The following is a 144,179-nucleotide window of genomic DNA, read 5'->3' on the forward strand; positions in this document are numbered from 1 at the left end:
AGAGCGCGACTTTTGTTTGAGAAATATTGAGTAAAAAGGGACACACGTTCCACAGCAAACCGACCTTGTCTCCTTCTTTCATCCATTTATTTTGAACCTTGCTACAGGGATTATTAGGAGGCCATGATTGGGATTTTTATGGAGGGAATTTGGCCAGGACACCGGGGTTACACTCCTACTCTTAACGAGAAGTGCAACGGGATTTTTAATGACCACAGAGAGTCAAGTCACTTTCATTTATATAGCGCTTTTAACCCTCTGGGGTCGGCAAACTGGCGTGTTTTGCTCGATTTTTTTCATATAGCAGCAAAATGGACTTAAAATACTCCGTCATTTTTTGTCATACAGACTTAAGAATATGAAAAAATAAACTGTTAAATGTCTACTTTTTTATGTGTCCACTTACAATCGAAAAACAAAACATTGTGCTTTTGTAAAATAAAGAAAATAAACAAGGTGTGCTTTCTGCCTCTGCATCTCCGTGAACTTTTTTTCTGGAGCACATCTCTAAACTTAAACAAAACTCAGCGAATACTGAGATCACCCAGGCATGAGCTATATATCTTTATAATCATTTAAGTGTGTACTTTTAAATTATCTAATTCAAAACGAAAACAAATATTCTCTGTTTATGTAATCTATATGAAAAGAGAGAGATGTCAGTCGTTCTCATTTCAGCTCATTATAGCTCATTATCTGTTAATGTGAACACGCCCATGGAAATTTGCCTCAGAAGTGCTGGTTTAGTTTAATTTCGAGGAGTAATGGACCCAGCTGAGGATTGTGAATAGTAAGTTTTTTATTCTTAAGTGCTTTGTTCTAATCGTGATATGGAATAGTGTCTGTAAACCGAAAAAAAAAAAAAAAAAAAACTGTTTAAATATGAATTGCGTGTCTGTGTGTGAATGAATGAATGGCACATATGTGCACTGTTGTTTACTATGTTACAGACGAAATATGAAAAGAAAAAAACATTTTGTTGACTAGTTTTGGATAGATTATAAAGTTTTTACTGTAAAATAGACTACTGCCACATCAAATAAGCTTTTGTTCACCAGTTTCTGCTCATATGTTAAATATATAGTATGTTTTGTCAAAAATAAACTCAACTTGTTATTATAGTGTTTGTTCCAATGGCTATATCAAACTAATGAATCCTTAACTTTGAAATATGCATGATAAAACGTATACTTTAAAAAAAGAAAGATTACACTTGAAATATTGTTAAAATTGTAATTGTTGTTGATTTACATGTGAACACTTTTTAATAAAATAGCAAAAAATATATTTACAAGGTAGATGTAAAAAAATCTTAATAGGTCAATATAATAACCCTATATAATAATATAAAAACATTGTTTTTTTTATTAGTGACACATTTGGGGAGAGGATATATTCCAAAACTTTCTGAAAATACAGTATGAGAATGAATTGCACAATTACTAGAAATGTTTACCTTGGATATTATACAATTTGCATGCATACAAAATTTGTGGGAAAATAAAATTTTTTTTCCAAGATGTTTCCAACTCTAACTTTGAACCCATAGCCTATTTGAACAGGATTATTTTTGGCAAATGAATTTAAAAAATGCCACATATGCGTCTAAAAACTGACATGATTGTTACAAACTCACACTGTCTGGGGCCTCTGGAGAACTCAGAACAACTGCTAGCATAAAGTTTAAGGTAAAAATAACTGCCATTAAATTATAGTATCTTACTACTATGCAATTATAAACTGTTCATTCACTACATCACTTTACCTCTGTCTTTATCCCCTTTTATCCTCTTCTCTTCTTTTTGGCACTGTATCTATAGCAGACTATAATGCTAATTTATAATGTGTCATGTAAATTCGGCCATCCGTCACAATCAGGTAACTTTCACCGTGTCTAGACCTGGCGTGAGCTGCCAGGCCCGTTTCTACAGGGGAGCCTGAGTGTGTTAAGCGCCCTCAAACAAAAGCAATGCTGTCTACATTGGATGCGGTGAGGGGCGACGCTACACAACAAATTACTATGGAACGCCAAAAGGGTCAAATTTCGCCACTAATGAAACGCCTTTCATTCTCAAAACGCCGGTGTTTACGACGTTTAAGACGAAAAGACGCCGCAAAGTACGCCGTTCTGTGGTACAAACACCGCAAATTACGGCGTTTACAAAGCAAAATCGCCGTCATTATTGCCGTTTTTTTGATCCAGTCAAAAACAACGTTTCTGACACCGCAGGCCATCCATAATGCGCCGTAATTTGCGGCGCTTCTGTCTGACAAAGACGACGTAAAAAGCGGCGTTTTGTATAATATTATAATCAGCCCCTCCCTTTTCTTCAAAGTTCAGCCCATATAATGAAGCAAATGGAAAGACATATGTAGTAGATTGTCGATCTGAATGATAGGGTTCTGTTTTTCTAACGTTGTTAGGACTAGTGTTTGGACTTTTATCGTGTCATATTTTTTATTTCTTCATTAGGCGCGTGTATCCCCCTTTTTCCTTTATCATATGTGGGCTGATTTTAGCCTCTGTTTACATTCATGTCTGTGAAATACATTAGATTTCCCAACAAACTTACTACCTTCAATAGGGCATTGGTCTGCGTGCACGGGCAGTGATGTTGTTTTGCTCTTAGTGACAGGGGTTCGAATCCAAGGTCCGACCGTATTATTTTCTTTCCGTTTCATTTCTTTTGTATTGGTCTGTTGGTGTATGTCTTTTAAATTTCGGAAGACTACTCGATAGCTGACAACTGATTGAATAGCAGGCGGTAGGCTACTTATTGTAGCAGTATGAGTTAAATGTGTAATGAGCTGGCATACTTTTGGCCAATCCCCGTGTGAGGTTCTGTCCTATAAATATAGCGAGTAGTCCTTCTAACGCCCTCTCTTGCTCGTCAGTGACGGAAGTTGTGTTGTGCTTCCGGGTCGCTCTCTCCGTGTGCTCTGCTGTGCTAACAGGTAGGGTAGCGGCTTCGTTGTCTCTGCGCGAATATTATTGTTATTATTTGCAGTGATGGTTACTGTGTGTTGGATGCTCATAGATCTCCGGTGGGAGGTCCAGTCTTCCATCTTGTCGTTCAGCGCATCCAATAAATGGATTTACTGCATTATTAGTGTCGTTGGTACGCGTCGAGCCATCTCCCTCGGGTGTACATGGATTCTGCTTGATCGGTATGTATGCCATGGCGTGGGATTCATTTTATTTTTATTAATTGGGGTTAATGGTAATATTTGTGTGTAAATAACAGGAATGAGGCCGGTTTAGCTGGAGATCGTCGCCAGCAACACAGTATTGGTTCGCTACCTGCTGTTTTGCCTGTACGGCTGTGTTACCTACGCCGTTTTGCCTGTACGGCTGTGTTACCTACGCCGTTTTGCCTGTACGGCTGTGTTACCTACGCTGTTTTGCCCTGTGGCTGTCTTCCTGGACCGTTGGGTTTTCCTGAACTACTGTTTGCTTTATGTGTATGTATTGAACCTTGTAACAGCAACGGGAGCAGATTGCTGTGTGCTCGTCTTGCCATTATAACTGCGGGGCAATTACGGCTGCATGGCCAACAGTATGTGTCATTTGTTTTATGTGGGTTATTTTTATGATGTTTGAATATAGCTCAAGGGGTTGGGGCTTTATTTTATAATTTTGCTGATTAGGAAGTTTGTTTTTTTTTTTTTTTTTTTTTTTCTTTGTTTTGGTTCCAATTTAGATTAAAATTGTATTTATTCCTTGTTAGATGTCTTTTTTTGATTACTGTATTTATATATCTATAGATATATCAAGTTTTCTTTATACTGCCTTTTTATAACCATTGCTGATTTTGGCAGTTATTGTCTGTATTTTGTGATAAGTTTATTTCTTGGTTGATTTTCCTGATTACTGAATTTATATATATTCATTTATTTTTCTTTATTTTTTTGTTGTTGTTTTTCTACTGCCTCTTTAGAACCTTTGCTGGTTCTGGCAGTTATTGTCTGTATTTTGTGATAAGTTTATTTCTTGGTTGATTTTCCTGATTACTGAATTTATATATATTCATTTATTTTTCTTTATTTTTTTGTTGTTGTTTTTCTACTGCCTCTTTAGAACCTTTGCTGGTTCTGGCAGTTATTGTTTATATTTTGTGATGAGTTGTTAGTTATTTTCATTTAAAGATATTGATTTGCTGTATTTTTCTATTCCTTTTGGTGAATCTTTGTTAATGGAGTGTGTGTGTGCGTGTCTTGTTCTCTTTTATTTTAGTGACTGAGAGCCGATGGTGGTGTTGGTGTCTGGGTGGTAGTGTCCCCTTCCGGTGTGCTGTTGATTTTCTTGTTTTCTTTTGTGTTCACTGTGGTGTGGCTGTGTGTTTACTGGGGGATTTTCCCTGGGATTTCTAACTGCCTTTGACTCCTTTCTCCTCCATCGGTAAGTCTCAGCAATTATAAATTAATTAGTAAATTAATAAATTAATTATAAATTAATAAATTTGTTTTTTTGTTTTTTTTCTCTTCCCCGAGAGATGATTGTTAAATTATTGAAATAAAGGTGTTTATTCAAAATTGAACATTGTCTTTGGCTGTATTGTACGTGTACCTGTGTGTCCTTAATTGTATTAATATCATTGCAATAAGGGAGTAAAATCATTCCCTGGGTGAAATTCCCAGGGTGGCGTAGTCAGTGTTTTGTCTGTTCTTGTTTTGAATGCCACGTTATTATGGAAATGACAGCTTGTATAAGGCTTTAGGTGTAGCAACTGTTTTAAACTCATACTTTAAGCTCATTTTAAGCTCAACTGTTTTGTAGAAATGCTTTTTAAGATCATAAAGCTCTGGACTTTTAGCAGTTCCCAGGATAGCTAAGTCCACGAAAGGAGGTAGAGCCTTCCTAAACGATTGAACTATTAAAACAAGAGATGATGCCAGCCCAAGCGAGGACTATACCGCTGCTCTCTTGACCATCATACAAGACTGTAATATATTTCACATATAAATTATTTATTATCACGCTGCCATTGCCTTAAAATGGACATTAATATTGCTAACATTGAATAATATATTTTGTACCTTTAACGGTTCATTCTGATGTCATATAATATAACGATTAAGGCTGTTTTTTTTGTTTTTGTTTTTGTAGGCCTAACAATAAATTATTAGTTTTCTGTAGAATCAGAATTTCTGGCGTTATTTTTAGGGGACCATTGTGGAAAAAGGGGCTAGAGATGGAAAATGTAATGTTCATTTTTTGCCAAGACATATTTCAGTAATTTTACGGAATTTTCCGTTAACCTTAAAACACAACACAATACAATGCCTCAGTAAAAATACATGGGAAAACTGTAAGAAATATCTTCTCGTATTATAGCCTAATACATGCCCTATTTTTATGGACTGTAAAAATAAAGAGTTGTGCGATGTCTGTATTTCCATAATGGCTAATGCTTGTATTAGGTTTTTCTTTTAAATGTGTATTTAAAAAAAATAATTGTATTGTATTTTTCTAAAATAAAATCTTGAATTTAATTGTTTCAGTCAAACTTGAACTCAGCACATTTGGAATTGCCTATTTACTGGAGCAATTAAAAACTTTTTTTTATTAGGCTATTATTTAAATACCTTGAAGCAGCGGGATCTGCGGACGTCTCGTTCAAGCCATACAAAAATAAAAAAAAGTCTGGTCTGATCATATAGTGATGTGGACCATCTCTGCAGTTCAGCACTCTATAGCCTAGTCAAGTCGCACCACGTTTATTTATACCACTTTATACAATACATCATATTGCTTTAAAGCCACAAATATCATAACTTCCTAGGCTGACAATAATTGAGACATGCAAGAAATTCAATAAAATCAGAAAGACAAATGCTATTGATTCGGCCTCAAACTAAGGCCCCGGAAACATGGTTCGTTTGTTACAGGCCTACTTTAATCCGAACCCGATCTTCTTGGTTTGCTTCTTATTTATTAAATCCAGGCCATTGGTCGATGAAACATTGAATAAAATTAAGATACAAATTATACAGAACGAAATTCACTTTAAAGAAAGTCTTTCAAAAAACAAACTCCTAATGCACACTATTCATAATCAACATAATAAATTAAATTAAATAACAATAGCCTATAATAATATTTAAACATAAATATGAAACTAAATAAAAGTGGAGCGATCTCTTGGGCCGTGAGCTATTGAGTGTATAGTGCGCTGGCAAAGAGCGGATATTGAGCGGAGAGTCACGGTGAAAAGTAACTTGAAACTTGTTTTTTAAATAGGAAGCGTGTCTTGGTTCACCCTCCGCATATCAGAAAATTTATATCTAATGCTTTATTACACAAAACGAAACTTGAAACATTATTATATTTATATGACTATCACTTGGAGAATAGCCGATAAAAAAAAAAATCACATCAATATACTTGTCAGGATTCCATCACCATCTCCTTCCACTCATTCCCTCACTCCGCCCACTCAGTCATTCACACGCTCATTGTCACCTGATTACTAATCACCGTCACCTGGACCTCATCATCAGTTCACCCATATATACCTGCTACGAACATTCAGTCATTGTCTGATCTCGTCTACACATGACACAGACTCTCTGCTATACTTACCTGTATACCTACGATCCCGATCTTCTCAGCCAGTCACCATTCCGTCTTCTAAGGAACTCCTTCATCATCATCTGCAAGAGAAAGAGAGAGAGAGACTTGGTTACACTTCAGTTAAGCTATCATCTGAAATTCAACTTACTGTTTACTCACCTGTTTCGCTGTACCGATCCATTCTGCAAATTAAAGCATTTACCTTACCATTCTGTCTGCTTCGTCTATGCCAAACCTGACAATACTACAGATGTAGGCTACATATTTTATTGCTATTTGGTATGTATTGTTTTTATCATTGTGTTGTTGGAGGAATTTAAAGTTTTTGTTCCTCGTTTTTACGAAGTAGGCTAGGCAATGGCAATATTAATGTCCATTTTAAGGCAATGGCAGCGTAATAATAAATCATTTATATGTGAAATATTTTACAGTCTTGTATGATGGTAGTCCTTGCTTGGGTTGGCGTCATCTCACTGGTAAATGGTTCATCTACAGTCTTCATAAGAGGATGGATCTCGACGGGCATCCCGATGCAGAAACATAAAGGCCAGGTCTACTGGATATTTCCCACCACTATCCTCTGGCCGGGCTGGGCCGGGCCAGGCCCTTGATCAAGAATTTTTACAAAATGCAACATGTCATGTGTTCATTATTGTTCATTTTCTGCATTGTTCTGCATTGTTTTCTTTATTCTGATCCATTTGCAATACATTCCATTCTGAATAAACAAAGCAGTTTATATGCTTCATCCTTGTTGCATTATTCATTAAGATAATAATTAATAAATGCACGCACATTTATCCGTGAACTTGATAAATGTTGCAGATATGTTTTACTATGCACAAACAAATGCCTTTCAAAATTGCAAAATTCAGAAGTAAATGAATGTGCAGCAATTTGTACAAATTGAGTATGTAGGCCTACTATAGCCATTCAATTAGCGCGTTTAGTTTCATATTTGTTAAAATATTATAATGTTATTTTTTTCCATCTATGTTGATTATGAAAAGTGAACAGCACGACCAAAATATGATGCGGAATATATCGGGAGACATAGAGTGGGTCAGACATTATTTTGACGACTTCATTAAGTTTTGTTTTGCAGAAAGCCTTTCTTTAAAGTGAATTTCGTTTTGTATAAATTGTATCTTAATTTTAATAAATTTTTCATCAACCAATTGCCTGTATTTAATAAATAAGAAGCAAATAGCAGTCAGTATAATCCTGACTAAGGCGCCAGCGCGGTCATTGCACTGCACGTGAACTGGAGCTCATCTCATCATATAAATTAACCGAAACTCAACCGAAACAATATTTGATTGAATGCTGAATGTTGTGCCTGTTCAATTTAATAATTGTGATCATTAAAATAATTGAATATTAAATATTAAGTGACCAATGTTTGCTCATTTATTAATAGTATTATATAGCCTAATATATCTAGCACCCCCTCAGCACGTTAAAAATGATCCGGCGCCGCTCCTGGTTATAAAATGGTCGAGTTTAAATCGGTCTCGGGCTCATAATTACAGTTTTGTGTCGGGCCGGGTAGGGCTCGGACACAACGTGCACGGGGTCGGGCACTCGGGCTTGATTTTTTGGGCCCGATCTAAGCTCTAAGATGGACTATATCGTGAAGCATCTACCTAGGCCTATCCATTCCAAATCATTATAATCAGCAATAGAAACGGACCCACAACGGCCACTGTAAGAAGGCTTAAAAAAGTTGCGCATTTTATGATCTTAAAAAGCGAGATGGACTATATCGTGAAGCATCTAGGCCTATCTAAATCATTATAATCAGAAATACAAACGGACCCGCAAAGCAGGCATACAGTAACAGTTGCTACACGCATTAAAGCATTATTATAGGCTACCAGCTGTCATTTCCGTAAAAAGTAGCATATACCACCTGCTATTCAATCAGTTGTCAGCTACCGGGTAGTCTTCCAAAATTTAAAAGACATACAGCAACAGACCAATACAAAAGAAATGAAACGGAGAAAAAATAATACGGTCGGACCTTGGATTCGAACCCCTGTCACTAAGAGCAAAACGACACCACTGCCCGTGCACGCAGACCAATGCCCTACTGAAGTAAGCTTGCTGGGAAATCTAATGTATTTCACAGACATGAATGTAAACAGAGGCTAAAATCAGCCCACATATGATAAAGGAAAAAGGGGGATACACGCGCCTAATGAAGAAATAAAAAATATGACACGATAAAAGTCCAAACACTAGTCCTAACAACGTTAGAAAAACAGAACCCTATCATTCAGATCGACAATCTACTACATATGTCTTTCCAGTTGCTTCATTATATGGGCTGAACTTTGAAGAAAAGGGAGGGGCTGATTATAATATTATACAAAACGCCGCTTTTTATGCCGTCTTTGTCAGACAGAAGCGCCGCAAATTACGACGCATTATGGATGGTCTGCGGCGTCAGAAACGGCATTGTTGACTGGATAAAAAAAACGGCGATAATGACGGTGATTTTGCTTTGCAAACGCCGTAATTTGCGGCGTCTTTTCGTCTTAAACGCCGTAAACACCGGCGTTTTGAGAATGAAAGGCGTTTCGTTAGTGGCGAAATTTTACCCTTTTGGCGTTCCATAAATTACCAACAACTGATCGCGCGCGCTCTGTTTCTGACGCACTTCAAGCACTCACTGGGCGGGGGAAGATTGATGATTTCAAATTAATGGTTTTAAAATAGTATTATAAAATATATATATATATATATATATATATATATACAAAAACTCCCATTTATCGCAAAAAAGTTTTTACGCTCGCATGAGGTGGTTTTTCAGGCAAAAAGAAATATTCCGCAAAACTGCAATGGAAACAGTTTTTGTGCATTTACAGTCACCTGACGTAGATGACTCGGTATGTTTGGACAGAATACGAGACAGAGTTCGGTAACACTTTATATTACGACCCGCAAACAACTGCGTAAGTAAACCGAAATTACGGTGTATGTTTCTGTAATTATAGTGTACTTCCGTGTAGGTATAAGGGAACAATGTGTTAAGTTTTGGGTAATAAAGGGGTAACAAGCAGATATACACCCTGCAAAGAATTTCGTAAGTAAACCGAAATTACGGTGATTATTAAAGTAATTATTAAGTAATTATTAAATACTTTTTTCCATATATGCAGCCGCCTATAGTGGTTTTCCAAAGTTACTAGCCACTCGGCATTTTCACTGGCCACAATTTTGACATCGATACCATGGGGAAAAACTGCCATAAAGATATTTTTTATATTATCTCAGAATTTGGCACCAGGTATATTAGGCTGCTGTCACTTTAAGACCTGACACACAGATCCATTATACTGTTACACATGCATTTTCTTTCTCAACTGTTTTTTGACTGTTTAAGCGCAATAAGTAGTGAAAAATAACTCAATTTAGTACTGAGAGGCAGCTTTATGTGTGCGCACTTTGAGTGTGAGCACAACATCTGACATCTGACGTGTATGAGTAAAATTACGCGCAATCCCATGCAGAAATTCAAGCCCTGTAACACCAACAATATTCATCTGGAGCAAATGAAACGAGTGAGTGAGGGAAGGGGGGATTGTGTGTCAACTCACTGTCGAGAAATGAGAGAGTGGGAATGTGCAGCTGGTATCGTGTATCTATTCTGCGGAAAGTTAGTATGGGAAGTGTTTCAGATATTTCAGTATCGATATGTATCGAAATATCTATATTTTTGACAACACTACATTGCACTTAGTTTGTTATTTCAGATGCCTTTTTAAAACACTACAACTGAAAAATGTATATTATATTGCCCTATAAAATTGCTGAAATCCAGACGCATTTGGCGGGCTGGTGGGTGTTAAGCCATCAATGGCAGGAAAAGAGTTCAGATTTACTTAATATTGACTTCACTGCGCTCTCATATACAGTAACTCCTCATTCTGTCCTCATTTATTTGTATGTTCATCTGTAAGTGTAGAATTGTTTGGGTTAAAAAATTGGATGTTGTAAAAGCTCCCAACACAGCACAGCCCTGCAAATAATAAAGTAATAAAATAATAAAATGATAACTTAAAAATAAAAAAAGATTAAATTGAGACCAGGGTAAGATGAGACACTTTTAACCTGATTTTGATTAGTCAGATGGGGTTTGCATCTTTACTTCATGGGATAAGATGTGAAAATTAGTGATTTTAAAGATTACTTTAATTTTCCCAGATGTAACTAGTAATAAACATATGGGCTAAACATGTTGATTGTTGTGACTTTATTACACACCTTCTAACAGTTTGACAAAACTGAAGTATGTTGTTTGAATCTTTATTAGTTCTGATGTGAGTGAGCCTCAGGTAAAATCTTTACGACAAAGTAATTTGTTTCAATAACAATATTTAAAATGTATGTAAAATTTACAGACTGCAGGCTGGGAATGCATTCTTTGAGCCAACTGTTTCCCAGAGGGGGGTGCGCTACGCAAACTACATCATCTGCATACATGGAGCAATGCTGCTTTTGTAGAGGTCCAAACCTGAATCAGCACCATTTATGTGCACATAAAGTCATTGTCTACTCTAACTGAAATATAGTTGTAAGTATAGTTTATTAAAACTAATGTAATGTGTTTATAAAAGTTGTTAGTAATGTGTCTTATTATGATAAAGACATTAAAGGCATTTGCTATCTTATAGTCTTATTTTTTAATAGAGAAGCTTAAACACATTAGACATACACTGTTTTTAGCACTAAAGCTTTGATATTATATATGTCCCAAAACAATGGGTACTTGATGCTTTGAACCTTATACTGGATATTCATCAGAGACAACCTGCTTGAGCTGATCAATTGCATCACAGGTGTCTTCTCCGCTTTTCCAGACAAAATCCCCCTCAAAGGCATGAAATCCATACCAAACCTTGGAAAATGATCTAAAATAAACTTTATCATGCTCCAGAGGCATAATGCCAAGCAATACAGAGTGAGCTAAACCAAACGCTTGCCATAGGAATAATGCTATGGGTTTACTCCGAGTGCCTCCTGGATGCCCGAGCTTCACCCTACACACTGTGGGAAGAAATAGAATTTCCGCTGATTGTAGCTGTGATCTCGTTCTTTTTGTCACTAATCAAAGTTAATCACCACAGGTGAGGGTTCAGAACATAGATCGACTGGTAAATTGAAAGTTAGGCCCTCAGGCTCAGTTACCTTTTCACCACGATGGTCTGGTAATGACCGCATTATTGCCACTGCAGCACTGATTAACCTGGCAAGTTCCACCTGTGGGCAGTCCACCTTTTCCTGGCTGTGAATCTTCCTCATCTCCACCGGTTTACACTGGGCTGCAAATCCCTTATGCAAGTTAACAGTACCCCCCAGTTTGTTAGTGTGAATTAAAAAATTGAGAGCAGAAATAAAAAGTTAGTCTGAAAAAACGTGTCTGGTTTAGACACATTCTCTGACTCTAACCTGTGTGTTGAGCACAGCTGTTACCCGTTTCTTGAGATGAAAAAATACATTTTGGTCCATGTTTCTTCAGGTTTTTATTCACTAGAATAGCAATGAAAAGACTGACTACAAAATACAATAATTTTTCTTTCAAAGTCCATTTTCATGTTCCTCTGTGTCCGTCCTGACCAAGTCTTCCATCTCTGCAGTGAAAGCGGTTTCCTTCATTACAGCTAGTTGTTTAGAGGTGAGAGGAAGCTCTGTATCAGAACTACACAGGTGACACCAACGCTGCCAAGACACACAAATACAGGGAAACAACAGTTAGGTAGTACTGACATTTGAAAGCAGATTAAATTCTCTTGGTTAATTTCAGTAGATTAACATTGGTTAAATAGTTAGTTTTACATTTGCATCCCTGTTTTGATCTCATCTGAGATCCTAGAGGCTTGTTTATCTTTTCAAATGTCAGGGATGAATATCTTTTCATCCTCACCTGTTTCAGACTCCCTTTCCCAGCACACATTCGGCCCAGCGCCCATCCAGGCACCAGCAGAATGGAGGACAGGGCCAGTAACCAACCTAGTGCGTATGCCCAGTCCGGGTACACATACCAGCGGTTAAAAGTCAGGGGCTGGTACTCCACCATAGAACAGATGAAAGACACCTGAGAATGGACAGAGGAAAAAGAGAAATGGTGAAAAAGGATGGAAAAGAGAAAGGATAGTAAGAACTGAATTCAACTGAGGTGTTTATGGTTGAGAATGCTTCAGGAATTCACAACCAATTCATATCCATTAAGACAAACCCAAACTTATGTATGAAATTCAGACACTCACCAGGGACACGAGAGGAGTCAGGTATTTCCAGCACAACATGAATATGTAGTTGGGGCGTGACTTTGTCATGTCTTCAATAATGTCAAACATTCTCTCAGCCCCTGTGGAGTGTAGAGGATTTAGCTTTACTGGCTTTCTAGCATTGTCATTGTATTCTATGTTATGGTCTGTAACCTGTGTGTGACTCACCAAAGATCCAACCCATGGCCAGAGACTCAAACACAGACAGGAACAGAACACAGGCTCCATTACAGGCATAGTAGTCAAACAACTGGAATACATACATCCCCCCCTGCAGGCCAAAATAAAACATTACAGCTAGGGCCAGATTAAGGTATTGTGGTTGTAAACAAATAAAACACAGATTAGGGCCAGGCCCTCAATTTTACAGCTCTAGTAATTTTTAGACGTTTATAAATGTTTCTTTCAAACTAACACTTTTCAAACATTTGTCAAGTAACAGTAAAATATTTACAATAAAATACTTGTTCTCTTTTAAATCACTCATATAATGATGAGGACCAAACACTACATCCTTAAAGGTGACCTATTATGTCCCTTTTTACAAGATGTAATATAAACCTCAGGTGTCCACAGAATGTGTCAGTGTCAGTGAAGTTGTCCATTGGGAAATGATTGGATCAAATGATCAATAAGCTGCTGCTCCCCACCCCCTTAAGGAGAGGGCTGTGCCTTTACAGCTTGTGCCTCGGACACTCTGGCAACAACAACAACAACAACAACAACAACAACAACAACAACAACAAAACCACCAATATGGCTGCTTCTGTAAATAATAGAGTTCAGCCATACTTGCAGGAACCAGAGTCTGAGATTATGTTGCATCATACACATTAATTATTCAGATGCTCATGTGGGAACTGTGATAGGATGCCTACAAAGCCAGATAATATATGCGACATGTAGACATGGTATCGTTTCGCTTAATTACTGTAGTCAGATTTTATTTATGTAATACCATGACACTTGCCTAATGCAGTTTATTATAATAAATGTTAAACAAAAGGTTAGCACAAACATATAAGTATTACCTATTTTTTGGGCACATGCCATTCAAAAATAAATGTAACCCATGCCATCTGCAGTTGCTCAGATACCAGGAGTAAATGATCTCTTGATCAAATGAATAAATGAATGAATCTTTATTCCTACAGCCAACAACATATATTTAGCTGATACATTCTTGTGTTATCACTAGCTGCTCTAGTGCAGAAATAAACATGGAAGACTGTGTGCAGCTCACTCAGGGGAGGATCTAAGCTAATAGGAAGTACCCCCTTTTTGGCATGTTCGCACCACAGGAACTGGGAACCATTTTAGTTATTTACTTCAGAGTAGGGTCTAACCCAGCACAATAGGTATTACCAGTGACACAAGAGTATGTTGATTAGACAAACTCGTGCCATACAAAGCACCGGCAACCGGCATTTATAAAAAGCAGTGCAAACACACAGTTTACTCCACGAACATGGAAAACAGTGATAGATGAACCAACAGTGAAGTCTATAACCTTTACTCTATGGTGGAAATCCAACACAAATTTGAAGGGACCAAGCAAAACTGCTCAGCTAGAATGGTGCTCTTAAATTACATCACGGTCAGCCGGCTTATGTCACTTCAGAGTTCCTATTGGCAGTGTGAATGTAACCTAGGGGAAAAAATGGCTCTAGGGGAAGTTCCTATAACTGACTTTTTAAAAAACAATTTTTGTTCCTATAACTACTCGGTGCGAAAGCCCCCAGTGACTTCCATAGAATGGAAAAAAAAACTGTTCAGCAGAAGAAAGAAATTAATACAGGTTAAGAACAGCTTGAGGGTGAGTATATGATGACTGAATTTTCATTTTTGGGTGATCTATCCCTTCAACATTAGGCCATTATAGGGAACACAAAGGTAACTTTAGTTCATTTTGTTCTCTCTCACACACAAACAAACTCTCCTTACCTCTGTAACCATGATGAGCTGACCAAAGAAGCAAGTGAGACAGAAGACTAGGAGTAAAATTTCTCGTCGTCCTGCTTTGCGCAGCACCACAGGGAACAGGTCTATCACTGATGTCATGACAGCTTCCATTGAAGCAAACTTCAAAGGGAAAGTCATATAGGTTTGGTACAATGAGGGTGAGGAAATGATGACAGTATTTTCATTGTTGGATGCACCATCCCTGTAACACACTGGAAGCTGTTTTTCCAACACCAAAATAGCCCAATGTATTTACAGATGTTGTCTTTACAATTCACAAGTCTGAAAATGACTCTAAATAAAATGTTTGCAGTTCATGAACTCCAATATTTACCTTGTGTTTTTCCATGTCAATATTTTTAATCTATAGTGTGCACATATTTGCACTTACCTACATTAATTTACTTCATCAAAATTTTACACCCCAAGTAATGCAATAAAAAAAAGTCAGAGTTCACTTTCATGGTCAGGGACATTGTGGATGCATTTGTATCTTTATTGTAAACATATTTTTGTATGCAGAGAGACAAGTCAAAATTATTGTCTGGGGTAACTGACAGCATGCCACAGATATGGTGTATCTAGGCTGAAAATACACTGGGTTATATGAAGTGCTTAAAGGAATAGTTCACTTAAAAATGAAAATTCTGACATCATTTACTCACCCTCAAGTTGCTTTAAACCTGTATGAATTTATTTCTTCTGCTAAACACAAAAGAAGATATTTGTAAGAATGTCGATAACCAAACAGTTGATGTACCCCACTGACTTCCATAGTAGGAAAAAAATACTATGGAAGTCAATGAGGTACATCAACTGTTTGGTTACCGACATTCTTCAGAAAACATTCAGCAGAAGAAAGAAATTCATACAGGTTTGAAGCAACTTGAGGGTGATTATATGATGACAGAATTTTTATTTTTAAGTGACCTATTCCTTTTAACTATATGGTTGACTTGGCCAAATTTGCCTTAATAATAAATTAAGAAAATAGTGAATTTTTTAATAATAAAAAAAATAATAATAATAATATATATTGTTACGGCTCAGTTTTGTTTTGGGTTTGTTCTGTTGTCTTCTCTTTCTTTTATAGGTTGCCAGATAAGGATCCACACCTGTGTTGAATTTGGAAAGCAGTATTTAAGATGGCTGTCCTTTGTTTGAAAATTGAAATTGAAATTCGTAAATTGGAGGTTGAGGCTCTGCGGTTTCAGTTAATTGGTGAGGGTAAACTGGAGGACCGTGCAAGTGGTCTAACCAGTTCTGCCAGAAAAGGGTTGGATGTAGCCAATAATATTAAGCTGATACCCAAATTTAGTGAAACTGATGTAGACACATTCTTCAGTTTGTTTGAGCGTTTGGCAGATGTTATGAAATGGCCAGATACTGAACAGACTTTAATGTTACAGTCTGTGTTAACCGGTAAGGCACAAAAGGCTTATTCTTCTTTAAGTGCTCGTGACAGTCAAAATTATCATAAGGTTAAAGAGGCTGTACTGAAAGCTTATGAGCTGGTACCAGAGGCCTATCGGCAGAAATTTAGAAACATGCGAAAACCTGCAGAACAGATGTATTGTGAATTTGTGAGAGACTTAAAAATCCAGTTAGATCGCTGGTGTGCTGCTTCAGGTGTAACCAGTGTTCGAACTATAACGTGTCTTTTGGGGGAGCCCACTTTTGTTGATGTTTTTTTTTTTCCCGGGGGGGGGGGGGGGGGGGGGGGGGGGGGTGTATTGGTTATGCGCGTGCCATACGAGGATGAGAAGTTCGAATCATTTTACTGACTCTCTTGTTCGATCTCGTTCATCAAAATGAAAGAAGCTTTTTTCGAGCCATTTCGTTCATCTAAGGGGCTTTATGTTATACTTTTAACACATCCACCTACGGAATCTTGATTATATTCTGAATTAAGAAATCATTATAATGCAGTCAAAAATAATTTACAACGAACATAAATAATTACTTTAACCTTCAGAGTATTTCATTCATCTGTCACGTGACAGGCGCAATGAATGGATCGTTCATGAACGACAGATAACAGCTACAAGTCACAAGTGCACTACTTGCTTTATGCAAGCACTATATAGGATAAATCACTATACAGGATTTACCCTATTATACTTTATCGACCCGAATTGATAGGTCAAACAGCAAACATCCACCAATAAATAGTCTGTTGTCTTTGAGTTCACATGAACAACGGTTAAATTCGTCGGGCTACAGAAGAATACCATAAATCCTCAGTTCAATTAGGCCTAAACCATCGAGAGTCACGCAGACCTATAACAACCCAGCCACAACACATTTTGGGAATAACATTACTCAACACAGAATGGATTTCAAGGACTTCGCGCGCAGATCAATGGCCATCGTTTATATTTTTTTCGACGAATCTCTGAGTTATAACATGAGTGGAATTTGCACCGCAGCGCCACCACACCTTGATGCTCATGACAAGAATAGCATAGTTATCTTTATTGAAGTGAATTACCGGTAGGTTTAAATCGCCGTCCTGCATGAATGAATGACATTTTTGCTATTTTACACATAATAATCCACGATGATCACATTACACAAAACTGAAATTGCACGTCAAAATAACACATTGTCAATATTTTTTGAGACCCCCCAAAATTTCACAAATCACGTTTTCAGGGGAGCCCATGTCTTATTAAGGGGAGCCGAGCTCCCCCTAGCTCCCCCGTAGTTCGCACCCTGGGTGTAACTAGTCGTGAAGATCTTCATGAGTTGTTCCTGTTAGAACAGTTTAAAAGCACTTTGTCTGAGCATGTTTCCATCTTTTTGACTGATCGAAATGTTACATCTACGGAAGAGGCTGCCATTCTTACTGATGAGTATGTACTCACTCATAAATGTGAAGTCAAGAAAAGTAGGTTCAAGTTCAGTGATAGTCCAACAGAGAGTGTAACTGCCCGTCATGCCTTGTCTGATAAGGGTGAGAGGAATTTTAAAAGTTACGCTGATAAAAATGACCGGTGTGCTTATTGTCATTTAAAGGGTCACTGGAAAAAGGATTGTTTAGCACTTAAAGGAAATGTGATGCGTGTTAAATCTGAACCCAAGCATGCTCTTGCTGTTTCATCTGTTCAGACAGATAATAATTCTGACTCTTTTGATATTTTACAGAATCTGGAGAAACCAGTGGTACTTTGCAATGTTGGAGATGTTGGATATGCTCCCTTCATTACAGAAGGCTATGTGTCATTGCTTGGAAGTACTGAGAAGGTTCCTATTAAGATTCTTTGAGACACGGGTGCATCGGAATCATTCATTTTGCAATCTGTTCTTCCTTTTAATCAGGAGTCCAATACAGGAAACAATGTGCTGATTCGCAGCATTGGATTGCAAACATTGTCTGTACCCCTGCATAACATGTTTCTCCAATCTGATTTAGTAAATGGAGCAGTGGTGATGGGAGTCCGTCCTTCACTACCAATGGAAGGAGTTTCAGTTTTGGGGAATAATCTGGCGGGTGACCGTGTATGGCGTGATGTTCCACCTCCACCTGTGGTTGCTACTTGTCCTGCTCCATTGGGTGACACTGATATCTCACAGCAGTATCCAGAGGTATTTGTGTCTTGTGCACTCAAGCATGCAATGCGTAAACAATCAGCCAATGCAAAACAAAGTGATGTGAAGGATTTGTTAACCTCTAAGAGGGTAGTGCCTGGTCTCCTTGCTTTGCCTTCTATTCCCCATTAGGTCTGGGTGTCTGCTCAGAAAGAGGATTCATCTCTGAACTCCCTGTTTGATGCTGCTTCATTGAAAATGGGGTACTATTGTGGAAGTGGACTTCTAGGGAGGATTGACTGAACCAATTATACAGGTAGTTGTGCCTGTTTCTTTGTGAAATTCTGTATTGGTTTCTGCTCATGGCGGGGTGTCTGGTCATTTGGGCATAAATAAGACCTACCAACATTTGCTGCAGTATTTTTACTGGCCTCGTATTAAGAGTGATGTAAGGCAGTATATTAAGACTTGTTCGATCTGTCAGCTGACTGGAAAACCAAATCAAACCATAAAACCTGTGCCTTTGTATCCCATACCTGTTATGGAACAGCCTTTTCAGCATCTTTTAGTGGATTGTGTTGGGCCTTTACCACCTTCCAAGTCTGGTAGCGTTTACTTATTGACAGTGATGTGTCAGAGCACTCAATATCCTGCTGCTTTTCCTTTGCGTTCAATCACCACGCGATCAGTTGTAAAAGCCTTGTCCCAGTTCATTTCTATTTTTGGAATTCCAAAAGTTGTTCAGAGTGATCAGGGGACAAACTTTACATCTAACATGTTTCAAGAGGTTCTGCGGCAGCTTGGTATTAGACACAACAAATCCAGTACGTACCATGCGGAAAGTCAGGGTGCCCTAGATCGTTTTCACCAGACGTTAAAATCTTTGTTGAGGGCATATTGCACTGAGTTAAAAGGTGATTGGGAGGAAGTGTTACCTTGGTTGTTGTTGGCCACACGTGAGGTTATCCAGGAGAGTTTGTGATTTAGTCCCAATCAGTTAGTCTTTGGAAATTGTGTACGGGGACCCATGGCGGTACACGCCAGCGTGATTTGCTCGGTTTTTTTTTTATCAGTTCAAACGAGTCCAAATACTCTGTTGACTTTGATCTTACAAACCAGTTTCATACATCAATCTCTCCTGTTAAGTGTGTATTATTTTTGTGTATACTCACAATAAAAACAAAGTGTTGTGCTTTTTGCCAAATAAAGAAGAATAAACATGATGCAAGTTCTGCTTTCTCTCTGTCAGTGAAGTCAATTCTGAAACGCGTCCGAAAATGAACCATAACTCAGCGAATACTCAGTCAAACAGGCATACAGACACACAGGCATGAAGCTTGAATTCTCTTCTTTTAAATGAAGTAATTTTTATAAAAAAACAAATATTCTTAGTTTATGTAAGCTGTAAGAAAAGAGCGAGATGTCAGTCGTTCTCATCTCATCTAATTATTTTTAATGTGACCCCGCCCACGGAGAGCGCGCGCTATTCAAACGCAAATGACTGAGGTAATCCACGCAAACCTGTGAACGCCCCCATATCAGCTCGAGAAAACACAAGTTTATTCAGATCATTACTTGTTTACACCGTCTCGCAGCGCTGTGAGGAATAATAATAATGGAAAATGTACCTCAGAAGTGCGGGTATTTCGAGGAGCAAGGATCCGACTGAGCTGAGGAATACTGTAGTAAGTTTTTTTTCCTTCTCAAGTGAATCGCGTTTCTGTTTGTGAATGAATGAACGGCAGAGATGCGCACTGTTTACCACAGCTCGCAAAAAGACAGTTTAAATTTAAATCGCGTTTCTGTGTGTGAATGAATGATGATGTTTTAGCAAACTGTATTGCTATACTGAGATGAGTAAAAATCGACTGAAATATGTTGAAATAAAATGTAGGCTATTTGTATTGCAACGTATTAAACTGCAAATTAACATTTATATGCCCTAATATTTCATAAAAACAACATTACAGTCAGGCGAAATATGAAAGACAACATTTTGTTGACTAGATTTGGGTACAGTTTTTACTGTAGAATATACTGCCACATCAAATAAGCTTTTGTTTAGCAATTTCTGCTATGTTATTTATATATATATATATATAAAATACTATTTTTGTCAAAAATAAAGTCATCAACTAAGATGTTAGCTGTTCCAATGTTGGCTATATTCAAACTAATAAATACATATGATAAAATGTAGGCCTATAATCTTTTTTTTTTACAAAGAAAGAGTACACTTGAAATATTGTTGAAATTGTAATTATTGTTGTAATTGTAACCTTTTTAATAAAACAGCGAAACATATTTACAAGATAGATGTAAGCAAAATCTTAAATGGTCAATATAAGTCTTCTTCTAAATATATCTTTTGTCCTTGCATTGTGGCTCATTCAGTGTCACATCTGAATGAATGGCTCATTATGCAGAGTGGGTGGGACATTGTATTCTCAGGTGTAAACTACTCCTCCTTCACGCCCCCCTCGCATATTGGCTTTCCAAGCAAAACCTGTTTTACACAATTTAAATCAATGTATTGTTTTATGTGAACGATAAAGCAAGACTATTTTCACATAATTTTGAAGCCAGAACTCGAAGCGACAACATCCATTAGTCAAAAGTCTTGTGGACACATATTTAGTATGAGTTTTGTGGTCTTATTTCAGCAACTTTCATCTTTATTTTTTCCAATAACCACGCATAAACATTATTCTCTTAAAAATACAAACATCTACATACATGATGCTCACATATTATGGTAGCCCTGTTTGTGCTATATAGAGTGAATTTACACCTTTGCCATTAATATGTTTATAAATAACTGAAAAAAGCACAAATGTCAGGGCATGTCAAAACATCCCAAGGGCCCCAAAAACACCTTAGACCCCAGAGGGTTAAACCTGTCCGCCAACAATTTTATCGTGTATCATTTGACAAACGTCAGAAATTGGAGGCTGAAGTCAATTACATGCTTGAAAACAACATAGCAAAGCCTTCCTTTTCAGATTGGGCTTCGCCTTGTTTGTTAGTGGGAAAATCAGACGGCACTCAGCGTTTTTGCACCGATTATAGACGAGTAAATATCCTAACTAGACCTGACTCATATCCATTACCTAGGATGGAAGACTGCGTTGACCAAGTTGGATCAGCTAACTATGTCAGTAAATTTGATTTGCTCAAAGGGTACTGGCAAGTGCCTTTGACCGCCTGAGCACAGGAAATTTCCTCTTTCATTACACCATTTGGATTATATTCTTACACCGTAATGAGTTTTGGTCTCAGAAAAGCTCCAGCTACATTTCAGCATCTAATGAACAGAGTGACAGCTGGTTTAGAGGGTTGTGCCATATACTTGGATGACATTGTTGTCTATAGTGACACATGGGATCAACACCTTATCCAAATTCGTGCACTGTTTGAGCGTTTGTCTGACGCCAAACTCACAGTCAACCTGGCAAAGTGTGAGTTTGCCAGGGCGACTGTGACTTATCTGGGCAAGGTTGTCGGAATGGGCAAAGTGCGACCTGTACGTGCTAAAGTCATAGCGATTGACAAATTTCCTAGCCCTCAGACTAAACGTGAATTGATGAGATTTTTAGGAATGGCTGGGTATTACAGAAGTTTTTGTCCGAACTTTTCTTCTGTTGTTGCCCCGCTTACAGATCTGTTGCAAGCAAAGGCTAAATTTGTGTGGACTCCAAAATGTGAAAGCGCCTTTGAGAATGTTAAACGATTGCTCACATCGTCCCCTGTCCTGACGGCTCCTCGACTTGATAAACCATTCAAACTTCAGGTGGATGCTAGTCAGGTTGGAGCGGGAGCTGTTATGCTGCAGGTTGATGAGAGTGGTATAAATCGCCCTGTCAGCTATTTCTCACGGAAATTCAATTCGTATCTGACCAATTATTCTAGGTTTTGCTGAATAATTTCATTGAGATGATTGCTGGTTTTGAAACTAAGAGATTGGTAGAGTTTGGGGAAGTTGTAATGGTTAATGATCGATACTAACTTCACTTTAACTCCGGTAAGGTTGTTCTTTTTGTATGTATGTTTTGGGGTTGGAACTTGTATAAGGTAGAGTTTCTAATGAGAGTCTCTCCCTTTTTAAGGGGGGAGGTGTTACGGCTCAGTTTTGTTTTGGGTTTGTTCTGTTGTCTTCTCTTTCTTTTATAGGTTGCCAGATAAGGATCCACACCTGTGTTGAATTTGGAAAGCAGTATTTAAGATGGCTGTCCTTTGTGGGAGTTCTGACCCCTATCCTGCAGTTGTGCTCAGGAGCTGGACCTTCATATTGTTTTTTTCTTTAATGATTGCTTATTTTCTGTTGAACATCTATTTTCTTAACCCCTAGACGTAAATAAATATTTTGTTTAATTTATTTTTGGACTCTGATCCCTTTATTTTGTTACTTCCTTGAGCCGGAATGTAACAATATATATATATATATATATATATATATATATATATATATATATATATATATATATATATATTTTTATTTTTATTTTTTATTTTTTATTTTTTATTTATTTTTTTTAGAACAAAACGTCTCGGTTACGACTGTAACCTCGGTTCCCTGAAGAGGGAATGAGACGCTGCGTCGAGATTGACGCTATAGTGATTGCGTCGTGAAGCATTTGTGAAATAAGTTCAATGGCGTATAGGTGGGTGACGTCATGGAAGGAAGCTATTAATCGCACCCAGGCCAAACATTGTCAGCTTCTGATAGGCTGAAGCAAGTCGATCACAGGCACGCCGAAAGTATGGTAGGGTGATGCAGCGTTGCAGCGTTACAGTCGTAACCGAGGAGTTCCCTTTCAAGGCATTGACACTATGAGAACGTCTATACCAATGCTGCCATAGGGACCAGTGCCTGTCTTGTGTGAAATCAGGCGAGCACAACAAAGACAGAATCACCTGGGACCCAGGGGTAAAGCCCAAATCTAGACTGTAAACCTGACGAATGTGTGCGGAAAGGACCAGCCTGCCGCATCACGCACTTCTTGTAGGGATACCCCTATTATAAGGCTGACCAAGCCGCCATACTCCTCCTGATCCGACGCACCACGGAGGAAACACCAACGGCTTCTCCCCAAAGACACCACCAAAAGATGCGTGGTAAGATGCTAGTCCACCACGTAAACCTTTAGAGTGGAGGGGAATAACCCTGCGGAAAATCAGTCCTGCAGAAATTGCAGGTACCAACCGGGCAGTTAACTGGATCCAAGTGATGACAGTAAAGTTTCCTTGTGCAGGGACTTTTAGAGTGAGCGTGGCCTCAACAACCTCAGTTGAGAGACCTGAGTCTATGAGTGGGACCCCCACACTTCCATACTCTGCTCTCCAGAACTCCTGGGAGTAGAAGTATCAGGAAAACTGAGTACAGACGCAGCCCCAGCCATGTCTGCACCTCTATATGAGCTCCACCACCTCAGGGTGGAGTCTCCATTTCCTTGGCCTCAGCCCCAGCCTCGAACAGGATGTCTGCTCCATGAATCTGGTGCCCAGGGATGTAGAGCCTGAGTCATCATCACCAGGCAAATACAGTAAGTGCCAGGAGAGATGATGACCCATCCACAGACACTGAGCGACCATCCATGATCGCTCCACAGCCCATGAGTGAAGCATTCGTCGCAAGCGTTACGCGACGACAAGGAGCTCCCAGCATAGGACCCTGGGACAAGAACCAAGGCTTCTTCCACATAACCAAAGTACGAAGCACCTGTGCATATCCTTGATCATGCAGAAAGGGTTGCCCCTCAGGGAAACCCCTTGGTCTTGTGCCACCACTGCAAAGGTCTCATGTACAGCAGGCCAAAAGGTATCCCGTTGGACACAGCTGCCATCAGACCTGACAGTCTCAAAACTGTTTGACAGTGAGTGACTGGCCTAGCTTTATCTTGCTCACGGCTGTGAGGATCGAACCGATATGAGCAGGAGATAGACGTGCCTGCATTGTCGTCGAATCCCACACCACACCTGAAAAAGTCAAGAGTAGACAAGTAAAACGCTCTGGATGAAAGGTGAATTAATATAGACATCAAAATCAGATGAGTATTTAACATTTAATTCCTCAAAATTAAATGCAGCCAAAAACCAACCAGACGAAAAGCTCGGTCTAGATGAAAGGCTGAATACAGTATTTTCATACAGACATCTAAAAAAACTTCCAAAGCCAGACAAGTATTTCATTTAATTCTTCAAAATGAAATGCAGCCCAGAAACAAGCAGACACGAATACGTGGTCTGAATGACTGGCTGGACATTCATGTTATAATCTTAAACACAAAAAGAACCATAAATAATAGACCGCAAACACAACTAATTAGTTTGCACACAATCATAGGAAAAAGAGAGAAAGGGAAATTCCAGTCTGCTTAGTCACCTATGCATGTTTTGCGGACCGTAGTCTATGCGTTGCTTCGGCAAACGTGAGATCCAAGCCACTAGATTCTTATTACAGACCCATAATCTATGCGCTGCCTCAGCAAACGCGAGATCCAAGCCACTAGATTCTTATTGCAGACCCATAATCTTATGCGCTGCCTCGGCAAACGCGAGATCCGAGCCACTATATTCTTATTGCAGCCCCGTAATCTACGCACTGCCTCGGGGCACGCAAGATCCGAGACAGAGTCAGACCCGTAATCTACGCGCGGCTTCGGGAAACGTGAGATCCGACCCAAAGAATCTTTATTGACTTTCTCCCCTCTAGAAGAAAGCCATCAGGAGCGGAGATAAAACTCTCGATAGTGCATATTTTACATGTCGGGAATTTATGAATGAACACTGTCAGCTCCCTTTTACTAGAGCTGACATGCATGCTCCACTCCCAAACAAACAACACATAAATCGCATGTATCCCCACTCGTAATGTAGCGAGGGCAGGGAAAAACACACAATCAAGGGACTCCTTATACTCCTGTCTAAATATATAATATGCTTGAGGACAAACAACAATAAATAGACAGAGACAATTTTACACAGAGCGCTTGCTGAAGGCACAGAAGCTGACAATGTTTGGTCTGGGTGCACTTTATAGCTTCCTGCCATGACGTCACCTGCCTATACTGATTTCACAAGTGCTTCACGATGCAATCACGCAGAGCGCTCCCATAGCGTTAATCTCGACACAGCGTGAGCTCCCTCGAAGGCGAACTATAAATCTAAATATTAAATGTTATTATATTCTTTATTAAAAATACACTAATTAATTACACTAATGCAGATTAGTGCTCACTGCATTTATATTTAAAATGTATTTTTATTTGATGAATCAATTTATATTGGTATTCTTTCAACACTTCAAACAAACATTTGTAGTCATTTGCAGTTTTTAGTTCAAGGTATTACGACTTATTTGTATGTGTTAGTTTAAGCTCACCTGTGTATCTATCCCCAGCAAAATAATCATGATGAAGAAACAAACAGCCCACAACTGAGGGAGAGGCATCATGGCTACTGCCTGTGGATAAGCTATGAACGCTAGTCCTGGACCTGACATAGAAAGAGAGATATTATTTTAAGCATTCCATGTTCTTAGTAATTACTTAAATACAGTATTGGTTTTCAACATCTCAATTGTCTTATCATGCCTCCTGTGTTTCCATGAAATACTGCATTACCTGATTCTGCCACCTCTCCTATGGGGACGCCCTGCTCTTGGGCCATGAAGCCCAAAACAGAGAACACTGCAAATCCAGCCACCAAACTGGTGCTGCTGTTCAGAAGTGAAAGCCACAAGCAGTCCCTGATAAATATAGATAAAAACACATATCGTCTACCATTTGCTGACTGGGCATCATAACAACATAACATTTCAAAAATATCTTGCTCTTAGTGTACAACATAACAAATAGTTAAAGGGATAGTTCACTTTAAAATGAAAATTCTGTCATCATATACTCACCCTCATGTTGTTTAAAACCTGTATGAATTTCTTTCTTCTGCTGAACAGAAAGCAAGATATTTAGAAGAATGTCAGTAACCAGGCAGTTTCTGGGTCCCATTGACTTCCATAGTAGGAAAAAAATATACTATGGAAGTCAATGGGACCCAGAAACTGTCTGGTTACTGACATTCTTCTAAATATCTTCCTTTGTGTTCAGCAGAAGAAAGAAATTCATACAGGTTTGAAACAACATGAGGGTGAGTATATGATGACAGAATTTTCATTTTAAAGTGAACTATCCCTTTAATTCTTCAATTGTTAAATCATTCATATGCTCATTCTTTGGTACTGTCATTTTATTGAAAGCCTTAATACTAACCTGTAGCAGTTGTTGTTATATTTATTGTAGCTGCCAAAAACAGTGAGAGTGCCAACAGACACACTGTAGGAAAATAAGATCTGAGCTCCGGCCTCCAGCCAAACCTACACACACAGAGCACCTCAATTTCGATATAATAATATTTAAAAAATAAATAAATAAATAAATAAATAGATTAGATAGTAAAAAACAAAACAAAAAAACAAACATGTTTATGTGTGTTTTTTGGTCATGTTAAATTAGGTGTCTTTAACTTCCATAAAACAATTGTTAGGTACAATGTACTTATATACTTATTGTGTTCATATTGTATTGTAAAATATGGTAGTGTGGAGTGCAATAAGTGAGGAGACAAAAGATGGAGATGCATCGAGTCAGCTTTACTCTCCACTTCAATATCACTCAAAAACACTGTACAGCGAGTGAGGTCAAAACATACACACCACGTTAACCCGGAACCCGTATATCAAAACAACTCTCCCTTAAAGGTACAGTCCCTTGGTGAATGTCTCTTTCAGTCTTACTTGTGGGTCACCACACAGGCCCCCCAAGAATTCACCCATAATAACAGGGCCAGACCGAACAGGTACCCCAAATAAAACATAGGACACTATTCACTAGTGCAAAACAGAACAGTCCAGCTCATAACAGTCCCTAGAAAGGTCAACGTGTAGGGGGGCGGACCAGGCGGCCATACCGGCTGCGCTTAACAGGAGAGGGGCAAAGGGCAAGGGGCGGGGCAGGGGCAGGGGTCGAGGCTGCCGCAGGGGGGCGCCCTCGCCGTGGGGGCTGGGCCAACTGAAGCGGTTCGCCAATATCCACATGAGCAGGCTTAAGACGGTCTATAGCCACCCGCTCCGGCCTGCCCCCCATATCCACAACAAAGTTCTTAGACCCTCCCACCAGGACACGGAAGGGCCCATCGTAGGGGGGCCGCAACGGGGTACGATGGCCATCGTGACGGATAAAGACATACTTGGCTGATGGTAAATCCTTGGGCACATAGGACTGGGGGAGGCCATGGTGAGATGTTGGAATGGGAACGAAAGCGTCGGCAATGTCCCGAGAGACAGCGCGATGGGAGGCAACCGACCACGGGGCTGTGGCATCTGGAAGAAACTCCCCCGGGACGCGCAAAGGCTGGCCGTACACCAGCTCGGCCGATGAGGCTTGAAGATCTTCCTTGGGGGCAGAGCGAAGGTCAAGCATAACCCATGGGCCTTCATGTCCCGATGAAACCGCTCGCAAAGTCCGTTGCTCTGTGGGTTATAGGCTGTGGTACGGTGGACCTTCACCCCCAGGACCTCGGCGACCGCAGTCCAAAGATCCGATGTGAACTGCGGACCGCGGTCCGAGGAGAGGTCAGACGGTGTGCCGAAACGGGCCACCCAAGCCATAATGAACGCCCGGGCCACTTCGGCTGATGTAGTGGAGGACAGGGGAACTACTTCTGGCCACCTAGTGGTCCTATCCACCATGGTGAGGAGGTAGGTGTAACCACGGGAGGGGGGAAGTGGGCCCACCAGGTCCACATTCACATGATCAAAACGCCTCTCTGGCACTTTGAAGGGTGCCAAAGGGGCCTTGGTATGACGAGTCACCTTTGCGCGCTGGCACGCCACACAGGCAGCAGCCAAGGCCCTGACGTCCCTCCGCAGGCCTGGCCATACGAACTTGGCCCCCACCAGCTTGGTAGAGGCCTTCACCCCCGGATGGGAAAGGCCGTGGATGGCGTCAAAAACCTTATGCCTCCAGCCAGCAGGAACCATAGGGCGCGGTTGGCCAGTGGAGACGTCGCAGAGGAGTGTAGTGTTGGCCGTATCAAACACTACATCTTCCATGAGCAGCGCAGTGGGGGCCGTCCTGTAGGCTTGCACCTCAGAGTCCGCGGTCTGATCCTCAGCCATGGCTGCATAGTCGAGGCCCAAGTGGATGGAACCAGTGACCGCCCGGGAGAGGCAATCGGCGACGAAATTGTCTTTGCCGGCCACGTGCTGAATGTTAGTGGTATACTCAGAGATGGCAGCGAGCTGACGCTGCTGTCGACCAGACCATGGCTCCGAAGACTTGGCCATGGTGAATGTCAGCGGCTTGTGGTCAACGAAAGCCGTGAACCGCCGGCCCTCCAACAGGAAACGGAAATGACGGGTGGCGAGGAAAAGACCCAGGAGCTCCCTGTCGAAGGCGTTGTATTTCCTCTCGTTGTCACGGAACTTCCTGCTGAAAAAGGCCAGCGGCTGCCAGGCTCCGCCCACCCACTGTTCACACGCAGCCCCCACGGCGTAATCAGAGGCGTCCGTAGTAAGAGCAACTGGGGTGGTCGGAGACGGGTGCGCCAGCAGAGCAGCGTTGGCCAGCGCGGTTTTAGCAGCATCAAAGGCACCAGTCCTCTCTGGGGACCAAACCAACACGTCCGCCGGCCTCCCACCCCGTAAGGCGTCGTACAATGGTCGCATGAGTTGGGCCGCATGGGGGAGGAAACGGTTGTAGAAGTTCACCATGCCCAGGAACTCCTGCAGGGACTTCACAGTCCGTGGGCGTGGGAAACTGGCGACGGCGTCCACCTTGGCAGGGAGGGGAACGACCCCCTGTGGGGTGACGTGGTGGCCTAGGAAAGTGATGGACGACCGGCCAAACTCACACTTGGCCGGGTTGATGATGAGACCATGCTCACTGAGCCGGCCGAACAGCTGCCGGAGATGCTTCAGGTGGTCATCTGCGGACGCGCTGGCCACGAGAATGTCGTCCAAGTAAACAAATAGGAACGGCATGTCCCGCAGCACAGAGTCCATGAGGCGTTGAAACGTCTGCGCTGCACCCTTGAGGCCGAAAGGCATCCGTAGGAATTCGAAAAGGCCAAAGGGTGTGATGACCGCTGTCTTGGGTACATCCTGCGGGTGGACAGGCACCTGGTGGTAACCTCGCACCAGGTCCACCTTTGAAAAAATGGTGGCGCCGGCTAGGTGGGCAGAGAAGTCCTGTATGTGCGGCACTGGGTACCAGTCGGGGGTGGTGGCATTGTTTAGGCGGCAGAAATCACCGCAGGGACGCCAACCGCCATCAGCCTTGGTCACCATGTGCAGGGGTGAAGCCCACGGGCTGTTGGAGCGGCGCACAATGCCGAGGTGCTCCATGGTGGCGAACTCCTCCCTGGCAATCGCGAGCTTGGCAGAGTCGAGGCGCCGGGCTCGTGCATAGACTGGGGGGCCAACCGTGGTAATGTAGTGCTCCACGCCATGCTTAGCCACCGCTGATGAAAACGTGGGCGTGGAGATGTCAGGGAACTCAGCAAGCAGGCGTTGATACAGGTCTCCGGTGGCAAGCGTATTTGACAGACAAAGCGCCCCCATCCCTCCCAGCGTGCAGGGGTACGAAGCAAAAGAGAGGGCGTCAATCAGGCGGCAGTTTGTAACATCCATCAACAGTCTATAAGCGCAGAGGAAATCCGCCCCCAGGAGCGGCGTAGACACGGCAGCCATGACGAAATCCCAGCCAAAACGCCGCCCACCGAAACACACTTCCACATACCTCGTGCCATAGGTACGAATGGGCGTGCCGTTGGCGGCGTCCATCGGGGGGCCCTGCCCGCCAGCCATGGTGTCCACAGGCTTTGCCGGCAGGATGCTGCGCTGAGCCCCAGAATCGACCAGCAGCCGCCGGCCAGACAAGGAGTCAGTGATGAATAACAGCTTGCAGTCACGGCCAGCGCCCATAGCTGCTAATGAGCGCCGGCCCTGCCTTTTCCCTGGGCTCCAAAACTGCAAGGCTGGCGACACTGCTTGGCCTTGGCCCCAAACCTGGAATGGTAATAACACCACCCGTCCTCACGCTGTCGGCGGGCCGTCACAGCAGCTGTGGTGTCCAGGTCGCCCTCTGTTGGTGGAAGCGGGGCAGACGTGCGCTGGGGGGGCAGCAGCGCATGGACAAACTGCTGCCGGTTGGCAAGGAAAATCCTGTCTGCCTCCACAGCCAGCGCCCGGTAGTCTCTGGAGGAAGGGAGGGGGGAACTGGCCAGTGCGGTGCGCACGGGTGCTGGAAGCTGCCGCAGGAATATGTGGGCGAAGAGGAACGCGGGATCCGCCGCGGCCAGCACAGCCAGCATGCTTTCCATTAACTCGGACGGCTTGCTATCGCCAAGGCCGTTCAGGGACAGCAGGCGGTCTGCCTTCTCCAGCTCCGACAGTTCAAAGAGGTTCAACAGGAGTGTGTCGTACTTGCCGTTGGCCGGCGGAGCCTCTAACAGCGCCATAGCCCTGGCTGTCGTCGAGGCATCTAAGGCTGCTACCACGTGGAAATACTTTGTAACGTCCTGTGTTATTCCTCTCAGCTGGAACTGGGCCTCGATGTGTTGAAACCACGGTCGTGGATTGTGCTGCCAAAAGTAACTTGATAGTGGCCGCGTAGATAGCGCCAACATTAGCCGCGCCGCTATCAGCGGCAGGCGCCGCGGCAGCAGCATTTTCACCACCGTCGTTGTGTGACATAATTCAGTCGTATCAAACTCGCGTCGGGGTCACCAATGTGGAGTGCAATGAGTGAGGAGACAAAAGACGGAGATGCGTCGAGTCAGCTTTACTCTCCACTTCAATATCACTCAAAAACACTGTACAGCGAGTGAGGTCAAAACATACACACCACGTTAACCCGGAACCCGTATATCAAAACAACTCTCCCTTAAAGGTACAGTCCCTTGGTGAATGTCTCTTTCAGTCTTACTTGTGGGTCACCACAGTAGCACTTTATTGGACAGTCCTGTTTCGCATGCAAATACTATGTACTTATTATAACAATTACAGTAATTGGATTATAACTAGATACTAACCCTTCACCTACCCTAAACCTAACCTTAACCCATGTAGTTACTGTACCATATATTACCAGTACTTTCTTGGGCAAGTAGGGAGAGCGGGGCACAACGTAACACTTTTTGACTCTCTCAGTGTGTGTAAATCTACTTAGGGTTTAGAGTATTTTTTTTTTTTTTAAATGTTACGTGATGATTAGGTGATGGGTGTGTGAAGGGTGCATGATTCAACATGGCAGCGCGCTGCTGCTAGAAAGACAACAAACTTTTTTCTTTTTTTTTCTACTTGTTCCCCCCCCCCCCGCCACGACATCACCCGGTTAAAACCTGGATTAAAAACCTGGACTAAAACCTGGATTACGACTCGGACCTGGACCACCTGGAGGACTACATTGACAAATGCTTCAATAGACTATGTACAATGGGCCGATCACACAAAGCCAAAAAAAACCCTGCACTTCGGACTCTCCCATATCAACCGATTCTTCATCGTCACCAACATCACCAACATCCACTCCTATCAAAACAAACTGCTGTTCGGACATACTTTTATCAATCAACGAGCGCTTATCTAACTTGGATTCTAGACTCTCACTAATCGAAGTACTTCACAAAGAATTCCAAAATCTTCGCTATAGCCTGGAATACAGTCAACAACAAGTCGATTCACTCACAGAAGAAAACAAATTATTTAAAAGCTCCGTGGCCACACTCACCGCTAAACATTCCACTGTAAACACTCAACTCACCTCCGTCACCGCTGAGAACAAAGCTATGCAAGAAACCATCCTGGATTTACAGTCATGAAGTATGAGAGACAATTTAATCTTTTCCGGCATTGCCGAATCATCCACCGAAGACCCCGAAAAATCTGTTAAGGACTTCATGGTTAACCAGCTCAAACTTACACCAGAGACTGTTGAGCACATCACCTTCCATCGCGTACACCGTTTAGGACAGAAACTCCTCAACTCCACCCGACCCCGGCCCATCATCGTCAAATTTGAACATTTCAAACAAAAAGTACTGGTTCAGCGACAGGGCCAGCAGCTAAAAGGGACTCATTACGGACTCAACGACCAATTTCCACAAGAGATCATCCGCAGACGTAAGCTACTCTTTCCCATCCGCAAGAAAATGATCAATCAAGGTAAAAAAGCAATCATTACAGTAGACAAACTATATATTGATGGACAATTGTTCAGAGACAAGGACACTACTCCCTGGCTTTACTAATTCTAAAAACTGTGAAATGATGTATAGACAATAGACCCTAGCTCCTCTCTCATTGTAACTTTTTTCATCCTTTCGACCATTCTCCGGTAACTCTCACATGGATCCCACCTGCAATACAGAAGCACCCCACCAGATGGCGTTTTAACATATCTCTCTTGAAAGATCCAGAATTTGACAGCTACTTCAAGAGAGAGTGGACATCCTTCCTTGAAATAAATGACTCCCCAAAGTCGCCAGCATCACTGCTCTGGGAAACATGGAAAGTAGTATTGCGAGGAAAAATCATATCATATTCAGTCCATAAAAAAAGAAGGAAAAAGAAAAAGAAGTCCAACTGGAAGAAACAAATAACCAATCGAAAACCATCTATAAAGAATTAAGAAAAAATAAATTCTTGCTTAATGAAATAATAAACAAAAGAAACCAGTTTCTGATTCACAGACTTCGCCACGAAACTTTTCACCACAGCAATAAATCCGGAAAATATTTAGCCAGTCAAATTAAAAGAAATAAAGAAAAAACAGCTATAACATCCATTAGAAACTCAGCAGGGAAGCTAACCAATTCACCTATTGAGATAAACAAAATATTTGAAGAATACTATACAAAATTATACTCATCTGATCTGGACCCAAATCAAGAAGACATAAACCAATTCCTCGAAAACACCATTCTACCAAAACTCAACCCGGAGCAAATTACCTCTCTCGAATTACCAATCACTGAAAAAGAACTTCACTCCGCGCTGAAACACATGCAAAATAATAAAGCACCAGGACCGGATGGCTTCCTGTCACGGTAGATGTATTCTCTGTTCCTTCTAGTCTTGTGTTTATGTTGTTGTGTGAGCGCGTGTGTTGTAGGCGTGAGTGTATGACATCACTTAATCCGCTCCAGCTAATCATCATCACATCACCAGCTGCAAGCAATATCACGACTCCATAAATACTTACCGTTGTTCTATCATCCTTGTCAGATCGTTGTTTGATGTCGTTCGTGTTGGTGTTCCCGGTGTCCAGTTCCTGCCTTGTGTTCCTGTTCCAAGTCTTCGTTGTGGATTCATCTGTCGTCTCACCGTCACCTTCACTGCACTTCTTCACGGATCCTGACCATCGAAGTCCCTGCGTCACTCTTCACCACCGGCTTGTACTGTTATCCTGATATTCTAATAAACCACTTGCAATTGCTTCCTGTCTCGTATCCAGTCATTATGACAGAACGATCTGACCGCGGAATGGAAGCAGCGAGCGCGTCTTCAGGATCGTTTGAAGAATTCATTCATCACAGTATCCGAAGAATGGACTCACAGCAGCAAGAGATCGGTGACACGGGTCGCGCAGTACAAGCCTTGGTGACGCAGGTGTCCGAGCTCACCCAGCAGATCCAACGCATTCAGACTCCCGCTGCGCCGCCCACACCAGCCGTTCCTCCCACACCTCCAGCGAGACCCTCCCAGTCAGAGCCCGCCTACCTGTACCGGAGCCTTATTCAGGTGAACCAGCTTTTTGTAGAGCATTTTTGACGCGCTGTTCAATGCACTTTGCTCTTCAACCACAGACTTTCAACACTGAACAGGCCAGAGTGGCGTTTGTACTAACGTTGTTGACTGGGAAGACACTTTGGGGAACGGCGGTGTGGGAGAACCAGAACCCATGCTGCGCCTCGTTCCAGACCCTCGCCGCCGAGATGAGGAATGTTTTCGACCGTGCGGTCTCGGGGAGAGAGGCCGCAAGAACATTGGCGGATCTTCGGCAAGGAGAAAGATCAGTTTCCGATTTTTCGATCGAGTTCCGGACCTTGGCGGCGGAGTGCGGATGGAACGAGGAGGCGCAGTGGGACATGTTCCTGCATGGGTTGGCTGACCACGTCCAGAGGGAGATCTACGCCTTGGATCTGCCGACCACACTGACCGGTCTCATTGATCTTGCTCTGCGGGTGGACGCTCGGTTATCCAGGATTGAGCGCCGAGCTCCGTCCACCCGTACCTTCGGAGGAGTCGACGGTTCCAGATCCAATGGCAGGGACGTGGTCAGCCCCGTCTACGATCCCGAGCCCATGCAGGTGGGTCGAGCTCGGCTTTCCCGGGAGGAGAGGGAGAGGCGGAGGTCCCAGGGCCTTTGCCTGTATTGTGGAGGAGCCGGACATTTTGCATACAACTGCCCAGTGAAAGGCCAAGCCCGATAGTAAACTTGAGGCTACTATCGGGTGGGATCTCCGCCAGGAAGACCTCATCCACGACTACATCTACCTCCACGCTCCTCCCGGTAAGACTAAGATGGTCAGTCCACCAGCACGACTGTCGAGTACTTCTGGATTCTGGGGCGGAGGATAATTTTATGGACCACACTTTTGCACAGCAGTTTCAGATTCCCCTCAAACACAGAATCGCGGTTCACGCACTCAATGGACAAGAACTCCCCACCATTTCCCTCTCCACTCAAGACTTAACTCTCATCACTTCTGGCAACCATTCTGAGACTATCTCGTTTTACATCATGGATTCACCTCTGGCACCCGTCGTCCTCGGACACCCCTGGAGTGGAGCAAGGAGTGTCATAAGTCCTGTCTCGTGTCTGCCTGTTCATCTGTGCCTGTTTCTGTTTTTCAGGAGGAAGCAGGGGATTTGTCTAACGTGCCCGCAGAGTATCTGGACCTGAAGGAGGTGTTCAGTAAGTCTTGTGCTGCTTCTCTCCCTCCGCATCGTCCCTATGACTGTGCTATAGATTTACTGCCAGGTAAGTCTCCGCCTAAGGGCAAGTTATATTCACTCTCTATCCCTGAGAGGGAGGCTATGGAGAAATATATTTCTGATTCTCTAGCAACCAAGTTCATTCGCCCTTCCTCTTCTCCAGCGGGGGCGGGGTTCTTTTTTGTGGGGAAGAAGGACAGTTCTCTGCGACCTTGTATTGATTACCGAGGGTTGAATAACATCACGGTAAAGAATACTTATCCTTTGCCGTTGATGTCTTCAGCTTTCGAGAGGTTGCAGGGAGCGTCCATCTTCACAAAATTGGATTTGCATAACGCTTATCATTTGGTTCGCATTAGGGAGGGGGATGAGTGAAAAACTGCCTTTAACACCCCCAGGGGGCACTTTGAATATTTGGTCATGCCCTTCGGGCTGTCCAACTCCCCGGCAGTTTTCCAGGCACTGGTCAATGACGTGTTGCGAGATATGATCGATCAGTTCATATATGTCTACCTGGACGACATATTGATTTTTTCTTCTTCTCTCCAGGAACATGTGCAACACGTCCGACGAGTGCTTCAGAGGTTGCTAGAGAATGGTCTTTTTGTCAAGGCGGAGAAATGCGATTTTCATGCACAGTCAGTTCCTTTCCTTGGGTACATCGTGTCGTCTGAAGGTATGCGGATGGACCCTGAGAAGATTAAGGCTGTGGTAGATTGGCCAAGCCCGGATTCTCGCAAGGCCCTGCAGAGGTTCCTGGGCTTCGCCAACTTCTATCGGCGTTTTATTCGCAATTTCAGCCAACTAGACGCACCTCTGACTGCCTTGACCTCCCCCAGAACGACGTTCAGGTGGTCAAACACAGCCGAGGCTGTGTTTACCAAACTGAAAGGCCGCTTTGTTTCAGCCCCCATCCTTGTCGCCCCTGATTCTTCACGTCAGTTCGTGGTGGAGGTCGACGCGTCAGAGGTGGGAGTAGGTGCAGTGTTGTCTCAACGCTCCCCTATAGATGACAAGATGCATCCCTGCGCGTTTTTTTCTCACCGGTTGTCCCTGGCAGAACGCAATTACGACATTGGTAACAGAGAGTTGTTGGCAGTTAAGTTAGCGTTGGAGGAATGGCGCCACTGGTTAGAAGGGTCGGGGGTACCTTTTATCGTCTGGACTGATCACAAGAATCTAGAGTATATCCGAACTGCTAAAAGACTGAACTCCAGGCAGGCTCGGTGGGCACTTTTTTTCGGTCGTTTTGATTTTTCTCTTTCTTACCGTCCGGGTTCCAAGAACATCAAACCAGACTCCTTATCTCGCATATTTGATTTTTCCGAACGCCCGACTACTCCCGAGTGCATTTTACCCGAAACTCTAGTCGTTTCCACACTCTCATGGGAGATCGAATCGAGGGTCGAGAAGGCCTTAGAAGGGGTAACGCCTCCGCCCGGTGGTCCACCGAGTCGTTTGTTTGTGCCGGAGGGATTACGGTCTGACGTTATCCAGTGGGGTCATGGCTCCAACGTGGCTTGCCATCCAGGAGTTAATTGCACTAGTTTTTTAGTCAGGCAACGATTCTGGTGGCCACGTATGGCTCGCGACATTCACGATTTTGTTTTGGCTTGCTCGGTTTGTGCCACTGGTAAGACTTCCAATCGACCTCCAGATGGGTTACTTCAACCGCTGTCGGTTCCTTCGAGACCCTGGTCCCATATCGCTCTAGATTTCATTACCGCCCTCCCACCCTCTCAGGGGAACACAGTCGTTTTGACTGTGGTGGACCGGTTCTCGAAGGCAGCCCATTTTGTTCCCTTACCCAAATTACCCTCAGCTAAGGAGACAGCGGTAGCGGTCGTAGACCACGTCTTTCGTTTACATGGCCTCCCGATTGACGTGGTTTCCGACAGGGGACCCCAGTTCGTGTCCAAATTTTGGCGAGAGTTTTGTAGATTACTGGGGGCGACGGTTAGTCTGTCCTCAGGGTTTCATCCCCAGAGCAATGGTCAAACCGAGAGAGCCAACCAGGATTTGACTCTACTCCAAGTAGGGGCGCGCACCAAGGCCAAGGCCGATCGCCACAGGTCAAAGCCTCCCGTATACGTCGTGGGTCAAAAAGTGTGGCTTTCAACCAAGAACATTCCTTTGCGCACCGTCTCTAATAAGCTTGCACCCAAATTTATTGGCCCGTTTACTGTCACCAAGATCATTAGTCCGGTGGCAGTCCGCCTCAAGTTACCTCCAGCGTACAGGAGGGTCCATCCCGCCTTTCATGTTTCTAAAATTAAGTCCGTGTTTCATTCTCACATTAATCCGCCTGTCCCGGTTCCTCCCCCACCGCGACTCGTAGATGGGGAGACCACATATTCGGTTAATTGTATTCTGGACTCTAGGCGGAGGGGACGCGGATTTCAGTACTTGGTGGACTGGGAAGGTTACGGTCCGGAGGAGAGAAGTTGGGTACCTGCTAGAGACATCCTGGATCACTCCCTTATCGATGATTACAATCGACAGGTAGGGGAGCCTGGGAACGCCAGGAGGCGTTCTTAGGAGGAGGGGTACTGTCACGGTAGATGTATTCTCTGTTCCTTCTAGTCTTGTGTTTATGTTGTTGTGTGAGCGCGTGTGTTGTGGGCGTGAGTGTATGACATCACTTAATCCGTTCCAGCTGATCATCATCACATCACCAGCTGCAAGCAATATCACGACTCCATAAATACTTACCGTTGTTCTATCATCCTTGTCAGATCGTTGTTTGATGCCGTTCGTGTTGGTGTTCCCGGTGTCCAGTTCCTGCCTTGTGTTCCTGTTCCAAGTCTTCGTTGTGGATTCATCCATCGTCTCACCGTCACCTTCACTGCACTTCTTCACGGATCCTGACCATCGAAGTCCCTGCGTCACTCTTCACCACCGGCTTGTACTGTTGTCCTGATATTCTAATAAACCACTTGCAATTGCTTCCTGTCTCGTATCCAGTCATTATGACACTTCCCTGCTGAGTTCTACGAACATTTTTGGTCAACTTTATACCCACTATTCAGTAGAACAATAACGGAAATAAAACAAAATGCTAAATTCCCATCCCACATGAATACAGCGCTTATATCACTCATTCCTAAACCTAACAAAGACCACACCCTCACATCTAACTACCGTCCTATTTCACTTATAAATGTTGACATAAAAATCATGAGCAAAGCATTATCTCATAGAATTGAAAAAATTATATCATATATCATCCATCCTGATCAGACCGGCTTTATAAAAGGTAGACACACATCTAACAATACCCGCAGATTATATAATTTAATGCATTACTCATCAGTACAACAGAAAGATACTCTCATTGCCACATTAGATGCTGAAAAAGCTTTTGACAGGGTCAACTGGAAATTTTTATTCGCCACACTACAAAAATTTGGCTTTGGAGAGTCATTTATTAACTGGATCAAGATTTTATACACATCACCATCTGCCACAGTCACAACCAATGGACTAACATCACAAAGCTTCACACTGCACAGGGGGACGAGGCAGGGATGTCCACTCTCTCCATCTCTATTCACTATTTTTATTGAACCTTTTGCAGCAGCTATCCGCCAAAACCCAGCAATCAAAGGTATTGAAACACCACAACAAACACATAAAATCTCACTTTATGCAGATGATATTCTACTATTTATACAAGAACCTCTAGCATCTACTCAAGAAATAATTAAAACAATCCAGTCCTTCTCAAAAATTTCAGATTACGCAATAAACTGGAACAAATCTTCCATCCTCCCTTTACATAAAACCAAATGGGATGTGGCACCCCACCAATCACCTATACCTATATGTCATGATCACATCACTTACTTAGGCATTACAATTTCCTCCAGACTGTCAGAGTTGGTAACACTCAACTTCACACCACTGCTAAAAAAAATAGAAGACGACTTGCTTCGATGGCTCAACCTTCCAATCTCCATAATTGGCAGGATAGCAGCAATAAAGATGACAGTTTTACCAAAAATTAATTATCTATTCTCAATGATTCCAACCCACCCCACACTCACCTGGTTTAACCCTCTGGGGACCACAAACACGCCCGCGCGTTTTGCTCGTTTTTTTTTTTTTTAGCAATGAAAATAAACACTAAATGCTCTGTTAATTTTGATCTTTCATTTTCGTGTAATACATCAATCGATCCTGTTCAGTTTCTATTTTTTTTCTGTATACTCACAATAAAAATAAAGTGTTTTGCTGTTTGACAAATAAAGAAAAATTAACATGATGCGATTTCTGCCTTCTCTCTGTCAGTAAACTCCCATTTGAAACGCGTTCGAAAATGATCTATAACTCCGCGAAAATTCAGTCAAACAGGCAAACAGACCCACGGGCATAAAGCTTGAGATCGCATCTTTTAAATGAAGTCATTTATATAAAAAACAAATATTCTCAGCTTCTGTAATCTGTATAAAAAGAGAGCGACTCCTGTCGAGCTCATTACGAGCTAATTCACAGTAATGTGACCACTCCCCGGAGAGCGCGTGTTATTCAAACGCAAATTCTGAGAACTATTTCAGAGCTGTGAAACGCCCACATCAGCTGTAAACAAAGCGCGTCGCGACTCCTCGCGAGTGAGACATTATAGCCTACCTTATGGAGAAAAGATTCCTCAGAACAGTGCTGATGAGGAGCAATATCTCCTGAAATGAGGAGCAGATTCCGCTGAGGAGTGAGGTAGGCTGTTTTCTTTTCTCACGTGTGGAATAACGTTATGGAATAACGTTAGTGTAGGCCTATGTATACCGCAAAAAGATGAATCGCATTTCTATAATATGACTCGCCTTTCTGTGAGATGAATGAAGGGGACATATTTGTAAAGACTGTTTAGCCTAAATATGAATCGCGCGTCTGTGTGTGAAAGAATAAACTGCTTTGCTATAGCCTACTGAGATGAGTAAAAATCGACTGGAATATGTTGAAATAAAATGTATTTGTATAAGCAACGTATTAAACTGCAAAAAAAATACTATTTTTGTCAAAAATAAATTCATAGACTAAGATGTTAGATGTTCCAATGTTGGCTATATTCAAACTAATGAATACATATGATAAAATGTAGGCCTATAATCTTTTTTTTTTTTTTTTTTTTACAAAGAAAGAGTACACTTGAAATATTGTTGAAATTGTAATTATTGTTGTAATTGTAACATTTTTAATAAAATAGCAAAACATATTTACAAGAGAGATGTAAGCGAAATCTTAAATGGTCAATATAAGTCTTCTTCTAAATACATCTTTTGTCCTTGCATTGTGGCTCAGTCAGTTTCACACCTGAGTGAATGGCTCATTATGCAGAGTGGGTGGGACATTGTAATCTAAGGTGTAAACTACTCCTCCCCCTCGCATATTGGCTGTCCAAGCAAAACCTGTTTTACACCATTTAAATCAATGTATTTTTTTTTGTGAACGATAAAGCAAGACTATTTTTACATCATTTTGAAGCTAGAACTCAAAGGGACAACATCCATTAGTCAAAAGTCTTGTGGACACATATTTAATATGTGTTTTGTGGTCTTAATTCAGCAACTTTCATTTTAATTTTTTCCAATAACCACGCATAAACATTATTCTCTTAAAAATACAAACATCTACATACACGTTGCTCGCATATTATGGTAGCCCTGTTTGTGCTATATAGAGTGAATTTACACCTTTGCCATTAACATGTTTATAAATAACTGAAAAAAGCACAAATGTCAAGGCATGTCAGAACATCTCAAGGACCCCAAAAACAGCTTGGTCCCCAGAGGGTTAAATCACTAGACTCTATTATCACTCACTTCTATTGGAAAAACAAAACGCCAAGGATAAAACTCACCACACTACAAAAAAACAAGGTTCAAGGAGGACTAGAAGCACCAAATTTTCATTATTACTCAATGGCTAACCAACTGCAATACATATACAAATGGATCCACCCCACCCAATCCGATATTATATGGCTAGATATAGAACAATCACTATGCAAAGAATTAAAGGTATAGTGGAGGATCTTTCCGAATTTTAGATAAGACCCGCCCTCTCCACTTTTTGAATAAGTTTGATTGATTCATCAGAATGATTGACAATTAGGAGGACCAATAGTATAGGTGATCCACCCGGAAGTAAAAAATCCTCCGCTATACCTTTAAATATAGCTGACATACCATTCCTCACCAAATCAATCAAACAACACACATGTTTTAATGCTGTAACTATAGCTTCCACTCTGACAGCCTGGTGGAAATTTCAACAAATCACAAATTCTATACTAGCTCCATCTTACCTCACCCCACTGTGGAACAACCGTGACTTTATAAGCTATAAAAAAATACTGAATTTTCGCACATGGGCTGAAAAGGGTATCACCCACATTAACCATATTTTCAAATCTAACACGTTAACAACATTTCCGCAATTGGCCCAGGAGTTTGCTATCGGGAGCAATGAATTTTTAAAATACCTACAACTCAAATCTTCTGTTCTGGCAAAAATAAACATCAGAGCCACAAATTTAGAACTTCCACAAGCAATAGCAGACTTGGTTAACATTTCCTCTCCAAAGAAACTTCTCTCTAAAATATACAAAATCATTTCAAATCAACTTCAGACCATATACTTACCAACAATAAAATGGGAAAACAATCTTTCAATAGCTCCTGATGCCAACTTCTGGACCCAAATCTGTAAAAACATTTATCTCATGTCCAAAAATGCTAATTTTCAATTAACACAATACAAAACACTTCATAGAACACATTACACGGGCAATAGATTAGCTAAAATGGGTTTCACATCAGAAGTTTGCACACATTGCAATCACAATTCTATAGATACATACATCCATGCAACCTGGCACTGCACTCCAATCAAACACTTTTGGGAAGAGGTCACACAGTCACTATCCACTATAGTCGGCTGCCGCATCCCACTATCACCCTCTCTTTGCTTGCTGGGGGACCTCACAATAATTACTGATAAAAATATAAACTCTAAAATGCTCCTCATAGTTCTAACCATCGCCAAGAAAACTATCCTCATGAACTGGAAAACTCGTAACAACATACACATTAACCACTGGAAAAATCTCATTACAGACTTCATTACAATGGAATACACATCTCCCCCCTATAATTACGCATCTGAAACCGACCTCTGCCATCCAACACTTTCTGACCTCTTACAACTATGAATCCCTTCTCTCCTCTCAACTCCGACTCCTACCACCTTTTAATCAACCCACGGATATTACTGCATTTTTGTTATTTTTGTCATCATTGTCATTTTTTTCATTACTGTTATTGTTATGATTACTATTATTATTTTGGTAACACTTTACAATAAGGTTCCTTTATTAAACATTAGTTAATGTATTAACTAACATGAACTAACAATGAGCAATACATTTATTACTGTTTTTGTTAATGTTTGTTAATGTTAGTTAATAAAAATAAAGCTGTTCATTGTTTGTTCATGTTAGTTCACAGTGCATTAACTAATGTTAACAAGATTTTAATAAAGTATTAGTAAATGTTGAAATTAACATTAACAAAGATGAACAAATGCTGTATAAGTGCAGTTCATTATTAGTTAATGTTAACTAATGTAGTTAACTAATGTAGTTAACTAATGAACCTTATTGTAAAGTGTTACCATTATTTTTATTATTGTTGTAATTGCTGTTGTTATTGTCGTTGCTCTCATCATTGTTATCACCATTGCCATCATCATCATCATCATCATCATCATTATTATGACCGCCGCTAGCATAGCTAGCGAAAGCGGTCATATAGGGATTGTCAAAGTTTTTTTTTTTTTTTTTTCCCGTCACCTTACTGAATTTTTCGTCAACGATACCAGGGACACCGAAACACCGGGGAACATGAAATTTGGTGGGCATGTAGCCCCACTAGACTTGTACGGAAAAATTTCGTTTGGTCCTCAGGGGCCACTCCCCCCCCGCGCTGGGCCCCCCCAAACCCCAAAAAATGTAGTTTTTCCTAAATAACTACCTGAACCGTGGCACCGAGGATGAAGAATTTTTTATGGTATGTTGGTCTACTAGACTTTTACGGAAAAATTTCGTTTGGTCCCCGGGGGCCACTCCCCCCCCCGCGCTGGGGCCCCCGTAAATTTTTCGTCAACGATACCAGGGACACCGAAGCACCGGGGAACATGAAATTTGGTGGGCATGTAGCCCCACTAGACTTCTAAGGAAAAATTTCGTTTGGTCCCCGGGGGCCACTCCCCCCCGCGCTGGGCCCCCCCAAACCCAAAAAAATGCAGTTTTTCCTAAATAACTACCTGAACCGTGGCACCGAGGATGAAGAAATTTTTATGGTATGTTGGTCTACTAGACTTTTACGGAAAAATTTCGTTTGGTCCCCGGGGGCCACTTCCCCCCCCGCGCTGGGGCCCCCGTAAAGTTTTCGTCAACGATACCAGGGACACCGAAACACCGGGGAACATGAAATTTGGTGGGCATGTAGCCCCACTACACTTCTACGGAAAAATTTCGTTTGGTCCCCGGGGGCCACTCCCCCCCCGCGCTGGGCCCCCCCCAAACCCAAAAAAATGCAGTTTTTCCTAAATAACTACCTGAACCGTGGCACCGAGGATGAAGACATTTTTATGGTATGTTGGTCTACTAGACTTTTACGGAAAAATGTCGTCAACGATACCAGGGACACCGAAACACCGGGGAACATGAAATTTGGTGGGCATGTAGCCCCACTAGACTTTTACGGAAAAATTTCGTTTGGTCCCCGGGGGCCACTCCTCCCCCGCGCTGGGCCCCCCGTGAATTTTTCGTCAACGATACCAGGGACACCGAAACACCGGGGAACATGAAATTTGGTGGGCATGTAGCCCCACTAGACTTTTACGGAAAAATTTCGTTTGGTCCCCGGGGGCCACTCCCCCCCCGCGCTGGGCCCCCCCAAACCCAAAAAATGCAGTTTTTCCTAAATAACTACCTGAACCGTCATATAGGGATTGTCAAAGTTTTTTTTGTTTTTTTTCCCCGTCAATCTACTGAATTTTTAATCCTAAATAACTACCTGAACCGTGGCACCGAGGATGAAGAAATTTGCAAAGTATGTTGGTCTTAAGGGCCCACATCAACCTAGCCCATAATCGATTGTCAAAGTTTTTTAGTTTTTTTTTCCCGTCAATCTACTGAATTTTCCGTCAACGATACCAGGGACACCGAAACACCGGGGAACATGAAATTTGGTGGGCATGTAGCCCCACTAGACTTTTACGGAAAAATTTCGTTTGGTCCCCGGGGGCCACTCCCCCCCCGCGCTGGGCCCCCCCAAACCCAAAAAATGCAGTTTTTCCTAAATAACTACTTGAACCGTGGAACCGAGGATGAAGAAATTTTTATGGTATGTTGGTCTTAAGGGCCCACATCAACCTAGCCCATAATCACTCATTTGTGATTTGCGCCCCTCCCATAAAAAATTAAAATGCAATATTATTCTGCTTTAATCGCCCCTATCTTCAGTGGAGATGTTCAGAACTGCACCATATTTCATGTGTATGATTAACTTGACATCCTCTGGGGGTATGCTAAGTTTCGTAGAATTTCATCCATGGGGGGGTATAAAATAAATTCATTTATGTGCACATTTAGTGACTGTACACTCATCGGCCTGTAGATGGTGCTGTTGAGCGAAGGGTTGCTGGTTTAGGATGATACTGTCACACACACACATGCAGGAATACAAACAAACGCAAGCATGCACACACACTGACATCCACAGGCACAGACACACACCCATACACACACATACAAATCCACATGCACAGACACACACACACAAACACACACGCGCACACACATGTACGCACGCACACATACACGCACAGACACACACAGACACACACATACACAAACACACACACATACACACACACACACAGACAGACATGCACATACTACAGGGTTCGTACACTTTTTCCAAGATCAAATTCAAGCACTTTTCAAGCACTTTCCAGGTCCATTTTAAAGCTTTTTCCAGCACCTTACACTACCGTAAATTACATACCAATACATAGTTAGAATTATTATTTAGTGTTTTTATCACATCAAAAGAGATAAACAGCCAAATGTTTCATAATAGCAGAGGGCTGCACGATATTGAAGAAAAATTAGATATGCGATAACTCATTAAATAATGTGATATTCAATATGCGATACGATAATGCTTAAAGTGTGTCAAATTAACTTAAATTATCTTTAAAATGATATAACCTACACATACGTGTTTCACATTCTTTTTGTGATAAGAAAATATCCCTACAACTTCAAGACAGTGAACATCAGTGTTTTACTGTAGCATAAGAAGTGTTATTTTAACATCACTGGGGTTTAGGGGTTCAGGTTATCCTACATTAGGTTTATTTAACAACAGAAACTGATTAATCAAATGTAAAAATAAACACTGCTTAGTTTTCACTGCATGAATTAAATATACTGATTCTTATTAAAGCTACAAAAGTTAGCCTATTCAGCCAAAAGCAGTGAGTGATTTTCTTTGTCTTTTGTTCATGACCCCAGTTATTGCAAGCCGTTGCGATATGCAAGCAATTATGCATATTGTAATATATACATTTGCAATATTTCGATATATTGTGCAGCCCTAATATTTAAGCCAATCACAAGTTTTATTCTTCAAAATGTATCACTAAGTATATAGCTATATGAATAATATACTTTTCATTATATTAATGTCCAAATATTGCTTACCAGATAATGTGATTTATAGGCTGTAAAAACTGAATTAATTTCAAATATGAAGACTTGAAGATTTGAACAGAAATATTTGACAGGCCTTCCCGTTTTGGGACACATTATTGATATAGACAAGGTTTGAACAATATCTGAGTGCAGAGGCACCTGCCTGATAAATGTATTTCATTGTCTTGGGCCAAGACACAACGTTAGCTAATACGTTTACTGGAATAGAGCAGTGTAAATATTGCATAGGGCCATCCTAACCCTTACAGTAACAGTATACTAACTTATGACACTGACTGATTTCAGTTCAGCAATCAACGACTGTTGTTATGCACTGGGCTAACGTTTGCAGGTTAATTTGCACGTTACAGTTCTGTAATTTTGGCAATGTTCACTGCATATTCCACAAATGAACGTGACATAACGGACATGCAATACTTACATTACATTATCACACCAAGTACTCTCAGTCACTAATGGCCCTTTAGGACGCGGGCCGCGCTGCGCTATGAAATTAAACCGATATATTTCAATGGCTTGCGCCGCGCGACTCGGACCAAAGCGGAGCTCAGCGCGCTCGCGCGCACGCCGCGGTCAAAGTTTAAAATAGTTCAACTGTTGCCGCTGCGTGGCCAAAAAAACGGTGCATCCAAACAACCGCGGAAATCAAAATGAAAACTCCGCCTACTTTTGCTCTGGCCAGCGTAACGCAAATCACTCTGTATCTGATTCTGAAAGGCTGCATTTTTTTCTCCATTTAATAAAGAACTATTTCGTCAGAAAGATATTTCTTGTGAAAGAAATACAGTTACAAATTCAAGCATTTTCAAGCATTTTATCCAAAATTCAAGCACTTTTCAAACCTTGAAAACACAACATCAAAATTCAAGCACTTTCAAGGATTTCAAGCACCCGTACGAACTAGAGCCCGACCGATATGGATTTTTGGGCGCCGATGCCGATACCGATAAAAAAAAGCCAGATACCGATATATCGGCCGATATTATTTGTGTGTATATTATAATACAGTAGCAATATTATTTATGTGTATTATAGTACAGTAAGTTTGGACACACTTTCCAATTGGTGTGTACAAACTTTTGATGGGTACTGTATATATAGAATACACAGTATAAACAGAATAAATATATAAACGTTTTGCAATGATCACTCAAATGTGGTGATCAAACACTTGTGTGACAAAGATATGCAATGGAGGCAGGGTGAATGATAGAATGAGAATTTGAGCTGTAACCAAACTAGTTTGCATTGCATTTTATATTATATTATATTCTAAATACTCTTCTATTTTTAATCTTAATTTAGTGGAGGAAGAACTCAGATCTTTTTAGTAAAGTAAAATTAATAATATCATAATGAAAACGTTTATAATTACATATGTACAGTAGTTTTATACTATTTTAAATAAGTAGTAAGCAAAATGTACTAAACGTGAAACTAGGCTACAGGGCTGGACCCGAATATTCGTTCGGTGGGTTAGTATTCGATTTGAAAATTTGACATTCGAATATTTGTTGTTGTTTTTTTTTTCACATCTGGGATCCCCCGCGAAACGGTTCTCATTCGCGCTTGAATAAGGCCGGCGACACACTGACTGCGTGGCATGGCCGTTTTTATTTCGGCTCCCATGTTAACAGGTTGGAGTTTGCACACTGCCTGCGTGAGACACGCGTCTCTCAGGCGCGGCTCGAGCCACGCGGAAAACGCGTGCATGCCAGAAATAGAACCGACGCGCAAGTCTTCTCTGGCAAGAGCGCAGAACAGCGGAGTTTGTATGGACCGAAGTGCATGCCTGAGCTTGTGTTTTGGATTAAGCTGTGTTGCTTTGACATTGTGGAAAATAGAATAATAGAAACAAAATGTATTAGACTTTTTACCCGTTATTATCAATCTAAATTAATCTCGTTTTTTAATTTAACTTAATTTCGTTTTTCTTTATTTAAATTTCGTTTAATTTCTTTATTTAAATTTCGTTTAATTTCTTTATTTAAATTTCGTTTTTCTTTATTTTAATTTCGTTTAATTTCTTTATTTAAATTTCGTTTAATTTCTTTATTTAAATTTCGTTTAATTTCTTTATTTAAATTTCGTTTTTCTTTATTTAAATTTCGTTTAATTTATTTAAATTTCGTTTAATTTCTTTATTTAAATTTCGTTTAATTTCTTTATTTAAATTTAGTTTTTCTTTATTTAAATTTAGTTTTTCTTTATTTAAATCTACCCTTTACTGTGTCAGTAATTTTGTTAGTCAGAAAAATATTAGACTACCTTAAAAGTATTGCTTAATTTAACAGACATGTGTGTGCGTTTTATATCACTAACAGTGTCCGTTCTCGGACGCGTTCTCTGCCCGCGTGAGGTGCGCGCTTCCTGCTCGCGCTGTTCTGTAGTTTACTAAAAGTGTATTAATTCTGAACGTGTCGCGTCTCCATCTGGCTACTTTTAATGCAAAATGGCCCTATATAAAGTGTTATAATTACATAAATTATTGGAATATTGCTTTATGTTGTAACGTAGCAGAATGAGCTTTAACACTGTGTCTACACCAGACGCGGCCGTTATTTTTTTGCCACTTTTGCCAGTTCTTTGTAACAGCTTTTAGGTGCTTTATTGGCAGCGCCATTCTTACATAAATCACTGCACACTGCATTTTTTTAAATATTAATTTATCGGCCGTTATAAATGCCGATACCGATAGTTAGGAAAATGCCTAATATCGGCCGATAATATCGGCCTGCCGATATATCGGTCGGGCTCTAGTACGAACCCTGATACTACTACTTTTTTTAGGTATCAGCCATATACCCGATTTACCAATACCCAATGTGTTATGCTTGGGCAGTATACTAATGACGTGGGTGGGACATGTTTCATGCCATGTTAGATCATATCCTGAGAGTCTACGCTTTCAGAAAATATATAGTTTATATAGTTGAATCAGTTTTCTCTTCATGGTACAGACCAAAATGTATTATGTGTACACTTTCTTCACCTAAATCCATAAAATCCCATTAATTTCAATGGGACATTTACTTAAGTGTTCTACTAGGTACAGTGGGAATGAGTTTAATTTTGTTAACATTGTTTTTTTTAAACTCTGGGACCAGGGCTACAAGATAAAACCACTTTTTTGGGGAAAAAATGTTTTTTATTTCAGTAAAACACAACAAACCCATGCCAAAGTCAGATAACAGACTTTTACCATCAACAGGCACCTCAACCGTTTGGTAGAGGTTTGTATAAATTGAATGGGAGGGTCCTTTGAAAAAAAAAAACACAGATTTTTCATACTTAGTATGTATAAGTATAAGTATATATACTATTTTGATCCCGTGAGGGAAATTTGGTCTCTGCATTTATCCCAATCCGTGAATTAGTGAAACACACTCAGCACACAGTGAACACACAGTGAGGTGAAGCACACACTAATCTCGGCGCAGTGAGCTGCCTGCAACAACAGCGGCGCTCGGGGAGCAGTGAGGGGTTAGGTGCCTTGCTCAAGGGCACTTCAGTCGCTTTTTACTGTTAACCACTGTTATGGATGTGACGTTTTCACATTATGGATGTTAAGTGTCTAAACTAATGACTTTTGATATAAAACTTAAATAGTAATGGCAAATAATTACAAAACTCTAAATTATCCATGATCCACAGCAATACTCCAGACAGTCTTTTAAAATATACAACTGATATACATAAACACGCAATACAGCCAAATTGCTCCACGTCATTTATTTTTGTGGAAAGCCAGTGCAGGCCTGAGCGGCGGTCATATTTTGTACCGCCATGCGGTACATCTAGTTATCTTACTATCTAAAAATTAATTTATCTATAGAGAGTGCTGACAATGGTAATTGTTACATAGGAGAAAATATAGAAATAAAAAACAAAAATTGACTAATACAATGTTGGCAGTATAATGGTAGTGAGGAGTGGTGGTGGTGATGGTAATGAAGATGGTAATAAATAATAAATGGTTACTTTGCCTATGCATATACACACACACACATACACACTCACACACACACACACACACACACACACACACACACACACCTATACATTTAAACACTTTTATTTCAATTCTGGAATTCTGGAATTACTAGATTGTTCGTTACTGCACTATTTTGGTCTGTATGTCTGTCTGTTAAATAAAAAAAATTAAAAAAAGAGTATTTTTTTCCCCCAAAATTAATTTCACACATGTCTAGTACAATTATGTTGTTTTGTTTTATTAATACAGTGCATACTTTTTTCTTGATATACCATAGGTGGGGCATGTTGCTGTCATGATTCCTGTCCTGTGTTTCCCTTGTCTTGTGTGGACTTTTGTTATTTCCTGTCCTGTGCCATGTTTTGTAGTCCTTTGTAGTTTTTCTTGTTTATTAGTCTCCCCAGGTGTTTCTGATTAACCACACCCCCTTGTTATCTTGTTTAGCTTGTTTGCCTGTGTATATAAACCTCTGTGCTTCAGTTGTTGTTTGTCGGTCGTTGTAGCTGTTTCCATGTTCCTGTCCTGAGTTCTGTGTTCCTTTGTTTGCCCTGGAGTTCCTGTTTGTTTCATTAAATTAGTTTTGCGTATGGATTCTCTCTCTGCTTCGTCCTTGCCTCATCATAACAGAACGACCGACCAAACGATGAATCCAGCAGCTTTAAATTGTAATCTCCAGCCAAGTAGGCGTCTACGCCTGATTCTTATCCCCAGGATGCCTGCAAAGCCTGAGTCTCTTTGCGTCATGCCTGCAAAGCCTGAGTCTCTTCGCGTCATGCCTGCAAAGTTTGAGGCTCTTCGCGTCATGCCTGCAAAGCCTGAGTCTCTTCGCGTCATGCCTGCAAAGTTTGAGGCTCTTCGCGTCATGCCTGCAAAGCCTGAGTCTCTTCGCGTCATGCCTGCAAAGCCTGAGTCTCTTCGCGTCATGCCTGCAAAGCCTGAGTCTCTTCGCGTCATGCCTGCAAAGCCTGAGTCTCTTCGCGTCATGCCTGCAAAGCCTGAGTCTCTTCGCGTCATGCCTGCAAAGCCTGAGTCTCTTCGCGTCATGCCTGCAAAGCCTGAGTCTCTTCGCGTCATGCCTGCAAAGCCTGAGTCTCTTCGCGTCACGTCTGCAGAGATTGTTCCCGTCACGTCTGCCGATCCAGAGACGGTTCACGTCACGTCTGCCGATCCAGAGACGGTTCACGTCACGTCTGCCGATCCAGAGACGGTTCACGTCACGTCTGCCGATCCAGAGACTGCCGATCCAGAGACGGTTCACGTCACGTCTGCCGATCCAGAGACGGTTCACGTCACGCCCGCCGAGCCAGTGTCTCCGGACAAGATGGCCTCTTTGCCGCTGGTCCTGCCCAGCTCAAAGCCCTCTTCGCCGCTGGTCCTGCCCAGCTCAAAGCCCTCTTCGCTGCTGGTCCCGTCCAGCCCAGAGCCTCCTTCGCCGCTGGTCCCGTCCAGCCCAGTAGGTCCCGCGATTGGACCATGGAGGCCGCGCCGCCATGGTCGCCTCTTCAGCCAGCTCCGCCCTGGCCGCCTGAAGGGTCGTCTCCGCCCTGGCCGCCTGAAGGGTCGTCTCCGCCCTGGCTGCCTGAAGGGTCGTCTTCGCCCGAAGGGTCGCCTGCACTGCCTGCTCCGCCCTGGTCGCCTGCACTGCCCTGGCCGCCTGCACTGCCTGCTCCGCCCTGGCCGCCTGCACTGCCTGCTCCGCCCTGGCCTCCCATACCACAGTAGTCTCCAGGCCCTCTTCCGCTTCACGGGCCTGGCCCTCCATCCCACCCCCGGGTCCGCCTCCGCTCCACCACCCTCCTGAACTATTTCCTGAGGAGCGTCTGGAATCCGCTCCTAAGTGGGGGGCTATGTCATGATTCCTGTCCTGTGTTTCCCTTGTCTTGTGTGGACTTTTGTTATTTCCTGTCCTGTGCCATGTTTTGTAGTCCTTTGTAGTTTTTCTTGTTTATTAGTCTCCCCAGGTGTTTCTGATTAACCACACCCCCTTGTTATCTTGTTTAGCTTGTTTGCCTGTGTATATAAACCTCTGTGCTTCAGTTGTTGTTTGTCGGTCGTTGTAGCTGTTTCCATGTTCCTGTCCTGAGTTTTGTGTTCCTTTGTTTGCCCTGGAGTTCCTGTTTGTTTCATTAAATTAGTTTGGCGTATGGATTCTCTCTCTGCTTCGTCCTTGCCTCATCATAACAGTTGCCATAGGAGGGGCACATTGTAACATGACCATATGACAGCTTTCAATGCTATCAGATTTTTTTAATAATTAAAAATAAACAAAAATAAATTTGAGTTTGACAACAAACACACCGCAAAACACAGCTATACAACATAGTTCAAAACATAATAATAATTAATAATTTCTGAACATTGACTCTCAGTCTTTATTCACCTTTTACTCATGTTTTCTCTGTAGAATTAATAAAGGTATAGAATATAATAGGTATAGTTCTAGGGGCACATTGTAACGCATTTTTAAAACATGCCCCACCTGCGAAACTGAGATTTAAACCCGACTAGTGTCTTCTGCTAGTTAGCGAAGCATTAAAGAACTATATAAACTGTTAAATAATATATATTGGAGACTAAAATAATATCAGATTTGTCTAATTTTAAATAAACACAAAAAATTGAGATGAAAAATTAACATAAGTAAGAAATTTACTTTTGCTATGGTTAAATAAATGTTCAGTGATATCTTCCTTCTCTATATATTGTTGATATGGCAAAGAGTAAATACTCTTAAAGGATTAGTTCACCTCAAAATGAAAATTTCCTGATAATTTACTCACCCCAATGCCATCCAAGATGTCCATGTCTTTCTTTCTTCAGTGGAAAATAAATTAAGTTTTTTGAGGAAAACATTTCAGGATTTTGAGTGTTGTAAAGTGTTGTAAATAAAACCATCTGGACTTTTATTTTTATTTTTTGCCGTGGAGTGTCTAGAAGCCGCTCTGAAGGGGGCTTCCAGATATCTAGACTATTATATTGTACTGTTCTTGGTAAGGTTGCCAACTTCAGCAAAGGAAAATAAGGGACGATCTTGGTTCTAGCCGGAAGCTAGAATTTTACTTTGTAACATGTTAAATAGGAATATTTTTCTTACACAAGCGCATCGCTTCACTTCAGAAGGCCTTTATTAACCTCACGGATCCGTGTGGAGCACGTTTATGATGGATAGATGCACTTTTATGGACTTCAAAATAGAAACAGCAATTCACTGCCATTATAAAGCTCGGAAGAGCCAGGACATTTTTTAATATAACTATAAATAACTATTTGTAATATAACTTTTTAATATATAATATAAGATTGTATTCCTCTGAAAGAAGAATGTCATACAGTATACAATTAGGATGACTTGAGGGTGAGTAAATCATGGGCTAATTTTCATTTTTGGTTGAACTATCCCTTTAATGCTGTTATTAGGTCACAGTGAGGTAGAGGTTAAGATGGTTGATTACCTGTGGGTCAGCAAGACGGGCCGGTTCAGGGTACAGGTAAAACACAATCCCCTGCAGAGCTCCAGGAAGAGTCAACCCACGAATCAGCAACACCAGTAGCATCACATAAGGAAATGTGGCTGTGAAATACACCACCTACAGTACAGCCATAATGCAAGAAAGGGACATGTAAATTTGATGCCAAAAAGGAAACAATTGATATAACCAATGAAGTTTGTTGTCCTTCTGCCACACGGCTGAAACATATTTGTTCCCTCCTGCACACCTACTATACCCTGGAAATCCAGAGTTCTCGCAAGAGCACAATTTGAATTTGCTCAGCGAGTCACTCTGGCATTGAGTAATGATGCTCATTAACTATGCCCCTGTAGTCAAGTTGCACCAATCACATCGGTGTATCTAATAAGAGCTAAACAGATGAAGACAGCGCTGTGACGTCGAAGTCATTAGTAAAAATTGCAAGATGGCTATGGATGAACACCAGTTGTTTGAAACGGCTTTGGCCGTTATAATGAGTTAGACTTGGCGCTCGAATCGTTCCTTTGCAAGAAGGACATTTTTGCAGTTTTGCCGACCGGATACGGCAAGAGTCTAATCTACCAGTTAGCTCCGCTGGTAGCTAAGCGTATGGGGCTCTGGATACGTCACCCCGTGTATTGTTGTGATTTGTCGTAGTGTTATCCAATTGCGTGCAGTGAGATTTTCAAATGTATGGTTGGTGCCGCCCCTCGAGTTGGGCGATTTTCATTACTCAAAGCCAGACCCTTAATCTTTCGGGTTTGGGTCTGGATTTCCAGGCTACACCTACTATACACTTAAAAGGAAACCAATGTGAGCAATATGACAAAATGCTAATTTCTTAACAATAACTAGGGCCAATATTGACTTTATGGAAAGTAATCGATAAATAAAGTGACATTCTTGCACACCTTGCCTGTAGATTTGACTCCTTTCCAGATACAGAAATAACATATGATCCACATTGCAATGAGACACAGAAGAATCTCCCAGTTGATCTTTCCAATCTCCTCAATACCCCCAGAGAGAGCCAACACTCTGCGCCTGTAAAGAGAGAAACACAAGCATTTTCCTTTTTTTTTAATGAACAAATGAATAGTTACAAAATGTATGTGCTTAATTACTATAATTTTTGCTAAAGCAAAACTCAATATCACAATTAGTATTTATTTACTCCCAGAACTCAGTAGCTGCAGGTGTTGAATTAATTAGAGATGTCCGGTTGATGGTCAAATTCTTTGCAGCAAGATTTACACAGCCATCTAAGACAGAGAAAAAAAATTAAGACATTCAGCAGATGGCACTTATTGTTTATAGTTTTGATGTTACTTTTATTTATTTTTGATTATCACCTGTGTTCCAGGTGTTGTCACAGCTGTCCCAAGGAAGTTGGGCACTGAAAGAGAAGAAGAGGTAGAAAAGCGCCCAGGCCAGAATGACGATGTAATACATGCAGCTGTACAGAAGAATCAGTTGTCCTGCATAGCCAATACCTGAAAAAAGCAAACAGAAACACTGACTAGAAGAGACTTAAAAATAGATAATTAATGAGAGAATTAAAAGATGATTTACTGAGATTTACCCAAATGTAATATCTGTTGCTTTTACACTATATGCACTTTGCGTTTTGGTTCTTTCTACTGACTATTTATTAAACCAAATGGTTTCTTTTGAAGTCTTTTTCTACTGGATCATATGTTCATATTCTTCACTTAACTAAAAAAGAAATCTGCTGATTTAATGAAATAAATGGTTTCGGTTACACTTTATTCTAAGGTGTCTATTAAATGTATAAATACAGTGTAATTATACATTTAAGTACTGCGTAATATTAATTATACTAACTATAGGGTCAGGGTTTGGAATAGTACTTGTTTTAGGGTTAGATGCATGTTATTATGCATAATTTACCGATATTGCTGGAGTAAGCAAATGTAACAAGGACACTGTAAAATAAAGTGTTTCCATGGTGCCTTTGCCACTGTGACGTGTATACAACTGCATGACATTAAAAGTGTTTGGATGCAAAAAGATTAACAAAATTTCATTAAAAAATGTTTAAATCTTTTATAAACAGATGTTTTGTTTATACAACTCTCACCCTCAGCCAGTGGACAGAGGCGATGCCAACATGTAATGCCTCCTTCCCGTGTGTACTGTCCCATTGCGGTCTCTAGTAGGAACAGAGGCACCCCACAGGTAACAACAAACACCAGGTAGGGTATCAGGAACGCCCCTGAGAACACACCAGTACAATAATACATTATTTAAATATCGCTGAAAGAATTCTAAGTGCATGAGTGTATTATGTATTTAGGTCGCTGCTGGTTTCATACCTCCTCCATACTTGTAGCAGAGATACGGAAACCTCCACACATTACCCAGTCCAATCACATTCCCTGCCACAGCCAGAAGAAACTCTGCTTTACTGCCCCAGTACCCTCTCTCCTCTATTTGTCCTTCTATTCTGTCCATTCCACACAGTTTTCACACGTTTACATGAAGGTCCAGGCTATCCTAATTCTGCAGTTGTGGTTGATGTACTGAATTCTGGTTAGTTAAAAGTTTATACAAATGCGTCAAGCTATTTATTGACGGATCCTCCCCAGCTGAACTGCCAACCACAGTTACATTATTTTAGAAACAAAGACAGAAAAGTTACTAGATCAGTATGATAAAAAAATATAATTTTATGTAATGGGTAGGTTAAAATTTGTAAAATAATGTTACTAAGTGAAATAATGCAAAGTGGCTCGTTTTAAACACATGGTTTGACTAATCAATATGTAAAACCTACAGCCTTCAGTCTAGGAAGACATTAATGCAGCCAACTAGTGCTTCCATTTAACGTTTAACCAAGGAATAACAATAGATTACTGTTTTTAACACTGTTTCTCTGAAACATCGAGTGGAGAGATCCACCAATGGGAACTTCATCCATACTTCATCTCTGCAGAAGCATCTAATTACACCAAGTCTGGCTTGACAGCTTTTACTTACTATAAGTAACTACATGTCAGCTTAGTCTAACCCTAACCCTACCAGTCTACTAATACTCTACTGAAGGGGGTGGATTCTGGAATGCACTGCTGCTTCAGTGTATATGTAATGAGTGATTATAATCAAGGTATTAATCAACATGTTTCCTTCTAAGAGTTGAATGACTTCTCTGGAGATTTTACTTTGTTATAGAAGTTACCAGTGTGTTTACTGAAATGTTTTTTTCATGTATTCTTTAATGTCTGTATTTAATCTGAATGCAGTAACAGTGCTTGCTTATTTAGCCCGAAATTAAATATGGGCTTGTTTTGTCTTTGAGAAAGGTCTTCAACGTGTTAAAACATATAGGGGTCATTGAAGCCAATAGTTTAAAGGACCATTTCTTTGTTAAAGCCTTTACTTTCCAGTTAGACTAAAGTGTAGCTCTCCTTGAGAGAAAGAATGTATTATCTTGATGTTTTGAGAGGACTCTCCTGTTTATAGTCCAAATCCAACCTTGGAAAATCTGTGTGTCAGTGTGTGTGTTAGTCTTCTTGGTTACAGGTTAAGGAACCACTGGCATTATTGGCGATTGACTGAGTTGTTGTTCTGGACATGCTGGCGTCCGGCAACCCAAATCTGCGACCTGGAAGGTCACGACGTGCCTAACTTCAGGGTCTGAGTGTCAGCTGCCTAAATGATGGAGATATGCTTCCGTCTATCTGTATATGTGTGGAAAATTACTATGTTTATCTATTTCTTAGCCAATCAGAAACTGCAGCCTGAAGCAAGGACGTAGCTTAGACCTTGGTGTAGGGTAAAACTGCTGTGATTTTTGTAACTGCAAGCAGGGCAGCCCACGAACTCCTGTGTGAGTCTTGAAGCTGACTTCTGCTGATGAAACTGCAAACTATCTTCAGTAAAACTTTTCTTCAATTTATTATAATTCTGACTCTGGGTCTTCTTTCAAACATCTGGTCCTTGGGTCCTAAACTGTTACTCCTAAACTGTTAAATGTTACACTACTTACACTCTAATGAGTAGGTGCAATGTTACTTATAGTCAACAGAATGTGTTAAAGGGACCATCAAAATAAAGTGAAATCAAAATTTCAATGGTGCGGGGGTCATCCATGCCGAGGGAGGTGGATGTCCATGTCTTACCATGTCCTCAACTTTAAGACCCACAAGGGTTTTGATTTAGATCAAGCAAATCTCTACAGCAGTGTGAGGACAGAGGAACGTTTCCTATCATACAGTAAACGTTCCTCTCTTGGTCCATAGCACTTTGAGTGTCCCCTGGGTGTGCATTGTCACCACCGCTCTGTGTGGCGTCTACCTTAAGCCTTCAGTGAGCACCAGGCAGTGTCTGCAATTCTCAGGGACCATAAGGGCTTCTACCTTGTGCTTGAGTCCCATGCAAACAAGGCATGAAGGATACAATAATATTAATAATAAGCGGTTTAATAATAAGCGGTAGACGCCTCTTAATGAGGTGATTAGAAAGAAGAAAACTGTTAGGTCTTTTCATAGTTAAATTAATCTTTTAGAGTTGGGATACTCAAACTCGGACTCGAACTCGAGTCCAATTTTGAATGAACTCGGACTTGTCACATACTCGGGTGAATTTGTACTCGGACTTGACACGGACTCTGACATTTTAGACTCGGAAAAATTTCTGAGTACAGTCGACTCTGGGCACTGGAGGACACAATATTATAGCATTGTAGCCAATCACAGACATGTATATTAAGAGTATGAACACAGTAGCAAATCAGAGGCATTTTAGAGTCACCATGTGGAGAATTCGCTCAAAATGTCTGTTCAGAATCAGCACAAGCTTTATCCTTTCGCAAATTCCCTCATAAACAACGAAGTCTAGAAGCAATATAAATAAGAGATTCACTGTGCAGTGCGGACAACTTCAGTGTTTATGACGAGAGTTTTAGGGAGAGTGCAGAACGCAGTAAGTAAGTGGCTTAAAGGGAGCGCTATTGACAATCTAAATAATAGTTTTGTTTTTCATGCTTCTAGAGGACCAGTGGTTATGTTCACACTGTAAATTATAAAGAGTGATAACTGCATTTAAATGTGAGAGTGAATCCGCAAAATTTTAGTCCTGTGAGTCATGAAATTGCGATGATTGACATAGCAACCATAGCAACATAAGAACGTGATAACCATAGCAATATTTTGGCGTCTAATAATGTTATGATTTTTGTTACATTGACACTTTAGTCATAAGTTTACATACACCTTGCAGAATCTCCAAAATGTTATTTTTATTTATTTTTTAATAAGAAGGATCATAAAAACATTGTTTCTATTTAGTAGGCTACTGCCCTGAAAAAACTTTTTCACAGAACAGATGTTTAATAACCTAGTCCACAAGACAAAATACAAGACAAATTACATAGGCTTGATTTTAATATTGTGTGTCATTACTTGAATGATCCACAACTGTTTTATTTTTGTTTTGTTTTTTTGTAATGGTTGTTCATGAGGAAAAATCCTCCAGCTCCAGCACATTCTTTGTTTTTCCAGAATCTTCTGCATATTTGACTCCTTACTAGCAGTGACTATGATTGTGAGATCCATCTTTTCACACTGGTAACAACTGAGGGACTCATACACAACTATTACAAACCCTGCAAACATTTAGTGATGCTCAAGAAGGAAGCATCCGTTAAGAGCCAGGGGGTGTAAACTTTTGAACTGGATCATTGGTGTAAATTGTTCTTATTTTGTTTAAAAATGCATTCATTAATTTAGTCCTGCCCTTCAGAGGCTAAATAAGATATTAGCATGTAAAACAAAATAAGAAAAAATTAAACATCACCATCATCTTGCTCAAAAGTTTACCCCTGGCTCTTAATGCATCGTGTTGCATTCTTGAGCATTACCTTGCAGATTCTGAAAGATGTACAATAGGTAAACGTATGACTGTAACTGTACATTGCAATAATTTTGTATGGTTTAAAATATTAATTTAAGAGCTCAATGTTGAGACCTTTCGCTGGAATTTGATTGACAGGTGATCTGACCAATGATAATGCAGATACCCGCTATTTTTGTCCGACAAACAAACCAAATCAGTTAGAAGATTAAAGTCAGTGGACTTGAACTTGAAAAATGGTGTGTATTGATTTCTTTTTGCAGTTCTGAAGATCATTCATGTTTAATTTGTGCTATAACTAGAAGAGATTGTCAGTTCACATGCTGCTTGAACTGAGGCCTACACATTAATGCACCACAAAATTAGAAAGCTGAGACTTTATTTCATACCAAAAGTAGCCTGCTCTCTCTTGTCTGTTGGTGCATTTTCAGTGTCCTCTTTGCTCCGCAATATATTTTTCACTGTGTGAGAACATGTGGAGTGAGAGCAGAATGGTTTGTTGGACGTAGCAACAGTAACTAAGAGGGGCTGGTCTTTGTGAAAGGTCAATTTCAAATCATTTAAATATTTGTGGACTCGTCCGGACTCGACTCGGACTCGGATGTTAAGGACTCGGACTCAAGTCCGACTCAGCCCTCTTTGGACTCTGACTTGGACTCGGACTCGATTGTTAAGGACTTGGACTCGACAAAGGTGGACTCAGACCCAACACTAGAATCTTTTTCATTGTTTCATTCCATGTTTCATTTCTGGTTTCATTCTGTCACTTACCATTTTACCCATGTATGTATGATTGTGTGTATGTGTTTAGATTAGTTGTGTTTGTGATTTAGTTAATAAAACATGTGCACAATACGTATTTGGTTCTGATTCTCTGCTTGCAACAAAGTCAATTTAACGATTTCTGATTTTGTGACACTCTAAGCACTGTACATGCTAAGAAAGAATTATTTTCTGTGGCCATGAAAAATACCCTTTTCTTAGAATCGCTTGGGGTTACTTAACTGTAACCCTTGTTCCCTGAAAAAGAAGAACGAGATGCTGCGCTGCTCAGCAGGGATGCTGCTGATCTCGGAACGGGATGCTGCTTTTGTTTGAGGAGCAGTCCTGGGACATCTTCTGCATGGCAAGGCAGCGCAGCAATTTGTTCCGCTTTTTCAGGGAACAAGGGTTACAGTTAAGTAACCCCGAGCATTCCCTTTCAAAAGCTACAATCGATGCTGCGCTGCTCAGCGCATTGGGAACGAAAATGCCCACGCCGCCGTGCTTGAAGGTGTCTGGACCCCTTACGGTTGTGTAGGTGTGCTCACAAGAATGCAAGAAGGCCTCAGACATTAGCTTGTGATGTCGACTCAAGGATGTGAGAGCCCGGAGTGGCATGAGCATCCAAACTATAAAATCTTATGAACGTGGGCGGAGAGGACCATCCTGCCGCCTCCCAAACAAGTTGTAAGGGGGTACCCCTTGCCAAAGCAGTAGAGGAGGCGACCCCTCTGGTGGAGTGAGCCCTTAAACCCGTTGGCGAAACTTGACCGTGCGCCTCATAGGCAAGAGCAATAGCATCCCTGACCCAATTTGTTATGGTCTGCTTAGTGGCAGCAGCCCCTCGGTTGCGGCCCCCATAACAGACGAACAGTTGCTCTGACTTACGCCACTGGCTAGTGCGGTGGACGTAGGCCTGAAGAGCACGGACTTGCATAGTCTGTGAGATCTCTCCTGTTCCGGCGTTGTGAACGGCGGAGGGCAGAAGGTCTCAAGAGTGACAGGATGTACAGTCGAAAAAGGAACCTTAGGCAGGTAGTCAGGATGAGGATGCAAAATCACTTTCACCATTCCTGGGGCAAAGTCTAGCAGGATGGCGAGATCGAAAGAGCCTGCATATCCCTAATTCTTTTTAAAGAAGTTATTTCCATAAGAAAAAACAACTTTAGAGTCAGAAATTTGTCAAACGCTGATTCTAGAGGTTCAAAGGGGGTCTCAACCAGACCCTCTAGGACTATTGCTAAGTCCCATGAAGGAATCTTGGTTCTTACGGGAGGCCTCAGTCGTCTGGCCCCACGGATTAAAACGAGCGAGCAGAGGATGTCTCCTGATTGGCACCCCGTCAACCAAGGCGTGGCAAGCTGAAAGAGTGGCCACATAAACCCTGAGAGTGGCGTGGCATGTGCCTGTTGATAATTTTTCCTGCAGGAAATCCAGAACTAAAGCAATCTGGCAGTTGACTGGATCTGCATTATGTACAACACACCATCTTTCAAAGACACCCCATTTGTTGGCATAACTGGAGGAAGCTCTAGCACTTAGAATGGTCTCAACAACATCAGGCGAAAGCCCAGTGTCCCTCAGTTGGTACCCATCAGGGGCCAAACATGAAGGTTCCACAGGTTGGGCCTGGGATGGAATATCGTGCCCTCCGCCTGAGACAGAAGGTCCCTCCTCTCAGGAATTGCCCATGGCGAGCCGTTGAGGAGAGATATTATCTTCGAGAACCAAACTCTGTTCGGCCAACGAGGCGCTATCAGTAAGAGGCAAGACCCTTGTTTGCGAACTCTGGCTAGCACTTTCGGAAGTAGAGCGACTGGAGAAAACGCATACAGGTGCTTTTTGGGCCATGTATGCGCCATCACGTCCAGACCAGATAAATATTTGGGGGCATGACCATTAACAATGTTAAACATATGGTTCAGCTTAAGTTGTTCCACTCTTAGATGTACAGGTAGTAGACCAGCTCTTATAAACTCCTCCCTACCTATATGAGTACGGGTGGGTGCTTTTAATAGGTACCGAATAACATTGTTTTGCAGCACTTGGAATTTGTTTTTGAGTTTCACAGTCAACCCAGAAAACCATGCAGAACAAGCAGAATCTACATGTCATTGAATCAGAGTTAATACCAATCATTTCTTTACAGAGAAATCAAAAAGCTTTGTCTTGCGATATAAAAACTTCAACTTACAGGCACATTTGGCTAAAACCTTGGCTGCAATGGATTTACCTATAAGTGATTGATCCAATGTTAAACCCAAATATGTGACACTTGATCTGGATACAATTTCAGACCCATTACACATCACCTTTAAAGTATTTAATTTTGCCAACTTCCTTTTTGTACCAAACAAGATTGATTCAGTCTTGCCCAGATGCATAGATAGCTTATTGTCTACTAGCCACTGGTTGACAGACTCAAGCTCTATGCCAAGAGTATTTTCAATGTCTTTTACATTACAACCTGGGACAAGTAAAGCAGAATCATCAGCATATCCATTTTACGATACAGTCGAGGGGGAAAGCCCCAGTGCTTCACAAAGCGTCATTTCACCATCATAGACAAGTCATTTTAAGCCAAAATGGGGGTCAACCTTGAACAAATTGCAACAGAAGCAAACTCAACTGATTTTGTATCCTCAATATGTCCTGAGTAAGAAAAAAAAAAGTCCCGAAGAATCCCATTAGGGGAAAGTTTCGAAATTCACCATGAAAACTAAATGTACCGCATGGCGGTACAAAATATGATCGCCGCTCAGGCCTGCAGTGGCTTTCCACAAAAATAAATGACGTGGAGTAATTTGGCTGTATTGCGTGTTTATGTATATACCTAAAAAAAGTAGTAGTATGTGCATGTCTGTCTGTGTGTGTGTGTATGTGTGTGTGTTTGTGCATGTGTGTGTCTGTGTGTGTGTACATGTGTGCGCGTGTCTCTTCTGCCCTCGGTTGAGTGTATGGCTACTCAGCCTATGCAGCGAGCTAAACAGTAAGAGAAGGTGGTTCCAGGAATAACAGGACACAGTTTTCTTCTTAGTGTCTTTACTGAAGACCTCTCTTTTGATTGTAAAACTGTGAACATACAAGCAAATTTCAATAAAATACATTATTTAACAAACCAAGACTCATTGCTGTGAATTTAAATACTTGAAGTGATCAGAGTTCAAGATATAAGAATCACAACATTACTGCTCAAGTCCCAATTCGCATACTATCCGTCCTAAATAGTATGCGAAACTAGAATTAGTACGTCCCAAATCGTATAGTATGTTGAAATGAGTGTCCCAAAGATACCCGGATGGTCTACTATTTCCGGTTAGAATTCGAAGTGCAGATCAATGCACACTCTAACGGCTAATATTGCCCACAACCCATCGTGTGCGGGAGGGAGGAGCTTTGCGGTGATGGTGCTGGTGATGTGTAAACGATGTAAACCTGGCAGTCGGATGCAGCAGCGGAGATGCGCCCTCAGTTTTTAAGTGTAAGAATTCAGTTTAACCCTAATAAAAGTTATATTTTATTGTCTCGTAATATTAATGGGTTTATGTTGTGCCAAAAAAGTACCGTTTATCTTGTAGGGTCCGATGAAGATACTGAGCGCCTCATTGCAGGCTACAAAACAATAAATAAAAAGGCTCTAATACAGTGTCATTCAAGTGTCTTTTTTATGTATTTATTTTGATGTTTCTGTCTGACTTATTTGTAGTAATACTGTGGCTGTACAAATGTTAACTTTATCAGTCCAACCAAAGAAACATGGTTAATACACTTTTACTATAGTAAAAGTATGGTTCATTTTTATCTGGGTATTTTTAAGTATTATACATAAGTATAAGATTAACCCTTGTGTGGTGTTCATATTTTTGTTACTCAGCCAGTGTTCGTGGGTCTGGTGGACCCGCTGCATTTTTGGGTTTTTAATTCAACACAATCAAAAATGTTATGTTAAAATACTCAACAGATGTTTACTTCATCCCAATTAGAAGCAATATAAACAGCATATATGCTTAATATTTTCCCTTTACCTTTGTTAGATCACATTTAAGAATTGCAACCTCGTGTGGGAATGGCAGGAGTAGAAACACAAAACTCACTCTTGCACTCTTACACACACACCCACAGACACACACAAAACCCACACACCCCCACACACACCCCCACCCCCACCCCCACACACACACCTTTGTGGGGACTCTCCATAGACTTAATGGTCTTTATACTGTACAAACTGTATATTCTATCTCCTTACACTAACCCTACCCCTAAACCTACCCATCACAGAAAACTTTCTGCATTTTTACATTTTCAAAAAAATATAATTTAGTATGTTTATTAACCCATTTCCCTCATGGGGACCGCTGGCTGGTCCCCACAATGGAGGTGATCTCAGGTTTTACCATCCTTGTGGGGACATTTGGTTCCCACAATGTAATATAAACAAAAACCACACCCACCCACCCACACACCCACCCACCCCCACCCCCCCCCCACCCCCCCCCACACACCCACCCCCCCCCACACACCCACCCACCCCCACACCCACCCCCCCCCACACACCCACCCACCCCCACACCCACCCCCCCCCACACACCCACCCACCCCCACACCCACCCCCCCCCACACACCCACCCACACACACACACACACACACACACGTTTTTGTGGTATAGAAGGACATTGATGCCCAAACAAGTTTGGTGGTGGTATATGGGGACACCCCTTTCCCAATGCCCTACAGTGATGATAAAACTATCAAAAATTTTTTTTTAGTCTGCAGATCACAAATCTCACTTCAAAAGTTCTATACACACAACAGAACAGAAAATATGACCATATGATATTTTGGTGGTACACAAGGACATTCCCGCCCATCCTAAAATGTTCCCGCCTATGACATAATTGTGATTTTTTGGGCCCGACCTAATTATGAGGACACTCATTTTACAATACACTAAATATGTCATTTCAGTGGATTACAGGGACCAAATGTGTTTTACTGGTACATGACCACACACACACACACAAACCTGACAACACAGTGTATTACCAAGACTAAGGTGATTTAAGAGTACTGGACCTTAAACACAATACACAACTGCACAATCCAACATTATAAGGACGAGTGTGTTTAATGGTACATACCCACACACACACACACAAACCTGACAACACAGTGTATTACCAAGACTAAGGTGATTAAAGAGTACCGGATCTCCAATACAATACACAAAAGAACTAACAACATTACAGGGACAGAAGTGTTTTAGAAGTGCTTTAATTATGACTTCAATAATATCATCATAAACATTGAGTTTTGTCAGTTTTACCATGTAATACAATCATGGCATGCCATTTTAAGGGGAAAGTGACATCCACAAACCTAAAAACATGGTCAATAAAACTTGCACAACTGTGTGATCTTTCAGAAAGCATACAGTATCATTACGGTTTTGACATATTAAAATGACAAGCAGATGAACCATTCAAAACTTCGAAAATATTGACAAAACAGCCCTTGGAAACAGGCACAATTTAAAGATGTCATTAAACAGGCTTTGAAATGTATAAAATGAACTCACTCAACATGCAATAAATGCTGCAACATGTAGAGAAACCAACTTACAAGGGACGGTTTACCTAAAAAGACAATTCTGGGCTACAACAGCAGAAGACCCCACCGGGTACCACTCATCTCCACTACAAATAGGAAAAAGAGGCTACAATTTGCACGAGCTCACCAAAATTGGACAGTTGAAGACTGAAAAAATTTTGCCTGGTCTGATGAGTCTCGATTTCTGTTGAGACATTCAGATGGTAGAGTCAGAATTTGGCGTAAACAGAATGAGAACATGGATCCATCATGCCTTGTTACCACTGTGCAGGCTGGTGGTGGTGGTGTAATGGTGTGGGGGATGTTTTCTTGGCACACTTTAGGCCCCTTAGTGCCAATTGGGCATCGTTTAAATGCCACGGCCTACCTGAGCATTGTTTCTGACCATGTCCATCCCTTTATGACCACCATGTACCCATCCTCTGATGGCTACTTCCAGTAGGATAATGTAGAGTCCTGCACAGGTTCGGATACCCGCGGGTGAAAAATATCCAACTGGTCGGACACGGGGAAAACACGGGTCTAAACACGGGTTTAAAACACTCACATGCAAACGTAAAAATATATGCATATTTTTAGGAACACATCTACAAAAATATTCCTGTATTTCAAGTTGATAAAATAATTTGAAATACACATCAGTTTATTTGTGCCCACGCGCCACGCCCTCCCAGGATCTATAACGTTACTTAGGCTACTTTCACTTTTAAAAATTCCTCATAACCACACGCACGATCTGCTTGCAGACATCGAGATGGATGCTGAGGAGTTGAAGAAAAGAATAGCTAGTGGAGATTGTAAAGTTGTTGACAATACGTCATCAAAAGTCAAGTCCAGTGTGTGGGAGAAATTTGGAGTTATCTGAAGAAAACAACATTGTGAAAGGCTTTATTGCATGCAGTTTCGTGTTGGATAGCCATGGAACTTCATCGCCGAGGAATGCCGCAGATAACTGTGGTAACAAAGCAGTTCTATCGAACAGTATTTTTCAAATTTAACACTGTTGTTCAGTATGTGTGGTGTGCAAGGTGTGTTTGAATCCAAAATTGTCAGATGTAGGCTAAACGATATTGCGTGCCAGATAGCCTATAGTGTTGTAGCCGCGTCTGTTATAGGCTACTCGAGTTTTCTTCATGTAAGTTACCGGCCTTTTGACAGCTTCGGCTGAAGTTGTCCTTGTGTTAATTCTTGTCGTTATAACTTCTGTATGACCTGGCAATAACATTTTTGTAATTGTGTCTATAATGTGATTGGCTAAACTGATTTTATTTCGGGTTCGGGTCGGGTGTCGGTTCTATTTTAAGCGGGTCGGGTCGAGTGCGGATTTTAATTAGTGCTGTTAACGGATAACGGGTCAGATGCGGTTTGAAACACTGCGGGTACGGGCGGGTGCGGATTTACAAAATCAGACCCGTGCAGGACTCTGGGATAATGCACCATGTCACAAAGCTCGAATCATTTCAAATTGGTTTCTTGAACATGACAATGAGTTCACTGTACTAAAATGGCCCCCACAGTCACCAGATCTCAACCCAATAGAGCATCTTTGGGATGTGGTGGAACGGGAGCTTCGTGCCCTGGATGTGCATCCCACAAATCTCCATCAACTGCAAGATGCTATCCTATCAATATGGGCCAACATTTCTAAAGAATGCTTTCAGCACCTTGTTGAATCAATGCCATGTAGAATTAAGGCAGTTCTGAAGGCGAAAGGGGGTCAAACACAGTATTAGTATGGTGTTCCTAATAATCCTTTAGGTGAGTGTATGTGCCTTAAAATGTTCAATTACAGCTGTAACTTCAGCATTTGACCAGCACACTTTTTATCCTTTCCACAAGGTTTTCAATTCCTGCCTCACGTTCATTCGCTGTACAGAAGAATACATGCTTTAGTAAACTAACTATATGAGAGCTCATGTACTTACAATGGTGGTCATATTCTGATTTAAACCTCAGGTACCTTGAGGAACTTCAGTGGTTTCTCGATGGGCATCTTCTGAACACCTGTAGGAAATAAGTTATAGACAGATCAGAAACTCAGATGCAACTCAAACCTGCATCTAGAACTTAAAACTGGTTATACATCTGATATCTAAAAATTACATTTCAAATGACATTCAAAACATTATTCTGGAGATGGAATGTTGTGTTAAACATCTCCTTTTTAAAGTTTTTGACCAACATGAACATGATAAACTTTGGTACTGATTCCATTAATTTTGTTCTAGAATAATTGTTATTTATAATAATATCTGATTATTGATAACTGATTTTTACAATTAATGGCAAAAGAAATGTTTAGTAATGTAATCTGATATCTACTGACACACTATAGTATGATATATATATATATATACATACACTATGAACAAAATTCTAAACGCTTTTGTTTTTGCCCCCATTTTTCATGAGCTGAACTAAAAGTTCCGAGACTTTTTCTATGTACACAAAAGGCCTATTTCTCTCAAATATTGTTCACAAATCTGTCTAAATCTGTGTTAGTGAGCACTTCTCCTTTGCCGAGATAATCCATCCACCTCACAGGTGTGGCATATCAAGATGCTGATTAGACAGCATGATTATTGCACAGGTGTGCCTTAGGCTGGCCACAATAAAAGGCCACTTTAAAATGTGCAGTTTTATCACACAGCACAATGCCACAGATGTCGCAAGTTTTGAGGGAGCGTGCAATTGGCATGCTGACAGCCAATTATTGGCATGTCCACCTGCTGTTGCCCGTGAAGTAGGAGAAGTGCTCACTAACACAGATTTAGACAGATTTGTGAACAATATTTGAGAGAAATAGGCCTTTTGGGTACATAGAAAAAGTCTTAGAACTTTGAGTTAGATCTATAATTTTGTTCAGTGTATATAACTGGCTTAAAACCATTTTTCTTTGGTGAAAATACTAACGTAAAATTGCACTACAATATATATTGGTTTAAAATAATAATAAACATGTTCATAAACACAAACTTGTTATGCTGGGTACACACCAAAAGATAAGCAGGCTGATTTTGGGCCGATTTCCCCCTTCTGACAATCCTAGCTGTGTCCCGATTATCTTGATGGTTATAGATTATCTTATCAGATTTTCCCTTGGTGTGAGGTGTGTTAAGAGTGTCCGAACCTGATCAGAAGAACGTCGGAGTCGCCCTGATCGCGAATCGCAAATATTCAACATGTTGAATCAGATCAGAATCATGATCAGAAATCCTGAAATGTGGGGTAAAGCCCGAGGACAAACGCGCGCATGCTCTGGAGATTATCACGTGAAAGGAAACAATATCCAATCAGAAAGCGAGATGAAGGAAGACGGAAGCATAACAAACGTAGTCATGGCGCAGCACAAAGTGAAATTGATGTGGACAGAAGAGACAGCTTGTTGATTTGTGGCACAAATGTTTACACAACGTGTCGTGTAAAACTTTTCCAAACACTATCATTGCAATTTCTTCCTGCATATCGTCCGCCATGCTTATTCTGAGGTCTCTAGAGTGTTAACAGTCGAGACTCTGGTTGCATGGTCTTCAGGGTTGGGTATCTAGAACCGGTTCCAAAATGCCAAAAACCGGGGATTCGATACGACGTGCGCACTTTGATTCCGCTTATCGATTCCTTACTTTGGTGATGCTCACATGCGCGAGGTGAATGGCAGTGAGCATTTGTTTACAGTTGTATTGATCTGCCAGGACCTGCCTGCCGCACATGCGCTGTACGTTATATTTACGATGGCGGAGCGCAGCAGACGTTCAAAAGTTTGGTTAAGCTTTTCGAAAAAAGATGAAAATACAGCGAATTGTATCACATGCAAGAAAGACATTTCATGCAAGGGAGGAAGCACCTCCAATATGATAAAACATTTGCTGCAACACGGGGTCAATTTGAAGGAATGCAGCGCATTTGATTCGGTGCGATCTCTCAGCAGCAGTACCACAGGTTTCCACACACCAGATAAAGCTACTAGCAGCAGCAATAGCAGTCTCTCACACTCAGGTACACAACTAGAGCCGCATAATTCTGGATAAAATGAAAATCATGAATAAATATATTAGACAATTAATACGAGTCAAGTCTATATTTCCTTAAAGTGTTATATATATGGTATATTGTAAATTAAGATGCATTGTCACAGTTTTACTGGTAATAGCCTAAATGTAACAAGAATAAAAGGTAGAAAAAAGTATTTGCTCTCTTTTTTCTCTCCAATAAATATTAGAATCGAAACCAAGAATCGTTAAGAACCGGATTCGATAAGCAGAATCGGAATCGTTAAAATTTAAACGATACCCAACCCTAACGGTCTTTTCACATCATGGCACATCACACACTATAGGAGCAAAACGGTTAAATCTAGGATTTTTTGTCCTCGTGTTTGTGGTCTATCACATTTTGAAAATCTTATAAGATGTAAAAAATATTTTTGTGTGTACCCAGCATTAGTTGACACATACCAACATTACTGGAGATGCCTGCAGCTCCAGCAGGAACATCACCTTCAGAACCGCTTTCATCAGGATCACTGGCATCAGAGTCCATCATTCTGATCTCATCTTAAAGAAAAAGAGACATTTAAAACAAGAACATCTTCAGTTTAACCTGTTTTCAGAAGTCATTTATGAAACATGACAAATGGCACCGTTTAATAATAATAATCATATTAATAACAACTATAATACTTCACTAAGATCACTATTATTAGAATTATCGCCTAGACAGTGATATACTAATACTGCAAATGAAAAATTTATATTTTATAATGAGTATATTATTTTACAATAAAAGGTTATAATACTTTCTTGAAGTCTTCACTTAAGCTGTTATACTGGCAGAAACCTGCAGTTTCAGTGAAAACAGGTTTATAAATGCATCTTATTGCAAAATTGTATTACCACAAAAAATGTGGATATAATGCGAATGTGAAAATAGAGAGTAATGGTGCTGGTTGCGTTCCCAAATGCATGTTAAACTTATGGCACATGCAGAGATGGAGTTCACTGCATTCATTCCCTGTGAAACGAGGCATGGAAAAAGACAGATCATGAGCTGATCGAGTGAGCAAAGTGTGCTCTTCAGTTCGAAACACGCAGCACAACAGACTACAGACTTACTTTCTTATCGTCTTTTGTGATTTGATAAGGGCATTAAGCCATATTGTGCTTTTGATTTTAGTATGTTTGAGAGATGCTTTGCCAAAGCAATTGCGCAAAACACAAAGACAATTTATGTTATTATGAGGCGTAAAAATATTTTTGGTTCTTTTGGTTCAAACTGTGGAGGGACAGATTAGATTGTGGTGGGTCACTAAAGGTAATTAATGGTAACACTATGAATTTTACTCCTCCCAAAAATGCCAAATAATAAACAAGTGAGAGCGTATTTTAGGCTATATGACACGTTATAGTGAGATATGACAGTGCTTCTGCAACAGGCATCACTGCAGATGAGTAGCTGAGGATCTCTTCAGCATGCTGATGCGCAAAATACAAACTAAAAATAAATTAAAGTAAGTCGCAGATGCTCAACACACAGTCATCTTCATTAAAAGTAGTGAGAATAAATGATTTTACCAGTGCTGATGCTACTCTCTTAGCCTGGTAATACCAGACTCTGCTACTTCACTTTGCTTCGTAGACAGAGTCTGGAATGGCATAATAGAGAAGTGTTTTCTCTCTCGCGGGGGGGCGCTTGTCTGAAGTTTAAAATCATTACCCGTAAGCCGATCACATAACGTTTGGTTATGGCGTGTGTTATGCGCATGCTCAGCCGCATCTAACTTCCACTGTAAACGCATGTATGATGCGAAAACAAAACCATCGAGCGAAATACCGGAGTGGCTGTGAACGACTTTTGCAGATTATGTGAAGTAAATCTACGCATCCACGGTACAATCAGCGTCTACGTCACGGCTCTCAGCCCGCCCTCTGTTCGTTGATTGGCCGGCTGTTTTCAGACCGGTGTAAAACAGAAAGCTCTTGAAGCTGTCTCAGACTGAGTACAGAAGCGAAATGAAATTGAGCGGAAGTACGAAGTCTGACGTAGTCAGGCTACTACTCTCTCTCCTATTGATCTTAAAATTAGCTGATGATACAAAAAATGCTGCTCATAGTGAAAGCTTTCGATGACGTGAACACCGTTAAATCTGATATAGCGCGGGAATTGAAGATCGGATTTATGTCCGTTTTGTGAAGACACATATGTGGCCAAGTGTAAATGGAATTGTTTTGACAATGAAATGACCAGGTGTAAAACAGCCCCAAAGATGATGTGAAAAAGTTCTTACTAGACTAGCATTTCCTAAAATGATGCAATGCTCTTTTTATTACCTTCTCAACACAGTCTTGATCCTCCAATGATGATTGTTCCTTCTCAGGGCTCACCTGAAAGCAAGGTAAAGAAAGAAAAAATAAACATATATTAGAGACAAAGGATTCAGAGATTCTCCAAATGAAGCAGCACAGATACTTGACTCCATTAACACTGACTGATCACTGTCATAAAACATAAAATTAAAACAATTTCACACTATCAATGATATACTTGAGCAAAAGAAGGCTGATGACGCCAAACTAATTCAGGTATGATGGGACATTTCAAACCACTCAGTATTAATACTGATCAAATTAATGACATGAATAGTGACTTAAGATTTAAAACACTGTGACATAAGTTGTAATCAAGTATAAAGATTAAAACCCTATAAATATATGGTCATAACCAATCAGGGATGCATGAAAATAAATGCTCATTATTAATGTTATCGTTGTCAATCCGATGAGAAAATTAGGTCGCTATATTAACACTAATAAATAATGGATTACTTCCTTCAGCTACAGATGTGCGCGGTTCACCATGATGGTTTTGAAATGTTTGAATCACAAATCTGTGAAATCAGCGCATTGTTACAGGGAGAGTTCGCTTGTGGAATTGTAAGTTGTAATATTTTTTTTATTTTTGTGATATATATCTGATTTATCTCATATAGGATGCATTTGGCTGAGTTAATGAGTGCTGCAGTAAACACTTCACTGTAGGCCTACCGGTGGTCAGCAGAACATTAATTATGATTGGGACTGTCATATATACATAACACTATAATGAGCAAACAAAACGTCGTGCATTAAAAACGTCGTGAATTCTTTGGGTTTAGTTGCTGTGTTTCAGCGTGTTGTCCTGGGAGGAGCGCATCCACAACAGGAGTTTCACTTTGAAACTATTACTATTAATAATGGCTCAAGTTAATCTGTGCATGATTTTGTGCAAGTATAAGTTGTAATATTGTGTTTATTTTGTATAAATATCTAATTTATCTATATATAGGTTGTGTTCCGTTGAGCTAAAACCATCTAACAAAGCCTCAGTTTAGGGGTGTTCCTTCAGCTCTTTAGGCCATTTCATTTTAAGTTTAAAGTTGTCTAATAACTTGAATCAAATTTCATTTGATTTATTATTATTATTATTATTAAGGCAATAGATGTTTTGGTAAAACTTCACAATACATATGTTATTGCATTAACATGAACTAACAGAGAGAAAAACTTTTGTTAATGTGAGTTAATAAAATATGCGAGTTCATGTTCGTTCACAGTGCATTAAATTAACAGATTCAACACTGGATCCTAAAATGTCTTGGAAAATGTTGAGATTAACGTTAAGTAAGAAGTATTGTTCATTCATTGTTAGTTCATGTTAACTAATACTAACAAGATGAAACCTTTTTATAAAGTATTGCCATTTTTTTGGAAAAGTTGGAAATATGAATGTAAAATTTTAGAAGCTAAGAAACCTTACACTGGTTCAAACTAGGCCACTGTACTGTATATGTTTGATTTATGTTGAAGTGTTTGGGACATTGGCTTTAAATGATGTGCATTTCGTTTTTGTAATCAGGCTTTCAAAGTACATCAAATCTTGGATAATATATCAGATATCGGCTTTCGAATATAAAGAATGATCAGTTATCGAAATCGGCCCAAATGTTCATATCGCTGTATCCCTCATTTGATTTCCAAAAACAAAAACAAAACAATACCTTCTGTACATCTCTGACTTCTGACTGGGACGGGGACGGACTCTTCATTTCGAGAGTGGAGGGTTCAACCTCACTGAGAGTCTACAAAACATAACATTAGACATGAAACAGTGGTGTAAATGAGTGAACACTAGATCTCACAGATGTCTCTGCTTCGTTTGCTCGTTCTCTTCCAGCACAACTCTCACTTACCTTGTCTAGTCCCACAGTCAGAGCAGCACAACCGTCTCTGCCTGATGACCACTGGCTCTTATGGCTCATCTGAAAACATGAAATTAAGAGTTACATACAGAAACACTTCACCTTAAGAGTTTAAAAAAGCATTATAAATGGAATATATAAGGGATAATGTACAGTCAGTCAGTAATTAATACAAAATAAACTGACAGGATAATAAGGGTCCTGATACACAGCTACCTATCAATAAATATTTGCACATGAAATACTGATTTGAGATAATATACAAGATTACAAAATAGTTAAAGTTTTCAAATCAATATTTCAATATTTAAATGCTACCACAAGGTAATGTTCACGGCTTTTATGCATCACATCACATGTGTTTTCATTACAGTGTGTCAGGTTGTGTGTAGCTTTACACCAGTTTTATGAGGACACCGTTTTATGAGGACATCATTATAAGACCATGTTCCTGATGTTTGACTTGACTGAAGAATCTCAGTGTGTTGTGTAAGTTTAACAGAATCCTGGTCTATGAGGACACTAGTTTTATAAGGACATCATAAGGACATCATAAGAACATGAGCCTGACGTTTGACTTTGACTGAGTGTGTTGTGTAAGTTTAACAGAATCCTGGTCTATGAGGACACTAGTTTTACTGGGACACTGGTAACTAGATACATTTGGACGGCACTGAGTTCAAGTGTGTGTATGTAAGAGAGTGATACGAGACATTGTGCCTGTGCTAGATGTACAGTAAGTGATCGTGACTCACTTCTTACACACACAATCATAATTCAGTGACTGATAACTGTGGCAAATAATCTGTTTCTGAGGAACACTGGTCGTGTCTTTAAGGAATAACTCAGTTATTACATTAACTTATTGGATACCTTTAGAGTTGCTGTATCTTGTTCAGGTTTCATCTGATTCTTCAGAGTTATCATCTGAAAAAAAGTAGTAAAAATATATAAAAAAGACAAATAAATACTAATTTTAGTATCACTTATTGAAAGCCAAACAGAGGTTGCTATTTTTTACCAACTTCTTCAATGATTATATTTAATCTGACAAGCACAAATAGTTTTCGCTATTGGTATTAGCCACAATGAGCTGTGAATTATGGATTATCAGTATCGATCCTAATATTCCATATGTGTGTCCCGGTAAAACTAGTGTCCTCATAGACCAGGATTCTGTCAAACTTACACAACACACTGAGATTCTCCTGTCAAGTTAAACATCAGGACATTGCTCTCATGATGTCCTCATAAAACGGTGTCCTCATAAAACAGGTGTAAGACACACACACACCTGACACACTGTAATGAACATGCATGTAATGTGATGCATTAAAGCCATGAACATTAACTTGTAGGGCTGCACAATGTATTGCTTTATCATGCATACCCATCTGTGGTAGTGACATTGCAGTATAGGCCTCTGTGAAGTCAGGCTATGTAAAGACTCTGCCGTGTTATTTTACAGTTGATTACTCAAGTTCTGTACCTAAATGCTGTTAGACTTACCTGGAACATATGAGGCATTGTTTATTTCACATCTTTGCTAATTTTTTTTTTTATCTCTGCTTGCAATTTATTATTTTCTATGCAGATGCAAACCCCTACAAAATCACACCAATCATTCTAGAATGATTAATTATTTCCAAATAGAGCTATTCAAGTCATTTGGTGAAATTGCTTTTCATATTGAAAAACTTTTGTTAATGTGAGTTAATAAAATATGCGAGTTCATGTTCGTTCACAGTGCATTAAATTAACAGATTCAACACTGGATCCTAAAATGTCTTGGAAAATGTTGAGATTAACGTTAAGTAAGATAAACATTAAGTAAATCCTGTAGAAGTATTGTTCATTCATTGTTAGTTCATGTTAACTAATACTAACAAGATGAAACCTTTTTGTAAAGTGTTGTCATTTTTTTATAAAGAAAGTTGGAAATATGAATGTAAAATTAATTTTAAAAGTTAAGAAATCTTACATTAGGCCACTGTACTGTATATGTTTGGGACATTGGCTTTAAATGTTGTGCATTTCGTTTTTGTAATCAGGCTTTCAAAGTACATCAAATTTTGGATTTAGATTCATCGGCTAATATATCAGATATCGGCTTTCGAATATAAAGAATGATCAGTTATCGGCCCAAATGTTCATATCGCTGTATCCCTAATTTGATTTCCAAAAACAAAAAACAAAACAATACCTTCTGTACATCTCTGACTTCTGACTGGGACGGGGACGGACTCTTCATTTCGAGAGTGGAGGGTTCAACCTCACTGAGAGTCTACAAAACATAACATTAGACATGAAACAGTGGTGTAAATGAGTGAACACTAGATCTCACAGATGCCTCTGCTTCGTTTGCTCGTTCTCTTCCAGCACAACTCTCGCTTACCTTGTCTAGTCCCACAGTCAGAGCAGCACAATCACTGCCTGATGACCACTGGCTCTTATGGCTCATCTGAGAATATGAAATTAAGAGTTACATACAGAAACACTTCACCTTAAGAGTTTAAAAAAGCATTATAAATGGAATATATAAGGGATAATGTACAGTCAGTCAGTAATTAATACAAAATAAACTGACAGGATAATAAGGGTCCTGATACACAGCTACCTATCAATAAATATTTGCACATGAAATACTGATTTGAGATAATATACAAGATTACAAAATAGTTAACGTTTTCAAATCAATATTTCAATATTTAAATGCTACCACAAGGTAATGTTCACGGCTTTTATGCATCACATTACATGTGTTTTCATTACAGTGTGTCAGGTTGTGTGTAGCTTTACACCAGTTTTATGAGGACACCGTTTTATGAGGACATCATTATAAGACCATGTTCCTGATGTTTGACTTGACTGAAGAATCTCAGTGTGTTGTGTAAGTTTAACAGAATCCTGGTCTATGAGGACACTAGTTTTATAAGGACATCATAAGGACATCATAAGAACATGAGCCTGACGTTTGACTTTGACTGAGTGTGTTGTGTAAGTTTAACAGAATCCTGGTCTATGAGGACACTAGTTTTACTGGGACACTGGTAACTAGATACATTTGGACGGCACTGAGTTCAAGTGTGTGTATGTAAGAGAGTGATACGAGACATTGTGCCTGTGCTAGATGTACAGTAAGTGATCGTGACTCACTTCTTACACACACAATCATAATTCAGTGACTGATAACTGTGGCAAATAATCTGTTTCTGAGGAACACTGGTCGCATGGCACTGCTTATGCATGGAAACCCTGAACTCACCTTTATAATGATTGCTGAATCTGCCCTGGAGCTCATCTGTGTCTGTAAACGGCATGTCCTCCTTCAGATCTTGATCTTCTCCTTCACTGACTCACTTCAGCCATCATCCCATGTGTCTGCGCGCATAGAAAAAGACTCTCATTAATCATGAACATTGCATTTCATTTGACATATTATTCAAAAAGCTTGTTTTAAATAAATTGATCAATTATGGTAAACAGCATTCAAGTTATTTTAATACTTTATTATATGATATTTAAGGAATATGTTCACTGATAATAACCATTCATAAATTTTATTCACAATTGATCAATTATAAGCAATAATTGACAGACTGACAGTTCTAATAATATTCAGAGTATATTTTATTATAGTCAGGAGTAATAAGAGCACATAATTGTGTCTTAATGTATTTAAAGCAAGCAGAACTGTAGTAATATTAAGAGTAGCATATCAGGATACTGTACTGGGTGAAATAGCCTCCCCTTCACATACTGTAGTCATGACAACGCGTTATTATGATGGCTAGACTATTTTATGCGATCAGAAAAGGTAGCAGTTACAAATATAGTGCAATCGAAAACGAGTTTAAAATGACAAGCATCGCTGATTCCCTCATGTCAGTCTGTAAACAGAATCACTAACTTATAGGTCCGCTAGCACCGTTAGCATCACGCGCTAGCTGCTTTCTAACTGTAAAACGAGCAGCGAAGAGCATACAGAACATGCACAAACAAGCCAACCGGACCCACATGCTATTAGAGAAGCAATTAAACAACATTATAACTTACATTTTGGATAACAGTTGCCTTCATCAGGTCCACAGATGTCTTCTCAGGTGCAGAGTTTGTCCAGTCCAAACAGGAAATGACGTGACGACGAATGACTACACCTCTGCTCTGATTACGTTGTACTTATCATAATATAAACGGGATTTTATTTACTTATTTATTTATCATATATTTAATGCACAATTAATAAATTACAGGCAAAAATACTTAATTAATTAGTATTTTGCATTAAGTTGCTACACATTTTAAAGCTGATTGAAGCTCCGCCCACTGGCGCCATCTTGTTTTCGCGATCTCCCGCCTACCGGTACCGATCTGACCAATCACTAAAGCTGATTGAAGCTCCGCCCATTGGCGCCATCTTGTTTTCGCGATTTCCCGCCTACCGGTACCGATCTGACCAATCACAGGCCCCAAATAATACACTTGTGTGAAAGATGCAAATTTTTGATGACGCGGGTGTAATACCAGGACCTGGCTACAGGAGCGCACTCTCGAAATCAGGGATACACTGTGTATGGTAAAATTTCAGGTTTTTGTGGTATGTAAGGACATGGCGCCAAACTTTGAGAGGGAGCTTCTGGGATGTAGTAAATGACATCTACGCTGTCGGATTTATGAGGACATGGCCTCTGTCCTCATAAACCCAAATGTCCCCATAGTGCTGGTGCGTATTCAGGTCAAAAGTCCTCGTAAACCACAAAAACAAACACACACACACACACACACACACACACACACACGGATATGTGGTGTACGGTCACTCTCCATAGGCATAATGGTTTTTCTAATGTACAAACTGTATAATCTATCCCTCTACACTAACCCTACCCCTAAACTTACCAATCACAGAAAACTTTTGGCATTTTTTGAATTTCAAAAAACACCATTTAGTATGTTTTAGTATGAGGACACAGATGTCGTCATAAACCATGTTTACGTTGTAATACCCATGTCATTATACACATTTGTGTCCTCATAAACCATATACACTGGTACACTGGTAACCATATACACCATTACCATCATAAACCATATAACTGGCTGAGTGAATTGTTTTGTGAATTGTTCAAGCGACATTCATAATACTTTTTGCTGATGACACAAGTTTGTTTGTTTCACATAAACGCATGGATCAGCTTGAAAAGCATTTAAATGAACAACTATCTAAAGTCAATTTTTGGTTTAAATGTAACAAATTATCCTTGAATATTACCAAAACCTGCTATATTGTCTTCAGTTCAAATAGACATATATGCAATGACCGTAATATAAATATAACCATAGATGGCAGATCAATCAATAAAGTTGATTACATTAAATTCCTGGGAATCCACATTGACAAATCTTTGAATTTTAGGAAACATATTGATGAGTTGACAAAAAAATTATTTAAACTAGTGGGTCTATTTTTTAAATTAAGACATGTGCTTCCACTAGAAGCATTGCTACCATTATATAGATCACTGTTTGAGCCTCATTTGTGCTACTGTAATATTATCTGGAATAATACATACCCTACCTATACTAAAAAATTACTTATATTACAAAAAAAAGCCATAAGAGCGATTTCTTGGTCCAAGCAAATTTCTCCTACAAATCCTCTCTTCCACAGATATGGTCTCCTTAAGCTTCCTGAATATAATTTTTATCAAAATGCATGTGTTATGTATCAGGTTGTTCACAGGTTAAATACTCACTTATGTGAACTCATTCCATTATATTCATCCTTTCACCAACAAAACACGAGGAATAAATTGCTTCTAAAAGGAAAATACAGTAAATTAAAATGTACTCGTTTTAGCATAGGTTTTAGAGGACCACAAATATGGAATGAGTTGGAAAACAACATAAAACAATCTACTACATTTTCTATATTTAAAAGAAAATCTACTGGGGAGTTATGCGTCCGATGGTTTCGAGGTTTGACATTCATAAGGTCGAAACTTTCTACCTGTATATGAGGGAGGTGATGTGTAGCTATGTATCGTTTATGATTATATTGAAATGATTGTATTGCATTGTATTTGCTGAATTGAAGGATTTATGAACCATGATTGAGAGACGGGATTTTTGTTTTGGGCATGCAAACAGGGTTCTCTCCTTGTATATGGATTAGAGGGAGGTTACGAGTATATATATACTTTATCATTGTATTGAAATTGTTATTGAAGGTTCTATGGACTGTGACAGAGATGGGATCTTACTTTTGGCGTGCGTTAACACAGTGTTGTGTTAGGTCATGCTGTATGTCGGGTGGTGGTGTCTAGGATCCCTGTTCTATAAGCTTGTAGCTTCAGAGGGAGTCCTTTTTTCACAATGTATTATTGTTATTGGCAGATTGCTTTTCAGTTTGTATGTAAAATTGTGAAAATAAAAATAAATCAAATCAAAAATCAAATCAATACAAGAACATACACACACTAACAGCAGGTCCTGACAGGAGGAGGACAGAGTAAAGGTACACAGGACCTACAATTTCCACACTTTTATTAGCCCCGGGTCCAGTGGACCCGAACATCCTGTGTGTAATATAAATGTGTAGGGGGGGGGGGGTGTACAGTGTGTTTTCATTGAAAATGTGTTCTGATATATATTCCTCACAGAAAATGAGCCAAGGCCAATGAGTCTCAGTTTGAAAAAATAATTAATTGTATCATTTTTCTTTTGATAAAAAATGAAAACGGGTCCAACAGACCCGAACACCATACAAGGGTTAAGTATAAAATACGTTAAACAATAGTTACACTTTAAACTTTAAATATTTTAGCTCAGAAAATAAGTAGCTTTCGTTACACAGTACACACATTTGCACATGAACGTCAGAACCAGCCACCTCAGGACCTGCGTCTGGTTGATCTACGACGACGCCCTGCTTCACTCCTCAAATTGTAAATGTATTGTGGAAAAAAAGATGGGAATAGTAAATAAAATGATATTGGACAAGAATGAATGAAATGTAAAATGTTTTGTTAACAGTCGAGGTGTGTGTGCGTAACCAGGCAACCACGTTCAAGTTCACGTTGCATGACGTCATCGAAGTATGTCCCAGAACGTGCATACTCTTTTGCTACACACTCAAAAGTATGTACTTTTTCCTCACAAAAAAAGTACATTCTTTTAGGTCGTAGTATAAGTAGGCGAATTGGGACTCAGCATACATCTTTAAATGATTCAGTTTGCCACCATGTGGTTGGGGAATATACTGCAGTTAATTGCAGTTTCAGTGCACAGATTCACAAGTAGTTCAAAATACTGTTCAAAATATCTGTAAAAATATAACAGGTCGACTCTTTCCTCTTTAGTTAGATTTAGTAGAGCATGAACTCAGCAAGCCTTAAATCAAAGCTTCACAGTAAAACAAAAGCTACTGTTTTACTTTTAACAACCTGTACTATGTACAACCTGATGACCTAAGTTCAGTAAAAGCTGTGTGCACATTGACTTATAAGATATTGTACAACCACATACTAAACAAAAGCTAGCAACATTAGCTTGACTTAGATCACAAACAACCTTTTTGTTTGAGAGAGTTAAAATAACCTACAGATGGTGCCCAACCAGAATGCCTATTACCGCCGCGCCAGCCGCCGCGGCGAAATCACCGCGGCGAAAATAAACCAGCCGCATTTCAAAGTCGTTCCCGAAATGACCGTCAGGTGGCGCAAAGGGACATTGTGCAAATCAGCAGCAATTGCCGTATTTTAAAATGTAAGTGGGTTGAATATAAAACCCTAAGCCTAATAGGCATATTTTTCATATATATAAATAGGCCTATAAGGCTACAACAGAATAGAACCAAAGATAGAATCAATTTTAGAACTGAAAAAATAGAATCAAAAGTTAAAAATAGAGACGATATTAGGAGCAATGACGCTGAATATTTTTACTATTCTATTGAGGAATTAGATAAATGAAGAGCTCTCGTGAGCGATACAATCGGATAGTAATTTATAGTGATTTCAAAAGCAGTCCTTAAAAAAAAAATACATGGAGTAGTGTGGCATAATTTTTGAGAGATTACGCGGAACGCGTTTTAGTTAAGATCCTGGTTTCAATGCCCTTAATCTATATTGGCTAGGCTACTGCTTTAAAAAAATGTCACAACGCGTTTTGAGATTGTTTTGAATTAAACATTGAAGTTTAAAATTTAGTGTTTTGGCACACCAGGCCAAGTGGCGTTACACATTGTTCAAAAATCAGGTTTTATTCTGGCATGTTGAATTGGCGTTAGATTTTTTTTTTAGATTTATTAGATTTAGATTTTAGATTTCGTTAGATTTATTTTTCTCATAACAGCTAAAATAACTTAATATATGCCTTGTCTTAATATGACCTACTTAATATAGGCAATAGGCATATAATAGCCTATATAATAAATTAGCAAAACTTGGCCACTAAATATTTAATTTTCAATTATTTTAATTATCACAATTAAAGTTTTAATTTTATTAAATTGAACAAGCGCAACCATCAGCATTTAATCAAATATTCTAAAAGATGTATTATTAATAATAATGTTATTTCAACATAATATTTCGTTTTTTCGACATAATATGTGTGCGTGCAACAAGCAAGATGTGTATTTGTAAATCCGGTGATGCGTGCATGGATTTTTATCAATAAACTAGTGTTTTCTGACAGTGTCGACTGCAAAGATGAAGTTGACGATCGCCATATTTGTAGTGAATGCACCTAGAGAGAAATGCACATAAATACATAATCAGAGAGTAGCCTTTTTATTTTCGTTTTGAATTATTTCGTTTGAAGACATTTCAAGCTTTGTGTATTTGATGTATTTCTCATGTCTGTGTGAGGCATACGCTGAGTTTCGTTAAGTTAAGGCCTCATTATACTTCTGCGTCGGACCTACGCTGGAGCCTATACGCCGTAGGCAACGTGTTGGTTTTAATTTATACTTCTGTGTCGTTGTCCGCGTTGACGCGCACCTAGGGAGCATGTGAAACCCCGAGGGAGGGGTTCTGGCAGACCAATCACAGCGCTTGTGTCCGCGTAGAATTGACGCGTTGTTACATTTTTGGAGAGGTGCACGTCAGGGTACGCCGTAGGGTACGCGCGCTACACACAGCCTACGACAGCCTACGACGTAGCTACGGCGGCAGTTCGACGCAGAAGTATAAAACAGGCTTTAGGAGGATGAGATGCGCTCCAGCTGACGTGCAATGCAAGTGACCGCGCGGGCGCCTCCATGATTAGTGTCTGTTATATTTGCTTCTCTTACTTATTAAATACAGGCAATTGGTTGATAAAATTTATTAAAATTAAGATACAATTTATAGAAAACGAAATTCACTTTAAAGAAAGGTTTTCTACTAAACAAAACTTAATGAAGTGGTCAAAATCATGTCTGACCCACTCCATATCCATCTCTCGATATAATGCATCCTATCTTACTCATGCTGTTCACTTTTCATATTCAACATAGATGGAAAAAAATAACATTATAATATTTTAACAAATATGATACTTAATGAGATTATTTAATGGCTACAACAGTATAGTAGGCCTATAGACTCTATTTGTACAAATTGCTGCACATTAATTTAATTAAATGAAACCTTGTAACGAATTCACACTGTATAGGGTAGACTGTGTACAGTTGAGACACCTTATGTCTCACGCTATGCATTGTTCTAAAGCCAGGTTTTATTCTGGCATGTTGATAGTGTTCGACAAACGCGGCGGCGCGTTCATTTGAATGAGGAGCGCTTCTCGCTCTTGTGAGCGAACACACACTGGAACGTTAGGCCATGTCGTAACGAGTGAATCGTGGCCGAGTGGTTGAACTTACGTTACGATCATTTAGATGACACGGGTTCGAATCCCGAACTAACTTGGACTACTGATATTTTTATATTAGCCTATTAATGCATTTTATAGTCTATTGTTGATGCAGAGAGATTTGTCTAGTTCTAAAACATAGTTTTTTGCTTATAGCCTATTTACAAAATAAAATCACCATGCATTTCCATTTTACACTAAGGAACAAATATTATACAATGACTTTACTTCTGTAGCCTATAAAAATTCCAATCGTAATTTCAAAAGCAGTTCTGTTAAAATATATGTATGACGTTTAAACGACAAACAATAAAATCAGAACCAGTATTTGCGTTCATGGTTCCAGTGGCAGTAATGCATCTGCGGCTTTTCAAAATGTCACAACGCGTTTTGAGATTGTTTTGAATGAAATATTTAAGTTTATAATTAAGTGTTTTGGCACACCACGACGAGTGGCAAACTCTTTGTTTTGTTTTGCAAACTCAGCTAGCCTGTGGGGGGTTTGGAGAAGGCAATAGTTGCTTTATCGTGGGGGTGCAGGACAAGAGGTGTTAATGTTCCGTCTTTCATATGGAGAGTGTCGGAGGCAGCCTGATGAGCAGGCAAAGGCAAAATTCTTTTAAGGATTAATCTCAAAATCTCCAAAAGTCCATAGTCTATGTACAGTAGGCCCTATATCTTATTAAATTATATATTGTAGTTTTATTGATTGTATTTAAAGGTTTTCCACACACAATTTCAATTTAGCAGATACAGAGCTCTTTAATTCCATGAACATTAATACATAGAGGCAGGAAGAAGTACTTTAAACCAGCCTTTATTAATTTTTAAGAGATTGGGTTTGGGGCTGGGTCCGTGGGACTGTTTCTGGGGGACGAGTCTGAGGGAAGAACAGGAGACAATGGTAAGGAGAATGCAGAAGACAAAAGGTAAGTAAAATAAAAAGTGAATCCCCAGAAACAGTTCCACGGACCCAGCCCCAAACCCCATCTCTGCAATAATAATTAATAAATGAAGTTTTATGTAACAAAGTTCGGGAGGAGCATGTTCAGGTAATCATCCAATCAGCACAAGAAGAAGCCAGTATAAATAAAGCCTTCCCTTACCTCCTGTCTCATGACAAATTTCTCAACATCCCGCCACCACCCCATCACCTCACATTTGGCTGGGTCTGCTCATAGATACCTATGATCTATACATTCATAGGGGGGGAGTACTCTGGGGTCGGGCTGAATTCCGAGCTCGGAGCCCTCCCCCCGGACAGCAAGCCAAATACGCATTTTATATTACATCAGATTTCATTAACATGTGAACTCGTGAAAGGCTGGTTTCTAAAGTACTTCTTCCTTGCCGTTGACGACAGCATTTATTTATTTATTTTTAAAGGCGGCCGAGACTAGAGATCGGTGGTGGACAGCAAATTCACATTTAAATGTAAGTATTATGTTTTCATTTACTCAAATAGCTAGCGAAACCTGAGTTAAAGTTTACTATAAACTTCATCTTAACTCCTTCGTCACCATTGCGTGGCTTCATTTGTCAGGTAGTTTTAGGCAAAACTTGTGGTAATAACGTTATTAGTTTAACGACCTATTTGTAATATTTGCACTAGTCTATCTCACTTGTGTATTATAAGAAATATCACTCACCCTATAAAGCCTAAAACAATAAGAAAAGCAGTAGATAAGGCAATGGGGTTTGACTTTTATGTGTTTTTGTAGTGCTGTCATGCAAGCTAGCAGCCATGTGTTTTTAACCAAATTTGAGTATACAGAAATATTAAGTATATTTTGCATGTCTTGATGTGTCATATTTTGCAGTGTTAACAATGCACTTAAGATTGCACCCCTGTGTTAAGTACCCTTTTCTGCTTTTTTAGAACAATTCAGGAAAAAATGGGTCTGGGGAACGTAACTCCCATACAGGCACAAAATAAAATATATATATATATAAAAAGAAAATTAATATTGTTGTTATTGTGCTGTTGTTGTTAACCAGCTATGGTTAATTTGCTCTGCCTTAGGATTGCACGTGTCCTGGGACATGTGAGGGTGTGAGTGGGAAACCCACTGCTGAAACTTGGCCCTGTTTGTCCTCATGGATGAGGTGTTGGGACAGAGGCATTGCACCACCCCCCCTGTCCTCATTGCCTCAATCCCTGAGGACACACCAGGGCCGAGTTCAGCAGTGTGTGACCAAGAAGAGGAGGAGCCAGGGGCAGCACCAGCAGCACCAGCACGAGCACCCGCACCAGCACCACGAAGAAAGGCGAGACAGAGAGGACGAGTTTTTGGACTTGATTAGAGAAGACATGGGACTGCAGAGGCGAGGAGAGCACAGGAGAGAATGGACAGGCTGTTTTCTCTTCTTGAAAGAATGATTGAGAAAAAAAAAAAAAAAAAAAAAAATTATATATATATATATATATATATATATATATATATATATATATATATATATATATATATATATATATATATATATATTTTTTTTTTTTTTTTCTTGTTAAACTTTTTTTTTTCACTTATATTTTTTAAAAGGAAAAACATTTTCTGTACATTTATTTATTTTTATGCAACTTTAAATGTGTAAATAAAAGAGAATTCATTGCTCTGGACATTGTTTATTTTTGTAATGACAGTCATAATTTCTACATGAAACAAATTCTTCTATACCTCCCCTTTTCTACACTGGAACTACAGCAGCAGTGTAGGGGAACAGAAACCCTTGAGCAGTACGCTCCGTACTTCCACGCAGACACCAGCTGGGTAGAAAAGTCAGTAAACACGCGCTCTAGACGCCAAACCATCACTATGGCAAACAGACACCTACCTCACGCACCGAGCAGTAAAGCAGCAGTCACTCACAGCACGCCGGGTTATACGTGCAATCGGATCCCTTTGCTACACTGGAACTATAGCAGAAATGTAGAGGAACAGCAAAACCCTTGAGCGGTACGCTCTGTACCTCCACACAGACACCAGCTGCGCGGAAAAGTCAGCTCATACAGAGCAAGCGAGCACCAGCAACCATGACACCCAGATGAACGCAAGGATGACGCCATATCCTACCACTCTGGAAATGCCCTTTATAAGGCCCGCTAAATAATCAGGGGGCGGAGTCATGCTTAAAGGAGCACTTCACCAGGGGCACGTTCAAGTTCAAAACGGTGCGCAACGTTTTGCTACGGTTTCCGGGTTGAACGTCATGTTTCCTGGAAACGACGTGCACCGGTGTGCAACGGGGTTTGAGATGCGTTTTCTCTTGTTTGGTGGGTGTGTCAGAACTGCAGTCCAATCAGCAGCAACATGTATATAAAGCACGCGGTATTAAAGTGAACTCGCACAATGGGTTCAATGAAAGTAATTTACAAATGTCTTCGATGCAGCTCGGCATACACAACAACTGAGGATATTAGAAGACATGTTTATTTTATTGTAAAAATATAGGTTATCAACATAATGATGTAGTTGCTTATATTTTTAGCTTCATTGCAAGTGTATGACATTTGGTATAGAAATAAACAATGGTAATTAAGTGCTTTTCCTAAAAAGGAGAAAGAAAATACAGGGTATTAAAACAGTATGAACTACAAATAAAGTCAGTATGTGAGGCTAAATAGATGCGTTTTAGTCTGAATTAGGTAAGATGTGTGCTTCCATTTCAGTTTCAGCAATCCCTTCACTCGATTGGGATGTTCTCTTTTTTTATGGGCGGCAAGTGCAGTAACTGTAACATCGGGCATATTTTGTAGTATTAAACATATTTATACCGACTTCATCAGGCTCCGAAAATTCTTCACAAAGAACACAAAGAATGGCCTTCTCAGCTGCCATAGTTGCAACTCTTGCGTCATCAGGGGCACGTTCAAGTTCAAAACGGTGCGCAACGTTTTGCTACGGTTTCCGGGTTGAACGTCATGTTTCCTGGAAACGGCGTGCACCGGTGTGCAACGGGGTTTGAGATACGTTTTCTCTTGTTTGGTGGGTGTGTCAGAACTGCAGTCCAATCAGCAGCAACATGTATATAAAGCACGCGGTATTAAAGTGAACTCGCACAATGGGTTCAAGGAAAGTAATTTACAAATGTGTTCGATGCAGCTCGGTATACGCAACAACTGAGGATATTAGACGACATGTTTGTCGTAAGTTTTATTGTAAAAATATAGGATATCAACATAATGATGTAGTTGTTTATATTTTTAGCTTCATTGCAAGTGTATGACATTTGGTATAGAAATAAACAATGGTAATTAAGTGCTTTTCCTAAAAATGAGAAAGAAAATACAGGGTATTAAAACAGTATGAACTACAAATAAAGTCAGTATCTGAGGCTAAATAGATGTTTTAGTCTGAATTAGGTAAGATGTGTGCTTCCATTTCAGTTACAGCAATCCCTTCACTCGATTGGGATGTTCTCTTTTGTTCTGGGCGGCAAGTGCAGTAACTGTAACATCGGGCATATTTTGTAGTATTAAACACATATTTATACCGACTTCATCAGGCTCCGAAAATTCTTCACAAAGAACACAAAGAATGGCCTTCTCAGCTGCCATAGTTGCAACTCTTGCGTCATCAGAACAGTGTGTTCAACGCATCACCGTTTCTGTTTAAAAAACGTTGTGCAACGTTTTGTCGGGGCTGAACGCAGCCCAGAACAGTGTTCAACGCATCACCGTTTCTGTTTAAAAAACGTTGTGCAACGTTTTGTCGGGGCTGAACGCAGCCCACATGTGTATTGACTGTGTGGGCGTGCCGACTCATCAGCGCTCATCAGTAATCAAGTTCATCACTCCCGTCACCAGCTGCAGCTCATCTCATCACCCTATATATACTCACCACTTTCTCATCTCCTTTGTCAGATCGTTGTTTGTGGTTACCCGGTTGTGTCCCAGTCTGCGTTTTGAGTCTTGTTCCTTGTTCCTTGTTCCTTGTTCCTTGTTCCTTGTTCCTTGTTCCTGTTCCTGTGGATTTATTCTGGATTATTGTCACCGTTGGATTCCTCTCACCGCACTGCTGCACTCCCACGCACTGGATTCATCTGACCATCGGGGTCCCTGCGCCACTAACCTGTTGTTCCTGGACTTTGTCATTGTTGCTTCTCTCACTCAATAAAGAGCTTTTACTTGCATTTGCTTCCTCATCTCTATCGTTACACCTTGTCAGGGTTTTTATGATGTTTTGCATTTATATTACTGCATATGTTGCATTTTACTTCTGAATATTTTCAAGGTTTATACATTTAAACTATATACTTTTGTGTAGTTGAATGTAAAACAATGCATCATATTGTAAAATAACATAATTTTGTAGTGTTGCTGTCCTGTGTGGGAAACTGACTTCGAGTATTAACGAAGTAGGCTATGTAGTTCCTTACATACCACCACTGGTTATTTTGAAAATTAAATTAACAAAATGTAGGCCTATGTCACAATATTAACAAATTGTTGCTAACTACAGCTCCGTCCCATTTCAAAGGGCGCATCTGAAGCGCTCGGACCGGTCTAGTCTACGGACGATTGTTCTTGTCGCCTAGCAACAGTGACTGACAGCTGCCGATGACGAGCGGGAATAACATTCGCACTGGACTTTTTTTATTCAACTGGGTTTTATATTCAAATAGGGTTGAAAACCTGTGTAAATATATTTACCATGGTCCATTTATGTGCATAATAAAAAATACACTAGCCTACAAAATCGCATCAAGGTAAGATATAAATGAACATTTGAATCTTCGGCTAAGCCGAAAGTACATGACCTGAAACATCCTTACCATGTCCTTCAGTAAAATATAAAACATAAAAATGACAATAGCCAATTCTGGCTCCATAGCTGTTTACTCAATTATATCAAATTAATTATCATGATGGCAGCATACACCTGGCTGCGCAATTAGGAAATCCTACGAAGGCTACATGGTGCGTCCTTTGGAGGACGCATAGGCTGCATCATTTGAAGTCCGCGGCCTTCAAAGGATGCAGCCTTCACATTGGGACACAGCTTTTGTAACGTTTTTTTTTTTTTTTGGTTCAAAATGAACACAATTTTAATACATCATCAATCCTTCTTCCAAAACATGTTTTTGTTTTACCCTGATTCATTATAGTATTCCTGTGTTTTAGTATTCCTGTGTTTATATTTTAAATCTGACAGGATGGTTTTCGCGTGAAATTGCGTATATATCACTGTCTCTATCCGTAAATAGAGAAAAGCTGCTTCGACTACTTTGACGTGTGTATGCTGTGGGAATAGCATAGGTTAGTTGGAGTTAGTAGAGCAAGAAAGGTTGCCATGGAGCATGCTAAATCTCAAACCCCCGGGGCATCACTTGTTTTAAAAAAAAGAAGAAGCCAAACAGAGGAGAATCTGCTGGCAATAAGAGAATTCAACAGAGCTTGTAACAAAACGCAAATCAACATTGGCTTGGATATTCGGAGAACTGAGGGATTTAAAATGTTGTAGAAGTGACATGGAAATGACATTTTTATTACTCAACTGGTGAGTAATTTTATTGAACAAATAAACTACCATATGTAGCTTTCTAACAGAGTTAATTGTAAAACATTATCTATTGTGTCTATCATTGTACTGACTAAGTCCTAAACGAAGTCTAGTACTGGTTGCTAATACAGCGGATTAATTTTAGACGTGTGCCCGTACGACCTCACACAAAACAAACAGAAATTTCAGTAATGTTTAGTATTATCTAGCAAGTTTATTTTCCTCCATATATCATACAGCGGCAATATCTTAATTCATAATACATGTAACAAAAACAACAAACCGAATTGTTCACCACAAAGGCAAGGCACAAAAGCACAGTCGAAAAACGGTTTGCTTCCCAATCAGCAATACCTGTGTCTGGGTTTCCTCTGAGTTAAATGACCTACCCGGGCTGATCCGAGATCAGCTGAGCCACAAAGCACATACAGCCCCCTAGTGGCACAGGACAAAATTACATAAAATACAAAATGAATATGGCTCATACAATCATCATGGTTGTTGTAGCGCTTTGCTGGAATTTATTTTCAAGGAAGTACTGTGTCTATTAATGGGTATAACTACAGTAACGTCTTCAGCTAGTCAGCTTGAGATCCTTTCCATCTAAAATGATGATCTCCTAATCCTAGTAGTGAATGTTTTATGAGCAGAAGGATAATCTCTCTCTCTTCGGCCAGAATATCATTTATAAAACAAAATGCAACGTTTGACCATATAATCGTCATAATAACAACTTCTGAAATGTCATTAATTAAAAAATATCAGTGTTTCCAATTAGTCAAAACAACAGCATTAAATATTGCACTTACAGTACATTCTCAGATGACATCATTTTCGGTTTTCCATGTGTTGCCATGAACCATATTCATCTGTTCAATGGTCTTCCACAAAATGCATCTTTAAATGTATTCCTGATTTTTTTATATATTATTTTTTTCTTTTATTTACTTTTATTTCTATTTTTCCCACTGAAATCTCCTCCTCCAATATGAGTGGGTCGTCAATTTATCCTGATCGATCATGGAATGTGCAGTTGAACTAACACATCTTCATGGCTCATCTGTTGCTTTGATTACTGTACACCTGATGATATTCCAGAAAGCACGGTTTACTTCATATTAAGGGCTATTCAATCCTGGGGCCATGACCTGCAGATCAGAGTTTAGTTTCAATTCTGTTTTAACTAATCTACTAATCAAGGTCTCCAAGATTACTTGATTATTAAAGGGTTTGTTTAGTTTGAAAGTGTTTGATTAGTTTGATTTGAACATAACTCTGCAGGCCATGGCCCTTCAGGGACGGAATTGAATTTGTCTTGATATATACAATCTGAACTCCATGTTGATTAACCAAAACATTGCTTATTCAGATTAATTGCTGCCAAAAAGTTCTTAGTTCAGTCAGCCCAGACTTTGAAACTCAGATTTCATGGTCAACACACTATGTCATTCTTTACAGAGTGGATGCTTATAATAAACACCAGAGATGTTTTTATTTTAGGAGGAGATACCAACCTTCACAGCTCTACCATTAGAGAAAGCATAATGGTCGTGTGGATCATGTGTGCCTTATAAACCATTCACTTTCTGCAGTTTCACAACTGTCTATCAAAATTTGTGAATACCATAGAAATGCCATAATCTGACATAATACTACCTGTTGCTAAATTGTCTGTGACTTTGTTGATAGCTATAACAGCTTTTTTTATTGGAAACATATGCATGGGAAGCTGGAGTGCTGGTGGAAAAGTTATACACCTGCTCAGTTGTGCTTGAGAGCAGCATGTCTTTGCTGGTTCGACCAGCTAGGCTGGCACTATTCCAGCTCTAACCAGCATAAATCAACCTGGACCAATATAGAATTCAAACTGGTTTATTCTGGATTATTTTTAGAAAGGTATAGCTCTGATATAAACCAGTAAATATAAGCTCAGGAGCAGGTTATATTCAGAGAATAAGTAGCTATCACTTCTTACATACCCTGAAAGTTACCTGGTTTTGGAATCAAAAGTTGAGGTTATCCTTATTAACTAATTTCTGTAACACAGTAGGATTTCCTAGACAAAATATTGTGGCATTGTCTTTCTTTTCTCTCTCTGGGCCATTTCACATTATGTTTCATCATGTCTAAAGGGGTAAAAACAGACATATGCCATATGTAAAAAAAGAGAAGTTTTATTGCAGCTAAAATAAAAGGTGTATTGCACACATCGCTCCATTTGGCATGTTATAAATTGTGAAAACTTGAAATCATTCAATTAGACCTTCTTGTACGTTTTTGTTTGTACTAAAATGACATACAGTAGTAATACAAATGTCATGTGAAGACCTAACAATTTCCAGAATATACCATCCCTGAGTGATAATTCTTATTTTCTGTGGCTTGTGTACTAGTATTTAAAACTAATATTTAAGTAGTAGATAACTACAACTATAACTACTAATTTTATCTGGGATCATAGATAATAATCAATGCTGAGTGACCCCATAACATGAGAACTAGCTGTGAAGTAAATTCCCTACTTTGAGCCCTGTTGTTTTCTCGTAATGCCCTCTGCTGACTGGCTATGAGATGACAGCGTCTCATATTACCCGCTCTATCCAACAGTACTAGCTCTGCCTGAGGGGCACAGCAGCCTGAGGAATAATGCATCATTACAGGCTTCCCCTTAGTCCATTCACTAATGTTCACTGGATGATCCCCATTAACTAACTGGACTCCCTCTAGCCTTTGATGTCCATGTTCAGCTCCTGTTCCAAGGTGGTGATTACTGATTTCTGAGGTGTCCTTTTGTGGCTGTAGCAAAGGGAGATGGACTCCTCCCATGGTCTCTTCATGAAGTTGTGGGAAATGTTGTACATGTCTCTCTGTAGTCACTTCAGACAGAATGAGGGTGCCTTCTCCTTGTGCCAGCTGTATGGATGCCAGTCCAGAGTGACCTCTGTCTTTTGCTACTAGTGAGACTTTCCAGCTGCCCTGAGAGCACAGAGAGGGGCAGGAGGACTCCACTTGCAGAGAAGAACATGCTGGAGGAGTTTTGTCAGGCTCCTGGAATTGTCACAAGACCATGTTTAAAAACATTCAAAATGTTTAATATAACAGGCTAGTTCACATATGAGCAAAAAATATAGACCCAAAAAAGTAAGTCTTAAGTCACATTAAAAATGCATGAATGTCATTGTATTAGATGTCAAAATATCATCTCAATTTACATCTGCAAACAAATGCTGCTAAAGCTGTTATCAGAACTAACTTTACTTTTCTGAACCATTTTTCGCAACTGGTTATTTTTGGTGATCGGATGGAATAAGTTCCCCTTAAAGATATTATGTCGACAGCATTTAATAATCTTCCATCCATTCTCCAAATCGCTGGAGCCTAACCCAGCATCTCATGTCACAAGCAGGGGAAACACCATGAACAGATAACTAGTCCATCACAGGGTACACACATTCACATTCTCACTCACACCTACCGACTATTTAGTGTCTCCAATTCTAATCCATGTATTTGGATTTTGGGAGAAACCCACACAGAAACTGGGAGAAAATAAAAATCCAAAGAAATGACTCCTGGGACTCCTGCTTGAACCTGGGACCTTCTTCATTATAAAATATTATGATGGTTCTTACCTCCGGTATCACTATCAGGTGTACCACAGCATAGTTTGAGTCTGGCGAGTCTTCTGCATGAACAGCCAAAGTCAGGGTGATTGCCCTCCCTGTCTGAGCAGTTTGAGGGGTCCTTAGCTCAACCTCCCTCTTCATAGATCTCCCCATACCGATAAACAGCCTAAAAAGGAACAATTGTAAGGGACTTATTTAACATCTCTGGCTGGAATTAAAAGTACATTAATCTTTAACCAAACTAATAAACATTGATAAACATTCAGTATTTAGGTAGACATTATCCTGTAGTATTTGTGTCATTTAACTGGCTTTCTTCCGTTCTCACCTTTGTTGGTCTTGGTGGGAGAGATACCCATGGTCATCTTCTGCTGAAAGACTGAAGTAACGGTTGGGTCCATGATTAAATATTTCAAACAGCACAGTCGAGCTGTGACCTGGGAGAAGTTGTGGAGCAGAGAGCACCTGGGGACAAGGGGCAATTTTCAGTTTGCTGTTTTACATTTTGCCAGCACATTATTCTCAAATTCACTAATACCTGTATCTGTACGTGTGTCGGTTGAATCATCTCAGTGGAAACTCTTTCGAGCAGGTTCCCCCTTCCATCCTTTCCAGAGAGACGCATGGTGAATGGCATCCTGGGAACTGAGTCCATGTAGCCCACTAACTCATCTCCAGACCAATAAGAAGATGTGGAGTTCAGCAATACCTTCTGCAGGCTCTCCCCTTTGGGTCCCAACAGAGTCACGTGACTGAATGAGGCCTCCTCATTGGGTGAGAGGCCTGTCACTGCAACCACTAAAAACACTGGGACTCCTAAGAAGAAATGTTATGGTAAGAACATAATCACTTGAAGTGTATAGATATCAACAACAATGAAAATTCAACATAAAAAAAATGGCTCAGGGAACAATAAGAAAGACCTGCTATAGGGCTGCCCTCAAGTTTCCTTAGTCCTGGATGTGTCTCATTAGATTCTTTTGCAAAATAGTACAGGAAGTCCAAGCTGCTGTCACCTAGAGTACATCGGTTAATGCCAATTTGGAAAAACTCTAAGAAATTTGAAACACATTTTGTCATATCCAACAAATAGAATTGAATAAAAATGTGTGTTAAGGCTTAAACACATTACTTTTTTTGTTACTTAATCTTATTACTAACTTAATTCTATAAAGTTAAGACTGGCATCTTTACCTAGGATACTGAATGTAGTTGGTCCAATGGCTTTGATTGAAAGCTGCCATATACCTATCTCTAGTGGAGGCAGCAGGCTCATTCTGTATAGACCCTTAGATGAGTCCAGTATTGCTAGAGGACCATCAGTACCAGGAAGAGATTGTTGAACACCTGAGAGAGAAAGATTGATAAGACAAATCATCCAGAGCAACTTACAAATGAGGAATACTACAATGCAAGTGATTGATCCTTGTAACATGTGAAGTGGCTGAATATGAAGTTCCATAATTGTTTAGAAAGTTACAAGATAGTACAGAAATGTACTGTAGGTGATACAAAGTGACGCAGAGAGATAATTAAGTGTTTTTCTTTACAAGACGAAGTGCATCAGCAGGGATACATCAAGGGATATGTAACGATCACCAGCTGAAGTGCCCTTGAGAGCCACCAGAGGGCACTCCACATAAGACTATTATCACTCACAAACTACATTTCCCATAACTCACTGCCCGGACTCATCATCACTTATCACTGATCACATTCACCTGTACCTCATTCACTGATTGCATTCACCTGTCTCATCCTGTTAGTCTGTCTATATATACCTTGTTCATTCATTCACTCACCGCGAAGTCTTGTTGTACTGTTAGTCTGCATTTCCGAGCATTTTCCCTGGTTTCATGTTTCTTGGTTTTCTGGATATCTTGCCTTGTTCCCTGGATTACTCTCTTGCCTCTGGTCCCTACCTGTTTTGTTTGTTTGTTTGTTTGTTTGTTTATTTGTTTGTTTGGACTGCTTACCTGTGTTTCGACCATTGCCTGTTTTTGGATTACGATTCTGGATAACCCTTAAAATAAAGCTGCATTTGGATCTCTCCCTTTGTGTCTCCGAGCAGTTCGTAACAGGATACTTCTGTCTTTAGGTGTTTTAATGAAGGTACAGTGAACATAAAGATTGGTCTCTTTTTGTATGGTTAAGTGTAAACTTGGAAACTTGTCTTTGGAGTTCCCCCTACCTCCTGACATGCATGTTTTGACTAACACAGACTATCATTCAGCAGTGGGCCTTAGAAGTCAGATTACACTGTATCTGGCAAGTTTCCTGGGATCTCTGTATGTACTGAGTCCCTGCTGTTCACTTCCTTTGGTAGTCACAGGCCGCGTGTATAATGGAGGCCAACTAGTATTACTGTAGCTGTACAAATTAAACACACTCCCCTGGACTCAAGTGGGACATTAGCGACTGACGCTAGAGGCTTTAGTGTCCTTGTTAGCATGCCCGCCTGCCATGTCGCAGACACCTGTTCGAATCCTGCTCGGAGCAGTGAAAGTAGAACTGGAGAGGTTACTTTGGTGCCGTGACCCGGGTGGGAATGAGGTTCAGGGGGTGATTTTAATGGAGGGCAGCAGTAAGAGCTGCGTTAGTAAACCTCACTGCTCTGGCCTCAAGAGGCGCACTAGCGACTGACACTAGAGGCTGTACTCTTTGAGGGTCCTTGTTAGCATGCCTACCTCCCATGCAGGAGACGGCGGTTCGAATCAGAGTGGTACGAGTAGAAGTGGAGGAGTTACACATGGAGTCCTGAGACTGAGCATTGTGCACACGCAACTCTGCAAGTGAGATTTCTACAGTTCTCCAGCTTCACTTTAGTCAGTTAATTGACTTTTGGCTATCATTTTTTAGTTCACCTTGGGATAACCTTTAAGAACCTTTAAGAACAGAGTGTAGCAGTGTGGTCTTTGCGACTTGGTATAGGAAGTTAATCTGGTCATCAAACATCTGCAAGTTATTGGCTTATCTGCATGTCAATGATAACCCAAAATAAGGTAATGTTCAGGGGAGCATATTTGTCTATGCTTGGTTGACTGTTTTAGTTCTCTGAATTAGTATGAGTACCTAAGGGACTGACAAGCTCACAATGTGTGAGCTGACCAGTGATGTGCAGCATCACTTTCGTCACAGCTTTGTCCACTCTGAAGGAGTTTGATGAATCCGATTCACTCTCTGTGTGAAGCAGAGTGACCTATTCAGAGAAAGAAACATGGTTATGAAGAATCCTGTATCCAGAATCCTGACAGGACTGTATAAAATTCTTGAAACAGGCAGAGATTATGGTCTTTTGGTCCTCTTGTGTTTCCAGTTGACTGTACCTTGCTGGAGGTAGTGGTGTCTTCTACAATGGCTGACACTTGGTGGATGTCTTTGTTTGTCGTGAAGATGGTTATTCCTCCAGATATAGATGAAAGAGAGGAATACAGAGAGAATCTACCAGGAGATAAAGTTTCTCTTTTTCTCTTTCTTTTCCCTCTTTCTCTTCCTTTGAAGCTTGGATCCTCAGTGAGCAAAAAGTTTACCTAGCACATGTATTGATTAAATGGAGGAAAACGCTGCCCTGAACATAGCTGCCTACATAGACAACTGCTTTCTAAGGCAGCTTCCTAGCTGAAATGGAACTTCATAAATGACTGATCTGGAATATGCATCACATGTATAGCTTTCCTCTCATGAGATACAGTACAGTTTGGTGTTAGCATGCTGCTATAAGAAAACAACAGAACACTTTAATAAATAGACAGAACACGCAAAGTAGGAATGGATAGTAAATTTGTAATTAGACTGAACTATTAATACTTTTCATACATTACTGAATGAATAATAGCATTTACTGTTTATTGCTTTTACTGCAGCCTGTGTGTTTTTGAGTTACCTTTGTTTGCTTCTCCAGTATGAGAGCCTGGACTGCTTTCTGTAGATGATGGTCTTTAGGAGAGGCGTCTGTGAATACAAATATCTCTGACAGCGGAGGGCTATGGGTCAGAGCCAACTGATCCACAGACAAATTCACACACATAAGACACACACAGATGGAGACACACTTGTAAATAATTGTGTTTAGTTGTGTTCAGTGTTTTCTAAGAATGTCAGAGAATGTCAGATCTCAATTGTATGGTTACCTGAAGAGCAGAGAGACACATCTCTGGTTCATCCCCACCTCCAAGAGCCATCAGATCCTCCATGTATTGCATGAACTGATGAGGGTCATCTGTCTCCCTCACTGGCCCAAAACCTGAGATATAACAGACTTCATCATCATTGTGCTTAACATAGAATTAAATATAAATACATACAATTTTTCTTCAAATTTTTACATATGCCAGTGGCACATATTGTTGAAGTGACACAACAGTGTTTACGAACTCAGATTAGGGTTTTGTTCAGTGTTGTAATGTGCTTGTAATAGGCAGAAGATATCACTCTAACCAGGGTCGTGAAAAGGCACCAGAATGAAGGTGCCAGGCAGAGTAGTGCGTTGGCTCTTTTCACGAGCCTGTATGATGGAGAGGGTTCGGAGACGTGCAGCTGTGATCTCCTCAAACATGCTGCCGGTGGTGTCAATGACGAAGACCAATGCTGGGGGCTGCTGGACACTGAAAAGCCTACAGGTTTCCACAGAATTCATCAGTTCATCAAGTTTTGCATCTTTGGACAACTCTGTTTCACAAAACTAGAAACAGGAAAGTAAAACTTCACAGGCAGACCAATCTTTTCTCATGCACTCAGTATTAAAAAGAGGTGTCATCATATTTCAATCATATTGAATCATATTTCTTGCTATAAAAACAGCCTTCTTCCACCTCAGAAACATAACTATGCTAAGGAACATGCTATCTGTTTCTGATTTCTGCAGAAAAGTTAGTTCATGCATGCATGACCTCTAGACTAAACTACTGCAATGCATCACTCTAAAAAATAATTCAGTGGCTTAGTAAATATCACAGTAATAATTAACTTGATTAACTTAATAAAATCTCTGAATATCATGTACTTGATGGTTTGAGTTGAACATACCAAAATAATTGACTAAAAATCCAACAGTTAATTTTGTCTAAAATGTACAGTTATATTCAAGTTTTTTTTCACTAAAAGATTTTAGTATTTGACTAACCAATTATTTATTTATAATACACTTAATATATTTGTGAAATTTCTATAAAAATATTTGAGAATGGAGAATTAAACTGATCTGTTTCAAGAACCACAAATATTACTTAATTCAAATCAATATTATTAATATATTTAACACATTCTTAAAGTCCCCGTGAACCAGAAGTTGCAAACAACTTTTCTCCAGTGTTGTGACGTATTTCCAAGTGAAACAGAATATTGAACAGAGGGCGGGGTTTTACTTTAGCGCTTCTCCTCTCCATCTTTGCTCATAGCAGACTAACGGTTTGAGGGGAGTGGTTTAGCGTTTTCAACCCAAGTCGTCAATCTGTCGTCATCAGAAAAGGAACGCCATTCCTGACCGGAAGTAACTTTTCAGATTTTGATTAAAGATTACGACGGCAAACAATTTTTTTCTGTGTATTAACTTGCACGAATTAATTGTTCACCACAAGACTAGTAATATGCGCTAACAAAGTAAATAGGTTCAATTTTGATTTCATGTCGACTTTAAGAAATTGACTGAAGAAAAAAACAATGCACACTCCTGCAAGGACTTCAGATGAAGCAAACTCTGAATCAACATGCACCAATGCTAAGTCTTTCTATATATCCAAATCATTTGTTCACAACATGGATTTATTACTTCAATTAGCTCATTGTTTCTGCCTAAATGAATACATTGTTTAAATGAATACATTGTTAGATAAATGTGTGATTTGTATATGAACATTTGTGACCCTGGACCACAAAACCAGTCACATGGTTACATTTTTGAAAATTGAGATTTATACATCATATGAAAGCTGAATAAATAAGCTTTCCATTGATGTATGGTTTGTTAGGATAGGACAATATTTGGCTGAGATAACATTTTGAGATAACAGAAACATTGAGAAAATCGCCTTTAAAATTGTCCATTTATGTCCGCAATTGTGCTGCATTCACTCACAAAAATAAATGTTTTATATATTTACGGTAGGAAATGTACAAAATATCTTCATGGAACATGATCTTTACTTAATATTCTTATGATTTTTGGCATAAAAGAAAAATTGATCATTTTGACCTATACAATATATTGTTGGCTATATTTATTGTCCACAAATTTACCCGTGCGACTTGACTGGTTTTGTGATCCAGGGTCACATTTCTGAAATACGTAACTTGGACACAGTCACCTATGATAACAGATCACTCTAAATTGTGCATTTTTTGCACACATGCATTTTCTGTAAAGCTGTTTTATATGTATTGTGGAAAGCGCTATACAAACAAATGTGAATTGAATTGTGTCACACATGAGGTGTCTAAAGTAAAACAGAAATTCCTCTCTTGCCTCATATATAGATCCCTTTAAGCAGTATTCAAGTTAAATTAAAGTGATCTCTGACCTGAGGAAGCTTTTGGGCCCCACCTCTTTGTGGAGGTCTTGGAGCACTCGAAGGGTTGCTGTGGTAGCCAGATGGGCAGCTTCTTTATGGAGGAAGTGATGAGGGGAGAACAGCGGAGATGTGCTGTCTTTGTTGATTCCGCCCTCAGCTCCTTGGTGACGACTACTGTCCAGAATTCCACCGTGACTGCACTTGCCTTTAAATAGCAAGACAATGCATGTTGCTTTTCTTATGTAAGTAATTTACTAAATAATCAGAATGAATCATAACTCAGTTTACCTTTATTAATTCAGCAGACATGGTTCTCTAAACTGACTTACAATTAAGGGGATCCAATTGTGCATATTAATTCATTCCAGTAATCTTATTTGTTGTTGGCATTACAAATAAAAATAAATAAATAAATAAGTACATAAATAAAATCTTAAAAGTAACATTACAGTAACAAGGTTTTGAAAAGGAAATAATGTCACAATGCAAAATCTTATTATCCTAAAAATAGGCTTAATTTTAATTTGAGGTGAAATGCAACCAGGACATGTTTTAGTCACTCAAGTTACATGATGATGCCTATACCTGGCGGTTTGACAGGGTAGGTGCTGAAATAGCCAGTAGTCAGTAGCGGTTCTGTCTGACGAATCATTTCCTCCAGGAGATTGCTGTAACAGCTAAATCTGTAGCATTCTGCACAGGTAGGGGTGTCCACTGAAAACAATAGAGATTTATTTATTTACAATTAAAGATTTAAGGTGAAGAGTGACTGTTTCATGATTTTACGAAGGACTCACCTGAGGCTACAGGAACTGAAGGCTCTTCTGGGTGAAGAAGGTGGAGATACACTTCTTGCTGACCCATCTCCACCCAGTTACTATGACTGTAGAAGTCCTAAACACAAACATAGGCACATATGCTTTGTATATTTCTTTGTATACAGTATATTTTGTATTGCTAACAATATTCTGATTAAACAAGAATCTTGTTTTACATTTTGAGGATGTTAATCTGTTTATGTGTTTTAAAGATGATTTTTTTTTTTTTAAGTTACAATTTTGATCTTTGTTATGATAGGACAGTTGACACAAAGACAGTAAGTGATATGAGAGGGGAATGGGATAGGGATTGGACCATGAGCAGGGACTTGAACTTGGGTTGACTCGCCTGAAGCACTTATTGCATATTTGTTGGATCATTGCCCTCAAGGATAGCCTAGAAATCTAGACGCACCCTAGCGGCAGCAAAATGTATTTTGCAGCCAGGGTAGTCTAGCAACTCTCCATTGACTTTCGAGCTGCAAAAACCTAAATTGGGTCAAGCCAATCACGTTGTGTATAGAGTAGGCGGGGCGGGCTTAACATAATGACGACAGAGTTGCGACGGTTCCCTGCAACTTGAAAACAAAGAATGGCGGCTGCTGCTAGAGAACAGTCTTTCGAATCGGCTTTGGCCGCGACTCTGGAGGACTTGGAGTTAAGTTTTTCTTTGAGAAAAGAGCAAAGAACGGCACTTAAAAAAAGGAAGATGTGTTCGTAGTTTTGCCGGCCAGATATGGCAAAAGTTGAATCTATCAACTAACGTTAGCTCCGCTGTTGGGAAAACGCTCTGGTTGGTTGAAGCGCTGTCCTATTGCGTGCAGAGGGAATTTGAAAGACAGCCGTTTATCCACCCCTCGGATTGAGCCGTGCCAATGGATTTCCCCTGAAAGGTGTGAATACTTTGACTTTGGCTCTAAAACAAACTCCTGACACAACATTGGCTTCACCAATGGCATGAGATTGGGGTGGGAATATCCTAAACCTGTTTGTAAACAGTACATATTTTTACAATTCCAACTGGTGACATTGGTGGTGCAGAAGTACACACTTCACCTTTATCAAAAACAGTGTTGCTATTACATGAATGTGTTAGCCAACCTGTAGTGAGTGAAAAAGCTGGCCCAGACTACGTCTAGCCCCCTGGTACTCTTTAGTCCGGGTCAGCAGCAATGTCTGACCCCAGAACTCTCGCAGCATCTGCGTGGCTCCTTCTACCCTCTCAGAGTCAAAGTGGTACACTGGATCAGACCGCGTGGCGCTCAGGAAATCCATGGCAGCGTTAGCGCTTGCAACCTCACCCACAGCATGCCAAAACCCCCGACCAAGCCCAGTATACTGGAACAAAAAGATCAGTGAGACTATGCAATACTCCACGCAAACAAAGGCAATAAAATCATCATTGGCTAGTAAGACTTTCGTCGCACACACACAAACATGTAATATGGCAAATCTGCTCCTCTTTACAAAATGACACATTTACGACATAAACATCAGGCAATCAAGCATTTTTTATGATATAACTTTAGTGATTAGAACCAAAATGTGGCAACCTTGTGGGTGCTTGAAACGTTAATTGTTTTCAATGTTTTTGTAAATAAAAAAAATAAAAAAATAATAACACTTATTCTACTAATAATGACTTACAGACTTCTGGGCTCATGGATTTTAATCACATTGCATTCGCTCGCAATTATTTGCTTAAATGTGTGAAATAATTTATAATTCCAAAAAAAAATAATAATAATAATAATTTGAAAGAATATAATTTACATTCACAACACGCAGTGAAAATATCTGTGCTAAACTTATTCTCATCCTATAACTCAGTCATTGGCATGTGAAATGTAACATTTTATCAGACATGCATTATTTAGTCACCTAGTGCAAAATTAATTGCATATGCGCATAACACCTACCAGATCCTCATTATTTAAATCTTGTTGATGTTCCACCATTCTGCTCAGAGTTTCCATCGTGATGTTGAGTATAGCTTGTTCTGTCATGTACTGATGGGTGTATGAATCCCAGGACAACGTAAGTACGCGTGACCAGAAGTTGGGCAGAAAGGCTTGACAAATTGGCATATAGATGAACAGGACCAGGGCACACAGGTGGGTCAAAGCCGAGGAGTCCATCCCTTCACATATCATTCCACACCGGTCAAAACAACTGTTTTAGAAAGATACATCACACCTGCAAAGGATGATGAGAAAGAGCTTACCATAAGGCTCAAACAAGCATATCTACAGGATGTGGTGAGCTGTTTTACCACACACAACTCCATCCAGCTATCCATAGCTGCAAACATAAAACATATAAAACATATATTTTTTGCATATTTAAATAAATAAAGCAGTTGTGACACATAATATTAAGAATAATATATCATATACATTTTTCAATTTCAGTTTATTTTACTCTTAAGGATTTAAACGGCAAAAAATGTAAAAGATTGAAACCAAATGTTTGGCTTGAATGTTTCAGGCTTGCCTAAACATGATTAGTGTTTTTTTTTATTTTTTATGTTTTGATCTAGGTCAGTGGTTTTCAAACTTTTTCAAGAGCGACCCTTTTTTTTTTTTTTTTAATTGACGCGACCCATAGGCCTATATCAGTGGCGTAGCGTCAGGGCATGCAGGGTATGCACGTGCAAATGGGCCTGGGCCAATAGGGGGCCCGCCCATGAGGAACTTTTAATAAACGAGGAAATTAATTTTAAATTCGTGGCCACAATAAATATATTTTATTATTTTTGTATGCATGTCATGTGTAGTAATTTCTTGTTTCTCCGTAATGTCTACTTTATCTGTCATTTAAAGTGTGCATTTTTTTATTTTTTGCACCCCGCAGCTGACGTAGAAGAACTACGCTGTCATTTTTTGTATGACGCGCGCTACATCGCTGCACCAAATTAAAAAAAGAAAACACAGTGTGAGAGGTTACTATTGGCTAGCTAATTGAACATTAAAGGATGGACAAATACAAACATAAAAGTGGGGCCTTAAAGAGTAAAAAGAGGGTGGAGAAGTTAGTCGCGACACAAAAAACTACCCAAAATAGACCATTTTTTGTGCAAACCTAGTGTAAATGACAACGATGTCGAAGGTCCCTGTTACTGTTGCTTCAGCGGAGCGCTCATTTTCAAAACTGAAGAAGCTAATAAAAAAATTATTTGCGGAGCACCATGTCGCAAAACAGACTATCGGGACTGGCAATTCTTTCCATCGAGAATGTACGAAGCCATGAAATAAACACCAATGACATCGTGGATGAATTTGCCGAAAGAAAGGCCCAGAGAATGCAGCTAAAATGAGTTTTATGTTTTTACATTTTGGGCCGCCGTGCAAAGATCAGTAGTTTATTATTGACATTGGCAGAGCCTTGGTTGTTTTAGACTTGTTTTTGTTCCGTTCTGGTTGTGAAAAATTGTTGGGTAGAGTGTGTTTTTTATGGTATTGTTTGGTATGGTATTTTCTTGATACACTACAGTGAACGTCTATATGTATCTTCGATGTACTTGGGGGCGGGGGGCCGTACAATTTATTTTGCATATGGGCCCGGGACTGACTTGCTACGCCACTGGCCTATATATAGGCCTATTCTTAAAGGCACAATATGTAACTTTTTTGCTTTAAAAATAGCAAAAATCACTATATCTATGTTATATATATTTTTTTAGTTGTTTACTTACATTATCCCGACTGTTTCCAACAACTTTCAAACCAGGAGAATTTTTAATTTAATTCGAAGACACGGCACGTTTCTTTATTTCCGTTTTGTCGCAGTCAATGGCGTCATATCCGCGTTGTCCCTGGTTTCCGCTCGTGCTGCCATGGTAACCAGAGCTATGATCTAGAGCCCTCTGATAGTAACCAAGACGACAGACGTGGACCACTGTAGTTCGCAATGTCTATCTGCACGCTGTTGTTGTTTCGTTCAAACATTATGGACCATGGCAAGCAGACTTTGGATAAAAAAGGAGAACTAAAACGAGAATCAATATCAGCGCGGTGTTTTCGAGATGCCGAGAGCTCCCATAGACAGTATACAAACGAGAGCTCCACGTCCGAGACTTCGACCGCTCCTACATGTACTTTATTAAACAGGTGAGCACATTTACATAAAACTAATCAATGTTATATAGTTCAACAATGATAAAATGTCAGAATATGATCTGTATGTTATTCTCATGTTGATCTAGCTTACTGCTAGTCTCATACAGACAAACTAACATACATTTCAACACATTCAAATGCAGTTTAGTGTGATAGTGTAATGTTAGACCAAGTGAAACAGCGCTGCGTTACCTCACAAGTTTAATTTGTCTAATAAACTGACCTGTGAGTTAGAATGTGCGGTAGAATGAAATGTCCATATTCCTTTTATATCCGCGGGACTCGCGTCGCTTGTGGAGCTGATAGCTGTCTCTTAGCAATCCCGAACTGCTTTATATCACAGTCATGATAAAAACATTGATGTATTCAGTCACCCATAAACATTATTAGATCGGTCGGCTTGACGTTGACGACAAGATCCATAATTCTTAGCAAATGTTGCGTCATCAAACTACGCCTTTGTTATTGTAAATAGGTTAGCGACCCCTAGTGGAGAAAAAATTCCATACTGTACGTTTAAGCCAAGCATACAATGGAGCTAAAGGCGCATTAGACTTTATTCTCATTTAAAAGTGCTCTGTTGTGCACAGCTAGCACAAAAATTCAGCTCAGCACTTTTCTTAACAACCGCTTTTGATGCACGTGCAGTGGCTTATCCGTGACGCGATCGCAACGCAAAGTTGATTCTGCACTCTTTTGATCTAGCTAAAGCTACAGGGATGCTAATTAACCGGTTAACCATTAACCATTGTAAGAATTTTAACCAATTAATAGCCTACTATCGTTTGCTGTATGCTTAAAAAAATACACTAAAAATATAGATTCTAGGTAAAACATTTTTGAATGTATTTTATTTGTATGTTCTTGTAAAGCCCTTTGAGATGCAACTTTTAATGTAAAATCAAGTTTATTATTATTATTATTACAGTATTATTACCATTGAACATTCACTATAAAACTATACTATTAAATGATTTTTCTTGATAGATTTGGGTGTGGCTTCATCCAACTGCTTTTTTTTTCAACTGCTGATTAAATTGTTAATTTATTTTTGTCATAATGCAACCATACATTTCTAAGATTTTTAAGAAGTGCTGATACCAATACGCAAATTATGTAAGCACAAAAAGAGATATAAAACACAGGTCTTTTTTTCTTACCTCTGCTGGCTTCTTTCCTTTTGTGGTCTCAGTCTGGCTTTTTTCAGCTTGTTTGTGCATTTTACCATTTGACAGGTTCAAACTCCAATCAGCAATCAGAGATGCTTTGTGCACATGTTGTGGTTTTACCCACAGAGTCTACATTATGTGCAGTCTTTTGAATAACAGAAGCTGAATAACAAGTTTTAAGACTCTTGTATTTTTGGAGGTGCTCCTAAGCTAAGAAAGAGACAGAAACATGCCTGCAACCTGGTTAAGATGGATGTCCACGAGACTCATATCCTCACTGCATGTGCTTCCCTCCTTGTCTTCTTTCGCCTCTCTCTCTACAGTTTTTTCCCCTCACTTGCCCAATTTTAGCATGCTGCATTGACTCCACACAATAGTGCTGCATATATTAAGGGCCACTGTGTCCCCCTTCCCTGCTCTTCAGTCCTGTCTTTAGCTTGACATGAAAACACACACCATACCCACTTCCCCCAGTGCTTCTATTGTCACTTCATGGTGAAAGACTTAAGACGTGTTGCTAACCAACCCCTCTCCTGGCATTAGACTTCAGACTCAAGCTTTAGGAGGGCTAGAAGGATACAATTGCTTTGTATTGTGGATCTTTTGTAGTTTGTGAGTTTTGCCTTTGGAGTGCCTAGGCTGAATGTTTATAGAGATTATTGCTTACTAAATGCAATTCAGTACATCAAATATTGCATGCACTGCAATAGCACTGGTGAAGCTACTGTACCATCCAAGTTGAAAATAAGAGTAGGGCTCGCAACTTAAACATGGACAATCAAACAATCAAGTGGACCGTTTAGCAAGCATGAGGGACTTTTTCTCCTACCTCTTTCTTTCACATCCAGACAGATAATCATCTACAGCCCTCCCAATGGTTCAATGACATCAATGCTCAGAGTTACATTACTTTGAAATGTATTTGTCAAGCTACAAAATACTCATAACTTTTTAATTATTATTATTATTTGGTAGATGACCTAGATTTAGGTTAGATCGATTTATTCTAGATCTAACTCAAAAAAAGTCGACTGGTACAAAAAGACCTGGAATGCCACCTTGAATCAGTAAACCTTTTGGAATCTGATCATTAACAAGAACTGTCCAAGCGAACATGCATATGTTACTCATCCTCCACAATGAGGGAACATTTGCTGCTTTTGACCTCTAAGTGGCATTATAACCATAGACTTCCACAAGTTAGCAAGCAAACACATCAAAGCACATTTTTACAAGTAGTATGAGAAGGACATTTAGTGATATATTTAGGACATTTAGTGATATATGGACTATAATAACTGTAAACAAATGTTGCTGCAAAATTTGTTGAGATAACTTAAATATCCAACTTAATTAAACTAAAGTTAACTAAACTTAATATGTTAAGTCAAGCACGAACACATACTTTTTTAAGTTAAAACAGCAGATTATTTATTATTCTAATGTTGAATTTTAAGTTGTGATAAATAATCACAGCAATCATTTTCTACAGTGTAAATACAGTACGGGAGAGAGAGAGAGAGAGAGAGAGAGAGAGAGAGAGAGAGAGAGAGAGAGAGAGAGAGAGAGAGAGAGAGAGAGAGAGAGCTGTGTGTGTGTGTGTGTGTGTGTGTGTGTGTGTGTGTGTGTGTGTGGTACTGATAAACTCTAGTTTATGGGGAAAAAATATCCCTACAAAGATGGCAATATCTGAAATTCTTGTCCTTGTGGGGACATTTGTGTAGTCCCCATTAGGATAACAGCTTATAAATCATACAAATAACATCATAATTTCAAAATGTAAAGTTTTCTGTGAGGGTTGTGTTTAGGGGTATGGTTAGAGTATAAAATATACAGTTTGTACAATATAAAAATCATTATGTCAATGGAAAGTCCCCATAAAACATGTAAACCCAACATGTTGTACCCCATATGACAAAATGTCCCCACAAAGATAGCATAGCAATATCCAGAATCCTTGTCGGGACATAATTTGGTCAACATGAGGAAAACAGCTTATAAATCATACTAAGTGATGTTTTTTTTTTTTTAAATTTTTTTTTTAATGTAAAAATGCAGAAAGTTTCCTGTGTTGGTTAGGATTAGGGTTAGGCAACAGGAAATATCATTAACTTGAAATCAATGGAAATATGCTATGTCCTGTTTATTAATATAGTGAAACGTGTGTGTGTGTGTGTGTGTTTACCTCAGCGTGCCCGGCAGTGAAATTGAATTTGCTATACAAATATGACAGTAAAACAATGTTTGATTGCACTACACTGATCATCGCTGGAAAATGTTGCTTATTACTGGAAAGCTACATTGTTTTGAAAGCAGCTGAAGTACTATAATGTAGTTGGAAATATAAACTATATATGTAGTTAGTTGGAGTGCCATCATCATTGTGGTTTGTGTGTTGGATGTTAAGGATGACGTGCTGACAAACTACCTTGGTTTAATTTTCTTGTTGTCGTTTTACTCTGCATCAACCCTTTATCCACATATCACAGAACTAAGTTATTGTGCAAAATAATCACTCTTAAAGTGTACAAACTATCTGTGCGGATCAGCTGTGCTACACACTGTATTCATAGAAATAGCGGTCGGAAGGATGTGAACTATATGCTAAGAAAGTATTTTGAAATGTATGTTGAGGAATAATGAATATCCATCAGAAAAATCAGGTGTGAGGTAGATTTAAAATAGATTTAAAATTCACCTGTCAGCGCTATTTGACAATGTTTCCGGCTTTAGAACGCCTTCACAGCATGACTGCTATAGATACTTTAGTGCAAGCACTGCCTATTCTGTTCAAAGAGCAGTGACACCGCAACAGCGTATTGACTGCAAGCTAAGAATAACTCAGTTATTTTGTAAAAGAAGAAAAGTCAAAGAAATCTTGATCAGCAGCCATGGTTGGTGTGTTTCTACTTGCATGTAAGTAATGAAATTACAAAATCTTAAATATTCAATAAATTAAATCTAAAAAAATGCTGGTGCTTTTTTTAATGATAATATATTATTATTATTTCCTAGATATCTCAGTGAATCTATTCCTTCAAAGTCAAGGTATGTTTGAATAGTGCACTGAATAAACACCTTTGCAGTAAATGTAATATTGTACTTTATTAGGATGAACAAACGTCTTATTTCCTTCACAGGCCAAAAGCTTCAAAAAGCTAAGATTTTCAGTGAAAATAGAGAAGTACCAGAAGGTGGTAGACTGGAGGTTACTTGCAGTACATTTGGTTTAACAAAGTCAGAGGTAAATGTTTATGTATATCTGTGTAAAGATGGTAAAGCTATAGATGTGAAAAAACAACCCACTCGACAAGACATCACCTTTAAAAAAGAGAGAATAGAAAGGAACTGTTCGGGCAACTACAGCTGTGTGTTTTCTGAAGAGCAGTTGGATTTAACCGAAGTGATGGGATATGGTGATACTATCATCTTCATAAATGTGATCGGTAAGATGTACGACATTTCTGCTTACATTTGAGAGTGTGTTTGGTTCCTGTGCACAGATGAGACATGTTGAATAACACACTTGTGCAGATTAACCACAATAGGCTCACTGTTGTACAAAATTGTCTTTAATGAGAGAGAAATGTTTGAAATTGTGTTTTTCTTTTTGTTTTAGACCCTTTGTCCTGGAATGCATTAAAGGCCATGCTAAAAATGTAACCATATGTGTTTCCTTTCTCTCTACAGAATCTTTATTTAATTCACAGATACATTTGCTAAAGTCTGAGGTGGCAGTGGGAAGTGATGCTGAGTTTAACTGTACAACATCCAATCCTATAAACAAAAACCTGTCCAATAATATGATTTTGGCTTTTCTCATGAAAAATGAAAAGCCTATTAAAGTCAATATTTGGGACAAAAAAGAGACGATGACAATATTCACCCTCAGAGAGGTCCGGATGGAAGATGCTGGAACATACAGTTGTGCTATTTTGTTAAACATTCTCCCTTACCCTGGAATGAGACTCGATCGAAATAATAAAGTCAACCTTCAGATAGTTGGTAAGAATTATGGGGGGGGGGTTAACACATGGTTAATGTGTTTATAAGGCTGTACAGGGTGCCATGCATTCTTACTATTATGATTTACTCAGTTTAGTGAGAAAATATACCTTTGTGAAAAATAAGTACACTTTAGCATACCTTTGAAAAGAGTTGTTATTACATAAATACTGTACAGTACTTTAAAAGAATAGTTACATGCAAACAGGTGACTACATTGCATGTTAATTAAAAAAATAAATGAAAATGTATTATAGTTCAAATTTATATGAAATGCAATTAGCTGAAATTCAGAGGTTTTTTTTTTTTTTACCCACTTAAGTACAGTAGTACGTACTACCGAATGTAGTGACAAACATTTATAGTACCCATAATGTTGCCGTAACTTTGCCAAGTAAGACATGTTCCTGGATCATTTGTTGATCCTGGAACAACAATCCTGTCCAAAAACAGTCCTGCACCTAAACCTAACCCTGCCCATAACTTATCCCTAAAATCAGAGGGTAATTATAGGCGAAAAAGAGTGGTGTAGAAGCCCTTTACAGTTAAAATGATAGCCAAGTACTTTACATGTGATTTAGTATGTTAGCCAACAGATGAAAATAAATGTCCTACTTTAAAGCATAACAAAAGATTATTTAAAAAAATATAATGATTTTATCATAATGAAAGGTTACTTTATTGTTTTAAATGGTTAGTTCACCCAAAAATTTTAATTCTGTCATTAATTACTCTCCCTCATGTCGTTCCGAACCTGCAAGACTTTCGTTCATCTTCAGAACACAAATGAAGATCTTTTTGATAAAATCTGAGGGATTTCTGTCCCTCCGTTGACAGCTACCAAACTACCACTCTGACGCTTCAAGAAGTTCAAAAAGAGATCGTAAAACTAATCATGAACAAAGTGGTAGTTGTGTAGCTGTCAATGGAGGGAAAGAAATCACTCAGATTGCATTAAAAATATCTTCATTTGTGTTCCGAAGATGAATGAAAGTCTTACTGATTCGGAACGACATGAAGGTGAGTAAATGATGACAGAATTTTCATTTTGGGTAAACAAATCCTTTAAGAAGCATAGACAAGAGTGTGTACTTTCTAAGTACAGTCAAATGGCCTTTTATTTAATTAATATCATATTACCTGCAAGAATAGTTTAAAAAATACACTTTATTTTAAGGTGTCTTTGTTACATTGTAATTATACATTTAACTACAGAGTAAAATTAGTAACTACATGTATTTACTATAGGGTTAGGATTAGGTTTTGGTTTAGGGTTAGTTACATGTAATTATGCATAATTTTTAGTTATTACTATTGTAACAACATGTAACAATGACACTGTACAATAAAGGTTGCCAAATATTTGTAAATATTTAAGTACACCACAAATACACATTCAATAAGCACACTTTTTATTTTACAAGGGTAGTTAAATACAGTATTATATTGTAACAATCAAACCTAGAAAATAAGAGTCTTTTTGTGTTTCTGGGATTTCTTTGACAGTGGCATCTAGCAGCAGCTATGACAAAATCATAATTGTCATAATAATGTGCTCTACCATAGTGTTGTTCCTCAGTCTGTTTCTGGGAATTTGGGCAGTAATCCGAAAGAGAGGTACTGTGGCACTTTCTCCTCAACTGCAAACATTGACACGTTTCACTTTCTTGAAAAATTCTGTTTAAATCCCAACACTAATGTTTTGTTTCTAATAGGATGCATCGGATTCCACAAGGAAAGGTCTGTTTGAGATTCTCAATTAAAATATATTCAATATTCAATTACATTTTGATGAATTTCTAATCAACAGATCCTTGAATGAGACAGAGCTCAAAGGAAATGACGTGTACTACGAAGGTATTCATTGTATGGTTCTTCTTGCTTTGTTAAACTATTTTCTATTAACAACAGGAGATTTGGATGGGACCAGTAGTGACAGAAGTAGTTGGGGGAGGAGAGGGGTTGTAAATGGGTACGCTGTCCCTATACATAACAACTGAGCTCATGAATATTAATTAACTCGTGTTGCTTAGTAATCTTCCCATAGTCATTCTTAAAAGTTTTGCTTATATTTTTCTGTACATACTGTAAATGTAAGTGGCAATGGTATATATTTTGAAGGGGTAGTTTGCTTAAGAATGACAGTTCTTTCATCATTTACTCACCCTCATGTTATTCCATCCCTGTATGACTTCTGTGGAATTTGAAAGATGATTAGAATCAGAAGAATGCTGGGATCCAAATAATATTGAATGCCATTGACTTTCATTGTATGGACAAAAACATTTTTTTTTCTTATTTTGTGTTCCATAGAAACAAGAGATGCATACTAAAATATGTACAATTTAAATATTTATCTGATAAAAGTATATTTTGTAAGCATTTAGGTGTCCACTACCATACCAATAACCTCAAAGCTAAACAAATAGACTAAAAACTGTTAAACTCCAATTTCCAAATTTCACAGGGTGTTTTGTTCTCTTTGCTTCTGTTCTGAGTAAATTTTGTCTCTTACAAATTTATATTCTAGAAATGCCCAAACCTGATACAGCTGGTACTGGTGAAATACAAAGTGTTGTCTGGTAAGCCAGTAAGAATGAATGAATGAATGAATGAATGAATGAATGAATGAATGAATGAACGAACGAACGAACGAACGAACGAATGAATGAATGAATGAATGAACGAACGAATGAGCTTTGCACTGTTCAATCTTTAATTTTCCAGTCTCTGATTGATTACATGTACCATTTCAGCTTTCAGATTATTGATGTTTTATTATCTATTTTTGTTCCTATTCTACCTATTTCTACCTATTTCTTTGACTTTCCATGCAAATGCTGTAAATCAATGTCCATGATGGCTTAGTTCTGTCGCAGTGTGGGATGAGTTCTCTGATATCGGTACGTCTGCACTCTAAAAGATTTCTTGTAAATTAACTGTTGTGGTTTTTTTTAATGCAATATTACAGTACTGGAAAACACAGTAACTAGGCTATACGACAAACAAAATCATCTTGTATTTCTAGCGTGAAATTTGGCAGTTTTGTACTGCACAATTACAATGACTAGCTAAGTCTGCATTACACAAATTACTTGTATTTTTCACAGATGAAGAGTATGATGATCTGGTCTTCCAGCAGTCTTAATGGCCTTCCTGTGGCTCTATCAGTAGAGCAATCAGTAGATAGCAATGCATGGTCATAGGTTCGATTCCCAGGGAAAGCAAGAACTGATCAAATGTGTTCCTTGAATGCAATGTAAATAGCTTTGGATAAAAGTGTCTGCTAAATGCATAACTATAAATGTGATAAATTGGGTGTCTTTTTAATATTATTTGTTTGTCACTATTGTTGTTGTTTTTATGACAGTGACCAACTAAGTGTTGACCATCTCTTTAGTCATTGTGATTTTTTTTTCATGACTTTACTAAAGTCTAAAAATCTCTCAGAATGAATAACAAAATACAATATACATGTTGTTTATGTAACATATACTGTATGCAAATTCAGAATACATGTTTTTGAATAATTAATTAAAAGAATTCAAATCTGCCATCTGTTACAGTGTGTTCACAAATGTATTGAAGAATACCTAATAATAAAATGTTTTGAATGAAAATATATTTCACCTGGTAGGCTACAGACTGTATTTCATAATTTTTAAACATTGTAAAAATAAATAAATATTGTAATTTAAATTTTATTGAAAAAACGGTATTTTAAATGTTGGTTAAACTAACAAAAATTTTTTGACTATATAAAAAAAAAAGTAAAAAAATAAAAATAAATATTTTATTATTTAAAATATTAAATAGCTAGTACGTACAATGTCACATTTGATTATGAGGGTCTAACTAACAAACTGACCATGCTCAGTTTGATCACTGGTAAATGTATAATTCAAATGACAGTGTCTTTATATCATACTAATTCTAAAATGGCAATACATGACTATTTTTACAACATAAATGAATCAATATCTTTGCAAAGCTTGTAAGCATAGGCTACTAAATGTTTATAGAGATATCAGGTGAGCAGAATGTTACATATTTAACTGTGTTTAGCAGTTAGTAGTATCCTAACCTTGTTTGATAGGTAGAAATATATAAAACTGGTCTTCTTTCTGTTTCTGAAGAGCCAAATTCAGTTATGTATGTCAGATTTTAAATTATTTCACAAAGATACATATGAGTGACATTTGATACATTATTATCAGATTAGTTGGACTTCAATGCAAATGTTTAAAATAGATTAAACTGGCCTAAACATGTCATCCCTAATCTGAAATGATTAAAATTAGAAATCAGAAATAATTTTATTTGTGTGTTCACACACACACACACACACACACACACACACACACACACACACACACACACACACACACACACACACACACACACACACACAAGGATTTGTTTACTTAGTACTTACATACATAGATTATATATCACAGGGAGATGAATTTGGCTTTTCTATTTCTTATACGAGTACAAAGTAGAATGCCATACCAAAGAAATGTCAAAGAGAAAAGTTTGGTAAGACTATATTTTAAGGTGACGTAGTTAGACGCTACTAAATGTACTTACTAAATTATGCATAATTATAACTAACCCTAAACCAAACCCTAACATGTAACTCAGTTTAAAGTAAAAAAAAATGTTTAAATAAATAGAGTACATTAATATTACATTAATATAAAAGTAATTAATATTACTAGTAATAGTACTTATCTGAGTATGTACAATGTAAGTATGTCACCCTAAAATAAAGTGTAACCAAAAGTTGTTCTCTGCCACTTCAGCAGTGTGTTTAAAATTATACCTGATGGAAAATTTGCAAAAGGTTAGAACATGTCTCTGAGCAAGACCGTTATGACACACTCAAAACTGGCCATTTAAACTGAGATAAATTCAATCAACAGACATTGACCCTTTGAGTCAAAGCAAACAGATTTTGTGTGTATTACAGGTTTTTAACTAAGTGTCAAGAGCATATATGTGCAACACATGTATAACCACACACACACACACACACACACACACACACACATCTCAACTGACATCTCAAATAACCACCTTCACATCATACGCCTCAGCAAATTCCGCTTCACAAGAGGCGAAACTAGAAATAGAGCAGAGCTCTTTATCACACGCTTAGCATTGTTTATCTGTATAATAATTCTAACCACAGCTCTCTATAACAAGGAGTGGACATTTACAAAAGGACCTTCTGTAACTTCGATCCACTGAACTTCAAACAACAAAAAGAAAACAGCACAAATGTGCTTGCCCAGTGACAACAGTTATTATCCATGAACTCTGTACAACCATGTAATTACTTTATAAAATCTTGTGCAAACTGCCGCACGAAGATAAAATGCAAGTTTGTTATGGCCACATAATTTAGCTATGGCCTAATTTCGAATTATAATGTGAACAAATGGCGTGATTGTAATGCTTTAATAAATCTTTCATTAGATTTGATATGTCTAAAAAGTAGTGAAAAGGTCTTAGTTAAAAGGACACTTCACCCATTTGCATTAAGCTTTGTATCGTTTGAAACTCAGTCATATTTTTGAATGGTCGTGTATTATTCCCTCATTTTCCCCTGAGACGGGAGAAATGCAAATTTCAGTGTTGCAGTTCCTGCTTATAATGATGTAAAAATCGTCATTTAGCGTCATTCTAAGAAGGAAGTCGCATATCTTTGTAGAGGGGTTAAGACTACAAACACTCGTTCCTCATTTTTCCAGGGGGTGGGACCACTCACGCTACAGACCTATTACAGATCAGTGGGTGGGACTTCACTTGCAGAAACTAAAAGCAATATCCGCCATCTTGTTTGGAAGCTAAGCTAACAGGCGCTGTTGGAGCCAGATGTGAAGTTACGACAATGGCGTAAGGTACTCAATATAATATGGAAGAAGAGGATTTCGAAATCTTGAATCAGATGTTCGTGGCTATCTTTATGAACCGCAATATAGCGAAGAGCAGCTGAGGCTGATGGAGGAACAGGAGGCGGCTGCAGCGGCTTCTGCAGCCAAGGCAGAAGATCTGCCTGTAGCAGACGAGGAGCCCAGACTGGCTGGAGCTGGGGCGGACTGGTGGTGCCTGTGCTCTCACACTGTACCTACGGACACAGAGATAGAGTCCGTCTGTTGCAAAGAATTTCAACGGTGCCAATTTCTCCTGGACGAAATCTCTGAATCAGACGAGGACACGGACGTTTGTGTTGTGAAAATAAGTGGGAGTGGCTTGCGGAGCTGTGCAATGTGGTGCATTGTGGGAGTTGTTGTCTTCCATACAAATGTGCCCTAAAGTTACTTTCTGTCTTTCCTCGGTCAAGAGGGCACCAAATTCAAAATTTATGTTACATTTCGATTACATATATGACCCACTTTCAATAAAGATTAATGTTCCCACGGGTGAATTGCTCCTTTAAAAAAAAAAAAAAAAGTAAAAAACTTTAGTAACATTCCATTTTGTCTTGTGCTACTATATTTATTTATCACATGTGAAAATGTAAAAAAACTTGAAACTAATTCAGATGCAACTTTGCTGCCTTGGAAGTACTGAAACCATGTCTTAGTGTTTCAAATAGCATAAAAAAAAAAAAAAAAAAAAAAAAAAAAAAACTTTAACATTGTTTCTTTCTTGGAATTCCAAATCAACTATTGTAGCACAAGTGAAAATCAACAAGACTTTTCTTTTTCAGTGTACACCACATTTTCCACACGTAACTAGATTTTGACCTGTTTAGTCATCATTTTTGGAGCATCCCAGCTTGTCAGTGTAGTGAGGCCAATAGGCAGTAGCATATTTCCTAAACTCTGGTTGTATTATGGATCACATCTTCTAAACTGGCATAGGATACTCTACCCAAATGCCTGACTTATAACAATCTATGACTTATTTTATTCATCTCTACCCTCACCATCACTGCTTATATCCTCATTGATCCTCAACCTCTTCTTTTCTTACTATGAACTTATTTTCTGATGCTCTGCCATCACCATCATCAATACTTTCTGGAAAAAGTCTTCTATAAAACTTACTAACATCAACCTAAAACACAGGCAAAAAGGCTATTATACTGCCTGCCATTACTTAACAATTGTGCCAGCTACACAAAAAATACACATCTCCTAAAAGGAATTTGTCATTTATGCATAACACACAGATTTTGGTCTTTGAGTTATTGATTTTACAAAATGTGCAATAAAAATGACCAAAAACACATTTTGATGTACAATTATATTGTTAACTCTCAATGGAGCCTTGACAGCATGTGACCTAATATGGGCTAGTGTCATGATTCTGCCATCTAGTCCTTGTCATTCTTTAATTCTTGTGGCAGGATCATGACAGACCCATGTTTTGTGTGCAAGCACATGGCCTTTTGTTTGGGCCATGTGCTTGTGTTGTCTCGTTCCTTGCTCCACCCCCTTGTTATCCTCGTTTAGTCATCATTGCTTTACCCTTGTCACCTGTTTCCCTCATTAGTTTCTCCCTATTTAATCCCCTTGTGTTTGCTGTCCTGTGCCGGTTCATTGTCATTCATTGTGTGAAACTATCCGTGAGTAACCTGTTGAAAGTCTTGTCTAGAAAGAAGAGTTTGATCCTGTCTTAGCTGTTAGTTTTTTGTCTTAGTCTAGTCTTGTCAGTCCAAATTAGTCTATCCTGTCTTGTTTTGCCCCCTCGTGGGTTTTGTTTTCCTGTTTATTCTGTCTAGTTGTATCAATAAACTGTGTATATTGCATACTGTCTGCATTTGGGTTCATCTCCTCCGCATCACCATAACAGGCTAGTTTCTCCTTCACTTCCTTGTTGCAAAAACGGAGGACGAGGACGACGACATTACTGCTTGTATGTGAGTAAGCACACATGCTGGTTGGCATGGACACACGACAACCAAATGGAAAAGAAAAGGATTCCACTCTCTTCCAGTCCATAATCAGGAAAAGAAATTTACAATTTACATTAAGGAAAAGAAATTTACAAAGAAAGAGAAAGGGAGAGAAAAGAGAGAGACACTGGGTGTTTGCAGACTGATGAATACGAGTGTAATCTCAACAGACAGGTGGATAGGTACATGCTTTGTGTGCTTGTGTAAAGGTCTGTTCACATGTGCATGATGCAGAACATTTTATGTGATCAATTGCACACACATGAAAGATGCAAAATATGCAGTATTCAGGTGCATAAAAATAAATCATGAGAACATGAACTTCATTCACTGCATTTGCTGCTCTGGACCCTTTTCATTGTTCCCAGCTAGCTAGCTAGAGTTGAAAAATTACATAAATATTTGTACTTGGTGACATTCTGAAAAGCTGTACATGGATCAAAGCTAATGGACAGGATCAAATAAATCAGAGCTTAGATTCTCTGCCCGAGCCCGAACTTGACCCGACCCGGGCCGGGCCCTTGATCGAGCACTTGTGTTACAAAATGCAACACGTCACGTGTCATGCTCAGCGTCTCCTCCACTCGCACGCATCACACCGGGCTCGGGATAATAAACTTTAAAAATATTTATTTTGTTTAAAAAATATTCTATATTCTAAAACCTTGTTGAATTGAATTAGAGTTGTAGCCTACTAGGCCTACTCCTCCTAGGCCATCCAAAGTTCATTCTTGTTCATTTTCTGTGTTCATCATTGTTCACGTTTTTTTTTTTTTTTTTTTTTACGTTTCTTCATTCGGATCCATATGCGATCCATTTCATTCTGAATAAACAAACAAGGCAGTTTACATGATTTGTCCTTGTTGCATTATTCATTAAGATAATAATTAATAAATGCACGCACAATTATCCGTGAACTTGATAAATGTTGCAGATATGTTTTACTATGCACAAACAAATGCCTTTCAACTTATGTGTGCAAAATTCAGAAGCAGTAAATGAATGTGCAGAAATTTGTACAGAGATTCTGTAGGCCTACTGTATGTGTTGTAGCCATTAAATAAGCTCATTTAGTTTCATATTTGTTAAAATATTATAATGTGTTTTTTTTTTTTTTTTTTTTTTTTTTTTCATCTATGTTGATTTATGAAAAGTGAACAGCAGGAGTAAGATAGGATGTGCAGTATATCGGGAGACTTGGAGTGGGTCAGACATGATTTTGACCACTTCATTAAGTTTTGTTTTGTAGAAAACCTTTCTTTAAATAGCTTCCTTCCCAGACCAACTGTGTGGATGACTGACCTGATTTTTCTCCTAAAGTTTGACTCCAGGGCTATGATGAAATCTACCAGTTCAGTGCTGGGCACTTTTAGGCCTTTCTCCCCCAAAGTGAGGTCAGTGTACTGTTTTTCTTTCAAAAAAGTGTACCTCAAATCAGGGATAGTGGAAACAGCTGTAGTGAAAAGTGGACTGTCATTACAGTCACCAAATTTTCCCACCACCTTACTGCCAATGTAACCAGCCATGTACACCAGCACATTTTCATTGTGTTGAAAGGCAGGCACTGATGACATTGGTGTGTTGCTCAGTACGTCCAGGACATCTTCAGGAGGGCCGTCAAGCTCCAGGACAGCATTGCTGCTCTAAGAACAAAAACGATAACAATATTAGCCAAATCTACTGATATAAGTGTGCATATTACACAAGTTGTTTTCCCCTACAGTTCTAGTTTTGTTAACCAAAGGTGAAAAGTGAGTTAGCTTGCTAGTGACCGGAAGTGCCTGACCGGAAGTCTCAGACAAAATACCGTCAACTGGCTGCGTCCGTATTTCCGTTAAAAATAAGGTGAATACTCTTTGTTTGAATTCACCACGAGCAGACGATTTGACGTTTATGGTCTCTACTGAGAAATGGAGATGAAGCTTACTCACTGGATAAAGGGCTGAATTTGGATCTTTTTCTTGCAAACAACGTATGGATTCTAAAGATTTGGATTACATCAAGCTAATAAAATTGATGTCTTTTGTGAATTTATGTTGTGTTTTAGTGTATTATGGGTCTATAGGAGAAAACGCCTTTTGTGTCTCACGGTAAATAAACCAAATATTACAAAATGGTTAAACGATTAAAGAAGGTATTTTTAAGGTTTTAAAGTGTATTCTTGTTTAACACCATGTAGGCTAATCCTCCAAAACGAGTTTGCAGCAGAAGGCACGAACAGAGCGAAATGTTATTATTTATGAGTAACGTTATTATATGAGTAACGTTAAACTGTATTAATAAATACGACTGAAATTTTAATTGATAAGACAATTGAATGCAATAGAGTCAAAACATTAATGCCATGATTTTAATATGCATAAGTTAAATAGGAATACGTACAAATGTGTACGTCGGTAAAGTTGTTTATACGTAAATAAATTACGTTTTTGTGCTGTCAATACGTAAATGTTATACGTTTTAGTGCTGTAAATACGTCAGTATTATACATTTCTGTGTGTATAAAACGTAAATAAATGTACGTATGGTAGAACTACACTTTACGTAAAAATACACACATATTCTCATGAGATCACGTTGCACTGACTAACACACAGCAGGAGACAATCCATTTTGGAGTGTAATCTTATCAGTGACACTGAGAACCTCTGTCACAGAGAGGGTCACAGAGCGAGAGAGCTGTCGTAAATAATAATTGGATGAAGAGATGTGATGTGATGGACAAGCGACTGAATCACAGGTCACATTTTATCCCAAAATTATATTATATTATATTATATTATATTATATTATATTATATTAATCTCTGGAATAATCAATTCTGGCCAATCACGCCAGCCAGAGATCACTGTCATCCATGGCATCACTTTATATTGGCAAATGAAATTAGATCAACTTTCGGTCCATCGAGTTCAGACGTCCACGATTAAAAACATGACCAACTGATAGCTACTTTATAGTAGAATTTAAAGTTGTAATTATAAAAGAAAGAGAAGCTTGTAACATCCTGACTGTATGTCCCAAAAGGGACACCGTAGCCCTCGGGCAAGATCTCTGTACTCTCGCGAAACTGTGCGGAAGCACAGGGCTAAAAGAAATAAAGACAACCAGTTCAGAATGTCCGGTGTGCATTCCAGTGATTATATAAATAGCTTTAGCCAGTGAGCAAACAAGCAAATACTACATGGTGTCAGAATAGAGGCTCTAGTACTCATGTTACGACAGAAATATGGATAGTTTCGGCGTCCCAGCACCCAAGATGGATTGGGAGTCAGCTAACTTACCAGAAGCGTGGCGCCGTTTTAAGCAGCACGCGGAGCTAATATTCTCCGGACCCCTATGGGAGAAACGCGAACAGGACAAATGCAGCTACCTTCTCTTATGGATCGGGGAGAAATGATGCGACGTTTTCAACACATGGACACTAACAGATGAAGACGCGAAGAAACTGCAAACATACTACGATAAGTACACCGCATATCTCACACCAAAGTCTAACCCGATATACGCAAGATATCGTTTCCATGAGAAAACGCAAGGAGATGGGGAAACTTTTGAACACTTTGTCACGGAACTGAAACTGCTAGTTAAGGACTGTGGATACCCCAACAGCGACGAGATGGAGCGAGACCGCATTGTTTTCGCTACAAACTCACCGCGAGTGCAGAGCTAACGTTAGACCAAGCCATTGACATTGCGCACTCCCATGAGCTAGCACAAGTCCAGCTCAAAGAGATGGTGGGAGGCAGAGACCTCAACAATGACGCTGTACACACCATAGGCCGAAGACCGGAACACAGACGAACGCGCACGAGCTACAAAGCCAGGCCGAGAGAGCCCGCCACAGCACATAGAGAATGTGACCGATGCGGTGGCCTGCACACCACCAAAGATGGCGCCTGTCCAGCCAAAGGCAAGCAGTGCATGAAATGCAAAAAACTCAATCACTTTGCAAAAGTCTGCAAGTCAAAATGGCACACAAACACTCACACAAGATAAGTGATTCACACTATGGACGAAGACACTGAAGATGAGCAGGTAGAACTTTTTATTGATGGACTTACAACTGAAAACACAGGAAAATGTAATGAAGCTTATGCTGAAATTGAAATCGAAACTCAGAAAGTTAAATTCAAAATTGACACAGGCGTACAAACCAATGCAATTCCCGTACAGATATTTGAAAGACCCAAAAGATCTCCGGCTATGGTGGTGAGTTCCTGAAAGTGAAGGGCACCTGTCATCTAGAGTGCAAGTACAAAAACACCGCCATTGTGCTTGAATTCTACATAGTAGACACCAAAGCACCTCACATCCTAGGGATGAGGGCTAGTCTAGACCTTAAGTTAAATCAAGCTGATACTGGCTGTGGCCGAGGAAGAAGTGAAATCATGCACAGACACAGACAGTCTCCTTAAATAATATACAGACGTCTTCCAGGGCATAGGAGTGTTTCCAGGGGAGTGCAACCTCCATGTCGACCAGCGCGCCACACCAGTAGTATACCCACCACAAAGAGTACCGATCGCTCTGCGAGACAGACTGAAAAAAGAGCTCGACAAGATGGAAGAGAGCAATGTAATTTGCAAAGTGACAGAGCCCACAGAATGGGTTAACGCCCTCGTAGTCGTCGAAAAAAACCCAGACTGGCAAGCTGAGAGTCTGCCTGGACCCCAGAGACCTCAACAAGGCAATACAAAGGCCCCACTACCTCTTACCGACTTTAGAAGATGTCTCATTAAGCTCGCCGGAGCGACGCCAGATCAGGCTATTGGGCCATAAAACTGAGTACAGAGTCGTCCCTACTAACTACATTTAACACCCCCTTCGGCAGATACAGGTTCCTAAGGCTGCCATTTGGAATCAATTCAGCCCAAGAAGAATTCCAAAGGCGCGTCGACGAGACATATGAAGGCCTCACAGGTGTAGTCGCCATTGTCGACGACTTACTCGTTTTCGGCAAAACAAAGCTTGAACACGACAACAACCTCAAGGCCATGCTGCAGCGCACAAGAGAAAGAGGGGTAAGGCTAAATCCTGACAAATGCCAAATAGGTGTATCAGAGGTCAGCTACTTCGGACACACGCTCTCGCGTAAAGCCAGACCCGGCGAAGGTTAAAGCGATATGAGAAATGCAGCCACCCACAAGCAGAGGGAGTTGGAAACCATCCTCGGGATGATTAACTATTTAGCCAGATTCGCACCACGCCTCTCCGAGATAAACGCACCACTACGCCAGCTACTGAAGCAGGACAGTGAGTTTCTATGGGACAAAAACCACGACAAAGCATTCACTCAGATGAAAAAATTGATAACACATCATCCCGTGCTCGCGTACTTTGACCCCCAAAAAGAACTGAGACTCCAAGTAGACCTCAAAATGTGGCCTCGGCGTTGTCATGTTCCAGGACGAAAAACCCATTGCCTATGCTTCCAAGTCACTCAACAGCACCAAAGTGAATTACGCTTAGATAGAAAAGGAACTGTATGCAGTTTTATTCGGCTGTAAGCGTTTCCACGAATACATGTACGGCCGGAGAGTGATTGTAGAATCCGACCACAAACCTCTGGAAGCTATCCTCCGAAAACCGCTGGCGAATACATGTACGGCGAATACATGTAACGAATACATGTACGGCCGGAGAGTGATTGTAGAATCCGACCACAAACCTCTGGAAGCTATCCTCCGAAAACCGCTGGCCGCAGCACCACCGCGGCTACAGAGGATGATACTACAGCTCCAGAAATATAACATCCACATCATCCACCGCCCCGGAAAGGACATCCCAGTGGCAGACACCTTGTCCCGGAAATCCATCGAGCACCAAGACAGCAGCCTTATGGAGGGCATGGAAGCACAGGTACACACACTCATAAGTACTGTTCCAGTGAGTGAAAGCAAGCTACTGGAGATCAAGGACGCAACAGCACAGGATGCACAGCTTACTATACTCAGAAGAGCCACACAGAACGGATGGCCTGACGAAAGGAGGAAATGCCCGCCCAGCATCCAGGAATATTGGAATCACCGAGACGAGATTTCTGAGATGGATGGTATACTATTCAAAGGTGAGAAAATCATAGTCCCCCAGAACCTCAGAGGAGGCATGATCCAGCGCATACACGCAGGACACATGGGCATGGAGAAAAGCAAGCATAGAGCACGAGACCTCCTGTTCTGGCCCGGGATAGGCAAACAAATAGAAGCAACAGTAGAGCAGTGCAGTATATGCCAGGAATGACGTGATGCTAACCCCAAAGAACCCCTGTTGTCACATCACATACCTGAGAGACCATGGTAAGTAGTAGGTACAGACCTCTTCACATGGAACACTCAAAACTTCATCGTCATTGTAGACTTTAAAACTACAATAAGACAGCCGAATAAAACTGCATACAGTTCCTTTTCTATCTAAGCGTAATTCACTTTGGTGCTGTTGAGTGACTTGGAAGCATAGGCAATGGGTTTTTCGTCCTGGAACATGACAACGCCGAGGCCACATTTTGAGGTCTACTCGGAGTCTCAGTTCTTTTTGGGGGTCAAAGTACGCGAGCACGGGATGATGTGTTATCAATTTTTTCATCTGAGTGAATTCTTTGAAATGGAGCGGCTCACAAGCTGCACCTCACTTGCGGTAATCACCAAACTCAAATCCGCGTTTGCTCGTCACGGCATCGCAGAGACAGTCATCAGCGACAACAGACCATGCTACAGCTCTGAGGAGTTCCGCCGCTTTGCAAACGCATGGGACTTCACCCATACCACCACAAGTCCGCGTTACCCACAGAGCAACGGCCTTGCTGAAAAGACTGTCCAGACAGCAAAGCGCATCCTGGACAAGGCAAAAGCTGGAAACACAGACCCCTACCTCGCTCTGCTGGAGTACAGGAACACTCCAGTGGACAACCTTCAGTCACCTGCCCAGCTTCTGATGAGCCGGCGACTACGTTCCATACTCCCAGCGACCAGCAGGCATCTGCAGCCGCAGGTAGCACCCCAGAAAGCCGTCCAAGATGGACGAAAGGCATGCCAACACCGCCAGCAAGTATACTTCAACAGAGGCACCAAGCCACTGTCTCACCTACCTGTTGGCACACCTATTCGTTTCCGTCAGGAGGATGGCTCCTGGAGACCTGCAACGGTAACACAACATGCACACACACACAGAAGCTACCACATCCAAACAGAAGATGGACAGACTCTACGACACAACCGCTGGCACCTCCGCGAAAGCAGAGATGCTCAAGACACCAAAGACATATAATATGCACACACACACACCAACAACACACAGCCACCACACTCTGAACCTGAGGACCACCCGCAACCAACAAACCAACAACAGCCCAACTACACAACAAGGTCTGGCCGTATCTCCAGGCCAAGACAAGTCCTCGATTTATAATGTAAAGGGTGCAGGCGGATCGCTGCCCTAAAAAAAAAAAAAAAAAATTGTAGTGAAATTTGTTGTTTTTGTTGATGACCACCTCACTCTTGTAAAAAAAAAAAAAAAAGAAAGAAAATGTTTACGTACCTGTTACTTACCTGTTACCTCGGAAACACTGTGAAATCAGTTTGACTGCCTGTCTTGCCTTTTCACAACTAGTTCACTTATAAGTTACTTGAATCCTACAAGAACGTCTTATGTCATTAAACCGCTGCCTGTACCTGTTTACATTACAGCAATGACACTAATGACCACAGACTGTATTGTTCAGACTGCTTATATATGCCTTAAGCACAAGTGTTTTGTTCATGGAATTAATGTTGTGTGTGTTCAGGTAATGCCATTTTTCTTTTTCTTAAGAGGGGAGATGTAACATCCTGACTGTATGTCCCAAAAGGGACACCGTAGCCCTCGGGCAAGATCTCTGTACTCTCGAGAGACTGTGCGGAAGCACAGGGCTAAAAGAAATAAAGACAACCAGTTCAGAATGTCCGGTGTGTGTTCCAGTGATTATATAAATAGCTTTAGCCAGTGAGCAAACAAGCAAATACTACAACACTGACACTGTTTTTCATGTTTAATTCTGTAAAGTGTACTTTAAAGTGGGTTATTCGAAGAATGAGTGTATATTTTGAAGTGTTGAAACCAAACTGTTTTGGGAACAATTGCCTTCCATTTTATTAACAAAAAAAACAGATTTCTCAAAATACACAAGTCTCAGGACCAAAAAAATGTATATGGAATAATAGGATGACCTAACTGCTGTAACGTATGTATTTGCATAGCTCCGAGCACCCTGCTTGCAACACTATTAACGTCGAAATGATTTCTAATTCTGTTCATTATTATTGTAATGTTACGTGCTTTGAGATACAAGGTAATTTAACGTCATCTCTCGTGACGCTTTGCAGACTCTGCTGTGTGAGTTCATGTGTTTTAAAGGAGGCGTGGCTTTAGAGATGCTCTGAAGGGAGGGTGGGATCTCATGCTTTCAAAGCTAGCTTGCTATTGCTAGCCTCTGCGAAATTGCCTACCCTAGATTTACTAGTAAGATTAGAACAGTAGTGTTCCGAGATATCAGCACACTTGTAACACTTTTTTTATTATAAATAAAAAGTAAGGCCTATGTTCTTCTCTTAATGGTCCTAAGATAATATTCTATGAAATTTATTTTAGAAATTGTCTATATTTTATATAAATTATAGTTTCTTTCTTTAAATTTTGGGTTGAATTATGGGCATGACAGGCTTTGTGAGATTTCATCCAGGCACAGATTGGATGAAGGTGGGGCATTGAGCCAAGGTCAGAGACACTTACCTAAAGAGGAGCAGAGGACAGCACAGCAGACTAGCAGGAGGAGAGCTCTAACAATGCTGTGAGCTGTTACCATGATACCATCAGGAGCAGCAAAGCCAAAGAGAAGCAGATATAGGCATGCATGCACTTTATTACACACAAACACAGTCCGATCTGTTATTGAAGACTCACAAGCCTGTTAGCAATTAAACATGTATGCAGGGTGCGATTTGCTGGTGGGGGGGATTTCCCCCTTTCTGGTCAATGTATCCCTGCCTCTGCTTAATTATTTTTATCCCCAGTGGGGATAAATTTATCCCCCCCTCAAAGTGATCGTAGCACTGACTAGTGGCGAGGCGGATCACAAAACTTATCACGGATCCGTGGTTTGATTAAAGTCCATTTTATTTTAAAATGTGCTACTTTGACTCCGCAGCCTCTCTGTAATCACCACTCTGCAGACTTGCTCAATGTCCCGCCCACGGCGCTATATGATTGGTTACACCTCACGAGTAATAGCCTATCAACACTTCCGAGACGGTTGCAGGTCTTTTTTTTTTTTACGCCGCATATTCAGCATATTACTGAAGTGGGAATAAACATCACAATCTGATTATCTGTTTCTATGATGACAAGCAGAGTTAGTGTCCCAGTCACACCACTGAGAATGGCCGAAGTTACACATACGGTGTTTTACTCAATTGAGGCTAAAGCAAAGGTTTTTTGATTACTCACTCACTCTTGAGTGTCTGGCGCGAGTGATTTCAATGTTAAGTCAATGTAAAGACGCGTTTACGCGCGTCTAGAGGTCCTGCAGCGCGAAGGCGTTTCACGCGGCGCGGTAGACGCGAAGCCCGAATGAGGCGAATTGACTTTGTCGGCCCAGCCCGACACATTAACTGTAATTATGAGCCCGAGCCCGATTTAAACCTGACCATTTTTTAATACGTGGGCCGTTATTACCAGGGGTGGCGCCAGCGAAGTTGAGATGAAGCAAAGATGAAGTTGACGATCGCCATCTCCGTAGTGAATGTGCATACAGTATATGGAGAAATGCATGGATTACAAAAGAATGTTGCCTATTTCTTTTCGTTTTGAATTGTTTCGTTTAAAGACATTTCAAGCTTTCTTTAGATATATTTCTTAATATTCTCTGTGAGGCATACACTTAGTTTCGTTTAATTTATGATGAGATGCACTCCAGTTAACGTGCAGTGCAAGTGACCGGGGCGCGCCGGCGCCTCCATGATTATAGCCTATTGTCTGCTATATTTGCTTCTTATTTATTAAATACATGCAATTTGTTGATGAAAAATGTATTAAAATTAAGATACAATTTATACAAAACGAAATTCACTTTAATAGCGGCATGGAGGTGTACAACAGTGAGTGCAGGGAAGTTGTGTGTGACAAGGAAAAGTGCAAAAACACTCTTGTGTACATGGTGAAACTATTCAATAGAGTCAGAATCCATCATATATTACGGACCCAAAATCGACAACTCTCACAGCCCAAACAGAAGCGCAACAGAAAATTTTGAAAGCTAAGTCATCTGTAAATCTGTACATTAACTCTCTCTTTCTGTATCAAATGTAACGTGTTGTACAAAGTTTTTATCAGTCAAGATTAATTAAATTATAATAAAACTAAAGACTAAAACATATAGAACAGCTAATATACTTCCATTGTCATTCTATTTGTAGTAAATGTGTGCACTTCACTTGCACGATGTTTGATTTGTTGTGTGTAATGCAGGCAGAAATGATGTGGTGATCTAGTTACCATCACCAATTTTATTAGTTAATTTTGTGATGATCTTCTATTACTATTAAATATTCTCTCTTGACTAATGTGTTGTCCCTTTCACCTACTCACTGTTCATTGTGTTTTGGCTTTTTTAAGGAATTTGTCAATCATTTCATGAGGAACATGGGCTGTTGTTACTGGTGTTGTAAAATTGTGCTGTGTATGAAAATGGGAGTTATCCCCAAAAGTTATTGGGGTAAATAAGTAGCCCATTTGACAGCTTCATGCTCTATGACGAAATTGTTTAATTATAAACCGATCCATAAGCATTATTTTGTTGTACATTATTTAACACGCCGTTTTAGTTTAGGCTATAGCAGACATCCCAACCTGCAAAAGGTCATTTCAGGGAGGTATTGGTCTTGTTGTGGGATGTGTCTCCAATGTGTTTAGTTTAGGGCAGCTCAGTGTGTGTGTGTGAATGAGAGTGAATGAGTGCGTGCCCCTACGGTGGCCCAGTAGTGCACAACACAACGAAATGTAAAAAGCAAACATAAGTTCACAACACAACGAAATTAAGCCACAACACAACAGAAACAAGCCACAACACAACGGAAAATCTACAACACAACGAAATAAAGCCACAACACAACGGAAATGCTCCCGACCACTAGAGGGCTCTCAGAGCCCGGTAAAGTTAGTTTTCCTAGCCATTGTTCTATAGAGTCAGCAGTCTTAATATATCAATACCACGATTAGTTTTAACAGTGTATATCGACATAAAATATGTCTTCAAAATAACCTACATGAATTATAGCTGCGTATTTGATTTATACTCGAGAATGCTTGGACGTGCTACCACAGCGCACGATCCATACGGGAACGTCTGGCAATTCCACCAAGTGGTTAAAACTTATAATTTATTATAATATAATTTGCTAAATAAAAATAAAAACCATTTGGTGAAATAGGAAGGAATTGGCACAATTCCACCTATAATAAGTCAGTCTGGTCACTAGGAACCACAAGCTTTGTGACATGAAAAAAAAAAACTTGATTTAGGCCTAATGTTTGCATAAAAAACAAATCTCGTAATGTGCATACAGGGAGCTATTGGCACAATTTCACCTGTTGTAAGTCAGTCTGGTTAATAGGAACTACAATCTTTGAAACATGATAAAATAAAATAAAAAGGGTAAATAGGGTAAAAATAAATAGGGTATTGGAAAAAAGTCACCTGTATTAAGTCAGTCTACTATCAAATACAATCAAGCTTTGGATTTTGAACATGTCTGTTTTTGAATGTTAAAAGTAATTTTAATTAATACAAATTATACGTTTTAACAACTTGGAGGAATTGGCAGACGTTCCCTCAGGGATCATGCGCTGTGGTAGCGCGCCAAAGCATTCTAGAGTATAAATATGCAGCTATAATGCACGTAGGTGATTTTGAATTAATAAATGTCGATATACAATGGTTAGCTACATACTGTTAAAACTAATTGTGGTGTTGATATATTTTTATAGACTGCTGACTCTCTAATGAACAATGGCAAGGAAAACTAACTTTATCGCGCTCCGAGAGCCCTCTAGTGGTCGGGAGCATTTCCGTTGTGTTGTGGCTTTATTTCGTTGTGTTGTAGATTTTCCCATAGATATCATATATAAACGCTAGATGTCTTATGGCGCAGTCACTTCCGGCATCACTGTTCGGCCATCTTGTCACAGGCAGGCTTAATGTAAAGTGAGTGATCAGCACGCACACAAATCCTCTTATCTCGCTGAAATCTTGACGGATTTACAAACGGCTTGGTTTCTTACAAATGTTATTAACGTGGCTATAATTATGAATGCTTGAACATGTATGTTATAATTATTCATATGTATGCAGTATATGTATGCAGTGTCATAACTACATCTCTGATGTTTATAACAAACCAAACCGTTTGAAAATCGGTAGAAAATTGAGCAAGTTATGGTTATTTAAAAGTACATGCACCATTAAACGAGTGAGCGAGCTGTCTGTGGCAAGATGGCCGCCACGTGCGGACGTCGACCTCCATTGGCCAGCAGCACGCACGAGACATCTAGCGTTTATATATGATATCTATGGATTTTCCGTTGTGTTGTGGCTTATTTCCGTTGTGTTGTGGCTTTATTTTGTTGTGTTGTAGATTTTCTTTTTGGGGCCCTTGGGATGTTTTGACATGCCCTGACATTTGTGCTTTTTTCAGTTATTTATAAACATGATAATGGCAAAGGTGTAAATTCACTCTATATAGCACAAACAGGGCTACCATAATATGTAAGCATTGTGTATGTAGATGTTTGTATTTTTAAGAGAATAATGTTTATGCGTGGTTATTGAAAAAAATAAAAATGAAAGTTGCTGAAATAAGACCACAAAACTCATACTAAATATGTGTCAATAAGACTTTTGACTAATGGATGTTGTTGCTACTAGTTCTGGCTTCAAAATTATGTGAAAATAGTCTTGCTTTATCGTTCACATAAAACAATACATTGATTTAAATTGGGTAAGACAGGTTTTGCTTGGAAAGCCAATATGTGAGGGGGGTGTGACCGAGGAGTGGTTTACACCTTAGAATACAATGTCCCACCCACTCTGCATAATGAGCCATTCATTCAGGTGTGACACTGACTGAGCCCCACAAGAATGAATGCAAGGACAAAAGATATATTTAGAAGAAGACTTATATTGACCATTTAAGATTTTGCTTACATCTATCTTGTAAAAAGGTTACAATTACAACAATAATTACAATTTCAACAATATTTCAAGTGTACTCTTTCTTTGTAAAAAAAAAAAAAGATTATAGGCCTACATTTTATCATATGTATTTATTAGTTTGAATGTAGCCAACATTGGAACAGCTAACATCTTAGTTGATGACTTTATTTTTGACAAAAATAGTATTTTATATATATATATATATATATATATATATATATATATATATATATATATATATATAACATATGAGCAGAAATTGCTAAACAAAAGCTTATTTGATGTGGCAGTATATTCTTCAGTAAAAACTACCCAAATCTAGTCAACAAAATGTTGTCTTTCATATTTCGCCTGACTGTAACGTTGTTTTTATGAAATATTAGGGCATATAAATATTAATTTGCAGTTTAATACGTTGCTTATACAAATAGCCTACATTTATTTCAACATATTTCAGTCGATTTTTACTCATCTCAGTATAGCAATACAGTTTGCTAAAACATCATCATTCATTCACACAGAAACGCGAGTGTGCGAGCTGTGGCAAACAGCGCATCTCTGCCGTTCATTCATTCACACACGCGATTTAAATTTAAACTGTCTTTTTGCCAGCTGTGGTAAACAGCGCGCATCTCTGCCATTCATTCATTCACACAGAAACGCGAATAACTTGAGAAGGAAAAAAAACTTACTACAGTATTCCCAGAGGTGGAAGTAACGAATTACAACTACTCACGTTACTGTAATTAAGTCGTTTAACCCTAACCCTATCCCTAACCCTAACCTAACCTAACCCTAACCCTAACCTAACCCTAACATTAACCTGTACCTACTGTACTTTTTTGAGTATATTTTTAAATCTGTAATTTTACTTGTACTCAAGTACATATTAAACTAAGTAATCTACTTCGCTACTTGTAAAATCACATTTCGTTACTGAGTACAATTCGAATTGATATTCAAATCTTTGACCGGCATTTCGGTAGCCAATAAAAATATTCGATCGTAAACGGACCAATAAAACCCCTGATATTTGGACTGAATTAAAGCCGCCGCAGTCGCAGCAGGTTTTGAAGAGCTGATCATAAGTGAAGGAGGCGAGGAGCTCAGAGTGATTAATGGCTGGACTGAAAGTTTGGAGAAACAACAATCTACATAGTAGTATTGTCAAAATATCTATATTTTGATACATATCAATACTGAAATATCTGTCAATACTCATTTTGGCCTATACACCGATACGATACCAGCTGCGCGTTCTCATTCTCTCATCTCAACGACAGCGAGTTTGACACACCCACCTCCTCTCAGCGCGGGATTGCAGGTAGACCTATTACGCATAATTTTATTAATACCTGCAAGTTTCTATGGCATATTTTAATGGCAAATGTCACGAGTGCAATATTATAACGCGAGGGCACATTCATGTAATCGAGTGATTGAGTGTTGAGTTTGAAATCAAGCTTCCTTGTGCTGTGTGTGAGCTATTGCAACAGTTAACGTTACCCTATTGTAAAGACAAATACACTGAGTGAGTAAATATTTAAGTTAGATTATTGTAATGGTTATTGATCAATGTTTAAATATGTAAACAAAAGCCTAAATTAAAATCTCACTGTATAAAGTGGAGTGTCTCTTCAGAAGACTTGAATTAAACTTTTCCATTCAAATAGATTACTGTTACAATGAGTGTTGTGCTTTTCGATGCTTGAAAATAATGATTGCCTTGACAAAATGGATGGACAAAAATGTAGATATTAAAATATTTAGTATATGGTAGTTTTCCCGATGGTATTAAAAATGATAGGTTAGGCCTACTGAATACTGACATATTTCTATATTGAAGTTAGAAATTCCAGTATCATGACCACTAATTAATGTCCTTCGACAATAAGGTAAAAACGTATTAAAAGTAGCTATTTTCTACATAAATCTATGATTTGGTTGAATATTTATTGGTAATACATTAACTATCGCCAGCTAAAAAGTAACTAGTAACTAGTACTCTGAGTAGTTTTTGAGTAATTTGTACTTTTACTTAAGTACTTTTTTGACACCAGTACTTTTACTTGTAATTGATTATTATTTCAGCAATGTAACGGTACTTGTACTTGAGTACAAATTTTCAGTACTCTTTCCACCTCTGAGTATTCCTTAGCTCAGTCGGATCCTTGCTCCTCGAAATACCCGCACTTCTGAGGGACATTTTCAATTATTATTATTCCTCACAGCGCTGCGAGACGGTGTAAACAAGTAATGATCTGAATAAACTTGTGTTTTCTCGAGCTGATATGGGGGCATTCACAGGTTTGCGTGGATTGCCTCAGACATTTGTGTTTGAATAGCGCACGCTCTCCGTGGGCGGGTCACATTACATTTGAATGAGCTCTAATGAGCTCGACTGGAATCGCTCTCTTTTAATACAGATTTCACAAGATGAGAATATTTGTTTTTTATATAAATTACTTCATTTAAAAGAAGAGAATTCAAGCTTCATGCCTGTGTGTCTGTATGTCTGTTTGACTGAGTATTCGCTGAGTTATTGTTCATTTTCGGACGCGTTTCGGAATGGACTACACTGACAGAGAGAAGGCAGAACTCGCTTCGTGTTTATTTTTCTTTATTTGGCAAAAAGCACAACACTTTGTTTTTATTGTGAGTATACACAAAAATAATACACATTTAACAGAATCGATTGATGTATGAAACTTGTTTGTAAAATCAAAGTCAAAAGAGTATTTCAGGTCTCAATTCAACTGATAAGGAAAAAAGCGAGCAGATCACGCCGGCGTGATTGCCGACCTCAGAGGGTTAACCTCAAGAAACGACAGAAGTCGTCCACTCAATCCACGGGTCTACCCAGTGCTCGATCCGAACACTGGGGAAGTAAGAGAGGGTTCAAAACCAGGAAGGTCTACTGAGACCTAAGACCTGATGACCCCCTCATGTGGGGAGCTCCAGTACATGAGGGCTCATATCAGGAAGGCCGGTGAGGCCTGTAACCTGGCGACCACAGTATGTGGGAGCTCATACTCAGGAAGGCCTGTGAGGCCTGAAACCTGGCGACCACAGTAAGTGGGAGCTCGTATTCAGGAAGGCCGGAGAGGCCTGTAACCTGACAGCCACACAATGTGGGGCTACCTTCAGAAAGGCCTAATGAGGCCTGTAACCACAGAATATGGGAGATAGCTTGAAAGGGAAGCGCCTGTCGTAAAACATTGCGACAGAAGACGCATCTAGAGTGGGACTCAAGGTGAAGAACCGGAGTCTGAGCCACGTAAAAAAGGGAATGAAGCGGACAGCGCATAACCCTTACCATAAAAATGGATTTTAGAAGGTACACGAAACGAAAGTGCGTGTACTTAGCCAGTCCAAATCTAGGAAGGCCTGGTGAGGCCTCTAACCTGGCGACCACAATAGGTGGGAGCTCATATCAGGAAGGCCGGGTGAGGCCTGTAATCTGATCACCACAGTAAGTGGGAGCTCACATTCAGGAAGGCCGGTGAGGCCTGTAACCTGGCGACCACAGTATGTGGGAGCTCATACACAGGAAGGCCTGTGAGGCCTGAAACCTGGCAACCACAGTAGTGGGAGCTCGTATTCAGGAAGGCCAGAGAGGCCTGTAACCTGACAGCCACACAGTGTGGGGCTACCTTCAGAAAGGCCTAACGAGGCCTGTAACCACAGAATGTGGGAGATAGCTTAAAAGGGAGGCGCCTGTCGTAATACATTGCGACAGAAGACGCATCTAGAGTGGGACCCAAGGTGAAGAACCGGAGTCAGAGCCACGTAAAAAAGGGAATGAAGCGGACAGCGCATAACCCTTACCATAAATATGGATTTTAGAAGGTACACGAAACGAAAGTGCATGTACTTAGCCAGTCCAAATCCAGTGGTACGTACCAAAAAGAAAAATAGATGAAGTAAAGGAGCATGTACTTCATCACTCTATATTCAGGAAGGCCTAGTGAGGCCTATAACCTGACGACCACAGTAAGTGGGAGCTCATCCCCAGGAAGGCCGCTGAGGCCTGTGACCTGACGACCACAGAATGTGGGAGCTCGTATCCAGGAAGGCCGGTGATGCCTGTAACCTGGCAACCACAGCATGTGGGAACCCATGATCAGGAAGGCCAGACGAGGCCTGTAACCTGATAGTCACAATGCGTGGGAGCTCACATTCAGGAAGGCCTGATGAGGCCTGCATCCTGACATGTGGAAGCTCACAACCAGTGAGGCCTATACCCTAGCGACCACAGTGAGTGGGAGTTCACATTCAGGAAGGCCTGGTGAGGCCTGTAACCTGACATGTGAACACTCATAACCAGGAATGCCTATGAGGCCTGAAACCTGGTGACCACAGTATGTGGGAGCTCACATTCAGGAAGGCCGGATGAGGCCTGTAACCTGACAAAAGGAAGCTCATAACTAGGAAGACCTGCGACCACGGTGTGTGGGAGCTCATACTCAGGAAGGCCAGGTGAGGCCTGTAACCTGGCGGCCACAGTATGTGGGAGCTCACATTCAGGAAGGCCGGGTGAGGCCTGTAACCTGGCGACCATAGTATGTGGGAGCTCATAACCAGGAAGGCCTGGCGAGGCCTGTAACCTGGCGACCACCATGTGTGGGAGCTCATATTCAGGAAGGCCTAGTAAGGCCTGTAACCTGATACCCCAGTATGTGGAAGCTCATAACCAGGAAGGCCGGATGGGGCCTGTAACCTGGCGACCACAGTATGTGGGAGCTCATAACCAGGAAGGCCGGATGAGGCCTGTAACCTGATGACCACAGTATGTGGGAGCTCACAATCAGGAAGGCCGGTGAGGCCTGTAACCTGACATGTGGAGGCTCATAACCAGGAAGGCCTAGTGAGGCCTATGACCTGATAACCACAGTATGTGGGAGCTCATATTCCACCACTGTATGTGGGAGCTCATATTCAGGAAGGCCTATTGAGGCCTATGACCTGATAACCACAGTATGTGGGAGCTCATAATCAGGAAGGCCTGGTGAGGCCTATAACCCGATAACCACTGTATATGGGAGCTCATACTCAGGAAGGCCTAGTGAGGCCTCTGACCTGATAAGCCACAGTATATGGGAGCTCATATTCAGGAAGGCCTGGTGAAGCCTATTACCTGAACACCACATATGTTTTTTATTTTTATTTATTTTAATTCCTCAGAATTAAATGCAGTCTTTTTTTAAAAAAAAAACACTGGATAAGTGAAACACGGTCTGGATGGTAGGCTGAATTAAAATATCTAACTTCTTAAAGTCAGATAATATTCCATCATTTTAATTCCATAGAATTAAATGCAGCCATAATCACCAGACAATACTGTTTTGATATTTATCTATACGTTCTCGTAATCTACACACTGCCTCAGCAAACGCGAGATTCGAGCCGTTTAAAATATATTTGGCTTTCATCCCTCGAGAAGAAAGTCAACAGGTGCGAGGTTGAAACATCCGACAGCGCACAGATGCACGCGCGCCAAGATATTTCTCAATGAACACTGCCAGCACCCTCAGGAGCTGACTGTGAATGCCTCGCACACAAACAGTATTATTTCACAGATCGCGTGCACCACGGATGCTCAGATGCTGAACCCTCCTCCTCCCTCGAGAAAAGGGTCCGAGAGCAGAGCGTCTTCAAATGAAAAAACGCTCACAGTTTGCACGAGAGCCTCTCGTGCGTGCTCTTCTCCCATGCAAAAAACACACAGAACGTGTGTGTTTCACCCGATGTCAAATATCTTGGGCATGGGTCTGCACACTTGCGAAAATTCTCCTTCTTCTCTGCATGTTTCAGCGATATTCTCCAAACAGACAAACAGTCCCTGAAGACGAAAATATGTTGTCATGTGTGCAAGGCTCTCTTTTATACATCCAGGTCGCGTGTTAATCAATCAAGCTGATGATTCACGGGCTGTCGCCGGTCAACATGATTGCTGTGAGTTGATATTTGATTTCAGACACCTGTCACGCCTGAGGCGTTCCCCAAAGCGTCAATGACGTAGTGTCGAGTTCCCTTCGAAAGGGAACATCTGGGCACATTGTAAAGGTTTATAAAAATAACTATTCATAACAGGTAAAATCTGGTCACACTGTAAAGGTTTATAAAAACAACTATTCATAACAGGTAAAATCTGGTCACATTGTAAAGGTTTATAAAAACAACTATTCATAACAGGTAAAATCTGTTTTACAAGATTCACAAGAAGGACAAGTTTCACCTTCCTTTCATAGAGGAGATCGGTAATGGTGAAGCCTCTGTCCTCTGTCTGCCATTACTTCATCGCCTGGACGAAGTTATTAAGTGCACTAAGTGCACGATATTGAAGAAAAATGCGATATGCGATAATAACTCATTAAACAATGCGATATTCGATATGCGATGCGATAATGCTTAAAGTATATACAATTAACTTAAATTAAAGCTGCAAGCAGCATTTATCGGGGTTCAAGCATTTAAGGCCTTTAAGCACATAAGCATTTAAGACATTAAGATTTATTTAGAAAGCTTTTAACCACTGAAATAATAGATGGAAAAGTCCATTTACAGCCAATACAGGCAATTTACCATAGGAAATATATGGTTTTAAAAGTTTTTTAACAGTTATAGCGCCACCTATCATCCAATCTACATGAAATTTTGCATGCTTGTTTAGAATGTTATGGCACATATGCTCACCAATTTTCTGAGTTTTTGTTTAGGATTTATAGGCTTTTGAGTGCATTTTGCCACGCCCATTTTCTTTATGACCCAATATACCCATGCGAAAAATGCAAAAGTTCAACTTTTTTTTGATAATTATTGATCTAGAGAGTCCAGAGAATTGTCCTAGACTGGTCTGGTTCCGATCGGGCCAAAAACCAGGGACTAGTTCGCAAAAGTAGGTTTTGGACAAAATACGAAATAGCACAAATATTTTCCTGCCTAAATCGAATTTGGCGATAGCCATTTTGTCCGCCTTGAGCCAGGGATCACAGTGGTGTAAGGCCTAAGAGTTATGAGCGGTTTTGTACTTTTGGTTGCTGTAGCGCCACCTATGGGCCAATCGGGGTCATACTCTGATAGGTTGTCCCCAAATTGAGGCCTACCATCTGGCCAGGTTTCACATCTCACATCATCTTTTACGAATCCTTACAATTACAATAGGGTTTCAGCATTTCATGCTTGAACCCCTAATTAGATTTAAAATTATATAACCTACATATGTGTTTCACATTCTTTTTGTAACAAGAAAACATCCCTTCACCTTGTGAAAGTGAACATCAGTGTTTTACTGTATATAAGAAGTGTTATTTTAACATCAGTGTAAACCATGGGGTTCAGGTTATCCTACATTAGGTCTATTTAACAACAGAAACTGAATAATCAAATGTAAAAGTAAAACACTGCTTAGTTTTTCAGCAGTTTTTGAGTTGAGATTTTGAAGCGTAGTTGTGGTCAGAGACAGATGGATCCTCCCATTGTGTGTCTGCATCACAGGTCTGGGGCATGTGGCTGTGATCATCCTCACAGTTGTCCACTGCAACACTGACGCTCATCGATGTTCTATGGAAGTAATATAACCATAAACATTTTTACATTAGTACTTAAAATAGATCATGATAATTAATTTATGATGCACTCATACTAAGAACAGTGTGAAAAGGAGAGATGCATTAAAAACGAGATAGTATACACACAGTCTCCTAACTCTACGTAGGTCAATATCAATATCTGAATGAGAGATGTAGCTAGCTGGCCTCCTTACAGGAATAATGTGAGCTATTGTAAGACTGTAATGCACCATAATATATTGTACTATCGTGAATATTCATTCATTCATTCTTTATTTCAGACCCTTAGGTCCATATCACAAAGTAAACGAAATATAAGAAATATGACATATAGGTGGCCAATGGTAATCATGCAAGATTCGTTGTATTTTGTGAACGGCTTGTTACTAATCTTAAATGTATTCATAGAACGGACTTCATCTAACGTTAGGCTAACAAGCACATAGATAGGTAAGTTAGGTAACAACAGTTAGGTAAGTTAGCTTACCTGAATCTGACAACCTGTTCAGCACTCGTCGGGACTTTTTTTACCAGAACATCGTAGCCGAGCCTTTACTCGGGTAAGGGTGTTCGTTCGTCAGTCTGCTCCCCGTCCATAAAATGGTACGAACACACATAAAATCGCTTGGGTGAGCACTTCAAGTTTAGCGCCTTCCACCATTGCCTCAGGTGCTCCTCATCTTTAGGTGGTGGTGGGTGTAAAATCGTAAAGTGCACCACAACATTCCGATCGCTTTAGCCTACATTGTGTTCGTAACACCGTTGGTTAAATTGTTCTATCCTCTTAATCCAATTGTTATGGCAGCCCCTAACTGAGCATATAATACTTTACATATTTTACCGTTACAACTATAGAATTACGCTAGAAACTAGCGTAGGTCCTTTCAGCCGGAAGTTGAAGTCCCGCTCAGCCGGAAGTAAGATGACAAAATGAGCGTAATGGCGTCGCCCTTGTTGTCATAGAAAATAAGGTGAATACCAAGCGGCAACCTCCCCGTCTCTCTCTTGAAACCAACACGGAAGTGAGTTAAACTGCAATTCGTTGACTGGCCGCTTGAGGCTGATGTCAAAAGTGAGTCAAATCTGTATCTCCCCCATGTTAAAATGCCCAACTTTACAGCAGAAAAAAGCGAAGTACAGTGGGTTACTTCGCCCACGGTTTAGGATTCCATTGTTGTCGTCGAGTATCGTTCAAGAGAACAACCAGCGCTGTATTTCAGTTGTTTTCCTCTGTGAACATGCACTAATCAATGGATGTCTGACAATTTCGTTGCTTTTTGGAGTTTTCATATTTAAAAACGTCAAAAAAGGCTCGTTCGTTCTGTTCTCACGGAACAGATATAGATTATAATATGATTATGTTCCGTCAGATGAAATCCTGCAGGTGTCGGCGCTTTCTTCGTCCATGCAATAAATGCACATCCTTGAATGAGCGTGGATTTTCTAGCGCATTTACTTGAACTTCATAGGCAATAATGTTATATCTATGGTTTAACCCATTTGAGAGGCGGCCAAAATCAGAATTTAAAATGGACTGAATAAGCTCTCTACGAACTTGACGAGCGATGCCGCGCGGATGGACCACTATAAAAAAAGAGTGACTGACGTCATGTAACGTTATGCACATAAATCACTGCCACACACACTCTCTCAGAGTAATATTAAGAGTTCCTGCATTATACATTTTCAACTAGCAGAATAGTACAGAATCACGATACAGTCTCACATGTAGCCATGTCTTTTAACTATTATAATATTTCGAAGGGCAAAAATAGGAACTTTTAATTGGCTTTACATCATCAACTGTCACTTTAGCGCGAGGCCCTGTGCAGTCGCAGACTTGGTACTGTCAGTTGCATATAACGTTATAGAATTACCTCCCCAGCCTGCATAGATATAAACATATCTATGCCCAGCCTGAACTAAAAACTCGATCACGTCGAGCTAGGTGGTGATTTCAGATTTCTGGCTCCAGCTCCACTCACACCCCGCCTCTGCCCATTTTCTGTAATACGGGAGTATGAAACCTACGGGTGATGTCACGGACACTACGTCCATATTTTTTTTACAGTCTATGGTGAATACTCTTTAGGTGCGTTCCATTTGACCGTAAGTGGACTGCGAAGTGGACTTCACAGGGTATTCCGCCATCTTAAGTGAGATTCCAATCTAAAGGTAGCGAACATGTTCAGTTCGAAGGGCACTGCGCACGGCATAGGGAATAAGGGAACATCAATACATCACTTCACAGGAAGTGGAGAGCGATGATCACCCAACTGTCATTTCGCGCACCACGTCATCACCAGTTAGAACGGACATAACTAACGTGTGTGTAAGTATTCATACATTTCGCCATTGTTATACAAATGACAGTATTTTTAACGGTTATTGTTGTGAATATTACATATACTATTTTTGATGATTATAATTTACCTCAGTGAATGCAGCCAGCTTAGCTAGTTTGTGAAGTAAAGTGATTTTATTTTAGGTAGTTGTAAAATAGTGCAATATAATTATAAATATATAATGTAATAATAAAAATTTAAATATGAATGTAGTCCTATATATATTTATGTTATATCATAATCTGCGCGACCCCGTAGTTGACTTTCTTTGATGACGTTTGCAGGGCGTTTCAAATGAGCGGTTATTGTCAGTGAAGTCCACTTCAACTGATATACCGTGCTCAGGGAGTAGGGGAGCAGTGAACACTGCATATGGACCCTGTCGAATGGAACGCACCTTTTGATTCAAATTCAAAAATTGCGCCCGGAGCGTTACGACATGTTTTACGGCAGTGATATCAAACGCTCATTGGCTCTCGCATGCTTCGTCACAGATTGCGACATGCCGTGTTTAAGTTGGTGTACTACATTTGAAACGGAGAAGCGCGCCTTCACAGAGCGAAAAGCGAACCGAAAAAAATTAATAATAAATTAATATAGAAATAAATAAATAAATTATTGTGATTATACGTGTCTGTCTGTTGTTTTTCTTTATAACTGTAACTGTTAGCCTACATAGTTTTAAGAAATGGTTCGGTTTAGGGGTAGGGGTAGGATTAATGGCTCAAACTATCTTTTAATGCTATATTGTTAATAAAACTGCCATTTCCGTACACATATCTGCCCATTAGGTTTTATCCTTTTAATATTGTCTATTAAATGGGCATGTTTAGATGTGGGAGTGGGGTTAAGGGATCTTTCATTTATAATCTATAAAATGGTAAAAGGGAAATTATAACGTTACAGATTTAGTTACAGATTTCTTTATGATATGAAATATTCGTAAATAGTTTACGTTTTTTAGCTGTAAAATCGTAAAAATGTTACGTTTAAACGTTGCAGATACGTCCATAATATACGTTTCAGCATATATCCAAACGTACAAAAAAGTATGTTTTCTATCTTTGAAAATTACATATTGATACCTATGTATTAACAATGAGACCAGGCTGGTCAGTGAGGGGCTTGACAATCAGGACTAGACAGAGATGAAGACTTTTATGTTTATAGTATAAAATATCAGGTGCCATAAAACTGTAAAGAATGTGGCATGTTAAATAAGAAGTCACAAAGGCCATAGATAATCCAAATTTTGGATTTAGTTGATTTCAAAATGTTATGTTATGTAAATTAACTGACAGCAGCTAAGAATAAGTTATTTGTGATTTGAAGGCCAAACTGATGATTTTAATGCACACACAGTGGACGTCACAGATGTTATATTAGGCTGCAGGGCTCATATAGCTTTAGTAAAAACACTGTAGAAAGTGAAGGAAGGTATCTGACCCTTAAATTAATTTTGTTTGTGTAACCTAATGTAGTCATGTTGATTTAGTCATATTTAATAACATAATTCAGTTACCACTTAGATTTTAGAACTGACCACCTAAAGCCTTGCATAATTATGCTTGTAGTGCATATGGGATACACAATTAATTGAGCATTGCAATTGCATTTGTCACGGTCATTTTTTTGCATTTTAATTAGTAATGGTCAATTTAGTTCATGAATGTGTAGAGTTATGTGGTATGTCCCTTTAAGGCCAGCCCCTCCTCCCATGACGTGTAACAGTGAGCACAGAAGGTGAAGCGGGCAGTTCAATAAACGAGGTACAGAGCAAGACGGTTTCTGTGTGTCTCCCTAACAAAAGCTACAAATGTGTTGCAAAAATATTTTATTCTAAGATAAAATAGTAAAAAACACAACTATGTTCTTTGAAGATGTACATAAACAGAGTTTAGAGCAGAGATCAGATTCTGCCTGCAGTGATTCAGAGTGTTTTAATAAGTCATGGTCCACATGTTCACCCACACTGATTATCACTTTATGAGTTTGTTCAGGTCAGCTGTAACAGTGTGACCTGAGGATTAATGCATTTTTTAATTAGTCTTATATTGATCAATGGAGACCAGAACCACAGATATTGATCAATGGCAAAACAAGCTGAAACTGGAATACCATCTGTGGTTATCTGTGAAATGACAGATTTATAAGGACAGAAACTGAGCTTTGGGGCAGAGATAAAATTGTAAAATCCAATCAATATCTAAATATGGAGCTGAATAATCGGCACAGATATGCATCAATCAATATAAGGTATTATTACCACTTTTTTTTTTTCTTTTTCTCATGATAAATGCAGCACCATGGTCAACAACCTCATTTTAGACAGAAATGAGAAAAATGACACTTGCAGTGTTTTATGGCTTCTGAGTCTCAGTGAGGCTAGATGATTTATTCGGTCTTATATTACATCCAGGTTTAG

General features: G+C 39.8%; 4 protein-coding genes across 8 annotated transcripts; 1 reads left to right on the top strand and 3 right to left on the bottom strand.

Annotated features, from left to right (window-relative positions):
• Window positions 1-12,094: 12,094 nt before the first annotated feature.
• Window positions 12,095-86,991, bottom strand: LOC311089196 (sodium- and chloride-dependent GABA transporter 2-like). Of its 2 annotated transcripts, none has more exons than XM_084123701.1 (14): window positions 86,777-86,991; window positions 55,708-55,842; window positions 54,959-55,099; window positions 54,781-54,868; window positions 54,518-54,650; window positions 53,589-53,723; window positions 26,631-26,734; window positions 25,986-26,110; window positions 25,745-25,857; window positions 14,815-14,952; window positions 13,039-13,141; window positions 12,850-12,950; window positions 12,507-12,677; window positions 12,095-12,301 (listed from the first exon to the last, which is right to left on the bottom strand). In XM_084123701.1, exons 2-14 carry the CDS (start codon window positions 55,769-55,771, stop codon window positions 12,161-12,163), a joined length of 1,557 nt encoding a protein of 518 aa, XP_083979827.1. In that variant the 5' UTR covers window positions 55,772-55,842; window positions 86,777-86,991; the 3' UTR covers window positions 12,095-12,160. The 2 variants fall into 2 exon arrangements, with proteins under 2 accessions (XP_083979827.1, XP_083979826.1); XM_084123700.1 differs by lacking the exon at window positions 86,777-86,991 and adding an exon at window positions 55,943-56,211.
• LOC311089953 (uncharacterized protein) lies at window positions 65,430-78,858 on the bottom strand. 2 transcript variants are annotated; one of them, XM_084124993.1, is made up of 11 exons: window positions 78,143-78,858; window positions 77,352-77,467; window positions 76,482-76,547; window positions 76,290-76,370; window positions 74,960-75,013; window positions 74,078-74,146; window positions 73,886-73,966; window positions 72,180-72,233; window positions 70,308-70,406; window positions 67,814-67,857; window positions 65,430-67,721 (listed from the first exon to the last, which is right to left on the bottom strand). In XM_084124993.1, exons 2-9 carry the CDS (start codon window positions 77,385-77,387, stop codon window positions 70,392-70,394), a joined length of 456 nt encoding a protein of 151 aa, XP_083981119.1. In that variant the 5' UTR covers window positions 77,388-77,467; window positions 78,143-78,858; the 3' UTR covers window positions 65,430-67,721; window positions 67,814-67,857; window positions 70,308-70,391. The 2 variants fall into 2 exon arrangements, with proteins under 2 accessions (XP_083981119.1, XP_083981120.1); XM_084124994.1 differs by lacking the exon at window positions 74,960-75,013 and having other exon boundaries at window positions 77,352-78,858.
• A 5,611-nt stretch (window positions 86,992-92,602) lies between the features above and the next one.
• vwa7 (von Willebrand factor A domain containing 7) lies at window positions 92,603-106,712 on the bottom strand. Of its 2 annotated transcripts, XM_084124514.1 has the most exons (18): window positions 106,673-106,700; window positions 103,667-103,695; window positions 103,314-103,590; window positions 102,496-102,732; window positions 101,374-101,470; window positions 101,162-101,290; window positions 100,586-100,781; window positions 98,508-98,683; window positions 98,201-98,313; window positions 97,954-98,070; window positions 97,397-97,600; window positions 97,143-97,269; window positions 95,265-95,417; window positions 94,994-95,086; window positions 94,609-94,886; window positions 94,399-94,535; window positions 94,077-94,236; window positions 92,603-93,492 (listed from the first exon to the last, which is right to left on the bottom strand). In XM_084124514.1, the coding sequence occupies exons 3-18, from the start codon at window positions 103,545-103,547 to the stop codon at window positions 92,890-92,892; spliced, it is 3,054 nt and encodes a 1,017-aa protein (XP_083980640.1). In that variant the 5' UTR covers window positions 103,548-103,590; window positions 103,667-103,695; window positions 106,673-106,700; the 3' UTR covers window positions 92,603-92,889. The 2 variants fall into 2 exon arrangements, with proteins under 2 accessions (XP_083980640.1, XP_083980639.1); XM_084124513.1 differs by lacking the exon at window positions 103,667-103,695 and having other exon boundaries at window positions 106,673-106,712.
• Window positions 106,713-109,473: 2,761 nt separating this feature from the next.
• Window positions 109,474-114,270, top strand: LOC311090013 (uncharacterized protein). Of its 2 annotated transcripts, none has more exons than XM_084125113.1 (10): window positions 109,474-109,597; window positions 109,697-109,729; window positions 109,822-110,127; window positions 110,372-110,686; window positions 112,193-112,303; window positions 112,402-112,426; window positions 112,497-112,543; window positions 113,217-113,268; window positions 113,555-113,589; window positions 113,797-114,270. In XM_084125113.1, exons 1-10 carry the CDS (start codon window positions 109,573-109,575, stop codon window positions 113,832-113,834), a joined length of 987 nt encoding a protein of 328 aa, XP_083981239.1. In that variant the 5' UTR covers window positions 109,474-109,572; the 3' UTR covers window positions 113,835-114,270. The 2 variants fall into 2 exon arrangements, with proteins under 2 accessions (XP_083981239.1, XP_083981240.1); XM_084125114.1 differs by having other exon boundaries at window positions 112,253-112,303.
• Window positions 114,271-144,179: the final 29,909 nt, after the last annotated feature.

The sequence above is a fragment of the Abramis brama genome, assembly GCF_963993115.1.
Source record: "Abramis brama genome assembly, chromosome: 9".
Taxonomy (NCBI): domain Eukaryota; kingdom Metazoa; phylum Chordata; class Actinopteri; order Cypriniformes; family Leuciscidae; genus Abramis; species Abramis brama.

What these genes read in the sequence shown, in the direction of transcription:
- LOC311089196 (XM_084123700.1), bottom strand. Translation starts at nt 56,081, where the DNA reads ATGGACAGAATAGAAGGACAAATAGAGGAGAGAGGGTACTGGGGCAGT. An exon ending in CTGCTACAAGTATGGAGGAG is followed by an intron (nt 55,843 to 55,942) that starts GTATGAAACCAG and finishes GTGTGTTCTCAG; the next exon opens with GGGCGTTCCTGATACCCTAC. An exon ending in GGAAAGGGAGTCTGAAACAG is followed by an intron (nt 12,302 to 12,506) that starts GTGAGGATGAAA and finishes GTGTCTTGGCAG; the next exon opens with CGTTGGTGTCACCTGTGTAG.
- LOC311089953 (XM_084124993.1), bottom strand. Translation starts at nt 77,387, where the DNA reads ATGAGCTCCAGGGCAGATTCAGCAATCATTATAAAG. An exon ending in AAGTCAGAGATGTACAGAAG is followed by an intron (nt 75,014 to 76,289) that starts GTATTGTTTTGT and finishes ACTTTTTTTCAG; the next exon opens with ATGATAACTCTGAAGAATCA. An exon ending in AAGTCAGAGATGTACAGAAG is followed by an intron (nt 72,234 to 73,885) that starts GTATTGTTTTGT and finishes CCTTGCTTTCAG; the next exon opens with GTGAGCCCTGAGAAGGAACA.
- vwa7 (XM_084124513.1), bottom strand. Translation starts at nt 103,547, where the DNA reads ATGATATGTGAAGGGATGGACTCCTCGGCTTTGACCCACCTGTGTGCC. An exon ending in TGTGTCTCTCTGCTCTTCAG is followed by an intron (nt 98,071 to 98,200) that starts GTAACCATACAA and finishes TCTGTGGATCAG; the next exon opens with TTGGCTCTGACCCATAGCCC. An exon ending in ACCTGATAGTGATACCGGAG is followed by an intron (nt 93,493 to 94,076) that starts GTAAGAACCATC and finishes TGACAATTCCAG; the next exon opens with GAGCCTGACAAAACTCCTCC.
- LOC311090013 (XM_084125113.1), top strand. Translation starts at nt 109,573, where the DNA reads ATGGTTGGTGTGTTTCTACTTGCAT. An exon ending in ATCGGATTCCACAAGGAAAG is followed by an intron (nt 112,427 to 112,496) that starts GTCTGTTTGAGA and finishes TCTAATCAACAG; the next exon opens with ATCCTTGAATGAGACAGAGC. An exon ending in AAATGACGTGTACTACGAAG is followed by an intron (nt 112,544 to 113,216) that starts GTATTCATTGTA and finishes TTTATATTCTAG; the next exon opens with AAATGCCCAAACCTGATACA.